Source organism: Paramisgurnus dabryanus, chromosome 1, assembly GCF_030506205.2.
Source record: "Paramisgurnus dabryanus chromosome 1, PD_genome_1.1, whole genome shotgun sequence".
Taxonomy (NCBI): domain Eukaryota; kingdom Metazoa; phylum Chordata; class Actinopteri; order Cypriniformes; family Cobitidae; genus Paramisgurnus; species Paramisgurnus dabryanus.
In genome coordinates, this window is record NC_133337.1 from 37,501,655 (window position 1) to 37,645,833 (window position 144,179).

At 38.6% G+C, this 144,179-nt stretch overlaps 4 protein-coding genes and 2 long non-coding RNA genes across 10 annotated transcripts in view; 2 read left to right on the forward strand and 4 right to left on the reverse strand.

Moving 5' to 3' along the window:
• LOC135749969 (uncharacterized) overlaps nt 1-3,097 on the forward strand; it is an 8,738-nt gene extending 5,641 nt beyond the window's left edge. For 2 of the 3 annotated variants that reach the window (XM_065268683.2, XM_065268684.2), the window contains exons 7-10: nt 1,080-1,478; nt 1,910-1,977; nt 2,395-2,438; nt 2,876-3,097. In XM_065268683.2, the coding sequence (XP_065124755.1) occupies nt 1,080-1,478; nt 1,910-1,977; nt 2,395-2,438; nt 2,876-2,933 (569 nt within the window). In that variant the 3' untranslated portion in view covers nt 2,934-3,097. The remainder of the gene's footprint in view (nt 1-1,079; nt 1,479-1,909; nt 1,978-2,394; nt 2,439-2,875) is intronic. The other variant, XM_065268685.2, reaches the window with a different exon arrangement.
• Nucleotides 3,098-7,146: 4,049 nt separating this feature from the next.
• LOC135749968 (uncharacterized) lies at nt 7,147-16,410 on the reverse strand. The gene is made up of 17 exons (XM_065268681.2): nt 15,363-16,410; nt 15,173-15,287; nt 14,989-15,078; nt 13,915-14,310; nt 13,639-13,743; nt 13,274-13,506; nt 13,008-13,186; nt 12,115-12,208; nt 11,796-12,031; nt 11,361-11,475; nt 10,444-10,561; nt 10,264-10,355; nt 9,743-9,860; nt 8,985-9,086; nt 8,746-8,919; nt 7,770-7,946; nt 7,147-7,465 (listed from the first exon to the last, which is right to left on the reverse strand). Exons 1-17 carry the CDS (start codon nt 15,765-15,767, stop codon nt 7,257-7,259), a joined length of 2,958 nt encoding a protein of 985 aa, XP_065124753.1. The 5' UTR covers nt 15,768-16,410; the 3' UTR covers nt 7,147-7,256.
• A 5,037-nt stretch (nt 16,411-21,447) lies between these two features.
• Nucleotides 21,448-27,303, reverse strand: LOC135778082 (retrovirus-related Pol polyprotein from transposon 412). 2 transcript variants are annotated; one of them, XM_065288483.2, is made up of 3 exons: nt 22,183-27,303; nt 22,000-22,068; nt 21,448-21,788 (listed from the first exon to the last, which is right to left on the reverse strand). In XM_065288483.2, exon 1 carries the CDS (start codon nt 27,301-27,303, stop codon nt 23,692-23,694), a length of 3,612 nt encoding a protein of 1,203 aa, XP_065144555.2. In that variant the 3' UTR covers nt 21,448-21,788; nt 22,000-22,068; nt 22,183-23,691. The 2 variants fall into 2 exon arrangements, with proteins under 2 accessions (XP_065144555.2, XP_073670949.1); XM_073814848.1 differs by having other exon boundaries at nt 21,448-22,068.
• Nucleotides 27,304-54,016: 26,713 nt separating this feature from the next.
• On the reverse strand, nt 54,017-57,499 carry LOC141282248 (uncharacterized). Of its 2 annotated transcripts, none has more exons than XR_012336779.1 (3): nt 57,203-57,499; nt 56,254-56,318; nt 54,017-55,883 (listed from the first exon to the last, which is right to left on the reverse strand). It is a non-coding gene; the product is annotated as an uncharacterized lncRNA (long non-coding RNA). The 2 variants fall into 2 exon arrangements; XR_012336781.1 differs by lacking the exon at nt 57,203-57,499 and adding an exon at nt 56,659-56,827.
• Nucleotides 57,500-57,509: 10 nt separating this feature from the next.
• LOC135749900 (B-cell receptor CD22-like) lies at nt 57,510-102,243 on the forward strand. The gene is made up of 13 exons (XM_065268584.2): nt 57,510-57,711; nt 57,887-57,972; nt 60,549-60,911; nt 61,056-61,391; nt 61,471-61,737; nt 78,109-78,372; nt 79,898-80,164; nt 89,406-89,672; nt 96,997-97,263; nt 97,408-97,698; nt 97,925-98,027; nt 101,130-101,196; nt 101,354-102,243. The coding sequence occupies exons 2-13, from the start codon at nt 57,927-57,929 to the stop codon at nt 101,750-101,752; spliced, it is 2,937 nt and encodes a 978-aa protein (XP_065124656.1). The 5' UTR covers nt 57,510-57,711; nt 57,887-57,926; the 3' UTR covers nt 101,753-102,243.
• A 1,621-nt stretch (nt 102,244-103,864) lies between these two features.
• Nucleotides 103,865-105,280, reverse strand: LOC135749902 (uncharacterized). The gene is made up of 4 exons (XR_010532505.2): nt 104,921-105,280; nt 104,717-104,780; nt 104,369-104,430; nt 103,865-104,209 (listed from the first exon to the last, which is right to left on the reverse strand). It is a non-coding gene; the product is annotated as an uncharacterized lncRNA (long non-coding RNA).
• Between the last annotated feature and the right edge of the window lie 38,899 nt (nt 105,281-144,179).

Consider the following 144,179-nt stretch of genomic DNA (forward strand, 5'->3'; position numbering starts at 1 on the left):
ATAGTAAGAGAAATGCTTATTGCATTAATTTTTAAAAGTGTGCGAGGTATGTGCACGTCCTCCGCTAGCAACACAGAAATAGCTAAAAGCTCAAGCGGCTAAAGGAGCATTAAATATTAATGACGTTGTTAAGTTTATTGTTTTTATTAATTTATATTCACAAAACGTATCAACAAAACATTGATTAAAATTAGGAGACAAATTAGAACGCCTATATGGCGTTTAAAATTACAGTCTATCTTTTGTAATAAGCTAACTAAATTTAAACAAAACAACAACAACATTACAACAATATTCAAACCTAACAATACTCAAACATAAATGTAAAACAGACATTATTTATAAGAATACATGTTAAAACAATCTGACATAGTGTTTATAATAGCTGGTTGGTAGATGTTTACTATTTCTGGCAAAACCTCCATTGCAAACCTCCATTTACCTGAATAAAAATAATTTTTACCTTGAAAATGATGCGCTGTCACGTTAACATCAGCTGTTAGTTTACATAAGACTACATCTACATTTACACTCAGCGCAACGTCTGAGTTCTCAAACTAAAACAGGGTCTGCAACGAATCCGTTTATGAGGGTCGAAAACGGTGGTGTAGTGTAGATGAAAGGCGTAAACGTAGCAAAAGTAACGCGTTTTAAAGGATAACCGCATTAATGTAAACATAGCCTAAGCCAGGGGTCTCCAAACTATTTCCTGAAGGGTCACTGTCCTGCAGAGTCTATCTCTAACCCATATTAAACACACCTGAACAAGATCAACAACACAGAAATAGCTAAAAGCTATTTCTGTGTTAGCTAAAAGTTATTTCCATAATCAAGGTCTAATTATGTGTACTAGAAACTTTCAAGCAGGTCTGCTAAGGCAAGTTGGAGCTAAACTCTTGAAGACCCCTGGTCTAAGCCCTGTCTGTGAAATTGTTTTTATTGTTTAGGTGTCTCCTGAGCATTTTAGTTTCTTGTGCCTGGAAAGAGGTTACAAATTGTATAGTGTATTCCAGACTTTAAATAGATTTGTTTAAAATGTGTTGATTACATAACTTTTCACAATTGTATTTTTCCAACAGTGGCAAACGCAGATAAAGCAGCAAGCAGCATGGTAGAGAGTTCTGCAACAAACAGCACACAGACTCCACCAGCAGACTCCACAGCAGACTCTGATTCAGAGCTTACGCATGAGCCTGTCACTTTTTTCCTTTCTCCTGAATCTTCCTTTTTGGCTTCTCCTGATTCCTTTACCACCCCCTCTCCTATGCCTTTATCCATCGCTCCTCTGGTGTCCCCCCAGACTCATCATGTTTTCAAGTCCTCTCAGTCTAGTTCTGTATCTTCTTCCCCGGCTTCTCCTCTGCCACCAACCTCTACCCTTTCTACCTGTTCTAAACTGTCCACTGAGCTAGGCAGTCTAAGCCCAGTATCTTCCTCACGGAAAAAAGGACAAATAAAGAGGAAAGCAGACCCTAAAGGTATGTGTGAATTTGTTAATTTTTGTTTTATTTATTTATTTATTTGACATATAAATAAAAACTATGCTTGATTTTGCACTGTGAAACAGTTTTGTCAATTGTAAGAATGCATTTCTCATAGTTTTTTGAAAAGGACTGTTTTTGAATTCTACAAATGTACATATTGTAATATTTTCTTTTGCACATATTGCAACATTTATTTATTTATCTATTTATTTTAACACAAGCTTGTCCTTTTTGTTGCCTCTTTGATCTGAGTGCTTCAAATGTAAGCCCTTTTGGATAAAAACAATACAATGATTACATTAACAACTTTTTAAAAGTCTAATTGTCCTTTGAAAAAATTTATTTATCCATGACACTCACTTTGTTGGACTTTATGTTTTACTTATATCTGTTACAAATAATAACCATCCTTTAATTTGTTACAGAATGCCCCATGCATGAAGAATCAACCAGTTTCCCCTACAAAAAAATATTAAGGAAAAGAATCAGGGAGGTTTGTTTCAAAAAGGAAAAAAAACACATTGACAATAACAATATCAATTTGCTGTGTGTTGTAAACATTGCCAAATATACTAAATAATAATGTAGGGTTTAGGTATTCAAATAATTCATGTTAAAATGTTCAACTATGGATTTTAAAAAGTAATATTTTACTTCACAATTTAAGTAGTTTGACAAAAAAATAAAAACTGGTCCCATGTTTTATATATCCCATAAGTTTTATTTTATAAAATCCATTAGTTTTATTATGTTACACTTAGTTCCACTGACTAATAATATTACTTTGATTTCACTTGGATTTAATGTTGTCTTTACCATTTAGCAGTATTATTGTTAGTAAAAGTGTAACTTATACTGTATGTGTTAGAATAATGTCATTAACTTCTTGTTTCTTTTTGTTTTTGCTAAGGGCCATACGGAGGTGTTGGTTCAGTGGCATCCTTGCTCTGGATGGTATGCATATTATCTGATGTTTACTGTACTGTTGAAAATTGAACAGAATTAACAACAACAACAACAAAAAACATTTATTTATATAAACACAATAACATAAAGATAATAAACTTTACATTAACATTTATTCATCTTTAACCGCAAGATCGATCAGTGACACTAAAGTCAAATTGTCAAGCAAGTCACATAACAATGTAATAATGTTTGGCAGTGTAGTACATTCAATATAAAATAAATTGAAATGTATGGTTAAAAATGATTTTTTTCCCATCATTATGATCATACCATCATTACCCCATGGAATATTAAAAAATAGAACGCATGCATACCTAAAACCTACATGTCTTATTGTACAGTGACAAGTTGGTATTTATTGTATCCTAGTAATGAACATAAATAAATAATGTGACTATAGTAACACTATTGCTGTCTTACAGTGGGAAAAAGTGGAAGAACTCCTGGGAGCCAAGTGGAAACATTCAGAGTTTATCCTGAAGATGTGTGTGTGTTTGTTGTGTGAAGATGTGTCATGCCTTTTATGACAGTTACAGAGTTCTGATATACAGTATGTTTGTTTTGTTTTGTTTTGTTTTGTGCTTGCTTTGTAAAGCATATAGTCATTCTGTGTTGTGTGTTTGATGACTAAACAACATTAAAAACAATATGTCACTGGCTCTTTATCTTCCTATACTCTTCATTTTAAAGATTGTTTATAATTTGTCTTTTAAGGCCAAATATATATTCACTGTAACTAAGTGTATTTAGTGATGTTTACTGCTAAAAAATCTGATAAAACCAGATTCTTATTCTTATTATTATTCATTACCATAAAGCACATGTTAGCTCAGAGTCAAGATGGGTTTTTAAATCTAAAATATGTGTATGAAAGATAGACCAATACATATTTGGACCTTGCCAAATGAGCAAACAACTGAAGCTGGCATTTCCTTTCTCTGCAGGTAAGAACACAAGGAAGACAGGGATTAAATACTATTAATACCAGAACAAAACTTTTCGTTAAATGATGCCCCTCACCATTCATATACACCTCTGGATTTTGAGATAACTGAACAATGTAGTCAATAATTTACATCTGTTATGAATCACCTAACCTCGCCTCTGCTCCTACCCATATTACAGAAACATCTTCACGCACTAGATTTAAATAACATTTTGGCTGATTATATGCCCTTTTAACAAGTGGGGACCAGTCAAATGTCCTCACTATTGTAAAGTACAACAACTTATAAGTGAGGACAATTGGTCCTTACAGGTATGGTCAAAACAAGCACACACACATATGTTGTCTCCTTTGCACCAATAAACTGGTGTGGTGCAATATGGCTGCGGTCGCATCATTCAGGTGGATGCTGCACATTGGTGGTGGTTGAATGTCCACCTTTAATATTTAAAGCGCTTTAAGTGTCCAGAAAAGTGCTATATAAATGTAATGAATAATAATTATTATTAGGCTACACACATGTCTGGTTCACTATCCTTGTAGGGACTCTCCATAGTTTTTATACAGTAAACACTCACAGACAGAAAGACACACACATACAGAGAGAGAGACAGACACATACACCACTAAAATGTCCCTAACCCTAATTCCACATATCTATCTATCTACAGAATATTTAAGGGGCAAATTCTGTAACAATATTGGCTAATAACTGCCATCAGACTGAAACAACACCAACAGCCACAACAACAATAATAATGTTAATACAGGCTCAGTGAGCACAGTCAGTCAACACGTGAGATGACACGATGATCACAGTGACATTACACCATTCACATACGGTGATAATCAGAGTGTGAGCTATATGTGAGTTCATTAATTGTGATTTCAGAATGTTGAGTTCATGGTACAGTATGAGTGCACAATGAGGGTGCCATGACTTCACATAGTGCACAGTGAATGCACACACACTCTGCTATAGCAGGGCAGCACACATGTCTGGAAAATGTTGGCCCAAGAGTAGAACGTCACCTGTCTTGCCTATAACTTCTAAGAAATATTATAGGAATTATCATAGGATCAAATTTAGGACACTTTCTACACAGCATTTTATACAGCCATATGGTGTGTTGCCTAATGTGTATACATAAGCTATAAAATGTCAACAATAACAACAACATTATGGCATCAAGAAGCCTAAATAAAGGTTTTAGAAAGCTCACACATATTGGAGGTAAAAGTGACCAGGATTCACAGATTTGTTTTATCCAAGCATTGTGGCCTAGTGATTAGAGAGTCAGACTGGGATGTAACCCAGAGTTTGGTGGTTCGATTTTCACAGCTGGCAGGAAGTGATTAAATTTTGGGGTATTGCAGTTATAGTTGCCCTGTGTCTATGTGCGTTTGTGTGTGTTCATGACTTGCAGTGAATGGATTTACTATTCAGTGGATGGGTTAAATGCAGAGACAATCATGTCTCTTTCACTTTTTGTTTTATTGGCAGATATCATTTGCAATTAAAGGATGTCTCGGCAACATGTTTTTCATTTAGTAAACCTATATTAGCTCTCTGAGAGACATCTGGTACTTGTCATATCCTTTATGGGGTAGTATGAGCTCACAGTGAGTGTGCAGTGACCTCATACTGTGACCTAAGCACACTGTGACAACATTATGAGGATCTTTTAAGATCATGGTGACTTTAGTGAGAGATCAAATTGTATAGCCATCGAGACCGGCAAAAACATAAAGAGCTGGTTACCCAGAGAGCAAAGGGTGTTCGCTGTAGGACAGGAGAAATCAAGACAGAGATGCACTTCCTCCTTTACTGCCACAATATCTATAAGAGATCTCTACTTCACCAAATACACTAACTTAATAAAAAATGTACAGCCATGAAGTAAAACACAAATTTTTATATTAGGAGACGGACAGACAGCAGTGGCTGTGAGATACATGTGGATGTGCCACAGCCTGAGAGACAGCAGGTGAATGTATGTTGTGTGTGTGTCTGACCTTAATGTGTTTTCCTACAGTACAACAGTGACCCTCAGTATGTGTGTTTATATGTTAAAACACTTTGATATGAAATGTTCATGTTCTTCTAAGGTTTTCTTGTAAACCTTTTTGCCCCATCCTCTAGCTGGCCCCCCTATACAACTAACCTTACTCTGCATTGCCACCCTGACTATGGTTTATTCACTCCGCTACATTCAAAACATAGATACCGTACACTGGCGGCAAGTACTGAGAGACTTAGCAAGAGTTTCTTTGAGTAGGCCGTCCGGTATCTAAATGGTAGTTTGTAGGCACTTTAAGTATGCACATGTATGTATGTATGTGAATATGTATGTATATGTGTCTATATATGCATGTGTATGTATATGTATGTATGTATGTGTATGTAGGTGTATGCGTAGGTATATGTATGTGTATGTGTACATGTGTATGTATGTATGGATCTGCAATAACCTCCAGATATCCTGATTGTATTGTTATTCTAGTTTGTTACTGTTTTGTTTTGGGTTGAGTAGCACGGAGCCGTCTGTAACATTTCACTGCATTGTATGTATGTGACAAATAAATCTGAATCATTATTTCCATCCATTCAAAACCTATAACTTGATCTTAGGCCTACTCTAAAGCCACGATGGGTTGGTGTTAAGCTAAGCAATGAGTGCTTGGACATGTGAAAAGCGTGAGGCACTGATGAATTAGTGTGGTATTTTGTTTGGTTGTGTTTAAAAAAGGAAATCAAGTTACTTCCTCTTAGATTGTTGTATTACATAGAGAATTGTGTGTCATGTTTAGCAAAGGTGTTTTATGAATTACAAAACTAAGTACTGATGATACATCTAGTTTAATTTTCACATAGGCTAGTACACATATTTGTTGTACTGCAACACAAGGATTCACAGGCATTTTATTTGTATATAATTGTTGTATTATTTGGTGCAAAAAATAAAGCAATATGAATGGTGTTTACATTAACTTTTATATATTATGAACACTATTATCTTGCTTTGGCCACATCTCACCAAAATGCCATTGTTTATTATTTTATAACCTTCAGTATCAGCATTTAGGGCACTATGATCACATTGATATTGTTAAGGGCATATATATTGTTATTTTGCACCATGATCTATTACAATATATAAAATATAAAGACATTGTATTCCACAAATTCTTAATGAGTACATAAGTATTTTGTATTTTCATGATCACTATTGTAGTTAATGCACTGAAAAAAATGATTCATTGAATTTAATCAATTTTTTTAAGGTAAGTGGTTGCAATCAATTTATTTACGCTACATTTAAACAAAAGTTTTATATTTTATTTTACTTTACTAATCTTTTTTGTTTAAATGTAGCTCAAATCAATTGATTGCAACCACTTACCTTAAAAAAATTGATTAAATTCAATTAATCATTTTTTTCAGTGTGGTAACATGTGAAAATTTGGCTTTAGAAGAATAAAAATATAAAACTTAAGATTAAATATTAAATGTCTATACAAATTAATATGAAATATATTACCTTTAGAACCAAAATGTGAATATAAATATGTATTCAATATGCAATAAATAACATATGTAACAGTTATACTGCAACATACTGCCCAATGTAAAATCTGAAATATGAAAGGATCAAAGTAAGCAGGCTTTGCTAGCTGTGTCTCTGTCACAATAGTTGAGGAAAATGAGAACATGTTGGTGTAAGAAAAAACAACAAACACAGTAGCTCATGTTTAGAATGACTTTTACTTATTATTTTGTTTAATAAATCTGAAAAATATTTAAATAAATTTTAAAGAGTGCTTCCAATGTTTGCGGCTTTAAAATGTAAAATTCTTTAAAATTCATCTTCAGAAAATTCTGAGCTGCTGTTGTCCTCAATCTCCTCTTCAGCATCTTCCTGCAGCATGAAGAAGGAAGGGTCTGTGTTGACACTGCCATAGGTGCTGGCGACTGCTGCAAGTTTTTGCTGCAGAATGTGCCGCTTGTGTAAGATACGGCAGTGCAGCCCCCTGTGTCCCTCTTCAGTCAGCTCTCTTGGTGGATCTAAAGTAAAAAGTGAAGAAAACTGACATTGATAATCAAGCAGCATTTCAGGAACTATATAGTGGGGAAAATGCCCTGCAGTTTGAGTGCCCAACTCTGGTGTTTTACTGTTCATTAATGTGCAATAAATGAATAAATAAATAGAAAAACAGCTAGCAAAACTTAAACACTTTTTTTAAGAGGTGATTTAAAAATACTTTTAGATTTGAAGCAATATTTACAAGAAACAAATATCCTGCTTACAGGCATTAACATATTTTGACATTATTAAAACAACAACAGCAACAACATTTATAATACATACTATGGATCTTGATGTCCTCTTTAATCTCCCGAAGGAAGGTGTCCAGTTGGTCCAATGTATTTTTAAGATGTTGATAATGCTGAGTCATCTCTTTCACTATTATTATCTTCTCCTCATCCATGCGCTCGGCCAGCATGACTTGGTCAAACAGCCGCCTCTTCAAGCGGAGACTAACCACTATTTTGTTTAAATAAAATTGGAAGGTAAAAAAAATTAAAACACATTCAATTTTTCAGCTTTATGCCTAGCACAGTGCTCTTCATTAATAATTTTGTGTGCCTTGATAATAATATTGATAAATAAACTTGTCCAACAAGGAAAATGTATAAGGGTAATAATCTAGATAATGCCCTATAAAATATCCTATCATCCCAAATTATAAATATAATTATGCAGCCAAAACACCCAAATGATAACAACTGAAGCAAAACACTACAATTTAACAAATAAAGTTAAAGAAATGCTAATAGCAGTATCAAGATGTGTGCTTTTAATTTAAGACATACTGTGTTGGCTGTAGGGCTGTGCAAAAAATCGACCGCGATTATCATGCGCGTGTCATCAGTAAAGCCGGTTCAGTGATTAGTATTAAATCGGCAACAGCTGCTTTCAGATGGAGCGGCATTTATTACACAGACCCGTAGTTCACCGAGAAGCTAGGCAAAATCGACTCCGATTATCTATGCGATTTTGCCTAGCTTCTCGGTGAACTACGGGTCTGTGTAATAAATGCCGCTCCATCTGAAAGCAGCTGATGCCGATTTAATACTAATCACTGAACCGGCTTTACTGATGACACGCGCATGATAATCGCAGTCGATTTTTTGCACAGCTCTAGTTGGCTGTGTTACATATTGCATGATGTAGGATATTAAATATTAGTGTTAGGATAAAAGTGTTAAATTGCTGACTGGTATTCATTGAATCAACTGAATTATATGAATTAAAAAAAGCACAAAAATACAACAATACTAACCATCTCCTTGTGCTTCCCAAGGCAGAATGAAATCATCAGAGAGACAGCATGCTGCTTCTGTGTCAATTTTCTCTTCACAGCCAGGAAGGGTGTTGTACTGCACTATCCTCTCTCGGAGTGTCTTTTTGAGCTCACCAAGTCTTCTCCGTTTGCACTGCCTTGTTTGGTTGCTGTCTGTAAGGTTAAAAAAAGTGATTAGGAAAAAGAAAAAAAGCAAGCTGAGTAAAAGTACCAAATACCATTCTGTCGATACAGATCACGCTTCTTTCTTCGGATCGAATAAATGATCTCATCAATTTCTTTCTGGAGCTCTTCCTGGCTACCGGGAGTACTGTCTCTCTCTAGAAAAACAGAAATAGCCAAAAGTAAACATTACAGAAAACATAGTATCACCACAGAAATGTAGCCAAATGTATGGAAAAAGTACCATATTTTCCGGACTACAAGTGTTTTTTTTCCATAGTTTGGCCGGTGCTGCGTCTTATAGTCAGGTGCGCCTTGTAAGTCAGAATGAATTAATTTGGACATATGAGAGGCAAGAGACAACATTACAGTCTACAGCCGCAATAGTCTGCTATATGATGCTCCTGTATTTATGTAATCTAATGAATTTAGTGATGTGGAATGACGAGCCTGCGAACTTGATGCATGCTGGCTTGTTCTGTTAATATCGCCTATTCAGCCTCTCAGGTATGCTCTGTATGCTATTGTTGATCGTCTAAATAACTGATAATGTCACGTTTAACGTACAGACACAGATTTAGCCTGCTGTTCTGTCTGCTATTGTTTAGTTGAATAACTCGTCTTTCCAGATTAAATGTCTGTTCTTCGGCTTGGATTTTGTGAAATAATTTTCTAAATAAATGCAACGTATAGTCTACTGCGACTAATATATGTTATTTCGTCTTCATGAAGCATTTTTAATTGATGCAACTCCGGAGCGACTTATAGTCTGGAAAATACGGAACCATTGTATACACTCGCAATTATGACATACCAGTTGCTGCCCATTGCTGCACCTCACACACCCACCGATCTGCATCCTCCTCAGAGATGTTTAACTCCTGCTTGAGACTCTCAAGATTGGCTGCTTCCATTTCAGCCCTCTGTGTAGTCTATTTAAAAAAATAAAAATTACTAGTATCACTACAAAATTAGTGAACACGGCCCCACACTACCAAAAATTATGCAGTCAAGATTTGGGGAATTCTCAGGGGTCAGCACAGCTAGAATGCAATGGCTGAGCCTTGCCCTAGAAGAATCACTTCCTTGATCATGGTGCTTTAAGTAAATGACAAACAACATCTATAGTCAAAATTGATTTACTGCATAAAGTACCTACTGTCTTTTGACATATTTTTGAAACATCTTTGTACTATAAAAAATGTGAAGTTAATATTTGTAGGTAATCGACACCAGTTTAACGTCTGTAGACCATGTAATACAAATTTATGTCAAAACACCTCCAGGGCCCAGAAAACACCTCAGGACCTAAAACATACAGTGTAGCCTTCTTACTTTGACAAATCTTTTTGCCAGTGTCTTGTGAAGACTCTCCACCTTCCTATTGTTCCATGCCATGGCAAGCACAGTTATCATATCTGCTCTGCCTTTTAAAAACAAAACAGATAAGAACAAATTAATTGTACAATCTAGTATTATGTGTCCAACACAAGGGTTATTTCTTTTTTAACCAACCTGACTTGGTCATGTACTTTGTAGTAAGAGCTGCCCTTGAAAGGAAACTATTGACCTGTTCCACCTCTTCACCGACAGTATTTCCTGCACCATCTTGGCTTCTACCACCCCACCTAACCTGCTCCAAAACATAAGATCAAGACATTTGTCATTAAAATCTTATTTATTAGTTGGTGTATCCTCAATGAATTTGGTGCCATTAGCAAATTTTATTATTTTAATGATCTTAGGTAGAATTATCATGAAAGCAAAGCTTTCATAACAGCAGTTGTGCAATTACAATTTTAACTGTAATGTTAATAATGTTTTAAAAGTTCATCAGTGTTGTGTGTATATTACCCAAAACGCACACTAAATAAGTTATTTTAAACTTATCCTTGAGGATGTCTCACTGATATGACACACTTGATTTAACTCATCAGCTCATTAGTAGAGACTTGAATTGGACCTGAACTGGGTGTGTCAGAAAAGGGAGACATACTGTACAAAATGCAGAGCTGGGGGTCATCCAGGACAGGTTTGGCAACCACTGCAAGTATATCACTAATGTGCATAACCTTTTCTGAAACATGCATATTGAAAGACATAGAAATCCAGCAAATGTTTTTCTGATGCCGTAAGGATATGCTCCTGAAACATATTTCCCCAGTTCCACAGACAAGGCTTAAGCTAGTCTCAGACTAAAATGCATGTTTGAGTGGTTTTAATGGAAAGTAACTTGCGCTGACATATCTTAAAACATGTCAGAGTCATTGTTTTGTCTCAAGATGTACACCAGTAATGTTTTTACTTTTCTAGTGTACATTTATAGTGTAACTTAAATATCCTAATTGAACTAAGGCCTAATCGTGGCTTTGTCTAAGCCTTGTCTGTGAAACAGGTCCATTGTGACATAAACTTAACTCTGTACACTGTACCTCACATTTGCCAGTGTGGGCCTTAGCATGCATTACGGAGAGGAAAGGCTTCATCATGGTTAGTGGTTGGAGCTCAGGCAACTTCTCTGCCATCTTTTCCAAATAAGGCCAATACCTGTAATGGGAAAAACGCTTAGTTTATGAGGTGCGTGGCAAAAATGGTAAGGAGACAAACCAGGACCAATGTTACTACCTATGTACAATTCCTGTAAACAATCATGAACACCATGTAGTCATATGAATAGTAATATTGCATTATATCTGCAAGAAAATCTGTGGTAGATGTAAACTGATAAAACTGTACCCATATTAACCTTATATTAAGTCCATAATATATTAAATGTGTTCTTTTTAGCTAGACATGGTGTTTTTCTCATGCATGGCATAGATTACAAACTGTAAGACATTAGTTGTTATTTGGCAATGGCTATCTACCTGCAAGCAATGTCCATACAGAAGAATGTCACATTTGCAGCTTGTGCCAGTTCCTTCTGCAGGAACATTGGGTAGGCATATATTTCACCACGATAGTGATTCAAGCCTTGCAGCAAGATTCCATGTCTGCACACTGCTATTTCAAGGCCCTCTTCATCCACCTTGGCCCGGGATTTCTGTGATGTTTCTCTGCCTGCTGTAAATGTTGCTGGCCCACAGACATCATGACCTGTCCTCTGAAAGTAAAAACAATATGGTATATGTAATACCAGGACAAGTTTTTAAAAGCTAAGGTTAATAGAGTTGAATAAATCCTTACACTACACATCTGGCTTCTTATTTGCTCAACAAAGGCAGATACTTTGGCATCTTGTGCGATGAACAGTCCATCAAAAAGAGGTGGTTCGTCTGTCCTGTTAAATAAGAAATTTTTCATCAACAACACAATTAAATAATCATAAATGTTGCATTTACCTTAATTAATATGAAATTTAACCAGAAACGTGCCACGCATTTTAATCAGTATTAATTTGATCTGAACACTGTGTTTAGGGTATCAGCTTTAATTTGTCCTATGGCATGAACTTGTGCAAGAAGTTAAAAACATACTGTATCAAGTACAAAAATAAATAACATTGTTAAAGTTTTAGTATATGTCTTAAGGCTACAGAAGGGAGACAAAAGTTATTAAACAATGTACAATATTATTGTCATAGAACTCTAATGTTACAAGCAAACAGTTTTTAAAATGTACCAATTTGGATACAAATTATTTGAATATTAAGCAAGCAATCATGCAATTTACACATTTTGTTATTTCTGAACTTTAAATATAAGTGTACTTTTATCATTTTTTTACCAACAAACTCAAAATTGTTTTTATGATGCTAAGAGCCAACATTTTTATATTAAAGAAATATGTTCATATGCCAGGACATGACTGAAATTGTATGTATGTAGAAACTTACATGTTATAGCAATAAGATGCAGCATAGTTTCTCTATAAATAACTATCAAGTCCATCCAACCAATAGCTATACTTGTTTTTCTTTAGAGGGTCATGGCATGGGGGGTCTAGAGCCGTGAGTTGCCGCATGGACAGTCTGTCACTGTATTTCTTGGCTAAACCAAAAGACTAAAAAAGACTAAAAAAGTGCACAAGTGTGCCATCCTATATCTAAATTGTAAACGATAATAAAAAATTCCACTGACCCTTTGGATTTCTTGAATCTGTAATGTTTTCTATTGCCGTCTGCAGATATAGCCAGCATGTCTGGTGTGCATGCTGGGCATTTAAAAGGCTCCATCAAGCACAGATCTTCCTTTTTATAACTGCAGAAGGCAAACTCCCGAAAAACTCTATTAAACGTATTGCCACAAATACTACCCATCTGGAAAAAAAAATGGAACAGTTTTGGTTAATAAAAGATTTTAAAGTCTGAAATTTAAGAAACATTCTAAATGAAAACAGCCCTTACCCGACCAGTGGAAAGAGATCGATGCTCAAGCATTTTGAGGAATGCTTGTTGGGATAAGGATGGGCTAGCTAACTTCATCTGCTCGAATGATGTGAACACATCAAACTTAAACAGCATTTGGCAGCTGGTGGTTGCTGGCCAATATCTAAATTTAAGCAAGTCACCAATTCCAGGAGTCCATTTAGTAGAACACAGTGGACAGCATACACTAGGCAGGCACAGGTTGTATGGACCTTAAAACAAACATGTGTTAACCATTTGACCAGTATTTGTACAGCACAGGACAACATAATAATAGTAATCAATTATTATGCTTAACTTCATCTAGTGGGATATAAAATGTAGAAGGAAGTGAAAAGACATACCATTGATTGTCACCAAGACAGTCTGCTTTCCTGGGGTGATTATGAGGTCTTGGTTTGGACCGCAGGAGCAGATTTGCAGTGGCGGAAGAATTGGAAGCATACACACTGCAGTAAATCACATTTTTAGAAAGTAATATCAGTAATGTCTACACATTTACTAAACAAATAAAAAAACAGATAAAGGAAACAGCAGACAGAGCTTTTATAGTACCACTGTACATGAAGTGAACATTATGAAAACACGGTAAGAGGACATACTAAAATATCTGAACATACCTTGTTCATTGAGGTGATACTGGTCACCACAAACCACCACAAAGGATGTTGGTGGAATAGGATTGAAAAACCCATCAAACATAACTTCTCTGTTATGCAAAACATTTTTTCTGTGGATCTCTGTGTCGCATGTGGAACAGAAAAACTGAATTCCCGAGGGAACACAGTCCAAGCACCGGACAACAGCATCAGTCATCTTGCATTGTTCACAGCAATGCTGGTTTACAGTCTCTGCAGTCAACATGCAATTTAAAATTTCTGGCATCGCAGCCTTGAATTTTTTTTCAGAGATAGCCTGTCTTTTTGTCCACGCAGACATGGTGGTTGTGTCTTCTTCCACCGATGCAGTGACAGTGACTGAATTTACCAGGTCTTTTAGTCTCTGAAGATGTTGATCTAAATTAATAATAAAAAAGATACTAATAATAATGATAATAATAAGATAAAAAAGGTTCATCAATGCACTGTGAACTAACATGAACAAACAAAGAACAACTGTATTTTCATAAGCTAATGTTAAGAAAACATTAGTGTATACAGAAACTGTGCGTTCACACCGCACAGGCGAAAGCATCAAAGTGGCCAGAAGTCATTCATTTTTTAATGAGAGTGGCGACGAGCTCCGGCACGGCGTGTCATGTACAGGGTGAGCATCAAGGAGAGTTGAAATCAGCTCAACTTTATGGTAATGAGCTATGACACGGTTTGGCGGCAACAAATCGGAAGGCGGAAACGTTCGGCAGCAACCTCTGCTTGAGAGGATTCCAGAGAATGCATTCGAGCATCAGAGCGTCCACAGTTTTTCTATAGCGTCGTTGACAGGGCAGCCGGAGCTTTTTTTGACGCTCTCGCCGGTGTAAACGCACAGTAACAAATGTATTGCACATGGTTAGTTCTAGTTTAAGTAATGAAACTTATAGTAAAGTTTTACTGCAATTTCTTATATGGCTTTATCACTTCATGTGCATTACGGAAATGGTCACTACATACATTTTGACACTTTCCTAATTTTGAAGTTTTTACATTTAAATATTAAGGCTGATATTATTTAGGCTTTCAATTCAATATGCTTACCAAGATTTGGGACCTCCTGTTGAATTTCATTCACCTCCTCAACTTCAGAGAGCTCCTCAACTTCTGAAACCTTAGTGCCAGAGGGTTTCACTGCAAACACAAAATACAATGCTATAGAAAACATTACTTCTGACCAGAAGCATAAACACTTGTAGACAACAGCATGCCTGTACAATTTACTGACCAGATCGATTCTTCATAATCCTAACACGTTGTGGTAGGATGTTCCCATGCTGGTCTCTCTTCCTCCAGGAAACATTGGAGACTTTAGGTCCCTTTTGCTTTCTTTTCTTTTTGGTCTGAAAGTAAAAACTAAATGAGGGAGACATAAGGAGAGCTATTTTCTTAGGAAAATAATGTATGAAAAGTATTACATTTGTGGTTTCAAACTCATCTGCCAAGGTTTTTGCTGCTTCCAGCCATTGTCTGAATGCCTCAGATGCCATTTGCCGATTTTTTAAAGATAAATAACGAAAGGATAAAGGTATGAAGAAATACAAATAGGGAGAGAGATAAACACAAGAAAAAGGAGAGAAACAGAGAGAGGCTCTTAAAAGAACCGTTTGATTTGTAAAATATTTCACTGATAAAGGATGGGTACAAAAACCTGAAAACAAAGAGATGAGATGATTAGTTATACTATCATTCAACTTGTTTCTGAAAGTTACATTTAGATATATACAAAGTAAATGACTAAAACGGGAATTAAACAGGGTCAAAGGGGAATAAGCAGAGTGTCTACACAAGCTCCAAGTGCACCAATCAAAACAACTACACATACTGGTCCATGCCAAACTGTGCCTGTAAATCTGAATTTACTAATGAATATTATTTATTGTCTTTGACTATAGTCTAAAATAGGCTATAATAATGAACCTGATTTTGTAATTAATTCATCTGTGATGTTTTAATTCTTTAAAATGTAATATTCCAGGTTGAATTGATACCCTGAATTTAAATCATTTAGAAAGCTGTTAAACTGTTATGCCCTGATAATATTATTATATATGCTGAAAACACCTTCGGGATACTGAAATTTATTGTGGCAATATGACAGACATTGCAGTAACGTTACACGACATAGAACTCGGTAACGTTACATATGAATAATTCAAACTTTATTTTAGTTATAAATTAACCGTATAAGTTAGGGTAAGCACCATAAAGAATCGTGTTTTGCTAGTTAATTAAGAAGCCGGATTTTGCATCTGAGGTAGCTTAGTTAGCAGCACCTGCAAGATAACGTTACTGTAGGTAGCAAAGTAATAACGGGCTAGCTTCTTAATGGGTAAAATGTTATTCTCAACAGACTTGTAATTAAAACGCCAAGATGCACTTGCTTAGCTCCACATGAATTGCAAACTATCAACACGACTACAAATACATATTTTAAAAAACAACACAGACATTTTACCTTCGTCCGTCAGGAAAACACCTAGCCACGCCTGCCTTCTTCTTCTTCGTCGTCGTTTCCTTCAACTTCCTCTTGGTTCGTTTAATTATTTATTTTTATTATTTATTTTCATTCAGCGCAACTTGGAATAATTAAAATATAATATATAATATAAATACATTTGCGGCGCTGAATATATATATTCAGCGCCGCAAATGTAAAATGTATAATTATATTATATATTATATTTTCAATACGTTACAAATAATTATATGATATAACGTTAAACTGTATCCGTTTTTATTAGTTTTTTTTTATCTTTTTTTCTTACAAAAGGTTTATAATTTAATTAATCATTTGATGTGATAAGAGTTATTGATGTGGCTGATTTCTTTCCAAGATATTTAAAAACATCATAAAAACATATATAACTTTTAATTACACAACTTCTCCTGTATTATAATCTTGATTAAATACGATTATAAAACGAATAGTATTTTGATTGGTAATGACAGTCAAACGCCATTTCATGACAAACGAAACTGTCGTTATTTAAAGGGATACTAGAGGGCGCCCTAACTTTAAAACGTAACAGTAGGTCGTTTTAAGCGGCTTGCACATACGACATACTGGGTCGTATTTTGGAGGAGGACAGTCTCGTTCAACTACACCTGGTACAGAGAGAATGGAGGACAGCTGGAGGAGCTGCAGACTGGATATAATCTCACCTTCAATGTGACTGATCGTACACACACAGGACGCTACTACTGTCAAGCCAAAAACCAACATGGTACTCAAAACACATCAGTGTTGCTGGACAAGAGAGTGAAATCTGGAGCTACAAAAATGTACGGTATGTATAAAATAAATTAAATTAAAATAAAATAAAGTTTTTTGAACCATAAACCATGCAAACACATAATAACGCTGTTTTTTAACAATGAAATAGGTGCACTTTAAAATTGAGAGGTGAGATGTTGTTTGCATTTCGCAATCTCACCACTAGAGGCTGCTAAAATGTACACACACTACCTTTAAATCTGCTGACATTCTCTGAGAACTGAACCAATGCTCTTCCCAAGCTCTACCACTAACAGGACCACTAAAAAATAAAAACAATGTCATATAGTACTTTGGCACAATGTAGTGTTTTTTTTTTTCTCATATTACTTTGACATTTATTTATGTTTCTCTTCCATGTGCATGTTGTGTGATTATAGATTGTCAGCAGACTGTAATTCCACTCCTGATCATCTTAACACTGATTATTATCCTGTACATATCCTGACTGATTCATACCCTGACTGTTGGATTTGGACTTGGAAGTAAGTTATTGACATAACAATCCATTTATATAGATAAAGATTAACAGTAGTTAGTGATATCGTGTTCTGCTGGGTTTAAATAACTTGATTTACTTTCTTCCAGGTTGAGCAACAAGCTGAAGGTGAGTTTGTGATGTTTTACTATAGTAGATGATAATGAAAGTGATGATGATGTTTGAGATTGTTTTTGTTTTCAGGTTCACAATGATGCAGGCACATATGGTTCTCTTCAGCTCTCTGCTCCGGTGTCTGAATATGAGACTTTGAATATTAAGAAAGATAACACACAGTAAACAACAAATAAACATTTGGTAATTTCACCCAATTTGTCTCTCTGCCAAAAAATATGGGTAACAATGGGGCCTCTATTTTTATTAATAATAAATCAAATTTACTCTTTACTCCACTTTCCTGCAACAGTGCACCTTTGACGTTAGTTTTTTTTTACATGTGATTAATCTGTGACGTTTACATCTACAGCAAAAGACAAAAAATACCAGCACTCTTTCACATGCTTAAAGTAACAACATCTAAAAATAAATATATCCTACATCCAGTGACGTACAGCTTCTGGGCATGCAGGGTTTGCACGTGCAAATGGGCCCGGGCCAATAGGGGGCCCAGCCCTGGGCTTGCCCCAGCTTTTAATAAAAAAAAAATTCAATTTAATTTTTATTTGTGGCCGCAATAAATATATTTTGTATGCATATCATGTGTAGTGATTTCTTATTTCTCCATAATGTCTAATTTCTCCGTCATTTCTTGTCCTCCGCGGCTGCCGTAAACTACTGCCCCATAATTTTTTACATGACGCATCGCCGCGGCAAAAAATAAAAAGAAAACACAGTGTGAGAGTTTACAATAGCGGCTATCTACATGAACATTAAGGATGGAAAAATATAAACATAAAAGTGGGGCCTTAAAGAGAAAAGAGAAGGCGGAGAAATTAGTCACAAGTCAAAAACTACCCAAAACATTTAGTTTTTCTTTATTTAAATCTACCCTTTAAAGTAAAAAAGTAAAGTAAAAATATTTTACTACCTTATTAAAAGTATATGTTGTTAACAGACCTGCGCGCCACAGTTAACAGTGCCAACGGGCAAGGTTGGGGGGTGCTTTGGCTTAAGGGGGCCTATAATTTTTTTTTGCATATGGGCCCAGGACTTACTTGCTACGCCACTGCCTACATCACACAGGGATCTTGCGGCAACACATAAATGCTTTTAATCTGTAAATCCATGAATGTATGCACATTTGTGACCCGTCACGGAAACCAGGGACTCAAGTCGGCAGCACAAGTTTCGAGAAAATGAGAAACAAAGTTTTTTTTTCGAAATTTGTGATTTTCGTTTTATTGCAGAATCTGTTAGTTGAGATCACGAAGAAGCCTCTCCATGTTTGAGATAGCAGTTTTTGTATATTTAAAAGCGTACATTTTGCGGTTAAAATAGGCTTGTTTTTCCGGAGATTCTAGCGTGCAGCGGGGGGCGTCATTGTCTGTGTGTATATTTACATACTGTATAAGCTTGTGTTTTCGCCTCCGCCCCCAAAGGGAACAGCGTGACTACTAAATAAGGATAGTTCGCCCAAAAATGAAAATAATGTAAGTAATGACTCACCCTTATGTCGTTCTAAACTCGGAAGACCTCCGTTCATCTTCGGAACACAGTTTAAGATGTTTTATCGTTAGATTTAGTCCGAGAGCTTTCCCCTTCATTGAAAATCTATGTATGGTTTCCATGTCCAGAAAGTTAATAAAAACATCATCAAAGCAGTCCATGTGACATCAGTGGGTCAGTAAGATTGTGTTGATGCATCGAAAATACAGTTTGGTCCAAAAATAGCAGAATTACGACTTTATTCAGCATTGTCTTCTCTTCCGGCTCGAGCGTGAAGTCACGTGACTGTAGTGACGCGCTGCCCTGTTCCTCAGACATGTTTGCTAAGTTTTGTTTTTTTTCAAACTTATAGCCTGCATCTCCCCAGACTGTAAAGCTCGGGCGCATAAAACAAAAGAAAAATAAAAGAAGCTGGGGCGGAACAAATAACTGTCAGCCGCATCGTACGTCAGCCGCGTCACTCACTTTATGCGGCGCCGCAGTCGGATGACGTCAAAGTACCGCGAGAGCTCTTCAAGAAATCTTACGGAGTAGTTTAATTTCGACTCGCTCTCGCGGTACTTTGACGTCATCTGTATGTCAGTTCTTGCAGCGCAGCATGAGTCCAAACACACAGAAGTTACACAGATATCGTTGTATTCTTCATATAATTGGCTACATGTTTTGTCTATCAATATTTTCCATGAAGTCATTGGCTGATGGAGGAACGAGCGAGCCATTGGTAACCTCTCTAAAGGATGTCACGTTTTCGACGGCGCTGTTTGGATGATCTATTATACTACTTCCCTATTTTAAATACAAACTTTGAAGGCGAGTTCATGTGTTTAACGGAGTGTAAGCTCATATACCCTTACATGTTACGATTTAAATAGTCTTCAGATTATATATTATATTGTATTACCAGACATTCATGCGAAATCTGATGTAAACAATCTATATTTCACGGATTATACGCATTTGTGGACAAATATGGTCATTGGATAATCTGAAACAGACTGGATTCGACTTGTGATCCCCACAAAGGTAAAAGAGTCATGTTTATTTTTGCGGGTTGTCATTTGGTCATAAAATACTACATATGATGCTAGAACATCTCAAAAAGGGTTTTACAGGGGGCATGGCTTAGCTAAATGAGATGTAAATGAGCCCTATTGTCTCCCCCAGCTGAAAAGAAGAGTCCATTTCGTCTCGATTTTCTCGGTTTGAGTATTTCTGAGTTCCTATATTCAAATGGCCACAACTTCTCCAAATCTTATCAGATTTCCATGTGTTACACATCGTTGGAAAGCTTAGAAACTGCACTTTCAGAATCTGTGAATAACTCAAAATGCCCAGATCCGACTTGTGTCCCTACTTTCCGTGACTGGTCACATTTTAGGATACAGCTTTATATGCTTAATGTGGAAAATTGTTTGTTTAAATGCTTTCTGATTTAAAATGTTGTACTAACAATTTAACCTACAGTAACAAAACATTTATTTTGACACTCTGTATATTTATATTTTGAGAGTCAATCTTCTGATTTCTGTTCTGATCTTAAATATTTCAATAAAGAGACTTTTGACCTCTCTGAATTCATTTTTTGTTGTTTATATAAACTGCATTTCCAAGCTTCATGGGTCACATGAAGTAGTTTTGTTAATTGTATTTATGACATAAATCTGAATGTTCAATCTGAGTGTTTCTATTGATTGGTTGTCTAGCCTGCACAATATATTAACTTAAAGGAAAATACTGATACTGTAACATCCTAAAACATTAAGATATTACCCATTTACCAAAGTTCCTACTGGATCAAGGTTTGATCATCAACAAAACAAAAGTTTATCTTATTAATAAAAACATAAATTATTAGTGCTATTGTAGCCCCTATGAGGCTTCTTAGGGATGACTACTCACTGAAATGCAACAATGCACTAGGCCAGATAGATCAGAAGACAACACGGTTCGTAGGAGGCAATGGCACACACACACACGTGTATATAGTTTGAATGTAATTATTTATATGTTATGTTTAGAATTTTAGACTTACTGAAGAAAAGCACATTTAAGTATGACAATATTACAATATAAACAAATTAAAATAAAAGGAATGTAAAAGAAAGCGCACCAACTCTAAAAGTAGAGTAACAATTCGTATAATTTACGAAATAAACTCAAATACCAAGAAACTCCTTGGAGTGTATAGTTCAAAAGGCGCAAAAATCAAGTATATAAGTTCAAATGAGATTTATAATTTCTCTTTCTTCAGTTCCTTAGAATGAATGTTCCAGTGCTTCAATAATCAAACCTTCAATAATCCAGTGAAACAATTTGTAGAAATCGCAACGCAGATATCAACAGAAGAAAAGTAGGTGTCTCATGGTGGCTCGCCATCTCACACTATGCACATTCGAAGTTCCAGATTAATGCAGTCCACAGTAAAGAGATCCAGAATCTGATTTCTCAGATAACAAAACTGGCCTGTGCACAACACACAGGATAAACACTCAATCAATGTATACATCACATGCATCTCTCATTATACATACACTTTAAACTTTTATACATATCTACTTTCATATAATACACACATTTATTCAATATAAACAGAACATTTATCCTTTAACACATGAACATAGTATTAAATCATACATTTTCACATATATACTCAAAATAATCATACAAAACTCACCGATTCCCTCATATAACAAAAATATCTTTTTATCTCCTTCAGATTTTCACCGGATGATGACCAGATGGCCTACATCATAGGATTTCAACACGAAAACAGCACATGGATAACAAAACAAAAGGTAAGTTCTACTAAGATCTGTTACATTTTATTTCTCAACAAAATAATGACAAAATAACTTACAGTTTTATCTCCCAGGTGTATTTTGCAAATAAACCTCTCAAAAATCCAACTTTATCAAAGATTTGAGCAACATGTGGCTCATGCTTCAGTTCTCATGCTCTCTATCTTTCCCCTTTCCAGCAGCTCCTGCCTAGGGCGGAGTCAGCGTGACCTACTTACACGCAACTGGCTGCCCAGTTGTGCAGTGCAGATCAATATCACAAATCAGAACAAGTTTACAACAAAAACTTTTTCTTTAATTTTTTTTCCTTTAGTGCTATATATTTTTCTTTGTTTTTACTTATATTGTAAATAAACCATATTTGATAGAAAACTTTATCTTCATTTTACTACTTAGAAATATCTTTGTTCATTTATCATTTAATAAAATTATTCATTTTATCACTACCTCAGACTACAAATGTTTTTGAGCCTGGGTTACACCCTCCCCCCTTAAAATCTTGCAAGTCCCTTTGCACATCCTTAGTGAGTACATACTCTTGAGATACAGGACAACTCAATTGGGAATGTTCTTGCAAGGACTCTGAAAAAGCATCATTCAGACCTTGAAGAAGGGACTGAACTATTGTAATCAGAGGATTTCCAAATTTAGGGTAAGTTAACACCTTGGGTTTCTCTCTAATTCTGGTAGATCTTCTTAGCTCATTTCCATCTATGATCTCCTCAGGTTCTTGGACTCCTGTACAAGTTTCAGCAACTTTAACATTATTTGATTCCTCTCCAGCTGAGCCAGATCTATCCATGGGTGATTCTCTATGAACACTTGATTCACTTGCCACCGAGGTAGCTGAATGAGTTAGCTGGACTGTGTTCTCTCTTTCAGGTTCGACTTCAAGACTCAGAGGTAAGTTTCCTTCAGGATCTCCAGGTAAGTTTTCTTCAGGATCTCCAGGTAAGTTTTCTTCAGGATCTCCAGGTAAGTTTTCTTCAGGATCTCCAGGTAAGTTTTCTTCAGGATCTCCAGGCAAGTTTTCTTCAGGATCTCCAGGTAAGTTTTCTTCAGGATCTCCAGGTAAGTTTTCTTCAGGCTGAACCTCACCATTTGGGGTTTCATTCTCTGAGCTCGCCTTCAAGAATTTAACAGTATTTCTCTCAGGATGCGTAACTTCAGAAGTATGAAGTGTGTAAGACTCATGTACAACATCTAATTGGGGTTCTAAATAGTAAACCTCCTCATCTGAGTCAGGAATATTTTCAGAATCTTCACAGACTGCTCTACTACGAGTTTTACGCTTTGGAACTGGACTTGGTGACTCATGCTCTTTTACATCAGAAGAGAGGGTTCCGCAAGGAAGTAATAAGTCACGATGTAAAGTCCGAATGGGCCCGGTTTGAAACTCAGGACACACTTTGTACACAGGTAAATCACCATGTTGATCAATCACAACGTAGACCATTTCTTCCCATTTGTCAGCAAGTTTATTCTTTCCTCTCAATCTGACGTTTCTCACGAGAACTCTGTCACCTTTTTCCAATACTGATGCAACAACATGTCTATCATAGCGAGCTTTATTTTTTTCCAGCCATCTTTTTGGAATTTTCGACTGCGATCCGAAAACTTTCCTTGAGGTTTGACTTTAGGTTCTTTACATACTGAGAGTGTGTTACATCCATCTTGCCTTTTATGGGTAATCCAAATGCTAGATCTACTGGAAGCCTAGGTTGTCGCCCAAACATAAGCTCATAAGGGCTAAACCCGGTGGTTTCATTTCTGGTACAGTTGTAAGCGTGTACGAGTGGCTTTACAAACTCTTTCCAGCAACTTTTCTTCTTGGCTTCCAAAGTTCCAAGCATGTTTAGCAAAGTCCTGTTGAATCTTTCAACTGGGTTTCCCCTCGGATGGTATGGGGTTGTCCTTACTTTCCGCACTCCAGCAATATCACACAATTCCTTAATTAGCTGCGACTCAAAATCAGGGCCTTGATCACTGTGAAGGCGTTCTGGATAGCCATAGTAACATATGAACTGCTCCCACAAACACTTCGCAACAGTCTTGGCTTTTTGGTTTGGAGTAGGAATAGCCAGGGCATATTTAGTAAAGTGATCTGTTATTACCAACACATCCTTAGTGTTGCTGCGATCAGGCTCAAGTGTAAGAAAATCCATGCATACTAACTGTAAAGGCCGGTTGGTTGTAATGTTCACTAGTGGTGCAGCCTTTTCAGGTAGGACCTTTCGCCGTATACATCGACCACACGTTCTGATCTTATACTCTATGTCCGAAGCCATTTTGGGCCAATAGAAACGGTTCCGCACCAACTCTAAAGTACGGTCAATTCCCATATGACCAAGGTCATCATGTAGATATTTAAGGACATCGGAATGAAATTCTTCCGGCAGAACCAACTGATATGTTGTCTTATCAGCTACACTTCTCCTTCGATAGAGAACTCCATCATGGAACTCCAAACGTTCCTTTTCTCTGAGAAGGTAAGGTAACCTAGGAAGAGCGTCACGGACAGTTCTTGAAGGAGATTCTCCAGTCTGAATTTGGGTGATAACTTCTCTGATACAGGGATCGGCCAGTTGAGCTCTTTGGATCTCTAAAGAAGATAGATGGGGAATACTTGGTAATCCCCCACAATGGTCTTCTTGTGAGTAATCATCGGGCACTGCAGCCGTCTGCATTGTCAGAGAACTAATGAAGGTAACAGGTAAGTCGTGCACATACTCTGACTGTTGGGTAAGACGACTGTCACATATGGCTCTCACTACTTCACTGCTAATTTTTCTCTCTCCTGCCTCTTCAGTGAGCCGTTCAACAAAGGTAAGTATTTGGTTCTGTTCATTGTGAGAGGCATCATCTACAGAAAGGTTTGTATGAGGTCGGCGAGACAACCCATCAGCGTCAATGTTTTGCCTCCCGCACCTGTACTGCAGCTTAAAGTCATAAGTAGAGAGCGCAGCTAACCACCTATACCCTGCTGCATCAAGCTTGGCAGTGGAAAGAACATAGGTTAGGGGGTTACTATCTGTCACTACTGTGAAGGTGCTGCCATAAAGGAAATCATGGAATTTCTCTGTGACCGCCCATTTTAACGCTAGGAATTCTAATTTATGGGCGGGATACTTGGATTCGCTGGATGAGAGTCCCCGACTTGCATAAGCAACTACCCTCATTTGCCCGTCCTGCTCTTGGTATAAAGCGGCACCTAGCCCTGATGTGCTAGCATCTGTGTGCAGAACATATGGTAATTTTGGGTTAGCGAATGCTAATACGGGAGCAGTAGTGAGTTCCTCAATTATTTGATCAAATGCTCTTTGGCAAGTAGTTGTCCATCTACTGCTAAAAGAATCCTTCGGGTTCCAATACTGTCCACTTTTATTTGGCTTTGTGTCCCGACGAGCAGGGGGGTATCCTGAAGTTAAGTCATTTAGGGGCTTGACTTTTTTCGAGAAATCTTTGACAAAACGGCGGTAATAACCTACAAATCCTAGAAAGGACCGAAGTTCTTTCAGATTCCTAGGAACCGGCCAGGTTTTGACAGCTGCCACTTTGTCTGGATCGGTCTGCACACCTTTGTCGGACACTATATGTCCAAGGTACCTGACTGAGGACTGTGCAAAGATGCATTTCTCTGGAGCAAGTTTTAAGCCATATTCCTTGAGCCTGTTTAAGACCCTGAATAGCCTTTCTTCATGCTCGTCCAAGTCTTTGGAGAACACAATTATATCATCAATAAACACGAGAACTTCACAGAGATTAATGTCTGCCATGCACTTCTCCATGATTCTCTGAAAAGTGCTTGGTGCATTAGTGACCCCTTGTGGCATACGGTTAAATTCGTAGAATCCCAAGGGACACACAAACGCGGTCTTTGCCTTATCCTTCTCCTCGACCTCAATTTGGTAAAATCCAGACTTCAGGTCAAGTACCGAGAACCACTTGGATCCTGTCAAAGCCATAAAGGTATCCTCCAGTTTTGGAAGTGCATAAGCATCTTTTATGGTTCGTTGGTTCAGTTTCCGATAGTCTATACATAATCTGACATCCCCACTTTTCTTTTTCACAACGACAATTGGTGAGGAATAAGGGGACACAGATTCTCGTATGACTCCTGCATCGAGCAACTCCTGTAGATGTTTCTTTACAGCTTCCATATCCTCTGGATGTATAGGCCTGGCCCGATGTTTAAAAGGGGTCTCGTCCGTAAGGTTGATTTTGTGTTTAACTTTGTCAGTGCACCCGAAATCTTGAGAATGTAAAGAAAAGACTTCTGGCATTTCCCTTAACCGACTGGTAAGCCTGTCTTTCCATTCTGGCGGAATGGACGAATCTCCAAAATTGAATTCAAGAGAAGACTTCAGAGTGGGTTCTGTATCAACTTCACTGGCTGACTGTTTACTAGGATTCACAGACTGAACAGCCTTTAGTTCAGCCACAATACATCTGGAAGGAATGGTGATGTCATGAGCGGTGGGATTGGAAATCACCACAGGTAAGTAACAAGGGTTAAACTCCCCAAGGGTAGCTATGCATGTCTTTACAATCAAGCCACCAGGTAAGGAAGAAAAGGTTGGGTGTTCAACAACTACCCATTTGTCAGGGTACACTCTTTGAACAGATGCTGTTCCGCAAAGAACTGCGCTTTGACCAGCTGGAATTACTTGGGGTTGCTTCTCAGGTAAACGCACCAGCCCGACATTGCCTTCCACAGCCTGGTTTTGGCGCAACTCCAAGATTTTAAGAACTTGCTTGTACCCAAAAGAGGGTGAAAAGTAAAGAGGTTTTTGATGTGAAAAGTCCTTATATAGCTCATCCAAGGTATTTGTGCCAATCAATACAGATGGCTGAAAGGCAGATGGAAGATCAGGGATAACAAGAGCTAAGGTAGGTACGTCCATGTTGACTCCAACAAATTCTTTAGGAAAGGTGATGGTAAGTTCGACGTAACCGAGGTAGGGGACATTTTGACCGTTGGCACTCTCAACCTCAAGTAAATTACCTAAAGAATGAATTTGTTGGTCACTTAGGTTTTTATTGTAGAAAGACTGCGTGATGGTGGTAACTTGTGAACCAGTATCGAGCAAACAGTCACACGTTACTCCTGCTATGTTCACTTGGGTGGTGCATCTGGCTCCAATTAATCCTCTGGGTAACATTGGTTGTCGTAAATTCATCTGTGCTCGTGCTATCAACACATTTTGGGGTTTGGGACACTTTGATTTGGTTCCAGTTCCTGTTTGTCCCGCAGCAGGAACTGGTTTTAGTTTGACTGCGGCTTAAGGTTGCCATACTGCAAATCCCATTCCCTTTGACGCTTTTTGAGTTGTTCTCTTTTTTCTGCTACTAACATGGGATTAGGATCATTTGAGCAGGAGCTGGCAATATGCCCCTCCTCTCCACACCTAAAGCAGTAACCTGGCTTAGGTCTAGCTGGCTGTGATTTGTCTGAAATTTTGTCTTTTCTCTTAGAACTACACGTGTCTTGACTACTCTCAGGTTTGACAGCACTTATCTTTGGGTTTTGCTTCTCTTTGGACTGTTTTGAAGTTAGCACTGCGAGCTGCTTTTGGAGCTGTGTTATTTGGCTTGCTAACTGAGCAGTAACGGAATGTAACTGGGTCACATCATCACTAATGGCTGTTTGAGAATTTACTACAACACGTGTCTTAGGATTACCTAAGTGTTGTTTCATCCGTACATTTTTTGAAGCTTGTTTGCTCTCCTCAGTACGTAACATTGTCATCAGCTCAGCAAAGGATGGAGGTGAGTTCTTTTTCTGCTCTAATTGCAACTCTAGAAGCAAAGGGCTTTCCCAACATCCCCTGCAAAACTGTTTAAGCAGATGTTTGTCGACCTCTGAACTAAGTACTCCACCACGTCGCATGGTGGTCTGCAATGCCACATGCAGTCGTTGTAGGTAGGCAGATGGCTTTTCACCTGGGTTCTGGAATGTATTTAGAAATTTGGCGAATAATTCATCACCATCCTCAATGGGAGCAAAAGCAGAGTCAAGTAGCTGAATGTAAGCTGAAGGCGTTGCTGTGGGACTAAGAGATTTCACAATGTCTGCTGCTGGTGACAAAAGACTTTCACAGATTCTACGAACTCTGTGGAAATCAGATACTGTTGGGTCTTGACAGAGAAGTTCAGCACTGGTGCGCCAAGTTTCATAATCAGCCTCATTGGGTGGGTGGGGAACTCGCCCAGAGAAAGCACGGAGCCGCAATGGTGAATTCCCAGACATTGCAAAGTCACTTGTGCGTACAAGGTGCTCCACTACAACTTTTTGCACTGCAGGTGGGTTTAAGTCACTTACAGTGAACGATGGGGACCTTGGGCTTGCGGCTGCAGATGCTGGTGGAACAGTATGATGTTGTGCAGCATTGTTTGGCGCTTGAGACTGCTTAAAGGTGAACTCAGTCTGGGGCGGATCTGTTGAATGAACAGGTAATGACTCGTCAGCTCCTACAACGGTAGGTTCAAGACATGGCTTTTGGATAATTGTCTCCTGAATATGATCTAGCATGCCCTTCAGAACATCCTCAAAGCTTTCCCCACTACGACTCGCTAATTCTTTCAGATCATTGAGATAACTTTGGGTTGTGGTTTTTCCCAGCTTCTGAATATAAGTGTCTGATAGAGCTGTTACATGAAAAGAGATGTCAGGATTATCTTCTGCTTGCTGAACATAGGGAAGCATTTCCTGGAGGTTTTGGACTGCTAGTCCAGAGGTGAATTCAACTATTAAAGACTTCTTTGACTCTAAGCTAGGATCAATCACTGGGATGGATCTAATAATTGACCCATACTGCGCCAGGAAGTCTAATATTTCTTCATCCACTTCAGTATCAGTTATGCCGCTAATTAAAACAGCATTTGGAACTTTCACGCCCTCTTTCTCTACAACCTCCATTTGTTTTTTTTGTTTTTTCACTACTTCTACAACTGTTTTCAAAATGGCTAACTCCCTCACTAAAAAAAATGGGAACTTTAAATGATCATTAGTAAGTGTGTGTGTGTGTTTTCCTTTGCCTCCTGGCTGGCTCGCCACGAATATGTAGCCCCTATGAGGCTTCTTAGGGATGACTACTCACTGAAATGCAACAATGCACTAGGCCAGATAGATCAGAAGACAACACGGTTCGTAGGAGGCAATGGCACACACACACACGTGTATATAGTTTGAATGTAATTATTTATATGTTATGTTTAGAATTTTAGACTTACTGAAGAAAAGCACATTTAAGTATGACAATATTACAATATAAACAAATTAAAATAAAAGGAATGTAAAAGAAAGCGCACCAACTCTAAAAGTAGAGTAACAATTCGTATAATTTACGAAATAAACTCAAATACCAAGAAACTCCTTGGAGTGTATAGTTCAAAAGGCGCAAAAATCAAGTATATAAGTTCAAATGAGATTTATAATTTCTCTTTCTTCAGTTCCTTAGAATGAATGTTCCAGTGCTTCAATAATCAAACCTTCAATAATCCAGTGAAACAATTTGTAGAAATCGCAACGCAGATATCAACAGAAGAAAAGTAGGTGTCTCATGGTGGCTCGCCATCTCACACTATGCACATTCGAAGTTCCAGATTAATGCAGTCCACAGTAAAGAGATCCAGAATCTGATTTCTCAGATAACAAAACTGGCCTGTGCACAACACACAGGATAAACACTCAATCAATGTATACATCACATGCATCTCTCATTATACATACACTTTAAACTTTTATACATATCTACTTTCATATAATACACACATTTATTCAATATAAACAGAACATTTATCCTTTAACACATGAACATAGTATTAAATCATACATTTTCACATATATACTCAAAATAATCATACAAAACTCACCGATTCCCTCATATAACAAAAATATCTTTTTATCTCCTTCAGATTTTCACCGGATGATGACCAGATGGCCTACATCATAGGATTTCAACACGAAAACAGCACATGGATAACAAAACAAAAGGTAAGTTCTACTAAGATCTGTTACATTTTATTTCTCAACAAAATAATGACAAAATAACTTACAGTTTTATCTCCCAGGTGTATTTTGCAAATAAACCTCTCAAAAATCCAACTTTATCAAAGATTTGAGCAACATGTGGCTCATGCTTCAGTTCTCATGCTCTCTATCTTTCCCCTTTCCAGCAGCTCCTGCCTAGGGCGGAGTCAGCGTGACCTACTTACACGCAACTGGCTGCCCAGTTGTGCAGTGCAGATCAATATCACAAATCAGAACAAGTTTACAACAAAAACTTTTTCTTTAATTTTTTTTCCTTTAGTGCTATATATTTTTCTTTGTTTTTACTTATATTGTAAATAAACCATATTTGATAGAAAACTTTATCTTCATTTTACTACTTAGAAATATCTTTGTTCATTTATCATTTAATAAAATTATTCATTTTATCACTACCTCAGACTACAAATGTTTTTGAGCCTGGGTTACACCATTATTATTTTTTTAAGTTTCAACATCCTCTTTATGTATCCTTATCACAACCTTCTTTGAATTTTCTTTCTCTTTCATTGTGGACTTCTGTGGGCATGATCAAACAGATATTATGTTGATTATGAACACCATTGTTTTAAAAGTGTAAATGAAAAGAACATTATAGGACAAAGCACAGTTTTACTTAGTCTTAAATCATCAGCAGGTGCCTCAGTACTGTCTGCTTTTAGGAAAGATATTACACTGGTTACACGATTTTTCTTATTTCTGGTAAGTCTTAAAAATCTTATTTTGTTGCTTGCAAACAAAACTGTTGGATGCTTGCAATGATGTAATAAATATGAATTTAGTGTATACATTTTGTAGGTTATATTCTTGTTTTATTAAGTTCATTGTTTATTTTTGTGTGTGTGTGTTTTTTCCAAAAGACTGACCTTCGTTTAACAACAAAATGAAAACAACAAAGAAAATCATTCTTTTCAGTTTTTTGTTCCAAGGTTTGTTTTTCTTCTGTCCTTTAATCAAATATTTTTTTCTACATTAATTTACATAAATAACACTGTGAAACTATCATGCTACTTCTGTTGAATGTTCTTTAATCCAAAGCAACTGAAGTTACTTAAAAAAATTCATAAGCAATTTTGCCAAAAAAAGTCTTGCCTCATTCCCTTTTATGCCGCTAGTGACTTTTTGAGAATATCTCTGCGTGATTGTGTTTTGAAGCATGTGAAAGCAGTCCAATGAAGTAAACAAAAGTTACAATGTTATAACATTTATCTTCAAGTATGAAGCAAGTCACTGACAGGATGCAGGGAGTATGGCAGGGAGAAGCAGAATCTCGTTTATTTCTCAGGGAACCAGGGTTACAGTTGTATCCCAAGATGATCCTGTTTGATGGACCTCTTTGCTGTAGTGATGGTTTGGGAATGATATACCCGAATCACAAGACTTCCAAATCCCTGTCTAATGTGTGAGGGCAAAAAGAACACATGAACCTAGGGTAGAAGACTATGCTTACTACACTAAGGGGTGAAAAATTTCCACTTATAGTCATACAGCTTTTGCATGAGGGAGCTTTGGGTAGTAGGATAGTATCTACTACATAAACAAAAATACCTGACTCCGGGACCCATAGTTTCCATAGTTCCGGGAATGGGGGAAGGAAACAACCCGCCGCCTGGGATTAAAGATCCTTTTTGACAGGACTCTCCAAAGGAGAGCCATCAAGAAGAGAATCTTATTCCTGAACTCAAGCTGGCCTAAACAAAGTTACTAGCAACAAGCTGAGCCTCTTTGTGAACTCTCCAGAACTGGGAGCAGCAGAATTTGGGGAAAAGCATAAAAAAACATGTCTGCATCCACCCCCAGACTGGACAGTGCGCCTTTGTACCATGATATTGTCTGAGAGAGGGCAATCGGCTCTGGGCCCACAGAAGGACACATTGGGCAAACTTGAAAAGGCATTGCAAGCACAGGCCATTACCGGTGATTCACATAGGTCGGAAACCCCTGGCATATTGTCAGTGCGAACAATCACATGATGACACCTGAAGTCAAGAAGGAAATACCTTACGGCTAAACAAAATGCTTGCAACTCAAAACGATTTATGCGTTATACACAGAGATTGTCCTACCAATGATTTTAAACCATTTGGCCTTCCATAAACGCTCCCCAACCCATTTGAGATGCATCCAGTCCAATTTATAGTCGTGCGTAAGGTCTACGCCGTAGGTTATCCGTAGCCTCTTCGTAGCCTGACGTGCACCTCAATCTACATGTTGTTTATTTTGCTTGTTATATAAATAAACTACTCTTAGGACTTTGTTGTAATTGATTCTTAGTGGAGTTTACCAGAAGTTACGTGTAGGGTGACCATACGTGCCATTCTTCCCGGACGCATCCCGTCCAGGATTTCAGTGCGTCTTCCGGAAGTCGTATTTGTTGACCGCCTACGCCATTCAGTTAAAAACATAAGATATACAATCGTAGTTTCATTCTTACCTTAAAATGTAACGGTTGCTTTTCTGTAATAATAATAATAATAATCCTCTATGACGTATGCGGTCCACAAATACGACTTCCGGAAGACGAACCCAAAATCCTGAACGTATGTGTCCGGGAAGAATGGCACGTATGGTTACCCTAGTTACGTGTGTTCCACGAAAGGTGTTTGTTTATGTTGTTACTGCTGAAATCGTCTATGAAAACCGACATGTATCCCACGTCGTAGGACATATGCACAACTATGAGACCTTAAGACCTTGGGTTCCCAACTTGGGGCCTTGAAAGATTAACAAATTATTTTTCTATGTAGCCAGAGCACGAAGACATGCCCGTTACTTTAACCATATGTAAAGGGCTGCCCTTTAATAAATAATCTTTGAGTTTGAGCCACCACAGAATGGGTCTCATTTGCAGCAAACACTTTACAGCCCGATTCAACATAAGTCTAGAATCCCCACATCTCTTTTAAGCAAAATAAAATATCTGCTGTAAAACCCTGACATTATGTAGTGAAGTGGAACACACTGTATAGACCCTTTAAACAGGAGGGTTTGTTTTTTGTTTTCGAGCACTAGAGCCTGGGTTAGACCCATTAGGTTCGGTAAACTTAGAGAAATCAGGTCCTACCCACTAAAAAACCCCGGAACACGTAGCCCTCATGGACGTCCCTGAGCAGGTTGGCTTGGTACACTTGCAAGATCAACATAGTATGTAAGCAAGTGCGAGCCTGACCTGGTGAAACACATGCTTTCCCACCAAAACTAAAATGGTTGTGCATGGCTTGGTATGGAGCGTCGGAGCCTTCAGGGCCGATGTTGCAGGAGGAGACAGATAGTTGGCTAAGTATCTGTTCAGCGGAAGGGAAGGAGGAACACACTGTTTAAACATAGCAGTGCACACACTTTACAAAACACCACTGACTGACAGAACATGGTAAAGGCAGAGAAGCTATGCTCTTTTATGCTTCCTGGTTCACACGTCATACCGTTAGTTTACACCACCAAAATAATTATAATTATGGACGCAATCATGCAGAGGTTCCCCCAAAACGTCATTACAGTATAACGGCATAGTATTAGTTTCCTCGATATTGAACTGGTGTTTTCTAAAGATCTGGATCATGTTTGTATTGTAGGTGTTTGGTGTGGAGATTGGAGCATCAGTCTGCCAGAGAAGATTGAAGCTCTGAGAGGATCCTGTGTGACCATAAACTGCACATTTACTATTAATGACACATATGATGATAATCTCACTGACATTACTGCAGGATTGTGGTATAAAGATGTGATTAATGCAAATAATATATTGTTTAACTCAAGCAGTCCTGAAAATGGCATAAATGGGAATTTAACAGGGAAATTGAAAAACAAGGACTGTACCACCATTTTCTATAAAGTTACTTCAATTCACAAAGGCAAATTTTTCTTCAGGATTGAGGGTAATGGTGGACTGAAATATACCTATAAACAAAAATCTGTCTCAATAGATGTGATTGGTGAGTGCCTTCAAAAATAATAGTAAATCAAGTACATTACACAAATTTTTTTTGTCATTATTATTTAAAGTTACAGTTTATAAAAGAGATTTGAATTTGGTTGAATAATTAACGTATTTACTTTATGCCAAAGATGTTTCTGATCAATATAAGTTTACACAAAGAGGGAAACTTATTTTCATATTTGTGTACAGTTCATTCTTTAAAAAGCTGAACTTAACCTTTATGTACTGTAACACAAAAATATTTTCAACTCAACAACAAAGGTTAACCTGTTTGCCCAGTTTTATTATGATGACATTTTTACTTTACTTTTTTAATTTACTTTTTACTTTGACATTTTTGCATTTCTACATGCTGTAGACATAATATTTTATTGCACATATGGTGTATATATAACAAATATCTGTGTACATTTCAGACTCTCCCCCAAATCCCACAGTGCAGATGTTTAAGGATCAGATGGAGGTTGAGGTTCAGGAGGAGGTGTTAGAGGGGAGCTCTATGTGTCTGCGCTGCTCTGCTAAGACTCTCTGCTCCTCTTCTCCACCAACTCTCACATGGAGCTCCACTGACAGACTCCACCTCAATGAGAGCAGCAGACTACAGCTGGATCAACAGAAACAAACTGAGATCATCTCTGATCTGAACTTCACTGCTACTCACCTTCAACATGGAGTCACTTTAATCTGCACTATAACCTACCAGCTACAGCAGAGGATCACAACAGCACAGAACAACATCACACTACGTGTTCAGTGTAAGAGGAAATCAGTTTGAATATATTGACCATATGATTGTTAATTATAGTCGGCTATACAAAATACTGCCCTGAATTGTTTTTTCCCTCAGATGCTCCTAAAACCATCTCAGTGTCTGTGTTTCCATCTAACTCTGTCCTGGAGGGCAGTTCAGTGACTTTGATCTGCAGAAGTGATGCAAATCCAGCAGTTCTCACCTGGTACAGAGAGAATGAAGGACAGCTGGAGAAGCTGCAGACTGGATCTAATCTCACCTTCAATGTTACTGATCGTACACAAACAGGACTCTACTACTGTCAAACCAAAAACCAACATGGTACCCAAAACACATCAGTACTGCTGGACATTCAGTGTGAGTATTAACTGTATTACCAGTATAGTTCCTATAAATAAATTATGCAACTATTTGTATTGTACTGTTGTACACTTTCAAAGCAATGCTATGACTTAATTTTTCCTTCAGATGCTCCTAAAAACACATCAGTGTCTGTGTTTCCCTCTAAACCTGTACTGGAGGGCAGTTCAGTGACTTTGATCTGCAGCAGTGATCGAAATCCAGCAGTGTTCAACTACACCTGGTACAGAGAGAATGGAGGACAGCTGGAGGAGCTGCAGACTGGATATAATCTCACCTTCAATGTGACTGATCGTACACACACAGGACGCTACTACTGTCAAACCAGAAACCGACATGGCACTCAAAACACATCAGTGTTGCTCGACATTCAGTGTGAGTATTAACTGTCTTACATGTAGTTCCTATAGATACACTGTAAAAAATGCTTGTGAAATCTACAGTAATTAACTGTGTTCATGCACAGCAAATAACTGTAATAAAGTTCACAGTGGATTACAGTGCATTCAGTGTGAAATCACAGTAGTGTTTTTAAACTGTAAAAATCACAGTAAAAAGTTATGTGCTGTAGAAAACCACAGTAAATAAAATATCCTGCAAAGATTCACAGTAACCAGCAATGTACTGTAGATACTCACAGTAACCAACATTGTACTGTAGAGACTCACAGTAGGGGTGAGCAGGGGCGAAAGTACAATTTTTCAGAAAAACTTAATTTTAAAAGATAAAGTTTTAGACAGATATATTTTTGCTGTGATCAGTAACTCAAGTGTGGACTATGAATTCCAGGTGAAATTTTGGAAACAAAATGGCCTTAGACTCTGTCAACAGGGACGAAAGTAACAGATAGGTGGCTCAAAAGCAGAACAGAACAAGATAGATTTTTGTGTTACACTTGTTTTTAGTAAATAAACATGACTATGATCTTGTTTATATGTATTTTCGGTTAAATTTTGGTTTCATCAAATGTTTCTAAAGCAACCTGACAGTACAAACTTGAATTGTTGAAAAAAAAAACATTTTTAACAGTTTGAACACAATAAAATTAAATCAAATAAAAAAATATACATTTTCAACATAATGCAATTGGCAGTAGGAGAAGAGTAACAAGTGTTACTTTCATCCCGACAGGAACTCCTGACATTTAAACCCGATTGAGTTTTATTTTTAAAAACTCTGAGAAATCAAACTTCATGATGTGTTACAGCACATTTTACAGTAAATGTATTTAAGTCCAGTCAACAACAATTTTTGTTAGCAACATGCTGATGTCTAATCTTATTCAGGATACTCAAAATAAACTGAAGAGAATTATTTCTATATTATTTATTTATATTTATTATATTATATTTGAGTATTATGCTAGTAATGACAAATTAGATTTATTTTCTATTTCTTTAAAGGAGAAAGTCACTATGATTATTGTTTTGTCTACAATATGGTACACACAACATTCCATTAAATATGCTACCACACTGAAATAAATTGTAGGTTACACTTAATACTTATACAACTATAAATAAGTTTTCAACTATGTGAACCAACTTTCACTAATTTGCAACTATATCTCAACTAACTGTCTAACTGTCCTTAGAGTATTAGTAGATTGTTAGGGTTAGGGAAGAGGTTAGGGTTAGTGGAATAAGTTGACATGCACCTGCAAAGATACTTATCACAATATCATCACAATAAAGTGTGAATAGATATTAAGCAGACAGTCTACTAATACGGTAAAGATTGGTAGGATAAATAGTTGCAAAGTTACTTATAATTAGTAAAATGTCTAAAGTGGACTATCGAAAAAAAAGTGTTACCAAATTGTATTGGCTGACTCGTCATGTTGCTTTGAGTATAATTGGTTAATATGACTGTCATTCAGTAAACTGGCCAATGACTGCTGTGTGAGCACTGGTTTAGTTTGAACAAACTAAGGGTGCATCCCAATTCAGGGTCTGGATCCTTTTAAGGCCGCGGACTTTGAAGGCAAGGCTTAATATTTGAAGGCAGCAGCCTCTAAACGCCACGGAGTGAAATGAAATGAGACGGTCTAGCCTACGGGGGCATCACTTGCTTTTCCCGCCCACTACGCTTGTCACTGGGACACAAAAGCTGAGACCTATCAGACTTTTAAAAATAAATATGGTGGCAGATTTTTTTATTTTACTTTAGAAAATATTCAAACAAATTAGCGTCGCACACCTGAAGTCAATAGATGGGTGCGTAGGATAAGACGACAAAAAGTCTCAAAATATACAAAGAACAATTCCCGCACACTATCTGCTTGCTGAAAAAATGTATTTAAAGAAAGTTGCGTTGCAACGTTTCGATCAACTGATCTTCATCAGGCAACATGAAGAGCAACATAATCTTCATCAGTTGCCTGATGAAGATCAGTTGATCGAAACGTTGCAACGCAACTTTCATTAAATACATTTTTTCAGCAAGCAGATAGTGTGCGGGAATTGTTCTTTGTATACTTTAGAAAATATAACACATTGATGCAGATTAAACTATCCAACAGTATGTAAAATTCACCAACCTTAGAAATATACAAAAGCAAAATGCAACACACAACATTGCAGCAATAATATTAATTTACATCACTAAAACATCATTTATAATAGTAAAACAGACACAAGGACCTTTAATTAGCAAAATATACAATTTTATTTAACTACAGTTTGAATGTTTATTTCAAAATACCCAGACTTCATATTAAATTTTGGGATAGCCAAGGCTGTGAAGGATACATCTATGGATCCTCGGTAGGGCTGTAACGATTTATCGTGCAAATGCGCGTTTTCTCAATTAATGAATTTGCATGAATTACGGTGAAATGCCGCCACATCCAAAAGCCAGGGGGCGCTCTCGTGTCGAAACTAACTTTGTGCCACAGAAGAAGTAGGCTAGCATTGCAAACGCTGTTCCAGGAAATGTCTACAAGAATATTTATATTGCTGTTCTTCAAATAGTTTCAGGTATTTTCATGATAATAAAGAATATTTTGAATGATTTTGTTTTATTTTGAATGATTATGATTTTTGATGCATAATCAGGCAGGTCTTTATAATGGGACAAGCTATAGCGTTACAGCCCTAACTCGGAATCAGTGGGGAAAAGGCCACAGTAAGAGGCTTTTATATGAATGAGCCTTCGAATTGTGACAGCCCGGTGATGTCATTTGCCTTCAGATACGGCCTTGGAAGGCCACAGCCCCTGAATTGGGATGCACCCAGTATGTCAGTTTAAAGGGCGATTTATAGTCGTGCATAGGTCCGTAGCCTGTGCATAGGTCTGCGTAGCCTGACGCGCGCCTCACAAAATTTTTAACAGCGCATCAGATCTACTGACGCGCGTCTACAGCGCGCCAGATTGGTCCACCAGAACCCCTCCCGTCAGGTAAAAAAAACTGTGTCATAGGTATTTCCGTTTGTGACGGTGAAAACAAAAATGAGCCAAGTTGAGGAGTGATTTAACTCAAATTGCATCAAAAGTCGATGTTTATTTACTTCCATCATTACTGGTCTTCTCAAATTATACACAACAAGTTGCTGTTTCTTCTTCGTTTGTGGGTTAACTTGCTTAGCTTCTTCTTCTGTGACTTCTTTTGCTGCTAAAATATTTAATTTTAGAGAAAATACACATGGTAGGCTAATAGATACTTTAAACAGTATTACACTGAAATCATCTTGGCCATATGCTGGTGAGACATGAAAACACATAAGCCATCTGAATGGAGAGCAGTCCTATTAGAGTTTTACCAGTGGCTAAACCTGCACACAGGAAATAAAATTGCACAGTTTCATCAAAGTGAAGTGTGTATAAATAACTTAATAAATAACTTTGTTCACATATATGATACATAATCTATTGGAAAAGGTCCATTGTTTGGAGTCATGTTTTGGTGATTCACTTAAACATCTGATAACTAGTCCACTCAAAGCTGATATTATTTCGTACTTAAATGTCAATACAGGCACGTTTAATGTAAATTAAACAATAATGTGTTTAAGCATGTTGAATAGAATTAAACATAAATTCTAACTTTTAGTAAATCTTGTAAATATGTTTATTCATACTGTAGGATCCAGTAGATTACTAGCAATTTAAATGAAAATAGCTTTTCAATCTCTTAACATTGTCTGTTGTGGTATGGTTTCACTGACCTTTTTGGGCATATTTTAATGTTACTTATACACTGTAAAATTAGGATTCTGAATTTAGAATCATTTTTTGAATCAATGGTTGTGTTGTGCACTAGAACTATTTATTTTGGAGTGAAAATATTGTAGACATAAATTTGTTTTGCATTTTAGTTATTATACTTCACAGTAATATTGTGTTTAATAAAAATTGGAGGAAACTTTAACAGTTTACTTGAAGTGTACTTTTGATTTATAATTAATGATTTTGTTTTATTTACAGATTGTACTGAATTATATTTAGATATTTTTAGATTGTAACAAAAGTTTAAGATGTTTTAAGATACATTTCTTGGGAATTCATACTTTTTCATCCAAATTAAAATGTTATTTTACAAATGTTAGCATGCATTTATTGAATGTATTTGACTGTAAAAAAAATTTTTTAATTTAGTACATATCTGTGAAATAGTAGCATTTTCCCTCAAATCAGAAAACTTATTGTATTGTTTTGTAATTAAGCATATTTAAATTAGATAATTAACGTTGTGACATGATCACACAAGATACATGTTTTACCACTCATTATATTGTGACTTATGTATATTTGAGTTTAAATAAGTTTTACGTGTTTTCTTAGCCATTTTATCCTTTTGCTATTTTATGTGTGTATGTCTTTTATTTTGCTTCGTCTGCCTGTCATGTGAGGGGTCACATGACATGGAACTTTGTATAAAAGGAAGGAGCAGGAGCACATGGTTAGCTGACGCTATAGCTAAAACAAGCGGTTGCTGGGTTGTGGAGTTTGTGTATTTGGGCTTACCTGTCCAGTTACGTTTTATGGACTTTGGATATCACTTTCTTGGATTTTATATACACAGTGGAAACTTTGCACATTTGGACTTTTAACACGCTTGGACTTTTATATTGTTTTAGATTTGTTTTTTGTATTTCCTTCTTTTAACAGTCTTGAGTTTTTAAATAATTGTAACTCAACCTTTAAGGCTGGCCGTTACAACTTTATTTTAACATTGATGAATGTTTACAGAAAATAACTAACCAATCAAATGCTGTAGGGAAAACCACAATGAACTATATATTAAAAACATATAATCTCTGCTTAGTTACTTGTCAATGACTGCCAGTAAATTACTGTGGAAAAAAATCACAGTAGTTACCTGGCAGCCATTGACAATAGTAATTTACTGTAGAAAAGAAATCACAGTAGTTAACTGGCAGCCATTGACAAGTAACTTACTGTGGAAAAGAAATCACAGTATTTAACTGGCAGCCATTGACAAGTAACTTACTGTACGGAAAAATCACAGTAGTTAACTGGCAGCAATTGACAAGTAACTTACTGTACGGAAAAATCACAGTAGTTAACTGGCAGCAATTGACAAGTAACTTACTGTGCTTTTTCTAAAGTAAGTTACTTGTCAATTGCTGCCAGTTAATTACTGTGAATTTCACAATATGTTTTTTACAGTGTAAATTATGCAACTAATGTTGCACACTTTCAAAGTGGAGTGCAATCTGGTTTCATAGTAAAATTAAAATAAATCTTAAAACCTTAAAACTTCATAAAAAGTTACTATAAATTACTTTTTATTTTGAATGTACTCTTTTTAGTTGCTGTTGTACTTATAGGTTTAGTTGAACAACTATAGCAGATAGATTTTAATTTAAATGTTTTAGTTCTACATTCTTTCAGACTGCGCAAATGCTTTTGGATGACAGTTTGGTCACACCTACAGTGGCCGACAGGGGCCACTGCACTGCAATAAAAGAAAACACATGCAAATAGAAAAAACACCAGCAAATTAAGAAAACATTTTCATCAAGTTGACAACACATGCGCTGCAGATACTCGCAACACAAACAAACACAGAAACGCTCTGCAAATTCTCACAACACGAACGAATACAGAAATACGCAAGCAGAAGAAGAGACAACAGAAGTGTTTCTGGGGGATTGCAAAGAGTGCACAGGAAATGTTTTGCCGTTTCTCAACCCGAAGGCTTTAGGCATTATATTTGAAAGTTATAAGCCTATAACAACAATTTACGATTAACATAAAATTAGGGATGCACCGATACCACTTTTTTGGAATACGAGTACAAGTACGAGTACTTGCATTTCAGTACTTGCCAATACCGATACCGAGTACTTAATAAAAAAACATGATTTAAATTTACAGGTAACAGCTTTAGTCATATAATTTAACAAAAAAACAAAGGACTAGTTTTCCAGTTTGTTGTAAACTCTGCCTCTTTGGACAACACAAGAGGCATTAACCCCTTACACGCCGCTCAAACATAGACATTTCTCAGACCGTGGTATCGATTCCAGGTATCAGGGGACTTTTAACGAGTACAAGTACTTTAGAAAATGTGGTATCGAGGCCGATACCCGATACCAGTATCGGTATCGGTGCATCCCTACTAAAAATAATAATCAACTCTATCATTTATAATCGGTAATATTCTGAATTAAGTGTTGATGACTTATGCAGCCTACACATGCAACCTCTTGAATTGAGAAAACAGGATTTGTGCATTCCTACCAGGACCTACCACACATACAATAATGACAAACCATGGTTCACATTAAAACTCAAACAGCTATAGAGGACGCTTATAGAGGTGGAAATAGTGTTTTTTTTCCAGAAGTTTAGAAAAGCCACAAAAGCCTTTTGAGGACATAAGCAGGATAATTTAAACTGTACCTATTATTGATCTTAAGGAAATTCTCATATTTTAGTAGCAGCCAATTTATCTCAAAGCAACCTCTCAAACTTTCTTTTTCAGATCCACCTAAAATATCTCTCTCCTCCGGCTTTACTTGTGGCGATTTAACTGTGTGTTTGTGTGAGGCTCATGGGAATCCCTCTCCTAAAGTGGAGTGGCGTCTATCTGGACGTCCTGTCAGTAACTCTACAAACACATTCATCAGTGAGGAGCGATTGAACAGCACAGACTTGAGGAGCTTCATTTCTCTCCATCAGTCACTTACACACACAGACACTCTGCAGTGTGTCACCACCAACACTCACGGCAAGGCCAGTGAAAAGATTCAACTGGTTTCCAGTCCTCGGGAGACAAGTAAGTTCTCTGTACTATATAAACATGTACTGTAACTGTAATTATTTATTTTAGAAAAATATATTCAGAGGCACATGAATCATTATAAATCTGATAAAACTAAAGACTCTTAGGAGATATGAAGGATGTAATACTACTCTATAGTTACTTAAGATTAACATCTGACATGCAGAAACAGCGTGTGTTATGGAAGCTTTATTAAAATTATAAACTGCTTCAGAACAGATTCGGCCCTAGTCTGCCCACCTCTGCTCTAAATGGTGAGCACATGACACATGTGAAATAACAATAAAGACACTTAAAAAAAACTCCAAGTGAAGAGAACATAAAGAGGCCTGCCTTACATTTGAGTATTAACTGTAAAGGATCTTGAAATAATCTTCTCTTTAAAAAACATATAAATGTTGTCCTTAGTCCAAACTGAATGTTTAAAAAACATCTTGTTCTATAATAAATTGCTGGATTTATGAAACCCGAACACATTAGCATACTGTAATAAATTTGCATATTGTAGTTGGAAGGACAATCAATCATGGAAAGTCCATCAGAGCCTGCAGGATGAAGATACAAACGAGAACCAAGTGTTAATAATAATAGTAATAATAGTTGTACTGTAAGTGTATACAGTGCTAAGAAATTAATCAACATCAATGCTATGTGTTATCATAAATTGTGAAAGCAGATTAGATAGCTATGTGAGCAGGGAAAAAATCAGTGCTAAAAAAGAATAATATTTATGATTATAAGGAGAACAAGTAAAAGCATTTAATTTAGCAAGGCTAGTAATGCAGTAGACTGACTTTGGCACAGTGTACAGTACAAACTCTTTGTTTTCTCTTTGTTTTGTGACTTATTTTTCTGTTCATGTTCATTGTGTGCCTTTAGATTGTCAATGGATTATAATTCCACTCTTGATATTAATACTCATTCTTCTACTGTTTGTTGCAACTGTTGGATTTGGGCTCTACAAAATTAGACAGTAAGTTATTTAATTAATTAAGATATGTTGGTTGTATGGTTTTGTACTAACTATTCATCTTTTTTCCAGACTAACCATGATGTTGAAGGTGAGTATTACAATTTACAATGTGTTTTAATTTATTAGATGATGATGATGATGATGATGTTTCATGGTGCTTTTTTTATCAGGTTCACAATGATGCTTCTCTTCAACTCTCTGCCAAAGACCCTTATTATGAAAATGTGAATTTTAAGTAAGATGACACAATAAACAACAAACATTTAATCACTTTATCAGATTTATCTTATTATAATGCTTGTTCACTGAATCTGCTTTTGAATTTAAAATCTCATTTACAAACTACAATTTCTAAATACAATTTTGTAATAAAATAAATACAATTAAAAGTAATGTTATGGCTTTAGTTCGCAAGGTCTGCAACACAGATGGTTTGTAATAGCCTACTGTTGTAGTTTTTTTTTTGTCAATTTATTCAATAAATACGTATTACTATACTTTTTCTTGTGTTTGTGTTTTTATGGTTAAGAAGTGGTAGGGTTTAGGGTAAGAGTGAAGCACATGCTACAACATAATTTTAAAAACCATAAAAAATATGAAACCATTTCAGCTTTTACAAACACATTTTTATCTGACGCATAAGCTAATCAAACGTAAAAGGTATAATAATAAGCTGCTGACAGCTATAAAGGGCACTTATTTTTATTATTAGTCTTTGAAAATTGAGTTCGACAGTTAGTATTTGGGTGAATGGGAATTTTGGGAGATCCTTGACAACTACATGAAAAGATAATATGATGTAATTTGAATAAACAATAATTGGTTTGTGGTCAAATAAATCTAGGGTCACATAAGAATGAGTAAATTATAAGAAAAAATATTTTTTTTTGGCTGAGCTACAGTATTCCCTTAACTCTTGTGACTTTCTATTTTGACCTGTAGAGGGAAGCATTGTGAATTCACTGAGGACTCGTACTGTCATTTAGCAAAGACTAGGAAAAATAAAGCAATTTGTTATAGGGGGGCAGAAATACAAGAAGTGCTTGTACCAAGTTACAATACCTGTTGAGAGAGAAAGAGAGTTAGTATAAAAAATTAAGATAGAAAAGTTGTGTCTGCATTCAATATCAGTGGCGGCCAGTGACTTCTTTTTTTGAGGGGGCACGATGCAAAGTTTGTCACAGCATGTATGTACTGTAGCCGGTCATGTGTGTGGTTCGTTATTTCAAAATATGTGTTCTGAGCGTCAAATTATCCTATGTGCATCACGTGTCTTGTCAAAATAAGTGCCTGCTGCCATAATCATATAATCAATAAATTGCCAGACACATAATCTCATGCATAATCAGAGTTTACTGTTAAGGGGGTGTCTTGTGTGTATTTTGTGAACTTGAAGAAAACGATTTCATCATAAACGGTTTTGACGCGTGTGCAGCAGGCATTATTTTGACAAAACATGTGATGCACATGGTTTACATGACACAACAAACACATATTTTGAAGACACGAACAACACACATGACACTCCGAACATATATTTTGCGCCTCTCAGAAGAGCAGTCACAAGCCACCACTGGTCAATATAATTTTGTCAAGTATTTTTGGAAGAGATTGTTTTTTAAGTAGTTGTGTAGATGTGGCTGACCGTACTCCTATAGGAAGATCATTTTACCAGCAGGGATTGAGAATGAGAAATGAGTGGGAACATGATTTTGTTGCCATTTTGTGAAGGTATGACAAGGTGCTGCTCATTTTCTGAAAGTATGGTTCGGGATGGGGTGTAGGAATGCAGGAAAGTGTGCCTATGTGGTGCCAGTGAAAGTTTTGGTGAGCAGTAGTGACTTATACCTTACACAAACTTCAATTGGTAGCCAGTGGAGAGAGATGAAGAGCGGAGTTACATGAGCCCTTCTGGGCTCCTGGAAGATGTGTTCTGGACAGGCATCATGAGCGGACAACAGCTAAACTACTGTATCTCTCAGTGTTGTCAGCAGAATTAAATTTAAATAATTTAATTAAATTTTTAAATAAATTTAAAAAATGTTTAAGGGAGCGAGCATCTCATACCCCTCTGCAGTGCCCCCTTTTCCCGATATGCTTGTAAATGCCCCATGCTGACCAGCAGCAGGGCAACATGAACTCATTCATTTGAACTCTCTGGGGTCGTTGCAAAATCTTTATTTTTCTATTACTGTGCAAAGAGACTTAGATTACCCTGCTGATTTTGGACATACAGATATGTTGTACTTTACGCAAAATTAAGAAAATAAACATGATGGGCTTCTGTTCTCTCTCCTTCAGTGAAGTCCTTTCAGAAACATGTCACAAAATTAACTGTAACTAACTCGCTAGCAGTTACAGTATACAAATATTCTTATTCGGTGTAAACTGTATAAGAAGGAGGAGATGTACCGTCTTTCTTCTGTTACCTCATTTCTGTAATGAGCTGAGATCGCCACATCCCCGCCGCCATTGATAAGTTAAAGAGCTGAGGTGATCCATATGCATAATGTAGCTCTCACATCCTGCGGTCAATGGACACTCAATCCCTGATCCAGTCTCTCCATTCATTGCTGCGTTGAGTTGTTTTATCCGAGTGCAGCAAACATGACATCTAAATCTCGCGCCAGTCTCCTCCCTAAAAGTTCTATCGGGTGCAAGTGATTTCTTTGTCTTTCTGTCAGACAGTACCACGTGTGATGGTAATTTTCTAATTTATTTGTTTTCTTCAATTTTTTTATTCTTTTGTATTTACTAATCTGTTTCATATATATTAATCTGTTTAATAATGATGCATGAGAAAGTAGTTATTAGCAGCTTGTTGAGAACTGTTTGTCCTATATGTTAATTAGCAAGATAGAACTGTCTGACTTATATTTTAATGACCAAGCTAAGACTTTCTGTCTATCACATATACTGCTATATCTAATACAATAATAACTTTGGTAGATAGCTGACAAAATGATAGAGAAAAATAACAGGAAACACAGCTAAGGACATGCAGCATGTCCGTGATTGTGGTTTGTGCTCTATAAAAGATGTATTTTGGCAGAGAGAGAGTTGCCTTTTTGCTGCACTGTCTAATGCTGTGTACAAAGGGCCCTTGCAAGTAAAACATTAAAGTTCTTTGAGCATTCATTCTATATCGGACGTACCCTCCGCCTTGTCATCTAAATCTTTAAGCATTCCTGCTTGGTATGCCTGCAGAACAGCTAGAGTATGCAGAGAAGCCCCAGCCTGCCCCACAGATTTATAGGCTTTGCCCACTAAAGTCAATGTCAATCTAACCGGTTTAGTGGTAAGCAAAAGCGACTTCAAAGATGATGCTGCGGTGGGGGAGAGATAGCTCACGAGCGTCTGCTCCACCCAGGTCATCATTAAATATCCATGCTCACCTATCACCACAATGTTGGAATACATGGTGGTGTGAGGGGTATGAACACGGGCAGAATAAGGAGCTTTCCATGACCTCGATAGCTCGCTGTGAAGATCAGGAAGGAAAGGCATGTTACGCCATGAAGGCTGAGGTTTTTGTTTTAGACATGCTCATGCTTTGTTGGCCAGGTGAGCCATTGGCGTTGGTAACAACCTCCAATAAGTCATCGAATGTGGGGGACGAATGAGAAGGGTCCTCAGCATCCACCACATCCACAGACGTAATATCGACTTCCTCGGATGAACAGTGAGGAACACGCAGCTCAGCACCATGACAGGATTTCGAAAGCAGTCTCCTCTGTATGATTTCTCGAATTGCTCTCGCAGGATTTTGATGATATCTGTCGCTCTGTTCTTGTGACGCCACATGAAGTCGAACAATCATGTTGTATCAGTCACTGGTTAGATCAGCGTAGCAGGACGCGAGATGTCCCATACGGGACAAATAAATTAGGCTCAAAATACGGGACATCCTGGCTAATACAGGACAGTTGCCAAACCCATTAGAAAGTCAGACTTGTTTGTAACCCACAGGTTTTTGCTTAGATTCCCACAGCTGGCAGGACGTGATTGAAGTATTGGGGTATTGCAGTGATAGTTGCCCTGTTTGTAGGTGTGGTTTATGTGTGTTCCTGACTTGCAGTGGATGGGTTAAATGCAGAGACAATCATGATGTCTCTTTCACTTTTTCTTTTATTGGCGGATATTATTTGCAATCAATTGCTGAAGTCTCTGTGACTTGTTTCCAATTAGCAAATGCCAGCATAGCTCACAGTGGGTTTGCAGTGATCTTACAGTATATTGAGATCTTCATATGAGCACACAGTGATTGTGCGATGTGGTAACACTTTTGGATCACTGTGACCCACACATTGTGACAACATGAGGATCTTGTGAGCTCATGGTCACATCACTGAGAGATCAAATTGTTGCCTGGGAAGCAACACCTGATGTCTCATTCTATCTTGATTTATTTGTTCCAACAGACATGTTTTACATACACTGTTACAATGAACAGAAGAAGACTAACACTAAACTTCACATTAAATACCCAAGTGTCCAACAGGAAACACTAATCGTTACAATGGTGACTCACCTTAGTTGTTTAGAATTAAACTCATCATCAATGTTAATAAAATTACTTTTCAAATTGCAATTGTATGTTTCAAACAGAGATAGTAACAGGTAGGCTAAATTATAGACTTCAGTTTTCAACAGTGCTTTTGTGTTAGTGTGGACCCACACTGTGTAAATTTAAAGAGCACCTTCCGATTCCCAATTTAAATTTTCTTTGGTGTGTAAGTGTGTATTAGTACATGTTAACAATATGCAAAATACAAACTCCAAAGTAAATTATGAGGCGAGTTACGTAAATGTGTTTTCTTGGACTTCTTGGACTTCAACAAACACACGGATTGTAGGCAACGGTTTATTTCCTGCCATCTGTTACACCTCCTTCTCAGCTTTTTTAAAGTCTCTCTTTGATCAGCAGTTAAATATAGTGTGCTGTGCAGCCCTCTTCATTTTTGCTGCTAACGCTACCCATATTCTTCCATTCAAATACCACTTGCGTTGTTTTGGTTAAAAAAAGTGTGACGCATTTGTTGGGCGTCACCAATCGGTTCAATGGAGGGGGTGTACTTTTTGTCTGATTTATTATGACAAACTCATATTTGATTAGGAACAAAATTGTTGTTACAAAATAAACAAATTATATTTTCTGTCTTTTTATTTGATCTACTGTGATTTTCATGTTGAAATATTGGGGGAGGGGGGTTGTAACGGATGGATTTGAATATTGGGTGTTACCTCCCCCATCCCCCCACAAACTACACCCCTGACTGCAAAGTTAGTTTAAATGTTTCTTGTATTTTTTCCAAAGGTTTTCTGGCAACCACAGCTGCCTTTTTTTTGTTAAAAAGTAACACATTTTTACATTGTAGGACTGTTTTAATTTTTTTATTTTTAACTGCTTCAGATGTATTTTCATTGTACATTGCAGTGTTTCTTAATTACAGAATAATTACACTCTAAAAATGGTTGGGTTAAAAACAACCCAATTGGCAACCCAGCGCTGGGTAAATATTGGACAGAACACATGCTGGGTTAAAGTAACCCAACACGTTGGGTAACACATTTTAACCCAGCAGGTTGGGTTGTTGAAAAAACCCAACGTGTAGTCATTTTAACCACTTATGAGATTAATATTCTGGGTTTGGGTTATTCTTGCTGGGTTATTTTTATCATGTGCTTTATTTTAAATCAAGACCATTGTGAACACCAAATAAATGTTTATTTGACTTCAAAATAACTACAAACTCTTAAATTTTTACAGTTGGCAGTTGCAAAATCATTTAAAGGACAGCTGCTTACTGGCATCAAGTATAAATATATTTATTAAATATCAGAGATTATGCACATTGAAGTAACAATGTAACAGGTTAAATCAATTTGTTTGAATTTAAGACAGAATTTGTATATAAGTATATACAATACAGGCCCGGGGTGGGTAATCGGGAGAACCGGGAGAATTCCCGGTGGGCCGCTTCACTTTTGGGCTGGTCGAGTTTTTAGTTTTTTTTACATTTGTCACGTTAGTGAGTCTATCTTCTCTTAAATGACACTTCACACGTTTCGCATTGACACTGCAGCGCGCAGCCTCTGCAGGGGTTGTACCATGTGAGGGAGTTTTCCCCTCCCCTCCCATAGAGTTGGTTCGGTCCATAGCACTTTCAAGAAAACTTTTCTCCGGTAGGCTGGGCCGGCCCTACTGTAACAATACGCGTCTGAGAGGAGGAGGGCGTAAAAAACAGGTTGAAGAAAAAATCCATTGGAGTGTCGTGTTTTTGGGCATAGATTCAAGCGACACATTGTAGAGCAACTGAACAGCATTTATTTAAAGCGTCATATATACAACTCTCATTCGTTCACATGACCCCGAGCACCTAGTAGTTCCGGTACTTCCTCTTAGATGCTTCATAATAAAACCCCCTTACATAATAAAACCCATTACACCACATCCCCCTTTCTAGGAGATAGATGCAGACTTAAATGAACATTGACTGCATGAGTGAAACATTGTTTTTTTTCTCCTTTTTTTTACTTTTTAAACTTAAAAGAACACCTTCGTTATATGTAACTCTATTGCATTAACAAATCTAGTCTTTGAGGTTTTATGACATTTCTACCAGACCTGGTTCTGACAGGACCTGGGGAAGCTGCCTTTGGAGTCACAACTGCAGACTCTGAACAGTTCGTTGTGAGCTTGGCATCCTCGGTCGGACAGACAGGTGAACTTGGAATTTGAACCTTTTGTGTGGTTTCAGGCAATGGCAATAGATGATGCCTATTTCTCCTGATGACTCCTGAAGGGCTCTCCACTATGTATGAGCGCGGTGTAGAATGAGGTGAGATGACAGTCCCTTCACTCTTGGTGTCTGTGATCCACACCGGTTGTCCTGGTGAGAGCTGAGGAAGATCTTTCACACGATGTCTTTTGTTAAACACTGAACTGTCCTTCAGTCTCCTCTCTCGCTCTCTCTCTGCCACTGTAGGCAAATCTGGCAGGCTGGGAACGAGCAACGAGGGAAGCTGAGGAAGTGGAGTACGCAGTCTCCGTCCCATTAGTAGTTGCGCTGGGCTGTATCCATTAGCCAATGGGGTTGCTCTGTAGGCTAAGAGTGCAAGATATGGGTCTTTTGCTTTCTTTAGTAGTCTTTTCACAGTCTGGACATGCCGCTCAGCCTCACCATTGCTTTGTGCAAACTTTGGACTGCTGGTTACATGTCTGAACCCATATGCTGCTGCAAAGTCTTTGAAAAGCTGGCTTGAAAACTGAGGTCCATTGTCACTGTAGAAGAGCTCAGGAATGCCATGTCTGGAAAAGATTGACTTTAGGTGTACTATAACATCTACTGATCTCGTGGGCGTCAGTTTTGCTAACTCCACGAATCTGGAATAGTAGTCCACCACCAGAACATAGTCATCGTTGTTAAGAGTAAAGAGATCAGCTCCAACTTTCTGCCATGGTCTTTCGGGGAACACACTGGGCATTAAAGGCTCCACTGAATTGGCGCGTTCTTTAATGCACATGGTGCAGTTTTTTACAAGCTCGTTGATTTGGCCACTCAGACCAGGCCACCACACTGTCTCTCTAGCTCTCTCTCTGCACCTAGACATGCCCTGATGTCCCTCATGTAGGGCTTTGAGAACAGAGTTGCGCATAGTGGCAGGAATCACGAGTCTGGTGCCTTTCAGTAACAGTCCATCATGCACAGCTAGAGTGTCTCTGTGTGGCCAATATGCTTTAATTGGACCTGTAAGATGGCTGTAATCTGGCCAGCCTCTCTGACACAAGGACATGACTTCCAAACATGTGTTATCTGTTTTTAGTTGTTCTTTCAGTTGTGTGATGTATGTTGAGCTAGCAGGTAGGTTTCTGATTATTTCATCGACGTAGATGTTAGTGTCAGCCATTAGATCTGCTGCAGCTTTAGAATCTGATTTTTGCTTGACAGGTGCACGTGAAAGGGTGTCCGCTGTGAAGAGTGCTTTGCCTGGAGTGTGCGAGATGGAGTAACTGTACCTCATAAGCCTGAGTCGGAACCGCTGGATCCTGGGCGGGAGCTCGGTTAGGGCTTGTAGTCCCAGCAGACTGACAAGTGGCTTGTGGTCCGTTTCCAGGGAGAAGTGTCTCCCGATGAGGAAGTCTTTAAATCTTTCGCATCCCCACGTTAGTCCAAGCGCCTCCTTCTCCACCTGTGCATACCTCTGCTCCGTCTCAGTTAAGGAGCGTGAGGCGTATGCTACCGGTCTCCACTGCTCACCTTCTTTTTGAAATAGGACTGCACCAAGTCCGTAGGATGAAGCATCCGCAGACAGCTTCAGATCTTTGTTCGGATCATAGAGTGTGAGAACAGGTGGTGATGTCAGATCACTTTTCAGTTGATCAAATGCTTTTTGTTGTGCATGGTCCCAAACCCACTGGTTTTTCTTTGAAAGCAGATCTCTTAGGGGCTTGTCTTTTTCCGCCAGTCCTGGAACAAATTTACCTAACTGGTTGACCATCCCAAGAAAGCTACGCACTTCGCTGACATTTGACGGCTCTTTCATTGCTTTGACTGCTCTGATTTTGTCCGGGTCAGGTTGGACTCCCTCCGCAGACAAAATGTGTCCAAGGAACTTTACCTCATGTTTGCTTAAGTCGCATTTCTCCCTATTTAGGGTGACACCAGCCTCTTGCAGTTTGTGAAGCACTGTGTGAAGTCTGACATTATGCTCCAGCTGGTCCTTTCCCCAAATGAGAATATCGTCCATGTGACAAATCACGCCTGGTAGCCCATTGAGAATCACTGACATTCTCCGCTGAAAATGTTCTGGGGCTGAGGCTATTCCAAAAGGGAGTCTGTTAAAATGGTAGCGTCCGAAAGGGGTAATGAATGTTGTATAGTGTGCTGACTCAGGTGACAATGGGACCTGCCAAAACCCTCTGTTTGCATCTAACTTACTGAAGACGATTGCTCCAGCCAGGGATCCAAGTGTCTGTTCCACTGAAGGTAAGATGTACTTCTCTCTGCACACTGCATCATTGAGATGAGTGAGGTCGACACAAATGCGCACTGAGTCATTTTTGGTTGGCACTGGGACCATACCTGAACACCATTCCGTTGGCTCTTCAACTCTGCTGATTACTCCCATGGACTCCATTTTCTCCAGTTCTTGTTTCACTTTTCCCAACAAAGGAATGGGGACACGTCTCGGTGTGGCCAGGGAAAAAGGAACAGCATCAGGTTTCAGCTTAATAGTATAAGGTTGCTGCATTAACCCCAAACCCTGACACAGCTTTGGATATTTCTCATTTAACACTTTCATGTCTATGCTATCTGCTCTAGACACAAGGTTTAGCTTAACACTTGCTGGCCTGCTCAACAGTGTGTGCAAATCTTTGATAACGTATACGTTTTCTTCAATTGCTTCTTCACCTTTGCACAATGTTTCTCTGCACATACCCAGTACATTGAGAGGAGTGCCCCCTGGTCCAAACAACGGTCTGTCTGGTTTGCATAACTCTGTCACATTTTGGTTTATACTGTAGTACATCTGGGCTGGGATAACTAAAACATCCGCTCCAGTGTCTATCTTAAATCTGACTTTGTGGTTTCTGATGGTAAGATCTGCATACCAAGGATCTGAACCTGCATCTACAGAACCAAGGAACATAGGTGTGTCATTATACTTCTCTGTCTCTATCACATTCACGGATTTAACAGACTTACACACCTTACTATAATGTCCTCTTTTACCACAAGTATGACAGGCCACATCTTTTGCTGGACATTGAATTTTAGCATGTGCCGGTGTTTTACCACATCTGTAGCAGGATCTCTCATTTGGTGTTCTGGACTTTGTTGTGTATTTTGGTTGAGTTGAGGACTTATATTTTGGAAACTGTTGTTTTGGATGTTGCTGTATTTTATATTTCGCTGACACAGCATCTATTTCCGTGTAGTTCTCTCCTCTAATGTCTGTTTGTTGCCTTTTTATCACTTCTGACTGCCGGGCTTGATTTACCGCCTTCTCCAGTGTCAAATCCTTGTCCATTTGTAATCTCTCAGCTAAGCTAGTGTCTCTGAGTCCCACAACGAGGCGATCTCTTATTAACTCATCGTGTAAAGCACCGTAGTTGCAGTTTTCAGCCAAAGCATACAGCGCGGTGACGAACGAGTCAACAGTCTCATTAGTTAGCTGTACTCTTTGGTTAAAACAGGCTCTTTCATATATAATGTTTTTCCTGGGTACAAAATATATGTCCAAAGTGTCTTTTACCGCTTGATACTGTTGTCTCTGCACGTCCGTTAAAGCTTGACCTCGAAGAATATCGTCCGCTTCATCCCCCATACAGTAGATGAGCGTGTTTACTTGGTTAGCCTCCGAGCTAAGATGCAAATTACTGGCTAGACGGAATCTTTCGAATCTCCGTATCCACTTTTCCCATTGCTGGGGCTTAGAGAAATCAAACGCTTCGGGAGGCTGAATAGTGAATGTGGCGTTCGGCGGTGGATTTGCCTTAGCATTGTTGCCGCTGTTTATCTGTAGCTGGGGCGGTAGCCTGCGAGGCTGCGTTGCGCTTGCTCCCGATTCCTCTGTATCCGACATTATTTTCTTCCAATAAAGTCTTCTTTTTCACTCCCAGAACAGCTTGCTTTCACTCGCCGGCGATTAAGCTCTTACTGCCGCCCGACTTCTGACACCATGTCGTGTTTTTGGGCATAGATTCAAGCGACACATTGTAGAGCAACTGAACAGCATTTATTTAAAGCGTCATATATACAACTCTCATTCGTTCACATGACCCCGAGCACCTAGTAGTTCCGGTACTTCCTCTTAGATGCTTCATAATAAAACCCCCTTACATAATAAAACCCATTACACCACAGGAGGAGGATGCTGCCAAATGTGCCAAACTTACAGATTTATTTTCAAGAGGACAAACAAAAGTGACAACAGGTATCTTAAAGAGATATAAGCCTAGTAATGATTAGCATCAGCAACGTAATTATTCGGCTAATACCGTTGTCAAACTATTTACAAGCCAAAAAGTTTTTTTGTTAAAATATTACCCTTTTGTGTATACATGGCGATTCATAGACTTTGCAAATATTATGCAAGCAGCTTCTGAGCAGTCCCCCACTGAAAATGAGGAGGCCATGAATAAACAATATGAATTAAAGTTATTTAACCCTCAGGTTGTATTCAGAACACTATAACACCTTTTGTTTTCCCAGTCAAAAATGACCAGCCTAAAAAAGCTTATAAATTACTTGTTTTGCTATATATTTACACAATATTGTATTCAATATTTTTGTCAAATTGTTTTCTTTTTTTAATTAGGACTTTTATATTTCTATTTGCATTAATCATTGGCCTCATAGCATTAGCAATGCTAATAATATATCAACCTTTCCTTGTGAAATACACTCTAAAAAGGGCTGGGTTATTTATATATTTTATATATCGGACAGAACACGCTGCTGGGTTAAAATTGACCCAGTGCTGGGTTGTTTTAACCAAACTGTTAGTTATTATAATCCATGGTTGCATAACAACAGCCCAACATAGGGTTATTTTTAACCCAGCATGTGTTCTGTCCAATATTTACCCATTATGAGTAAAAAGTAACCCAGCCTTTTTTAGAGTGTAGAGGAATATTTTTGTTAACTTCTTATCTTAAGTGAAATATTATTTGACTTTTACCTTATTTGTTGAACCATGATATTAATAAAAACTATAGTAAGAGCTGAACTGTTGCTTTATTTATCCAATTTGAAAAAAGTGCTTATTTGGAATAACACTATGGAAAAAGTGGGCCGGTCTTGGGCCTGAAACTCCCGGGCTGAAAAGTGGCCCCACTCCGGCCCTGATACAATATATAAATGAAATACTGAAATGTACATAAACAAAACTGCAGCAGTGTAAGAAAATAAACAATGTAATTGTTAAATTAAAAGTAAAATCATTTACAGATGTGTAAAGTTTTTTACAGAACAGATGTTCCAAGTTTCAGAGTATGGAATGTATTTGACTAAAAATACTTCATTTATTAAAGTTACTCCTCACGAACAAAGATGTACAAAGGAACCGAACAGCAGAGGATTCATCCATTTGGAAAATGACAGACTACAGTAGATGCACATTGCCTGGGGTATTTATTTTCAAGCACGTAAAATGCCTTTAAACCATAGACTGTAAAAAAATATGAAAGTAGTGTCCGTGATGTCACCCATTGGTTGTGAAGAGCATTTTTGAAGCCTAAAGTAGGCGGTGCGTGCCGTCGCCATCTTGGCCGAATTGCAGTTTAAGTCACTTCCGTATTGGCTCCATAAGAGAGACTGATAGAGAAAAAAGATTGAGAGATCTGTTGCATGTTTCCCATGGCCAGGAAATAAAGGAAAGGATTTCGAGGATTCTGTCCAGAGAAGAACTTCCACCACATTTGTTGCAATCTACAAAAGAGGAAAAAACTTTTAGTGGTCTGAACTAAATGATCAGATTTAAGTGTTCAGAAAACCATGTGGGCCAAGTGAATTATACATTTTATAAAAATTATAAGACTTTCTTTTGCATCCCTGGCCGCATTACCACCACGTGTGAGATTTTTTTCCCCAAAAATGCAATGGCCTGTCGTCGGTTTGCATAAGACTTTGGTGTTACACTCCTTTAACTGTTGTGCCAACAACAAAGGCTGCAAACCACACAGACTGACAAATAGGATGATCTGACTATAAAGAATAAAGTGCTGCAGAATAAAATGCAGCAGATAATTAAGACATTCCCAATACATTTTAAATAGGAGTTATTAAATGTTATACTTACTGGCTGAAGTTGTATGAAGGCCTTGCTAGCCTCATTAATGGATGGACATAAAAACTCTGCACTCTCTAGAAAAAAAGAATGGGAAAACAACATCACATCTGATCTCTGCTAAAAACATAACATCTCTGATACAGTATCAGCCACAGATCAGAGGGTTGGTCAATATAAACTTGAAATCACAGGAGACAACCCAAGAATATTATAAAAGTAATATAAAATAGTAACTAAATACGACTCAATAACACATCTTCATTCATAACACATATAAATGTTTGTTAAACTGTACACGCAGTGTCTTGGTGACAAATGCGTTTATGTATTCAAGTTCATGTCCAAACACTTAAATTATTGTTTCATTTTAAAAGAGAGGACCGTTTTCATTTATCGACGCGTTACCCGCCGTACCGACTGTGAAGTGAATGTGCTGCTTGTCCCTGCCTCTCAGTAACAGAGTAGACGCCGGCTCCGCAATTCTCCGCCGCCGGTTAAGTTAACTTGTGCTCGCGCCTCGCGGTCTGTCTTTCCATATCGAATGACAAGAAAGCAACTCGTTTGTCATCAACTTTAATTTAATAGTGTCGCTATTGCTAAACTGGGAAAACTATGCGCGTGTGTGACACAAAAAGCCAAAACGTTGCGGAGGTCGGCTCGGTACCGGTTTTGACTCGCTTTGTTAAAGGCTTACAGAAATTGTCATGAGTTAACGTAATCAACCGTATGATGGGGATTTTGTAACATCGATTTTATTAATTTTATTAATATGCCATATTAAACATCTTAGAACGATTATTCGAGTCAATTTGTGTAAATGGCGATCTGAGGTAACAGTCGTCATTCCTCTGAATTACACCCGTCGTCTTAGTCTGTATAAATTAACACGTTGCTGTCTCGCAAAATGTTATAATCTTGTTTATATTCATGAAATGTTTACAAAAACATATAAACTTACCTTAACTGCTTCCAGTGACTCTGTCCTTTCACAACGACCGTTGCTGAGCACATTCAAACATCAAAGGCGCGAAGCACGTGAGCCTCTTCAAACAACCCAGTATAATAAGCAGTTTTAACCCAACAACCAGAAAACTGAAACTACCCAAAAAGTGTTTAAAATGTTAAAAATTAACCCAGCAAAACAACCCGACAGACTCAACCCAGCATTTTGGGTTAAAAAATAACCCAGGCATTTTTAGAGTGTACATTTGTTCTTAAACAATTACTTACAGTTGCTTACAGTCTTAGCTTTGCTCTGCCTTTAAACAGAATGTGTGATGATGTTGATACAGGAAGTACTTGAATAGTTCATCTGATATCAGTCAGTATATTGTCTTCACACAGCACAGTTTCACTTAAGTCTCAAATCATCAGCAGTTATACTTCAATAAAATCCACATCCATGAGACATTTTAACAAATCTGCTTTCAGCAAATTTACACTGATTTCACCATTATCTCATTTCTGGTAAGATAGACAAAAACTCTTATTTAAAAATGCTGTTGATCTTTAACATTTTTGTCCTGTTTGATGCTTGCATGATGCTATAATTAAATATATGTAAATAGTAAAAGTGAGTTACATTGTGGAGTTTAATATATGATTTCATGAGTTCATTTAGTCATTTATGGAATATTTACAGCTTTGTTTCCCCAGGGAACTGATCTTATTTTAATGAAGAGATGAAGACAAAAGAGCAAATCATTATTTTCATTTGTTTGTTACAAGGTTTGATTTCTTAATTTTTCTTTAGCAAAAAATGTGTTTGGTTTAACCAACAAAAGTATGAAAGTTACTGTTGTGTGCCAATTGTGAAAACGTGGGTGTCAAGAATGAAAGCGTGAATTCAATCGCTAAATGTATGTTTGGTGTTTAGACAAAACTATATTGAAACTTTATTGTAACTGGCATAACAATCAGAATAATATAACAAATAAACAATATTACAGCAATATTTATTACAACAGTTAAAATAAAATGCACTTGACTATTTTATGTAATGTAGACATCACTGTTACTGCTGTGTTTAATGTAAAAATTATCCACTGCAGTTGAATGTTTAGTAAATTTAACAACAAATATATTGTGTTGTAACATTGTGTGTTTGTTTGTGAATGTGTGCGCAGTGCGCACATGTGTGTTTTTGAAGAAATGCGTAAATAATAAAATACTCACTAAAAACAGTTGGGTTAAAAATAACCCAACAAATAACCCAATGGTGGGTTACTATAGCACCGACCCATTGTTGGGTTATTTTAACCCAATGCATTGGGTCGAAAGTTTTACCCAATTAGTTGGGTTATGAAATAACCAATTTGTTGGGTTATTTTTGCAATGCTGTTTTAACCCCATTATTATTATTAGTATTATTATTATTATTTATTACTATTATTTGCTTTATAAATAAATAATACAAAACTTACAAATACATTTGTAATGCTTTATTTTCATTTAGTCATTTGAACTTGCATTTAAATGTATAAATACATACATGTATAGAAGCATAAATACATACACACATACATAAATATATACATACATAAATAAACAAAAACATAAGAAAACAAATCTACTCAATCTTATCCAACTAAAAACTGCTTAAAAGCATAGTTCACACATTTTGTCATCATTTTCTCCCTCTCATGTTGTTATAAACCTGTATATAAGTCTTTACTTTGATAACCACAAAGGTATATTTCAAAGAATGTTTAAAAAATAAAACCGATCATGAGCCCCATTCATTTTCATAGTATTCTTTTTTCCTACTATGACAGTCAATGGGGCTCATGGTTTCAAACATTACTCAAAATATCTTCTTTTATGGTCATCAGAACAAAAAAATGTCTACAGGTATGTAACGACAGGAGAGGAAGAAAATTATGACAATTTTCATTTTTGGGGGAACTGTCCCTTTAAGCAGGTGACAGTGTGTTCAGGAAACATCACATGGTACAAAATGTATTGTGTGTTACAGAAACTACTTAACAGTAGTGAAAGGCTTGGGATACTCTGTATAAAATGTAAAAAAAAAAAATTAAAGCACATGTCAACTGCTGGTCTTGCTCCAGGGCCATGCCTCCCCACGATAACAAAGGCTTGTGATTAGTCGAATTCATCCCATAGGAGGACATGGGGTCTTCGTCATACCTCCTCCTCCAAATACTGAATTATGTTTGTTTTCTGACCTGAAGACAGAATTTTCACAATGTAAATATGCACACATAAACAGGATAAAAAAACTAAGTGTCATAAATTATACTTACAGGTTGCAAATTAATAAATGTTTGCTTTGCCTCTTGGTACTGTAGGAAGGCTGAACCATCTTGCTGGCCATTTTGTAAGGTTTTTAATGCAACATCTCCAAGAATGTCTACATTTAAAGAAAATAATAATTAATTAAATCTCAAAGCAAACACATCTGGCACGCTGAATAAATACTCTACTTTGACAGTAGATGGCGCTGAATTGCAAATTCAACCGTTACCGGGGTTACAGTAAACAGACGTGCAGGATTAAACAGCGCTTTATCAGGGGATTATACTGAAGTAAAACGACAATAAAATGCCATCGAGTCATTTCTTAAGACATTTACATTCAGAATCACATTTATATTACAGCTCTGTGTCTATAACACAGACCGCCAAAATAAAATATTTGGAGCAAAAAGCAGCCGGTTGCATCCCTTACAAAAGTTAAAAAACGGATTTTACTACACTTTAAACCAAAAAACATTGTCTGTTACAGAAAGCATGGTTAAAGCAATATGGCAATCACTACGCCATGAAACTAACGTTATACTACTAAAAGAAGAAATGATTCATTTTCGTAAGGGCTCATGCTGTTGGTGCTGTTTAGTATTAAAATAAATTGCAATGTCTCTCTACGTTTATGATGGCTTAAAAACGCGTTTGGCATCGGTAACAGTTCATCAATGGAACAGGTGTAACGGACAAAAACTAGACAGCAGCGTTTTTGTACACTTATTTAAACGTGACTGATAGTTTACTGTGTTTTAGAGCTTAAAGACACTTTGTAGCAAAATAAAACATTACACAGAGATAGATATTTTAAAACGTACCTCTCGTGTCTGTCCGCACTCAGCAGTGGCACCTGTCAACCGTTGAAATTCAAAATGCGTGACGTGAGCCCGATTTTAACCCAACTCTCTGGGTTGTTATGGAAATAACCCAATACAAGCTAGGAATAACCCAACAGAACAACCCAATACGTTTAACCCACCTATTGGGTAAAACAAATAACCCAACGGTTTTTAGAGTGTAATAATCATCATGTTTGTATTGTAGGTGTTTGGTGTGGAGATTGGAACATCAGTCTGCCAGAGAAGATTGAAGCTCTGAGTGGATCCTGTGTGACCATAAACTGCACATTTACTATTAATAACACATATGACACATATCTCACTGACAGTGCTGCAGGAGTGTGGTATAAAGATGGACATGAAGAAAACAACAAAATTGTGTTTAACTCCAGCAACTCAAATTTACTTTTAAAAGGGAAGATAACTGGAAAATTAAAACACAAGGACTGTACTACCAATTTATATGATGTAACTTCAAATCACAATGGCAAATTTTACTTCAGGATTGAGGGTAGTGGTCCACTAAAATATACCTATGCACAAAAATCTGCTTTAATAAATGTGACTGGTGAGTGACATGACTGAAAGTTATTGTTAATTACAAACTGCAAACACTTACAGTGCAATATAATCTGTTTTTTTGCCCATACAAAATATACAGAATGATAAGCTTGAGTAATAAATTATGCAAATATATCTGTGTGCATTTCAGCCTCTCCCCCCAATCCCACAGTGAAGATGTTTAAGGATCAGATGGAGGTTCAGGTTCAGGAGGTGTTAGAGGGGAGCTCTATGTGTCTGCGCTGCTCTGCTAAGACTCTCTGCTCCTCTTCTCCACCAACTCTCACATGGAGCTCCACTGACAGACTCCACCTCAATGAGAGCAGCAGACTACAGCTGGATCAACAGAATCAAACTGAGATCATCTCTGATCTGAACTTCACTGCTACTCACCTTCAACATGGAGTCACTTTTATCTGCACTATAACCTACCAGATACAACAGAGGATCACAACAGCACAGAACAACATCACATTACGTGTTCAGTGTAAGAATAAATCACTTTGAACTTGATGATTATATTGTAGATCACTGTACAGTGATGCCTAGAATTTGTTTTCCATCAGATGCTCCTAAAACCACATTAGTGTCTGTGTTTCCATCTAAATCTGTACTGGAGGGCAGTTCAGTGACTTTGATCTGCAGCAGTGACGGAAATCCAGCAGTGTTCAACTACACCTGGTACAGAGAGAATGGAGGACTGCTGGAGGAGCTGCAGACTGGATATAATCTCACCTTCAATGTGACTGATCGTACACACACAGGACGCTACTACTGTCAAGCTCAAAACCAACATGGCACCCAAAACACATCAGTGTTGCTGGACATTCAGTGTGAGTATGAACTGCACTATGAAAAATCTTTGCTGCCTTAATTTTTTTGTTGAATCAACTCAGATTTCCAAGTGATGTCAACTTACAACACTGCCAAAAATTACTTTCTTACTTAGTATTTGTGTCTTGTTTTCAATATCAATATCTAAAAAATCTTAAATTAAGGTAACTTTTAAATTAAGTAACTAGTTTTAAGAAAAAAAAATAATTTAAGTGAAATTGTCCTTAAAACAAGCAAAATTATCTGCCAATGGGGTGAGAAAAAATGTGAAATAAGATTTCTTTTTTCTTAAACACTTAATTCAAGTAAAATTTTCTCACCTATATCTATTTAGATATAGACCCCATTGGCAGATATTTTTGCTTGTTTTAAGCATAAATTCACTTAAATTGTATATTTTTTTGTCTAAAAACTATTACTATTTTCTTAGGCAATTTTGCTTATCAAGAAAATACATCTTGATTTAAGAATTTTTTAGATATTTCTACTGAAAACAAGACAAAAATACTAAGTAAGAAAGTCATTTTTTGCAGTGTATTATTTATCTTGAAAAAAGATGAGTTGCTACAACTTATAAAATATGTATATGATACATACAGTGGTGTGAAAAAGTGTTTGCCCCCTTTCAGATTTCTTATGTTATTGCACAATTGTCACACATTAATGTTTCAGAACATCAAACAAATGTAAATATAAGTCAAAGATAACACAAGTGAACACAACAAGTAGTTTTGAAAATTATGTTTTTTATTATGAATGGAAAACAAAACTACATGACCCTGTGTGAAAAAGAATTTGCTCCCCTGTTAAAACATAAATTAACTGTTCAATTTCTCTAGCCACACCCAGACCTGATTACTGCCACAATCGAGAAATCACTTAAATAGGATCTGCTTGACAAAGTAAAGTAGACCAAAAGATCCTCAAAAGCAACACATAATTCAGGAACAAATGAAAAAGGAAGTAATTTAAATATTTTAGTCTGGAAAGATTATAAGGCCATTTCTAAAGCTTTGGGAGTTCAGTGAACCACAGTGAGCGCCATTATCCAGAAATCGTAAAAAAACAAGGAACAGTGGAGAACCTTCCCAGGAGTGGCCAGCTGACCAAAATGACCACAGGAGTGTCATAAAAGACCCCCACAACAACATCTAAAGAACTGCAGGCCTCACTTGCCTCAGTTAAAGTCGGTGTTCATGACTCCATTATAAGAAAGAGACTGGGCAAAAATTTCCTGCATGGCAGAGTTCCAAAATGAAAACCGCTGCTGAGCGAAAGGAACATAAAGGCTTGTCTCAGTTTTGCCAAAAACTTATTGATGATCTCCAAGACTCTTGAGAAAATACTCTGTTGACTGATAAGACAACAGTTTAACTTTTTAGAAGGTGTGTGTGTCCCATTACGTCTGACATAAAAGCAGTGGCATGTTTACCCACCACGCAAACCAAGCAATTGCGTAGGGCCTCGCGGGCTTGGGGGGCCCCCTACTGGCCACAAGGTGTGCGAAAGTATGTTACGTTTATTCAGACCCAAATAGGCACGGATAAAGCACGCACGAGCAGGGCACATATAGTATGGGAAGCCGAACTCATCAAAAGAAGGACGAAACTGCGCCACTCGAGGGATCTGCGCTGCGCGAACCAATTATATGCGCGGCTATAGCGTTTAATCAGACCCAAAAGTCGCGCGCACAAAAACCACTCGCGAGCGAGAGATACGAGCGCGCAGAACAATATTCGCTCATGGACAAGCGTCCTCGCGAGCGCGCAGATGAGCGAACTCTACGGGACAGCGCACCTCTGCACAGTGCGCACAAAAAGCAGCCATACAAGTGCTGGAATGAGCGCTCGCTCGACTCTCTCTGTGCTTTCGTAACTGCATAACATTCACTCGATGATCAAGTTTACTTTAAAGAGTTTAGACTTCACACTTGTGATTGGTGGTTTGGTTTGATCGGTGACACGCATCTTTTGTTCCACACTCATACAGGTATAAACATGATAAAGACACCACGCAGGGGTTTAAATCATGTCTAAAATACATAAATCATATTCTGTATCTCATCATTGTCATTAAAATCTCATCTTTAGTGTATTTCTAGTCTATATGCTTGTTGTATCTCACAGTAAGTTTGTTTTTACAACATGAACATGAGAGTTATGTGATTCCCATCCATAAATTCAAGCAATAACCAACTTACAATATTGTTTGCTGGTGTTTGTTAGTTCAGTTTGTTAGATCAGTCTGAATCATAATCTAATGCTTCCTCTGTTTTCCTCATTTATTTTTTTTTAGTAAGATTTCAGACACTGAAGTTGCAGTTTTAATTACATTGTTTTAAAATAAATACATCCTATAAGACATTTGCAAGCAAAAGATATATCTGAGAGGGGAGCGAAAAAAAAAAAATTTAAACCAAGAATTTTTGTCATTTTTTCAATTCAATTCAATTTTATTTATATAGCGCTTTTCACAAAAGTCAATTGTTTCAAAGCAGCTTTACATAAATAGAAGCTGTACCAAACTGTAACAATTTAGTGTTATTTTAAGCAGTGTAAAACAAAATAAACCTGGTTTATATATATCTCACTTAATTCTATATACTGAATATTATTGTTGTGCAATTCAATTGAAAAACCTTGGGCAATGCTGGGGCATGGGGGGCCTTGGTTCTTGGACTTTGCATAGGGCCCCCAAAATGGTAAACACGCCACTGCATAAAAGTAACACAGCATTTCAGAAAAAGAACAGCATACCAATATTAAAATCTGGGGCTGTTTTGCTGCTTCAAAGACCTGGAAGACTTGCTGTGATAAATGGAACCATGAATTCAGCTGTCTACCAAAAAATCCTTAAGAACAATGTCCAGCCATCTGTTTGTGACCTCAAGCTGAAGCGAACTTTGGCAGCAGGACAAGGATACAAAACACACCAGCAAGTCCACATCTGAATGGCTGAAGAAACACAAAATGGAGTGGCCAAGTCCAAGTCCTGACCTGAATCCTTCCTTAAACCTTAAAAAGGCGGTTCATGCTCGAAAACCCTCCAATGTGGCTGAATAACAACAATTCTGCAAAGATGTGTGGACCAAATTCCTCCACAGCACTGTAACAGACTCATTGCAAGTTATTGCAAACACTTGGTTGCAGTTGTTGCTTATAATTTTAGGGGGCAAACACTTTTTCACGCATGGCCATTCAGTTTTGGATTTAGTTCTCCCTTAATAATAAAAACCTTCATTTTAAAACTGCATGTTGTTTTCACTTATGTTATCTTTGACTAATATTTTAATTTGTTTGGCGATCTGAAACATTAAAGTGTGACAAATTTACAAAAACATAAAAAATCTGGAGGGGGGGCAGCGCTTTTTCAAACCCCTGTAAATGTGCTGATTTATCATATGTTAAATGTGCTGGTTCATATTTAACATCAATTATAACATGTTTTTGCAGATCTATCACACATTATAACCCATGTGAGAAGGACTGATATAGTTGTGCAGTGTATGATAAGTGTTAACTAAAGCAGTTATTTTAAAATGCATATGGTGTTATTTGCTCAGTGGAACACAAAAGTAAAAATTATTTGAAAATAATAGGAGATTTGTAGATTCTATCATTCTCACATAAAGATGCATGACCTTGCAATCTAAACTCTTGCTGTATGACTTAATATAAATTCTGTGCTAAGACAACAATTCTATAAAATAAAAAAATTCTTTAAATTTTTTACTTTTTACTGTACTTTTAAAGATACATTTTCAGTAAACCGATTTGGAACGACATGAGTGAATAAAATCTGAATTTTAATTTGTGGATGAACTGATCCTTTAAATGTGACTGCTACTAAGGCCTGTGTATTTCATATCTTTATACAAATAATTTAGAAAGTGCTGACCATGTGATTTTAAATTACTGTAAATAGTAATGCCCTGATTTAAGAGAATGAGTCGGAGAGAATGGAGGACAGCTGGAGCACGGGACTCTGCCACTGTCAATATAGCAAACAACACAACCAACATGATACTCAACCACATCAGTGTTGCTAAACATTCAATTTGAGAATTCACAGTTTCTTTCTTAAGTTTTGCATCATTTTTTTAAAGTGATGCTCTTAATGTACTAAGTTCCTTTTGTATTGCCAACCTCACTTAAAATGAAGGGTTACACTTGAATAAGGGTCCATGAATCAAATGAATTAGGACATACATCTATTTTTACTTAATGCATGTACTAATCATAAATAAATCATAAATAAACTAATGAAGAATCGTCATTAAGAACAACATTACGTGTTTTTAAAGGGACACTTCACTAGGGCTGGACTGGAAAAAAATTGGCCCTGGGATTTTGGCCCAGACCAACCCACTACATAGGATCACAAATCTTTGTGCAACCTTGACTCCAGTATAAGAGCTGACACATGACATTACAAAAATGTAACCATTGTAAAAGGCTTTGCAGGTTTTAAAAATAATAGTATTAGCCAGTGAGTGCACACTGTGTAAACTAACCATTCTGAACACCTTATGATAACACTCAAGGCTATTTAGGGTAGAAGTGGGTTACTCATAGCCGGTCTATATTGGGTCTATAGTTAGCCGTCATTTCAACGTCATGGTTTTTGCTTGCTGGGTGAGACCTGATGAATGTTACAATGAAGTCGCAGTCTCGCGGCTGAGCCACGAGTCCCACTACAGTGTGTGCAGACTATTTTGATCACTTTTTTTCTGAACAACTTTTACCAATTCCAAATCACAGTAATTTTAATAACCAATCAATATACCTTTTCCTTTCATCCTATTTTATGCCCTTGCTGCCCGAATCAGGATGTCTTGTCTAATGGTCACACCTCAATTTTGCAATTTCCATGCATGGCATCTTTCTTATGGACATCAAATAATGAGTTTCCAGTGTGTGTGTTAAACATTTCTGGCCCATTTTAAATGTAAAAGAACATGTGCCTAATAATTCTGCACACTTGAATATAAGGTGCTTTTTTCTCCAGTCAGTCATCATTAACAATAATGTATTACTTATAAATGCTTTATTTACTAAATTAATGGTAGTTATTAAGATTAATTTGGCTTGGAATTAGTAAAAATGTTTGATAAAAACTGTTATCAAAAGTTTGATGTAGGTACCTAATAATTCTGCCCACACTGTATTTTATTGCAGTGTATTCGCTGTCATTTTGCAAACAGCCATTGGTCTATCACTTGTGTTTTTGACTGCGTTTTATCAAGAGGATATCTAACAACAGTGTTTTAAAAGCAGTTCTGCTTACCGCACGTCAACTCGCTTCTCAGTCGTCTCTTATTTTGACAGACGCACAATAACTCTGCATGCTTCATAAAATGCCCTAAAAGTTGTGATTGGGCTAGCCAAATGTCAAATAAAAAAGAACCAATGGGCTGCTGATTAGGTGTCTCCTGGGCTGGTCTGACCGAAAAAAAAAAAAACATCTTACGCTAACTTTTTAAAAAATGCAGTACATTGCCACCACGCCTTTTAGCGCCATTAATGAATTACATTAAAACAAAGAAAGAAAGAAAGAAAGCAACAGGCTGCGTTGCGCGATATACGAGTGTTTTGGGCTGGTCAGACAAAAATAGTGTTAGATGTTTCTTGAGTCAGATCATTGCTCTCTGTCCATCTGACACAAGAAACAGAGTGGGAGGGGTGGAGCTTTTTAAGAGATGATTGGGTGAGTCCAGTGTCAGTATGGAAAATGAGCCAATGGGCCGCTGTCCCAGCTTAATGAAGCCCGTTCGTTGGCCAATTAAAAAAAATCACATTATATTCACCTGCCCCCAAGGACGTCGGCCCACCGGGCATTTGCTTTGTATAGTTAGAACCCCAGTCATGTTTTTGAATGGTCGTTAGGGATGCTCATATAAGTTAATTTTCCCGACCGACAACCGTAGCTTCTAAACCGAACATTAACCGTTAACTTATAAGATTTTAATATGAAATTGTCATTGAGTAAAAATACAGTTGACAGTTGTCTGTGAACTAGTAAAAACAAAACATTTAATTTAAACGTGCAAACAGCAGTGACAGATCAACAACAGAACCAGGATTCATACATTATCAGATATTCACGCAACATTACCTTATTAAAAGCACGCGATCAGTCCAGATGATTAATATCCAAAGGGCAGATTGTCTCCTTTTCATCTACCACAGTGGTCATTTCTAAAGCAGGACGCTTTTCAGAAAGTTTTGGTTTTGCGTCATCTTTCTCCGTTTGTGCAAAAAGAGAGATGTTTATGGTTAGGGTCAGAGGCCATCAGCGAACGTCTGTCCAGATGTGCGTGAGATGGACCGCGTCATCTTGTACGGACACGCGCGCGTCTCCGTCCAGCTTCCAAACACGCATGCAAATGATTTCTCATACAAATGATTACTTTATCAGACCGTTTGTGTGTCATTTACAGGACATTCACAAATTAAAGATAGAAATAGGGCTGTCAACTTTAGTCGTTTAGTCGACTAATCGGTCGATGCCGTCTTGGTCGACTGACATTTTCATTGGTCGACCAGTTGCATAATTAATAAATTTTCATTGATTTACTCCTTGATATTTATTCCTTTATAAGCAATTACATATTACTGTATTCTAAATATAATTAGCCCATGTTTTATCCCAAACTTTAAATGCTTTAATTTAGGCTATTTTGTAACAGCACCACAGTTTAGCGCACCACATAGAACACTCTGGAACCGCACCTGTGGCTGGCTGCACTGCTATTTCGCTCAGAAAGGAATATAGGTAGTTCTGCTGTATTCATTAAGTTCAAACACTACTTGTTTTGGCTTTAGTCAGCAAAATGTCCAAGAAATCTAAATCTTTTGTCTGGCTGCATTTTACAAAAAAAGGTCACAGAGTTTGAGTTCGCCTGCTCACAAGGTTTGCGTAAAGTAAATGGTACAGTCTATTTATTTGTAAATTCTTTCATTCGAATAGTAAATAAAATACAGCAATACAATAATTAAAATGAAAGTCTCTCCCGATTGTGTTCCAAATTATTAACATTTACGTATTTAAGGCTATAAGTAAATTGTAGATTAAGTTTTGTTTTTGTAAATCCTCAGACATTATTTTTACCACTTAATTAAGTTTTGCTTTATAGAAAGGTGAACGCGCGTTCACTTGCATTGCTAACTAGAACGCACCTCATTATAAATTAATAAAACTCAGCGTATGCCTATTTATGCCTCATACATTAGCATTAAATATCTTTGCTGCATTCGTTCTAGAAGATGACAAGGGCTTTCTCACACACAGTGAGTTAGACCCGCCTTGGCCGGGTGCCTATTGTATCCATTAGTTTTATCGGGTTGCAGTCTATTCGGCAACATTCCGCATACAACGGGCTTAGATTTGGAAAAATATTACATCTACATTTCAGTGGTAACAGATACGGTGACCATCTTCTTTCTTTATTGCACTACCTCAAACTAAAGCGGAGTCTCTTTACAGCTGTCATTAGCTGCGGTAATGTTTCAAGTGAGCTTCTAACGCTAGACAAATGCCTTTATTTTCAACACGATCACCTCGTACCCAAACCATTTCGAAACTAAGGAGCCATTTGTCCTCCGATTCGGCGTTTGCTGGACTTATGTTTTTGTTTTTATTTGTACAGTTAACGCGTTTGAAAATAGCCTAAATAATGTAACAAAACGAAAATAAACCTATAGGCCATCCTACTATACAGCCTATTATTATTAGAGTTGTTCCGATTCCGATACCAGTATCGGAAATGCCTCCGATACTGCCGAAAATGTTGGCATCGGAATCGGCGAGTACAGGAGTCCAGGCACCGATCCGATACCATACTGGTTAGCTCCGCGTGTTACAGTTCTTCTTCGCCGCTCTTAAAACAGTTGCGCCGCCGTTGTTTTAGAGGGGCGAAGAAGAACGCCACCTGCTTCCAACCATAACGTTAACGCATCATGTCGGCAGTTTGGAAGTACTTTACAGTGGATTTTCCCACCAGTAAGACGGCGAAATGCAACATATGCAAAGATGCAATTTCGAGGGGTGGCACGAATGTTGCAAATTTCAACACCAGCAACTTAATCAAACATTTGAAGACGCGTCACGCTAAAGAGCACGACGAATTCACCAAAGCTACGGGTAAAAAAAAGGACGAGCTGCAGCAGCAAACTCTGGAAACTGCCTTTCAGCGACGAGATAAATTCCCCAAAGACAGCCAAAAAGCAACAAAGATAACCGACAAAATTGTGGAGTTTATTGTCCTGGATGACCAACCCCTGTCTGTCGTCGAAAATGTGGGATTTCGCCGCTTAATGGAGCATTTGGAGCCAAGGTATTGTTTGCCAGGTCGTAAATATATATCTGAAACTGCGCTACCAAAATTATACGAGAACGTTAGGGAACACATTTTGTGTATGCTGAAAGACGTGCATGCAATAAGCTTTACCACGGACATTTGGAGCTCCGACGTGTGCCCCATGTCTTTGCTAAGTTTAACGTCACACTGGGTGGACAGAGCGTTAACATTTACCCCCCGAAGTGCGGTTCTGCACGCGAATGAGTTCCGAGGGTCACATACTGGCAAATCAATCGCCGAAGCAATTGAAGAGATGCTAGTAAAATGGAAAATCCCCAAGTCCAACGTTCATGTTGTTTTGCGCGACAACGCTAGCAACATGAAGAAAGCCATGGACGAGATGGATGTGGCAAGTTTGGGATGCTTCGCCCACACTCTCCAGCTGGTAGTGCATGAAGGGTTACTGTCACAGAGAAGTGTGAGTGATGCACTGGCGAATTGTAGGAAGATAGTGGGTCATTTTAAACACTCGCCACTGGCTACTACACGCCTGGAGGATATTCAAAAAGATCTCCAAATGCCCACCAAACGTCTGCACCAAGACGTAGCAACGCGATGGAACAGTACCTATTATATGGTCGAAAGTTTACTGGAGCAGAAGCGGTCGATTTCAGCATATGGAGCTGACCACGACCTGCCAGTGACCCTTACGTCTTACCAGTGGGCTTTACTGGAGAAAATCATCATTATTCTGGCACCATTTGAAGAACTGACCAGACAGATTAGCTCCTCCACCTCTTCTGCAGCTGAAGTCATTCCCTCAGTCACAGTGCTGAAACGCCTGCTTGCTCGGGAGAACGAGGAGGACACCGGTATAAAAACCATGAAAACAACCCTTCTTGAGGCTGTCCAGAAAAGATTCAAGACCATTGAAAATGAGCCCTTGTATGCAGTTGCCACTCTTTTAGACCCACGATTCAAAGACAGGTATGTCTAATTTCAATTTATTAAATGTCTATATTATAAACAAAATTTTGAAATGGTGTTTTGGATAACCAGATACTGCATTATTATTGATTACTGCTGAATTAATATGTTACCACTAAAGCTACTATAGAGGTTGTTAATAATGTTTTTTTAACACAGTAAGATTTCCAAATAAAAAGTATTTATGCATATTGCGGCCTTCTTCTCATCTTATTTATTTAAATTATTTAGGCCAGCACTCTTAAAGTATAATTTCAGACACATTGAGTGAAGCCTGCTCTTATCTTCAATTTTTTAACACAGTAAGACATTTATTTATTAATTTTCATTGTTTTTAGATACTTCACAGGAGCAGACAGCAACAAGCATGCCAAGGATGCTCTGACACAAGAGGTGGAGAAGATGGAGGCAGCGTTACTGAGCAGGACCACACCTGAGGGAGCAGAGACGGTGCCAGAAAACCCTCATAAAGCCCCACGTCTGGAAGCACAGCCAGACAGCAGCAGCAGCAGAAAAAGCAGCTTGAAAGGGCTGTTTGAGGAAATCCTGCATGAGCATGACGAGGAACGTGGGGCAAGTAGCACTAGCAGCACACAAGTTCAAAATCAAATACAGACATATTTGACAGAGCAAACGGTCCCACGCTCGGACAGCCCCTTCCAGTACTGGGAAGTCAACCAAATTCGTTTTCCCACCCTGGCTGCCACTGCTGCAAAATTTCTTTGTGCTCCTTGTACCAGTGTTGACAGTGAGAGACTGTTCAGTGTAGCATCCAACATTATTGATGCAAGAAGGAACAGGCTGGGAGGAGAGAGGGCAGAAATGCTCATCTTCTTAAAGAAAAATCTGCCTTTGCTTTTGAAATTATGAGCAATACTAAATTGTTTAAATGCTACTGCAGTGTGTAGCCTACTTGGTAAAGTATTTTTGTTTAATATGTAGCTGCTACTCTTTTGATTTGTATTTTTGTTTATGTTTACATAATATGTTTACTTTACATTGCACTATGGTTAATACTGCACCCTTTGCAGATTTAAATGCCGTTTTAAAATAAAGGCTGCACTTTTTATAGGAATCACTGAAGTTGCTGTTGGACTACTGTTTTATACTGTTGTATTTAAACATTTAAATGCCTTTTTTATTTTACAATATTGTGGCTGCACTTTATTTTTTTTTTAAAAGATTCCTATATTTATTCAAGTTGCTGTTGCACTACTGTTTTATACTGTTCTATTTAAACATTTAAATGCCTTCATTTTACAATAATTGTGGCTGCACTTTAATTTAAAAAATATATTTTTTTTTCTTATATTTAACAAGTTGCTGTTGCACTACTGTTACTGTTCTATTTAAAAATAAATGTTAAAATAAATGGCTTCCATTTCCTGTATTTATTCATGTTTTACAAAGGGTTTAACCTGAGCCAGACCTTACCACAATGAGAATATAACAGTTATGCAGGCATAGAATGATCTTTTCCTTTTTTTTTAACACACTGGTATCGGTACTCGGTATCGGCCGATACTCAAAGCATGAGTATCGGAATCGGCATCGGTCGGGAAAAATGGTATCGGAACATCTCTAATTATTATTAGGATTGTTTTAGGCTATTTTTGTGTGTGTTTGTTTTAAAACGCCTAGATCGGCTGGACAAAAGTTAACCCATAGCTTCAAATTAAAGAAGAATATACAGCCTGTATTAAAGAGAGCTTTTAGGAGTTTTCATTATTTGGTAGTTTAAGCAGTTATATTTTTTGTAGCGTGCGGGTGTGGTCAGGTGCGCGATTGTGACTGTCACTATAGACCTAGTACAGAGCTCCTCACTTTGCAGTTAAAAAAATCACTTAATTTTCAAAGAATTGTGTTATTATTATAGTTTTATGTATTATTATTGATGTTTTTTCGTTGTTGTTTTATAAATTCTCTATGACAATTGTTTAATAAATGTTCAATCAAAATGCAAAACATTGCGTCTTTTTTTAATTTTTAGTCAACTAATCGATGCGCAGGACAGGACTTTGGTCGACTAAGCATTTCTTTGGTTGACTACAGCCCTAGATAGAAAAGTGGCGAAATGTCTATCGGCTCATGACGACATGCACCATGTATTAACAAATATTTTTTATTTTAACTGATAATGTTAATCGGTCATAAATTCTTACCTTCGGTTAACGGTTAAATGGTCAATGTGAACATCCCTAATGGTCGTGCATCGTTTCCTCAGTTGCTGCTGAGATAGGAGTAATATAGATTTCAATGTTGCACTTCCTTCTTTCAATGATGTAAAAATCATCATTTTGCATCATTGAAAGAAGGAAGACCAATATCTTTGTTGAGGGGGTGAGACTACAAACACGCCTTTTCTCAGTCAAATAGGCACCAAATTCGAAATGAATGCTACATTTCGACTACAAATATGACGCACTTTCAATAAAGATTAATGTTTCTACGGGAGAAATGCTCCTTTAAGTTGTTAGTCAATGTATTAATTAGCAATGAATTCATGTGTTGAATTATGTAGTTGTAGTTAATAATGACTCCTCAGATTAGTACATATCTAACTCAGCATTACTTACTATTTAAGTTAGAATTAACTTGGGTATTAGTAGATTCATGGATTCTTATTATAAAGTCTGCCAGGAACTACGCACGAACCAAAGCACAGACTTTGATGAACAAAAAACAGACTTTACTAAACAAACACAAAAACAAAATACCCATGAGGGGGCAAAACAGGGTGAACATGATGAACACAATACTTAACAGACTAGACTAACAAAACAAAGAACTTGACAAAACTTAATTTCTACAATCTTCTCTGGACAAGACTTGACACAGGCATGTAACAAAACGAATCACGTGCGCAAACACAAGGGCATTAAGTAAGAGAGCAACTCAAGAGGGGAACAGGTGACATGAATCAACAATATAAAAGCATGATTAACAAGGAAACGAAGGGGCGGGGTCAGGAGACGGGAGAAGGAAGCACACAGCCCAAACAAAAGGCCATGTGCTACCACACAATAGGCCTGTCATGATCCTGCCTCAAGAGTAAAACAAGGAGAAAGGGGCAGAATCATGTCAAAGTGTTACCAAAATAAGCAAAAGATCTTATAAAATTGTCTATGAAAAACCTGTCATGTCATGTAAACTTTCAATAAAAGTGAAAGTAAACAAATTTTTTGTGGAGGGAGGGAGAGGACGCTGGCACTATCTGTTGCTGCTTCTCCCTTTAGAAAATGTCTTAAGAAATGTCCTTCTGAATGGAGTATTTGGATTTATGGATTTTTGTGTCGTACCTGATGTTGCTGCCAATCTTCCTCATGCAACGTTGGCTTTTACTTTGTTTTGAGCCGTTTCATCTGAGTTTTACTACTGTTTGCTGACCCTGTGGTTTTGATGTTGCTTGTCGACATCTGCGCCAAATACCGTCAAAACAAACAATTCTTCACTGCTAAGTTGGTCCTCGTTGGACAGGGTGGCATCTGCCCGGCTGGCGAGTAGCCACTTGACAACAGGCTGGACAGAATTTTCGGGTCTCCTCGCTAAAGCGACATGACGCTGAAATAGTCCATCCCGCAACTGCTTAATTTGAGAAATAACAGCAGTCCAATATATATCTCAGCCATTAAACAACTGAAACTTCAAAACAGACCCCGCTACATCCATAGAAGCCGCCGCAGAAAGTTTGTTTTCTCTCAGTCTGGTGACTCCATTCCAACTCTCTGGTAAACCGAGCGCACTGTCGCACGGCATCTACGTCATCAGAACGCCTCTCTACGTGGAATAAATAGACCTGTCAGTACGGAGCGGAATATAAAACGTGGAGTGGATTTCAGTCTACTTCATTCTTTACAGTACACCACTCCATCAAACATCAAAATAGTACTGTTAAACACACAGTCTCTCTCAAATAAATCTTGTCTTATACACAGGCACATATTGGACAGGAATATTGATATCATGTGTCTAACTGAGACCTGGCATCGGCCAGAGGGATATTTTACATTAAATGAAGCATGTCCTCCTGGTTATCAATACTTGGAAAAAGCCCGCCACTCTGGTCGTGGTGGTGGCCTAGCAGTATTACACCGCAGTGACTTAAAACTCACCCCGTTGTCTCTGCATACGCTGTCCACCTTTGCATGCCTTGCTTTCAGATGTAAACCACCCTTCAATATGACTATTCATCTTATTTATCGGCCTCCTAAGCAAAATCCAGCTTTTATCTCAGAGATAAATACATTTCTCACCTCCTTCTGTACTACATCTGAAAATATTGTCATACTTGGAGATTTGAACATTCACATTGACACCCCCTCCTGTCATCCAGCAGTTGATTTTCTGCTGCTATCGGACAGTCTAAATCTCAAACAGCATGTTGACGTCCCAACACACAACAGATGACATACACTTGACCTGGTCATTACCGACTCTGTCCCCTTTGAAAACCTGCTGGTATACAATCTTGGAGTGTCCGATCACAAAGTTATCTCAATGGTGGTGAATTTCTCTCATTTTATCAAACCAAAATGTCAAATCTACTTCAGAAACAAAAGAAATATCAACACTGACACTATGGCTTTGGACCTCCTGCAAATCCCATCAGCAAATTTTACATCAATAAATGAATCAGTGGATTTTTATAACAACACTCTGAGCAGTATTTTGGACTTCCATGCACCTGTAAAAACACGAACAGTCACTTTCTCACGTCCATCCCCCTGGTTCACTCCAGAACTACGGAAAATGAAAACAGCTGGGCGTGTACTTGAGTGGCGTGTCTCAAAAACTGGACTTACTGTTCACAAAATAGCCTATCAAGAACATCAAAAGGTTTACTCAATGTCATTAAAAAAAGCACGGACACAGTTCTACTCAAATATCATCAGTAAAAATCAGGGAAACACCAAGCAGCTATTCTCTACCATAAATAATCTCATCAAGCCACAAACTGCTTCATACAGTGACACAACAGAAGATAAATGCAACAGCTTTATCACTTTTTTCAGGAAAAAAGTTGACAACATCCACTCTCTCCTCTCCAGCTCCCCTGCTCTGTCTGTCCCTACTGCTGACCCACAGTCTGGGATTTTCCAGCCTCTCTGTTATTTTTCTGAAATCTCTAAGCAACAAGTTGAGGACATCGTCGGCAGGATGAAAGCTTCCACCTGTACACTGGACCCTTTTCCTACAGCTCTGGTGAAAACACACATCAGTTCTCTTAGTCCCCTAATAACCAAAGTCATCAACCTTTCTCTACACACTGGTCATGTTTCATCGGCTCTCAAAACTGCTGTCATTAAACCACTTCTAAAAAAGCCTCCTTTAGACCCCGAAGCTCTCGAAAACTACAGGCCCATTTCTAACTTACCATTCCTGTCCAAAGTTCTAGAAAAAGTTGTTGCCGCCCAATTACAGGATCACCTAACATCAAATCTCCTTTTTGAAACATTTCAGTCCGGTTTCCGTTCTGCCCACAGTTCAGAAACAGGTTTGATCAGGGTCACAAATGACCTATTGATGGCAGCTGACACCGGATCACCATCGCTACTTATCCTACTGGATCTATCTGCAGCGTTTGACACGGTTGATCACAATATCCTCCTTCAGCGCCTTCACCACACTATTCAACTTTCTGACACTGCTCTGAGCTGGTTCCAGTCCTACCTGTCTGGAAGAACAGAGTATGTCTCCTTGGGAGATGTAAAATCTTAAACGCACACATGCGGTGTTCCTCAATGGTCGGTTCTTGGACCAATCCTGTTCACCATCTATACTCTTCCCCTTGGCCACATCATCAACAGGCATGGAATATCTTTTCATTGTTATGCCTATGACACTCAGCTATATATAAAGACCAACCATAATTCATCTAAAGCTATCCTGTCATCACTGAGTTCCTGCCTTGAGGAGATTGAGGCATGGATGAAGACTAATTTCCTACAGCTAAATAACTCCAAAACAGAAGCTATTTTAGTCGGTACACCACATCAGGTTCAGTCATCAAATATAACCCATATTACATTCTCTGGTCAAAACATTCCACTATCATCGACAGTCAACAATCTGGGCGAAAGATTTGATGCTCAACTCACATTTGATGCCCACATAAAACACTTGTGTAAGACCTTATTCTATCACCTTAGGAACATTGCTAAACTCCGTCCCACACTTGGTCTGGCAGATGCTGAAAAACTTCTCCATGCTTTTGTATCTTCGAGGCTGGACTACGGCAACGCTCTCCTCTATGGGATTCCTGGCAAAAGCCTTCAAAAACTTCAATACATTCAAAATAGTGCTGCCAGAATCCTAATGAGGATAAGAAAATATGATCATATCACACCCATACTTCACTCCACTGGCTCCCTGTATCATACAGGATCAATTATAAAATCATCCTACTTACTCATCAATGCATCTACAGAAACGCACCCCCCTACTTAAAGGAACTACTCACTACACAAAACTCTTCAAGCAACCTCCGCTCTGGAAACAATGCCCTTCTTCAACCCCCCAGATGTAAGCTTCGCACTATGGGAGATCGAGCCTTCTGCTCAGCTGCGCCACGTCTTTGGAATTTCCTTCCAGACAACCTAAGGGCTCCCCAAGCCATAGATTCTTTTAAGAAAGAACTGAAATCCTTTCTTTTTAATCAAGCATTTTTTACTGTTTGCTAACATTTTTATCTTTTCTCTCATGTTTTTACCTATGTTTATACCTATGTTTTTAACTTTGTTTATACTCTGTAGCACTTTGGGATTGTTTTTAACTATGAAAGTGCTTAACAAATAAAATATATGATTATTATTTGGCCATTTGGAATTTTGAGGGGGAACTGAGTTCTCATCTTAATTTTTTAAAATGCTGGAATTTAAAAGGAATTATATTTAATAGCATTTAAAAATGACTCCCTTTTATGAGTTTTTTTTATTGCAACTATTATTTTATAATGCATCATCAAGCTTGTCATGACCTTTCATAATCACAGTAGCACTGTATGACTGATGTATCTATTTCAGTTCAGATTATTCTGCTTATTTTTTAGGATTAAATACATTTTCTCCATTTGTTTTTCCTTCAGATGCTCCTAAAAACACCTCAGTGTCTGTGTTATCTAACTCTGTACTGGAGGGCAGTTCAGTGACTTTGATCTGCAGCAGTGATGGAAATCCAGCAGTGTTCAACTACACCTGGTACAGAGAGAATGAAGGACGGCTGGAGGAGCTGCAGACTGGATATAATCTCACCTTCAATGTGACTGATCGTACACACACAGGACGCTACTACTGTAAAGCCAAAAACCAACATGGCGCCCAAAACACATCAGTGTTGCTGGACATTCAGCGTGAGTATTAACTGTCTCCGAACATAAACGGGTTTTCCTCTGTCTACATTCTATAAAAAAATGAGCAAATATAATACTTCAAATAAATATTTAAAGTTTCTTACCTTACTTATGAGGTAAAAAACTATCAAAACTTTATATGATTTTTTGGCCAAAATTTATTTTTGTGGCAAACACAGTTGTAACTGCAATCTTAGTCTCACATGCTTACAGTAAATGCAGTGCATGTAGTGCCATTTTTATAGCAAAGCCACTCAAAGTCTCTTTTAGAAAACTGTAAGGGGGTGTACACACCAAAACTTTTAAACGCGACCAAAAACGCCTGGAAGACGCTGAATGCCAGCTGTTTTTCAGCTGAGTGCTAGCTTTCTTCAGCCGAGCGCTTTGGTAGCTGTGATACTTGAGCTGTGAGCCGCTTGGTTGTTGTTATACTTGTCCCGCCCCTCCTCCACTGTGATTGGACAGGCGTGTGAGAACTGACATTGATAAGCGAAGCTTTTCACCCAAAGTTGAATCTTTTTCAACTCTTGAGCGCCAGCTTACAGCGCAAAAAAAAACCGCTAGCAGCTGTTTTTTTTAAAAAACGCCAAGCTTCCATTGGAAACAATTGAAAAACATGTTCCAGTGTGCACGCCCCCTAAGCCTTCTTTTCCGTTGGTGGATCCACATTGACCATTTGATCACCATCACCAACTCTAACTCTTTTGGACAGTAAGAAGGTAAAGTGTATTGCAAACCACACTGAGGGACGGTTTCCTGGAAAGGATTTAGTTTAAGTCAGTCGTAGGCCTCAATTATATTTGGACATTTAAGTTGATTTTTTACAAACGTACTTTGGTTGAGAGAATGAATCAGAGAGAATCAGAAAGAATGGAGGACAGCTAGAGCACAAGACTTTGCCACTGTCAAGATCGCAACCAACACAACACCAAAAAAACATAAGTGTTGCCATACAATCAGTGTGAGAATTCACAGTTTATTTTACTTGTGGTTTCCAGCATGCATTGTGGCATGATGAAGTTTTGCAGCATTTTTTTGGTGGTGCTCTTGGTGAAGTAAGTTACTTTTGTATTGCTATCATCATATAATAAGCATCAGACCTATGAGAGAGGTCTATGGAAAACCTGTCTTCTGGAGTTCTTGAAGGGGGAACGCAGGGGGACAAAATCCAGGGAGTGAATTTCAAGGGGAACTGAGTTCTCACCTCAAATTTTTGAAATGCTGGAATTGAAAAAGAATTAGCATTTAAAATTGACTCCCCATTATGAGTTTTTTTATTGCAACTATTATTTTATAATGCATCATCAAGCTTGTCACATGACACATCACAGTGCATTGTATGACTTTTATTTCAGATTTTTCTCTTATTGAAAATATCCATTAACTCAATATCCAAATGATGTAAAAACTTTTTCTTAAACCTAAGAACTACTTTTTCTTAGCATCAGTTAAAATCAAATGTAACATTAGACAAAAATTAATTAACCTGACTGTATTATTTTGGTCCCCTTTTTTTTCTCTTCAGATGCTCCTGAAAACACATCAGTGTCTGTGTTTCCATCTAACTCTGTACTGGAGGGCAGTTCAGTGACTTTGATCTGCAACAGTGATGGAAATCCAGCAGTGTTCAACTACACCTGGTACAGAGAGAATGGAGGAGAGCTGGTGGAGTTGCAGACTGGATATAATCTCACCTTCAATGTGATTAATCGTACACACACAGGACGCTACTACTGTCAAACCAAAAACAAACATGGCACCCGTAACACATCAGTGTCGCTGGACATTCAGTGTGAGTATTAACTGTCTATTTTACTTCTATTCCCCAGCATGCACTGTGACATAAATAAATAAATTATGCAGCTGCATTTCTTCCTGGTTTACATTTGGGTTTGGGGAGGAATTACAGATGAATTATTGAACAAGTTACTAAACTGTAGGCTGTATATGATAATATTGTGATTGCTCAGAATGGATAAGATGCTCTCAAACCTTTATTTAGACTCCATTTTGTTTAAATTAACATATATAAAGATTTAATCAGTAATATTGTAAATATATCAATACAGTTTCCAATTTTACATTTTTGTAACAAATTACTGTTACTGTTTATTATACGGCACTCTAAAATACTTGATTCTGATTGGCCGGTCGCGACATTCCAAGGTATGTTATTCCAAGCTAACAACCGGCTGAAACTATTGGAACACGGCTGTAAATCATTTTGACAGATCGAGTTAAATATGACACAAAATTTTATATAAATATGTCTTTTCATTACATATATGACATTATATTTACAAATGATTAAACCAAGTAGTGTGTTTATGACATTTGAGCATCTTGTCTTATGTTAAAAACAAAAAGATAAAGAAGGTCTGCATCTGCATGAGCAAATAAAATATTTTGAATCAGTATGTAATGTTCCTACTTATGAGGCAAATAATAAAAGGCAAACTTATAAGACCATATAATGTACAGGTAGCAGGTTGTCAATGCGAAATTGCAAAAGGTTTGAAGCACAAGCTAAAATTTAGAAGCGCAACAACTTTATTAGCAGACTTCCTTTATTTAAAAACAACTCCACCATTGGCATCCTGTGGCTGAACCTGTGGGTAATGTCATTTAAAAATGTCTTTTTTGATTATAATGTGTAGATTCAGTGGCAAACTGTAACCTCTGTTCCACATGCTTTACAGTAAATGCAGTGCATTGAGACATTTTTATAGCCACTCAAAGCCTTCTTTTCCGGATTCAGATTCACCATACAATCCCCATCACCAACTCCAAGAGTCACACTAGCTGTTATTTTTCATCTTTTCTCATCAGCTCTTTACATTTTTTGCATACAAACTAAATTTTAGTAGCATATGTGAGCAGAATGTTTTGAGTCTTGTGTTTATTTAAATGTTTTAGATTCGTCTAGTCCATACTCTTTCAGGAATGCCTCAAGAGTTGTATTTTTAATTCAAATGTATTTGAATTAAATTCAAATTTCTGTGTTAAATTATTACTTTAGTATAAATATCTAATCATGTTTGCTGGATACAATCAAACGGAGGACAGCTGGAGCAAATGACTCAACTACTGTCAAGCATTTAACCAACATGATGCAGTATCTAAAAACGCATCAGTGTTGCTATACTGTACAGTACATTCAGTGTGAAAATTCACAGTTTACTTTACTTAGTTCCTCATGCATTGTGACATGAATACATTTTGCCGATGCTCGTGGTGAACTTTTGAATTACTAATCTTATTTATAATTCAGACCTATGACTTTCTTTCTTTCTTCCTTTTATAAAGCACTTTTCACACAACATGTAGTTGATACAAAGTGCTGTACAGTACAACAAAATAATAAAATAACACAAAAGACAGTCAAGAACAATACACATGCTCACAAAAACATATAAAACACATACGATGGATCGAAATTCTCTATTAAATATCTGTCATTTTTGAGTTCATGTTGACCTTGAATAGAAGTGAAAGTAAACAAATTTGGCTCGCGGGGGTTGGCAGAAAAATTATTGCAGAAGTGAAATAAACTGTAGGTTATAAATGCTGACGTTGTGATTGGTCAGATTAAAGAAACATGCTGTGTAAAAGTGTAAAAGTACTGCTTTCAAAAGTATTAAAGCAAAAGTAATGTAAGGAAAAACTGCCATTAAGGTCAAAAGCTTATAGGCCGGAACCCACTATTGTGCACTACCCCACCTCCTCAAAAAAAACATTTCTTAAAGCCATAATCATTATAATGTTTATTAAATTGTTAATGTTGGAAAATTTGGGATGCACTAGGCCAGTGTAGTCCCAATCCTGGTCCTCGAGCCGCCCCCCCCTCCCAGAAAGTAGGGATGTGCATTTATGTCATTTTTTCATTTCGATTAATCCATAGGTCTGAAGAACGAGTACTCGATTAACTGGGGGCGGGGCAATAAAAGGGGCGGGGCGTACACGTCATGGTGAAAATGAAAATATTTTGATTAAAACACTCAAATAAAACTTAATTTTGAAGAAACTACGACAGAACAATGAACACATACTAGACTCCTAATTAATCAAATGTTTTTTAACAGAAACCTCTAACAGGAAAAGCTGCGTGATGAAGTGAAACTAAAGGATAAATAAACACAAACCGAAGCCCTTTCTATTTGACGCACTCTGCATAATATTAAGCCTTTATACAACATAAATGTACAACGTGCATCTATCTGCATAAAATGCAAGACTTCAACTAAGGTTTCAACTAAATTATCAAAAAAAAAAAGAAAGTTTAACTCCCTTTGTGGATGTGCATCAAAAACAGCGCACTTTTAAACACGTCCAGTCAAAGCACAGGCTTCATAACATTAAGCAGCTAAGTTTTGCTATCATGCGCGTTTAGCTGTGTCGTGTCGTCCTCTTACCTCAGTCAAGATGTAATGGTAATGCTCGTATGGCTCTCTGTTTCCCTTTCAATACGGTTCACTTCGCATTGCGTCAGTTTGCTGACGCTATGGGGGAAACTCCTGTTTACTCCGTGATTGAAGCCTATTGGTTAACGTCTGTAGAAAATACAGACCAATGACGTTTGAGCCCGCGCGGGGGCGTGGCACACGTCCCTATATAAGCCGGTGAAATACGTCAAGACCTCATTACTTTTCTCCTTCAGCGCGAACCTTCTCGCTGCTCCGAAGAAGAAGCCCTTACTCGCCGTCGATCCAAGCACTGCAGCGGACTACAACACACCAGCGTGTTCCCCTGCCGCTTTCCGGTGAGCCTAAAAGAGAGTTATCTAAAAGAGCAGAAGCGCGTTGAGATAATGTCGCTTCGGCATTGCGGCTCCTGCCGAGCCCCTTTGCCTGTGGAGGATTTCCACAAGGAGTGCGTCATCTGTCTGGGTCCTGCCCACGCCGAGGCCGTACTCGCCGAGGCGGGCTGCGCCCACTGCGAGCTCCTTCCTATCGCGGTGCTGCGCTCCCGCCTCGAGATCTTTAAACGGAAGGCTTCCCGTGCTCTCCCGCCTAAACAGCAGCGGAGCCGTGAAGCTGGAAGACGCCCTGAGACCGAGTCCACGCCGGCTCATCCCCCGCGTGCTCTGTCTCCCCGCCGTCACCCTGTCACCTTCGCCCATGAAGACCTACGCCCCCTGCCGAGTGCTAGCGGCAGGGTTTCCTTTGGGTCCGGTGACAACTTGGAAGTGATGTCATCCTCTGAGGAGTTAGAGGATTGGGCGGCTTCGGATGACGACGCCCACGCAGCCGCCGCTGATGAACCTACCGAGTCGCGTCCTCACGACTCTGAGCTCATCCGCATCTTGACACAAGCTACGACGGAGCTCAACATCAAGTGGTCGCCGCCGTCAGAGCCTCAACTCAGCCGGTTGGACGAGTGGTTTCTGCAGCCCGGGCGCCGTCAATCGTCCCGCCAACGGCAGGCGCCGTTTTTCCCTGAGGTTCACCAGGAGCTCACCAAATCTTGGCGTGCTCCCCACTCCACCCGAGCTCAGAGCGCCGTCTCCCACGTCCTCTCCGTAGTGGACGGCGCTGATGAACACGGCTACTCCAAGATGCCGCCGCTCGAGGAAACTGTCGCCGCCCATCTCTGCCCGTCTTCAGCCGGCGGATGGAGGGCAAAATTGAACCATCCGCCAAAGCTCTGTCGCCTGACATCGACCCTGGCGTCGAAATCTTACGCCGCCGACGGCCACGCTGCATCCGCTCTCCATACGATGGCGGTGCTGCAGGTATACCAGGCAAAACTCCTCCGTGACATGGACGAGACAGGTCCGGACCCGTCGACCTTTCAGAACCTGCGCAGCGCGACTGATCTGGCCCTTCGCGCCACTAAAGTCGCCACTCAGGCTGTAGGAAGAGCCATGGCCAGCCTGGTTGTTCTGGAGAGACATCTGTGGCTGAACTTGACGGAGATAAAGGACACGGATCGGGTTGCCCTTCTTGACTCGCCCGTGTCACCGTCGGGGCTCTTCGGCTCCGCTGTGGAGGGGTTCACCCAGCGCTTCACTGAGGCACAGAAATCGTCGCAGGCTATGCGGCATTTTCTACCAAAACGATCTGCCTCAGCGTCTGAGACCGGCCGCCCAAAACCGCCGCCAGCTCAACGCCCTAAGCCAGCACCAGCTCAGCCCCAGCAGAGAGCTGAACCGGAGGTCAAGCGCCAGCGTCCTGCACGACCGGCTGGCCCGCCTCGACGCCGCGGTCCCCGTCCTCGGATTACGCTGGACCCGACGCCGGCGCCGCCTCCCTGAAGAGAGTCTGAGGAGGAAAAGAGGCTCTGGTCCCGCTTCGGCCGGCCCGCCCTCGAAAGTTCTGCGTGTTTCAGTCCCCTCGGGCGCTGGACACACCCTCGCTGTAACAGCGAAACACAAATTTTTACCTTTTCACAAAAAGAGCAAATTTCCTCCTCTGTACACACAAACACACACACACGGCTTAACGTCCATAAGCATATCGACGCTCGCCGTCAAATTTCACGTTTGGAAATCCACCCCCGGTATGCCGGGCTGGATTCTAAACGTAATCCAACACGGTTATTCACTTCAATTCGCCCGGAGACCACCCCGGTTTCGCGGCGTTCTCTACACCACTGTCCCAGACGATCGTATGCAGATCCTCAGGGAAGAGGTGCGTTCTTTATTACTAAAAGACGCGATAGAGACGGTCCCGGCGGATCAAAGCGAATCAGGCTTTTACAGTCGTTATTTTCTCGTTCCAAAGAAAGACGGCGGCCTCAGACCGATATTGGATCTACGCGTTTTGAATCGCGCTCTTGCCAAACGGCCGTTCAAAATGCTTACAGCCAGACGAATCATGGCGTTAATTCGACCGGGCGATTGGTTCATATCAGTGGATCTGAAAGACGCTTACTTTCACATTCCGATAGCGCCACGTCACAGGCCGTTCCTAAGATTCGCGCTCGACGGGACAGCATACCAGTACAAAGTTCTGCCCTTCGGATTATCTCTGGCACCACGCACATTTACCAAATGTGCGGATGCGGCTCTCGCCCCTCTCAGACAGAGCGGCATCCGCATATTGAATTACCTCGACGATTGGCTTATTCTAGCACAGTCAGAGAGGGAAATTACTGCGCACAAGACCGTTGTACTCCAGCATTTGGAGAATTTGGGGTTCAAAATCAACCTCCAGAAGAGTTTGCTCACCCCCACGCAGCGAATCGCGTTCTTAGGCACGACGCTCGACTCATTAAAGATGCGGGCATGGCTTACACAGGAACGCGCGCTCACGGTCAGACGCGAGGCGGCATCGTTCAAAGCGGGTTCACATCTCCCTCTCAAACGATTCCAAAAAATGCTGGGTCTGATGGCAGCAGCATCCCCACTAATACCGTTGGGAATGCTGTTCATGAGGCCGCTTCAGTTTTGATTGAAAGCGAAAGTTCCGCCCCGTGCTTGGTTGTCGGGCCGCTTATTAATCAAAATCACGTACAGCTGCGTGAAAGCGCTTTCGATATGGACATCCCCTCACCTTTTCCTCTCGGGCACGGAGCTCGGCTCCGTGAGCAGGAGGAAAGTGGTGACTACGGATGCGTCTGCGACGGGTTGGGGCGCTCACTGCGACGGCGAGCTCGCCTTCGGTGCGTGGAACAACCAGTTGTCTCAGCTACATATCAACCACCTCGAGATGTGGGCGGTTATCTTGGCGCTACGACACTTTCGACCGAAACTCCAACATCAACACGTTCTAGTGCGGTCGGATAGTATGACGGTGGTTTCGTTCATAAACCACCAAGGAGGGCTGAGATCTCGCTCCCTATCCAGGCTGGCGAGACGGCTTTTATTATGGGCTCATGCGAACGTACGTTCGTTAAAAGCGACTCACGTACCGGGTGTAGCCAATACGGGTGCAGACATTCTCTCGCGCAACGGTCCGCCGCCGGGAGAATGGAGACTGCATCCTCAGACGGTCGAGAGAATATGGACCGTCTTCGGCCGGGCGGAGATCGATCTGTTTGCGTCAGACGAGAACGCGCATTGCCCGATCTTCTTCTCGAGACACCACGATGCCCTGTCGCAAGCATGGCCGGCGTGTCTTCTGTATGCTTTTCCTCCGGTGGCTCTGTTACCACAGGTCCTTCAGAGGATAAGAGAGACGAAATGCGCGATAATTCTGGTCGCCCCGTTTTGGCACAATCAACCATGGCTCCCCGACCTATGGCAGCTGAAAACATCAGCACCATGGCCAGTACCGCTGAGGAAAGACCTCCTATCTCAGGCGAGAGGGACGATATGGCATCCACAGCCGGAGCTATGGAATATACACGTTTGGTCTCTGAACGGCAACCATCACGCCTTTCAGGACGGGTGTTAAATACTCTAACTGAAGCTAGGGCCCCATCTACCAGGCGCCTTTACGCTCAAAAGTGGTCTATTTTTTCTGACTGGTGCACGACGAAAGACTTAAACCCAAACACCTGTGAAGTGGAGCATATTCTCTCCTTTCTGCAGGAAATGCTGGACAGCGGTCGCGCGCCCTCGACGCTTAAAGTGTATGTGGCGGCGATAACGGCGAATCACGCCCTTATCGCCGGTCGCACCGTGGGAAAACATGATCTCATCATTAAATTCCTCAGAGGCGCTCGCAGACTAAACCCACCGCGACCTAACACGGTCCCGTCTTGGGATCTGTCCACGGTCCTGAAAGCGCTGCGCGGTCCCCCTTTCGAGCCCCTCGAACAGGCTGACCTGCGCGCTCTCTCGTTTAAAACCGCTCTCCTCCTGGCGTTGGCATCGGTTAAACGAGTGGCCGATTTACACGCGTTTTCAATTGACCCGTCGTGTCTGGAATTCGGTCCTAACGATAGCAAAGTGATCCTTAGACCGAGAGCGGGATACATTCCTAAAGTTTTGACCACGCCATTTAGAGTTCAGGTGGTTTCACTTCTCGCCCTTCCGACGGCGGACGGCGAACAAACCCCGAACACGCTCTGCCCCGTCAGAGCGTTAAGAATATACACGGACCGTTCTGCCTCATATCGCAAGTCAGATCAGCTGTTCGTAAGCTTCGCACAACATTTTTTTAAAAAGCTCACTCCACGAGGGGTATGGCTTCATCTTGGGCTTGGTCTACGGGGATTTCTATCGTTGACATTTGTAACGCGGCCGGCTGGTCCTCGCCGTCTACGTTTGTCAGATTTTATAGCCTGGATGTCCCTGCCTTACAAGCACAGGTCTTATCGGCTTAATGATTCACGCGACTGCGTTTCTGTATGCCTTCACGGTGCGTTGCTAGCTCACCGTCATGGCTACCTATTAATAATTCATGCACAGCTCGCGGCGCGCTCAGGGAACCCGCCGTCTCGTGCTCTATTGTATATGCATCATGGTGCGTTTAGAAACTTCACTGTATGCGTATTACTGTCTCATATATGGTGCTTACACTTGCGCTCGCTAGAGCTATGTATATGCTGGGTTAGGGCCACATGCAGTGTCTCTCCGGTAAGGGCACCTCAGTCCGTTGTGTATGCACGGCGGGATGGGATTACGTTCCCCCATAGCGTCAGCAAACTGACGCAATGCGAAGTGAACCGTATTGAAAGGGAACGCTTAGGTTACTCACGTAACCCCGGTTCCCTGAAATAACGGGAACGAAGCATTGCGTCGCTGGCCGTGCTACAAACGTCTACGCAGCGAGTGTTATTCGGCTGCGCGCTTCAGTCGAATAATAATGAGCTCTTGACGTATTTCACCGGCTTATATAGGGACGTGTGCCACGCCCCCGCGCGGGCTCAAACGTCATTGGTCTGTATTTTCTACAGACGTTAACCAATAGGCTTCAATCACGGAGTAAACAGGAGTTTCCCCCATAGCGTCAGCAAACTGACGCAATGCTTCGTTCCCGTTATTTCAGGGAACCGGGGTTACGTGAGTAACCTAAGCGATCTCTTGACATTTGATGTTTAAATATGAGATGATAATCCATTGAACTTTTGACGGCACTGTACATTTTGCACCTGACTGACTGTATTTCCGAAAATCACGACATCCTTTTAAACCATAGTGCCTCAGTGATGTGAGTTGTGGCTGGCTTCACGGGATCGGCGGGCTGGCGGGCTGCCGCGCTTTGCGCGGATCGGCGGGTTTCTGCGGTGCGGTCGCGCGGAATATCTGTTTGTTTTTGAATCACGCATGGTAATGTTACTGATGTCATACGTCGGTCTGCGTAGCTTGACACGACGTCAAACACGCATCTCCAGACCCAGTCTTTACTACCACATGCGCTTGTAATGCTAACCAGACATCCAAATGCCGCCATATCCACAATAAATAAATAAATAAACCCACATGATCATCGTTTTCGTGATCGATCATCGATGCCACGTTCGAGTACTCGAGCAATCGAGTACTCGTGCCCATCCCTACCAGAAAGGTTTAGATGTCTCCTTATTTAACACACCTGATATAACTCATCAGCTTGTTAGGGAGACATGTTTACCATTTTGAAAAGAGGCTGATAAGTTGAATCAGGTGTTTTAAATAAGGTGACATCTAAAACTTTCTGTCAGGGGGGCCTCAAGGACCAGGATTGGGAAGCACTGCACTAGGCTACCTGTTTCAGTCACATATATGCCCATTAAAATAAATGCATTTTAGTACAATGCAAATATATAAAAATAAAAATAAACGATATGTACTACTAAGCATTAACATGTGTTTCATGGAGCGGAAGATATGACGACTAGTTAAGTATTGTAATGGTGCAAAAAGTCAAACTTAAGAGGCATCAATAACCTTTACTGGAATGTCGCATATAGTAGTAATTTAAGCTTAGATAACATTTGGCTCAAGTCAAATTTCAAACCAAACGAGTTTGCAATGTTGAATCATATGCTAGCAAGCAATCCATAGCATGTCTTGGCATGACTTGGCTACATATGTCTGCTATGTCCAGTATTGGGGGTAACGAGTTATAAAGATAGTATAGCCTACTTATCACAAAATTGTCAATCAACTTTTTTAGAACTAGATACATTTTAAATACACTGTCTTAATTTATTTTTACTTTCAGATGCTCCTAAAAACACATCAGTGTCTGTGTTTCCATCTAACTCTGTACTGGAGGGCAGTTCAGTGACTTTGATCTGCAGCAGTGATGGAAATCCAGCAGTGTTCAACTACACCTGGTACAGAGAGAATGGAGGACAGCTGGAGGAGCTGCAGACTGGATTTAATCTCACCTTCAATGTGACTGATCGTACACACACAGGACGCTACTACTGTCAAGCCAAAAACCAACATGGTACCCATAACATATCAGTGTTGCTGGACATTCAGTGTGAGTATTAACTGTCTATTTTACTTGTGTTTCAACAGCAAAAGCAGAAAAACAAAACAGCACAAAGCAACAACACAATACAAGTTTAGTGTAAGAGTATATCACTTTAAACTTGTTGATCATATCATTGTAAATTACAGCACATACTGTAGTGATGTTCTAATTTTCCCTTAGACTCTCCTTGTCAGTTTTTTTTAAATGTTTACTTTTTAGGATAACATTTTAAACTAGATAGTAAAGTTTGAAGACAAACTTTATGTTGGCTTGAGAAAGCGTAGCCTGAACGTTTAAAACGGTTTGACATAAGTTTAGTTTAGTAGGCTATCTGGCTGTTAGTATGTTTAAGTATGAAGGTAGCATGATTTACCATGAAGCTAGCATGATGTTAGCATGATTAGCATGAAGCTAGCATGATGCTAGCATGATTAGAATGAAGCTAGCTTGATGCTAGCATGATTAGCATGAAGCTAGCATGATAAGCATGAAGCTAGCATGATGCTAGCATGATTAGCATGAAGCTAGCATGATGCTAGCATGATTAGCATGAAGCTAGCATGATTAGCATAAAGCTAGTATGATGCTAGCATGATGTTAGCATGAAGCTAGCATGAAGCTAGCATGATTAGAATGAAGCTAGCTTGATGCTAACATGATTAGCATGAAGGTAGCATGATTTACCATGAAGCTAGCATGATGTTAGCATGATTAGCATGAAGCTAGCATGATGCTAGCATGATTAGAATGAAGCTAGCTTGATGCTAGCATGATTAGCATGAAGCTAGCATGATAAGCATGAAGCTAGCATGATGCTAGCATGATTAGCATGAAGCTAGCATGATGCTAGCATGATTAGCATGAAGCTAGCATGATTAGCATGAAGCTAGTATGATGCTAGCATGATGTTAGCATGATTAGCATGAAGCTAGCATGATGCTAGCATGATTAGCATGAAGCTAGCATGATGCTAGCATGATTAGCATGAAGCTAGCATGATGCTAGCATGATTTGCATGAAGCTAGCATGATGCTAGCATGATTAGCATGAAGCTAGCATGATGCTAGCATGATTAGCATGAAGCTAGCTTGATGCTAGCATGATTAGCATGAAGTTAGCATGATGCTAGCATGATTAGCATGAAGCTAGCATGATGCTAGCATGATTAGCATGAAGCTAGCATGATGCTAGCATGATTAGCATGAAGCTAGCATGATGCTAGCATGATTAGCATGAAGTTAGCATGAAGCTAGCATGATTAGCATGAAGTTAGCATGAAGCTAGCATGATGCTAGTATGATTAGCATGAAGCTAGCATGATGCTAGCATGATTAGCATGAAGCTAGCATGATGTTAACATGATTAGCATGAAGCTAGCATGAAGTTAGCATGATTAGCATGAAGCTAGCATGAAGTTAGCATGATTAGCATGAAGCTAGCATGATGTTAGCATGATTAGCATGAAGCTAGCATGAAGCTAGCATGATTAGCAAGAAGCTAGCATGAAGCTAACATTTATTGCGTTGCTAGGGTACTAAGTTTGGTTGCTAGGGAGAAAATTGGCATCCCATAATGATCACCCTTCAAGCCACAAGTTAAACGGTCCAACCCCCGTGTCTCTACAATGTTCTGATGCGGAGATATAAGGCTTTGTTTATTCCGTTGCTAGGGTACTAAGTTTGGTTGCTAGGGAGAAAATTGGCATCCCATAATGATCACCCTTCAAGCCACAAGTAAAACGGTCCAACCCCCGTGTCTCTATGATGTTCTGAAGCGGAGATATAAGGCTTTGTTTATTCCGTTGCTAGGGTACTAAGTTTGGTTGCTAGGGAAAAAATTGGCATCCCATAATGATTACACTTCAAGCCACAAGAAAAACGGTCCAACCCCTGTGTCTCTACGATGTTCAGATCCAGAGATATAAGGCTTTGTTTATTATGTTGCTAGGGTCTTCATATTTTGTTGCTAGGGGCGTGGCTTAATACCTCAATAAGAATCCTAAGAGACTGATTGGATGCCTGAGTAAAATGAGCCCACCCCTATGTCTCTATGACACTCTGGTGCAAAGATATCCATCTGGGCTTTTTATAATGGTAGTCTATGGGAGATGTTGCTAGGGTACCCAAAATTGTTGCTAGGGGCGTGGCTTAATATCTCTGGGGTGATCCTAAGAGACTGATTGGATGCTTGAGTAAAATGAGCCCACCCCCATGTCTCTAAGACACTCTAAAGTGAAGATATTCCATCTGGGACGCTTTTTTTCCCTTTTATGGGCATATTTCCTGCCCCATTATAAGTCAATGGGAAAATTTGGGGGCCTCTTACACCCCAGGGGTACAGCTTACACCCCATTGTGAGGTATGTTCTTACACAGCCTGTCAGCCTCCTTAAATGTGGTAAGCCACAAGTTTCTACAAGTTTCTCACTCGCAGCTTTGACCCGTCAAAGTTTGTCTCAATGTTAAGTCAATGGAAATTTTGGGGTGTTTCAGCGCCCCGTTTAGGAATTCGGAAGGTCCCATCAGTTAGAAAAGATATAGCACACCTCGTCAGATCAGACCGAAAGTCTGTCCAAAGTTTGATGGCTGTAGCTTGAAAGCTCTAGGACGAGTTAGAGTTAGAAATTTTAGTCTCAGAAGAAAAAGAATAATAATAACTAGATAGTAAAGTTTGAAGACAAACTTTATGTTGGCTTGAGAAAGCGTAGCCTGAACGTTTAAAATGGTTTGACATAAGTTTAGTTTAGTAGGCTATCTGGCTGTTAGTATGTTTAAGTATGAAGGTAGCATGATTTACCATGAAGCTAGCATGATGTTAGCATGATTAGCATGAAGCTAGCATGATGCTAGCATGATTAGCATGAAGCTAGCATGATGCTAGCATGATTAGCATGAAGTTAGCATGATTAGCATGAAGCTAGCATGATTAGCATGAAGTTAGCATGATTAGCATGAAGCTAGCATGATGTTAGCATGATAAGCATGAAGCTAGCATGATGCTAGCATGATTAGCATGAAGCTAGCATGATGCTAGCATGATTAGCATGAAGTTAGCATGATTAGCATGAAGCTAGCATGATTAGCATGAAGTTAGCATGATTAGCATGAAGCTAGCATGATGCTAGCATGATTAGCATGAAGCTAGCATGATGTTAGCATGATAAGCATGAAGCTAGCATGATGCTAGCATGATTAGCATGAAGCTAGCATGATTAGCATGAAGCTAGCATGATGCTAACATGATTAGCATGAAGCTAACATGATGTTAGCATGATTAGCATGAAGCTAGCATGATGCTAGCATGATTAGCATGAAGCTAGCATGATGCTAGCATGATTAGCATGAAGCTAGCATGATGCTAACATGATTAGCATGAAGCTAGCATGATGCTAGCATGATTAGCATGAAGCTAGCATGAAGCTAGCATGATTAGCATGATGCTAGCATGATTAGCATGAAGCTAGCATGATGCTAGCATGATTAGCATGAAGCTAGCATGATGTTAGCATGATTAGCATGAAGCTAGCATGAAGTTAGCATGATTAGCATGAAGCTAGCATGAAGTTAGCATGATTAGCATGAAGCTAGCATGATTAGCATGAAGCTAGCATGAAGCTAGCATGATTAGCAGGAAGCTAGCATGAAGCTAACATGTATTGCGTTGCTAGGGTACTAAGTTTGGTTGCTAGGGAGAAAATTGGCATCCCATAATGATCACCCTTCAAGCCACAAGTAAAACGGTCCAACCCCCGTGTCTCTACAATGTTCTGATGCGGAGATATAAGGCTTTGTTTATTCCGTTACTAGGGTACTAAGTTTGGTTGCTAGGGAGAAAATTGGCATCCCATAATGATCACACTTCAAGCCACAAGTAAAACGGTCCAACCCCAGTGTCTCTACAATTTTCTGATGCAGAGATATGAGGCTTTGTTTATTCCGTTGCTAGGGTACTAAGTTTGGTTGCTAGGGAGAAAATTGGCATCCCATAATGATCACACTTCAAGCCACAAGTAAAACGGTCCAACCCCCGTGTCTCTATGATGTTCTGAAGCAGAGATATAAGGCTTTGTTTATTCCGTTGCTAGGGTACTAAGTTTGGTTGCTAGGGAGAAAATTGGCATCCCATAATGATTACACTTCAAGCCACAAGTAAAACGGTCCAACCCCTGTGTCTCTACGATGTTCAGATCCAGAGATATAAGGCTTTGTTTATTATGTTGCTAGGGTCTTCATATTCTGTTGCTAGGGGCGTGGCTTAATACCTCAATAAGAATCCTAAGAGACTGATTGGATGCCTGAGTAAAATGAGCCCACCCCTATGTCTCTATGACACTCTGGTGCAAATATATCCATCTGGGCTTTTTATAATGGTAGTCTATGGGAGATGTTGCTAGGGTACCCAAAATTGTTGCTAGGGGCGTGGATTAATAGCTCTGGGGTGATCCTAAGAGACTGATTGGATGCTTGAGTAAAATGAGCCCACCCCCATGTCTCTAAGACACTCTAAAGTGAAGATATTCCATCTGGGACGCTTTTATTCCCTTTTATGGGCATGTTTCCTGCCCCATTATAAGTCAATGGGAAATTTTGGGGGCCTCTTACACCCCAGGGGTACAGCTTACACCCCATTGTGAGGTATGTTCTTACACAGCCTGTCAGCCTCCTTAAATATGGTAAGCCACAAGTTTCTACAAGTTTCTCACTCGCAGCTATGACCCGTCAAAGTTTGTCTCAATGTTAAGTCAATGGAAATTTTGGGGTGTTTCAGCGCCCCGTTTAGGAATTCGGAAGGTCCCATCAGTTAGAAAAGATATAGCACACCTCGTCAGATCAGACCGAAAGTCTGTCCAAAGTTTGATGGCTGTAGCTTGAAAGCTCTAGGACGAGTTAGAGTTAGAAATTTTAGTCTCAGAAGAAAAAGAATAATAATAATAATAATAATAATAATAATAAGTTTAAGTGCAACAACAGTATGTTGGCTTTCTCAAGCCAACATAATAACTAGATATTAAAGTTTGAAGACAAACTTTATGTTGGCTTGAAAAAGCGTAGCCTGAACGTTTAAAACGGATTGACAGAAGTTTAGTTTAGTAGGCTATCTGGCAGTTAGTATGTTTAAGTATGAAGCTAACATGATTAGCATGAAGCTAGCATGAAGCTAACATGATTAGCATGAAGCTAGCATGATGCTAGCATGATTAGCATGAAGCTAGCATGATGCTAGCATGATTAGCATGAAGTTAGCATGATGCTAGCATGATTAGCATGAAGCTACCATGATGCTAGCATGATTAGCATGAAGCTACCATGATGCTAGCATGAAGCTAGCATGATTAGCATGAAGCTAGCATGATGCTAGCATGATTGGCATGATGCTAGCATGATTAGCATGAAGCTAGCATGATGCTAGCATGATTAGTATGTAGCTAGCATGAAGCTAGCATGATGTTAGCATGATTAGCATGAAGCTAGCATGATGCTAGCATGATTAGCATGAAGCTAGCATGATTAGCATGTAGCTAGCATGATGCTAGCATGATTAGCATGTAGCTAGCATGAAGCTAGCATGATTAGCATGAAGCTAGCATGATGTTAGCATGAAGCTAGCATGATGCTAGCATGATTAGCATGAAGCTAGCATGATGCTAGCATGATTAGCATGAAGCTAGCATGATGCTAGCATGATTAGCATGTAGCTAGCATGAAGCTAGCATGATGCTAGCATGATTAGCATGAAGCTAGCATGATGCTAGCATGATTAGCATGAAGCTAGCATGATTAGCATGAAGCTAGCATGAAGCTAGCATGATGCTAGCATGATTAGCATGAAGCTAGCATGATTAGCATGAAGCTAGCATGATGTTAGCATGATTAGCATGTAGCTAGCATGAAGCTAGCATGAAGCTAGCATGATTAGCATGAAGCTAGCATGATTAGCATGAAGCTAGCATGATGCTAGCATGATTAGCATGAAGCTAGCATGATGCTAGCATGATTAGCATGAAACTAGCATGATTCTAGCATGATTAGCATGAAGCTAGCATGATGCTAGCATGATTAGCATGAAGCTAGCATGAAACTAGCAAGATTAGCATGAAGCTAGCATGAAGCTAGCACGAGGCTTGCATGATTAACATGAAGTTAGCATGAGAATAGCATGATTAGCATGAAGCTAGCATGATTTAACGTGAAGCTAGCATGATTAGCATGATGCTAGCATGATTAGCATTAAGCTAGCACTATTTAGCGTGCAGCTAACAAGATTTAACATGAAGTTAGCATGATTTAGCATGAAGTTAGCAAGATTTATTATGAAATTAGCATAAAGCTAGCATGAAACTAGCATGAAGCTAGTATGACTTAGCATGGAGCTAGCATGAAGCTAACATGACCCAAAGACCCAACCCCCATGTCTCTAAGATGTTCAGATCCAGAGATATAAGGCTTTGTTTATTATGTTGCTAGGGTGCTCAAATTGGTTGCTAGGGGCGTGGTTTAATACCTCAGTAGGAATCCTAAGAGACTGATTGGATGCCTGAGTAAAATGAGCCCACCCCTATGTCTCTATGACACTCTGGTGTAAAGATATCCATCTGGGCTTTTTATAATGGTAGTCTATGGGAGATGTTGCTAGGGTACCCAAAATTGTTGCTAGGGGCGTGGCTAAATAGCTTTGGGGCGATCCTAAGAGACTGATTGGATGACTGAGTAAAATGAGCCCACCCCCATGTCTCTACGACACTCTAAAGTAAAGATATTCCATCTGGGACGCTTTTATTCCCTTATATGGGCATGTTTCCTGCCCCATTATAAGTCAATGGGAAATTTTGGGGGCCTCTTACACCCCAGGGGTATAGCTTACACCCCATTGTGATGTATGTTCTTACAGAGCCTGTCAGCCACCTTAAATGTGGTAAGCCACAAGTTTCTACAAGTTTCTCACTCACAGCTATGACCCGTCAAAGTTTGTCTCAATGTTAAGTCAATGGAAATTTTGGGGTGTTCGAGACCCCCGTTTAGGAATTCGGAAGGTCCCATCAGTTAGAAAAGATATAGCACACTAAGTCAGACCAGTCTGAAGGTCTGTGGAAAATTTGGTGCATGTAGCTTGAAAGCCCTAGGACGAGTTAGTTGCCGAAATTTTGGGGGGAGAAAAAGAATAATAATAATAATAATAAGTTTAATAGCAATAACAATATATTGGCTTTTTCAAAGCCAACATAATAATAATAATAATAATAATAATAATAATAATAAGTTTAAGTGCAACAACAGTATGTTGGCTTTCTCAAGCCAACATAATAAATTTTTCTCAATTTGTTTTTCCCTCAGATGCTCCTAAAACCTCATCAGTGTCTGTGTTTCCATCTAACTCTGTATTGGAGGGCAGTTCAGTGACTTTGATCTGCAGCAGTGATGGAAATCCAGCAGTGTTTAACTACACCTGGTACAGAGAGAATGGAGGACAGCTGGATGAGCTGCAGACTGGATATAATCTCACCTTCAATGTGACTGATCGTACACACACAGGACACTACTACTGTCAAGCCAAAAACCAACATGGTACCGTTAACGCATCAGTGTTGCTAGATATTCATTGTGAGTATTAACTGTATATTTTACTTCTATATTACCAGCTAGAGCACAAGAACACAACAGTACAAAGCACACAATACATGTTTAGTGTATAGGAAGATGTACAGTATGTATTTATTATTGATCTTCTTCTTCACTTTCTCTCAGATCCAACCAAAATCTATCTCTTCAGTTGTAACAGAACTAATGTAACTGTGTGTTTGTGTGAGGCTCATGGGAATCCCTCTCCTAAAGTTGACTGGTTTCTATCTGGACGTCCTCTCAGTAACTCTACAAACACATTCATCAGTGAGGAGCGATTGAACAGCACAGACTTGAGGAGCTTCATTTCTCTCCATCAGTCACTTACACACACAGACACTCTGCAGTGTGTCACCAGCAACACTCACGGCACTGCTAGTGAACTGATTCAACTGGTTTGCAGTCCTCATGAGACGAGTAAGTTCTCTGTTTCAACCTCTAGATAAATGAAACTTCTTTGATTCATTTGAAAAACGTTTGTAATCTAGTCTCAGTTTTTTTTTTTTTGCTAGAGAGTGAAATATCACAGGCACCCGAATGAGCATAAAATGTAAACTCTCTCTTTTACACAGATTGTGGAAGAAGCCTCACTAGCTTTGCTAAATGTAATGCTTTCAGTTTTAAATAACTATTTTTATTTTAGCTGATTTCTTATCAGGTTTCAGTCTTTTCTCTGTGCTGATCGGAGCTGCTGTTGGAGCTTCAGTAATGATGATCTTGTGTGTCATCACCCATCTCTGTAAACGGTGAGCATATCCCTTACGAAAAAGAAGTATACTTCAAGTTCATTTTATTAAGTATACTTAAGTAATGTTGGAGTATAGTTTTAAGTATACTTTATGTAGTAAGTGTACTAACATTTATGTTCTAGTAGTATACTTGTAAGTGTACTGCTTGAATACCGTTTGGGACTAAATTGGCCCACTTTTAGTATATAGAAGTATACTTTCAAGTGTACTATAAGTGTAAGAGTAGTCAACTTTAAGTGTACAACTAGTGCACAATTAGTTTTTTCATTTGTACTGCAAGTGAACTCATGAGTATACTAGTAGTTTTCTAGACTTATACTTCAAGTGTGCATGCAAATGTTCTGTTAGTGTACTCTTAGTAAACGAGTAGGTTACTTATTGTGTGCTGCAGGTATACTTCCAAGTGTTCTTTTAATATACTTTCAGTTAACTAGTAGTTTACTAGTCATATACTGAAAGTGTACATGCAAGTGTTCTGTTAGTGTACTCTTAGTAAACTAGTAGGTTACTTATTGTGTGCTGCAGGTATACTTCCAAATGTTCTTTTAATATACTTTCAGTTAACTAGTAGTTTACTAGTAATATACTGAAAGTGTACATGCAAGTGTTCTGTTAGTATACTCTTAGTAAACTAGTAGGTTACTTATTGTATACTGCTTGTGTAACAAAGCACTTTGACACTGAGGATCCATCTGCAGGTTTTTATTAAACACACTCATATTCCAACAGGCAAGGTCACACAACAGCAAACACAGCAATGTAAGGCAGGCAAATCTCGTAGTCATGAAACAGGCAAAAGGGTCAGGGCAGGCAACAAACATACAGTACTCATAAACCAGATCAAGATTAATAAATACAGATAGATAAGCAGGCAGGCAAACCGCTCAGCAAAGACAGCCGGTACAAATCAAGACTTTGCACTGACTGAATGTTTCCAGAGAGTTTATATAGGCTGTCCAATGAGTTTCAGGTGGCAGACTAATCAGTCCAGGCATGCGGGATTATGGGAAATGGAGTCCAGAACGAAAGTTAATATTCAGGGGGTTCAGCCATATATATACAACCTCAAATCAGAAAAAGTTGGGACACTGTAGAAATTGTGAGTAAAAAAGGAATGGAATAATTTACAAATCTCATAAACTTATATTTTATTCACAATAGAATATAGATAACATATCAAATGTTGAAAGTGAGACATTTTGAAATGTCATGCCAAATATTGGCTCATTTTGGATTTTATGAGAGCTACACATTCCCAAAAAGTTGGGACAGGTAGCAATAAGAGTATAAAAGTTAAATGTACATATAAGGAACAACTAAAGGACCAATTTGCAACTTAATTGGCAACATGATTGGGTATAAAAAGTGCGCTTGTGTCTCTCAGAAGTCAAGATGGGCAGAGATAGTCTATATTCTATTGTGAATAAAATATAAGTTTATGAGATTTGTAAATTATTCCATTCCTTTTTTACTCACAATTTCTAAAGTGTCCCACTGTAGTGTCCCATTATATATATATATATAATTTTTGTATTTATTATTTTTGTTTGATTAGCTCACTGATAGCATACGAAAGATTTAGCTTCAAACTGAAAGTACAATTAAAAGGTACAAGTAAAAAAATTAATACACAGGAACATTGTATTGTACTTTAAGTGCAATATATTTATATTTATAGTATGATGTTTAGTTCACTTAAAGTAAAGTTGAGTAGTAAACTACTAGTTAACTAAAAGTATAGTAAAAGAAAACTTGCAAGTATACCTGCAGCACACAATTAGTAACTTACTAGTTTACTAAAAGTACACCAACAGAACACTTGCATGTACACTTTCAGTATGAGTACACTAGTTAACTAAAAGTACAGTAAAAGAATACTTGCAAGTATACCTGCAGCACAAAATTAATAACTTACTACTTTACTAACACTAAAGAGTCTCCATAAAGATAATATACATTTGTACACTACATTTACTTTCAAAATTTACTTAAAATATACTGTTTCTAAAGGATGCTAAATGATGTATTTTATAAATATGCTGTCAGTGCATTATTATAATGATAACTTTAACAGATAACGTATACCTAAAATAAACTTTGAAAATAAGTTCAAATTAGTATACTTTAAAAAATTGCACAGAACTTTAACTCCAAGTATATTTTTTAAAGTATACTTTTGGAAAATATACTAAATTATAATTATTTTGAAATATGTTAAAAGTTTAATTGTAAGCAAATATGTTGTAAGCATACTTTCAATATATTCAAATATGGTACATTTCTTTCTAAGTATATTTGTAATGTACTATTGCAAAGTTAAATATACTTGAAATACAATAATGTATATTTATTTTTCACCAGGGCTATTCATATGGCTTTTTGCAGCTTTCTTGATGTAGCTTTCGTTGTTGCATTTTTACTTTATACTTTTAAGTATATGTCAGTAAACAAGTATAGGCCAAATATACTTAGACATTTCGGTAAGTATAGGTCAGGTATACTTTAGTACAATTTAAGTATATTTCTGAGAAGTACCTAAAGTACATTTTAGAGAAGTACATAAAAAGTAAACTAAAAGTATACTTTCTTATTTTAAGTTTAAAAGAAGAATACTTATAGCACACTTCAATAAACTTCTTTTTCGTAAGGGATGACACGTGTAAACAAAAAGTTTAGTTACACTACACAAAATTAACAGATTAAATAAATGATGCACAACTGTAAACTATACAGTAAACATTACATGACAAAGAATGACTGAATAATGTTTAAATTCAAAGATTAGCTGTATTTTATAATTTGTGTTTCTTAAGGATCACAGCATCGCTCAGGTTTTCACTGCTGTTTTGCATTAGTATGCCCTGCGTCCAAAATCAGATTCTTCCCTACTATATAGCAGGTGAAAAGCATTAGGCAAGGCGAGTAGTATGTCCGCATGCATAGTATTCGAAAAACATTTAAATTTAGCACACGCTTTTGTCAAAACAATAGGCGAAAAGTACCCGGATGACCTACTTCCCACAAGATCTTGAAGTATTATTTGCAACACTTTACTATCCCGTGAGCGGATAATAATAACCAACATTCATTTTTTTCTAGAAATAAAAACAGCAGATCCTCAAAGACAAGACGAGAAGATACAGCTGGACTTATTCTGACTGACAGGGTGAGTTTAACAAAAAGACTTCATCCTCAAAAACATCTGTGTTGGAAAATAAATTTTTTAACAAACACTTAATCCATCATTTAATACAGAATAGTATCTGTCAATGTTATATATCATTGATTCTGCAATGTTGTTCATCCGTTATATTGTTTCACAGGAGAATGAAGAACCTGTTTATGCCAATAAAGCTGTGTTGTCACCTGCTAAAAATACTTCAATGAATTACCCACAATCCCTTCATTATTCCTCCATTGACTTCACAAACACCCAAACAGAGTCAGAAGAGATCAGAGGCGTCTCCTCACTTACTGCTGTCTATGCTGATGTCCGACATTCAGGACAAGAGGAAGCAAGAAGCTTCATGGGAAGCATTGACCCTCTGCCCAACAGCAACATATCAACAGTTGAGACAGCAGACAGTAAAGCAAGAGATCCACAATTTACCATCAGTACAGACACTGAGCAAACTCAGTCAAAGAAAACAGATTTGCAGTCAGATGAAGTTTCTGATCTTTACGCACAAGTAAAATATTGCCATCCAAAGAATAAAAAATAGGTAACACGGCATTTTATGCTAGACAAATTTTAAAGAGTCTTTATTCAAAAGATTTTTAAAGATATTTCTACAGAGACTTATGATTGTTGTGTCATAAAAAATACATATGAAGTACAGTAATCATAGATTAAAATGTATATTTGTGTGTATATTTTTTTTCTGTATTTTTGTAGTTGAAATGGATTAATTTTATGTTTTAATCTATGATAATTAACATTTTGTAGGTTTAAAATATATACCACAGGAATATGCTGATGTGTCTAGTTTTAAAGTGTAGGCCTACATTATATAAAACACCCTTAGGGAAATCAACTGTGTTAATAATAGCAAGATTGACAGAAACTGCAATGTTTATATATTGTTAACCATATTCTCTAACAGCTTGATTGTTTTGATTTACTTCATTTTTTAATTGTTACAGTGTATTTTGTGTGATCTATGATTGTGTGTGTTCATAATATCAATCTAAAATTAAAGTTAAGTGAAGTTTACCTCCTCATGCTGTACCTTTATTAACTGTACTGTGACTTGATCTTTTGCCCAGAAGAGGGAAGCTTTATGCATTCAGTGACGAGTTGTTTGTTTCCAGTGATTCTCAAATTTTTTGGTGTGTAGCCCCCTCTTGTGTACAGTCTTCCCCTTGTGCCCTTCATGACCCCCTCAAAGAAAATTTATGACATAAACACTTCAAAATATAAAATTTGATTTAGTAAATGATACAATAGTGCTTACTAGTTAATGGTTAGTGGCCTTATGTTTCTGTGCATAAAACCCCCGAAAACATACGTTTGAGAACCACTGCACTAAACAGTCACCACTTGCAAAAAGGAAAATGTAATAAATGTTATCAACCTTCATTATGCATACAACATTTTCAAAACTAATCTGATGAAATTAACAGTAGCACTTTATTTTACAGTACATGTAATTTACCTTGTGCATAATATGGTTAATAAGTTGTACTTACCGACAAATGTATGGTACTTACTTTTAGGTATCTACATGGTAATTAACTGGTATCATTACTGTACTCAGTATCTTTGTCCTTTAAACCAAGCATTAAATAACTGTATGCATTAACTGGGTACATTCACTAGTACGTCTATAGTAACTGCATGGAAACAGGACTGTAAAATAAAGTGTTGATTTTTACACAGTTATTACATAGGACCTACCACCTAAGATATCGCATCATATACATGTCACTGTGAGGCAAACCCAACCATTGACTATCATACGCATTAAATAATGGGTACATTCACTAGTACACACTTATTGTGTTTATACAATTTGTAAGTACAGTAGTGTTTAATATTAGTTATCATATATGTACACTATTAATACCTGTCATTTATCCTAACTTGCCTGTAAATACTAAATACTTATATTGTACATTTATTTGTAAGTACAGTAATGTTTGGCGTTAGTTACAGTATACCTACACTATACTGTAAGTATGTATCTGTTATTACCCAGTACTTATCTAGAGTTACATAATAACTACCAAGTATGTACCACTGGTAAGTACAGTAATGATACCAGTTAGTTACCATGCAGATACCTAAAAGTAAGTACCACACATTTGTTGGTAAGTACACTGTTAACGATTTCCCTGTATTTTTACAGTACGGTACTGGCAGCACGGTTGCCAGTAAGTTACTGTATTTTGGTTTTACAGTACTGTACTGTAATACCATTTTACAGTACACAAACTAGTACTGTATAGTTACAAAGCAGTACTGTACTGTAATTTTACAATATTTTATTACAGTAGTCTATTTTTACAGTAATTTACTGTAATGTCTATATTGACCCATAAATACTATTTATTACTTATTACAGTTAATACAATAATATTATATAAATTGCTAGAGATTTAGGTTTAAATCTATAGTTATTAATATGGTAAAAATGCTAAATTAAAACATAATGAATTAAAAGGCAATCCAAGCAATGTTTGTATCAAAATTTTATTTAAAAAAACATTTAATTGAAACAAACATATTTAAAACAAGATTTTAAACAATAATAAACATATAATCAAGTAACATAAAATAAAATCAACAAGTATAAACAAGTTTGGAGACCCCTGCTGTAACATATTTAACTCTGGCAAATAGAACACTGTGCCATAGTTTGAAGTTTTCAGTTTAAAGTCCATCATCGACTAAAAGGTAACATTTCACTGTGGTAAAAAGAACACTGGCCCATAGTTTTAAATATTCTACTTAAATTTCATTTAACACTAAAAATAAATGCATTAAACTGTGGCAGACAGACCACAGTGGCCTTTACTTTGAAGTCGTCCATTCGAACTCAATCAGGGACTGCATGAAGCTGTTCACATGGGGGTTAATGGCCACAGCTTTTCTCTGCACCAAGTTCCTTGTCTTTTTGCTTGCTCCTTGTCTGGATGTGCACTTTTTCCCATCTTTGGAATTAATTCTATCCAGAAACCTGTTAGAAATATCATAAACATTAAGTCAACAAATATAAGATAGAAAAAGATTCTTAAAAAATTTAACTCAGCCTTGAATTTACTCCTATTCTGAAACCTTTTGCTCTTATTCTACTGTTCCACACCTAATTACATTAAAATACAGAAGATTCACTTACCGCTGAACAAACTCTTTCCTCAATGGACAGCATCCACCTGGATCCTGTCATGATTGAATGTCCTGAACAGAAAGTACAATTGTTACTGATTTGGACACAACTTTTTATTCTGAAAACAAAATCTTTTGTCAATAAAGTCCAGGGACACCTCTGCTAAATAAATACAATTATTAAATTAAATTTCTTATAACCAAAGTCTGAATATTTCTGTTTGTATATTTCTACATGGCAAACTAAGACAATTGTGTACATGTTGTGTATGGTCGTGTTACAGTGTTGTGTGTGAATGAGTGAATGAGTGTATACATGGGTATTTAAAGAAACTGTAGTGGTAAAGTGCAAACTTACCGAACATAATGTGCTTGGTGTGTGTCTGGTATCACCCGTTGTGCCTCCACATCTGCCTTAACTCCTGATAAAGTGCAAGGACACTCAGGTAAACTACAAATAAAAAGTCAGCCACATTCCTGTGTAATTTTGCATGTGACGTGAAAGCATTTAATATTGCAGTCGAAAAAATACATGACTTGTAACTGTACATCATGTACTTGCCTGGTGCCTTTAAAGATGATCCATCTTACCCAATCCAGCTTACAAGCAATGGTAAGACTGTAAAAAAGACAAATGTTACAAAATCTGTTAGCCATAGAAATAAATAGACATTGTGAAGGAAATGGTAAAAGAAAATTTAGTAACACTTTACTATAAGAGTTTATTCCTTAACATTTGGTAATGCCTTAGCTAATATGAACTAACAATGAACAATATATTTTACAACATTAATAATATTTGATAATGTTCATTGTGCATTAACTAATGTAAACAGAGACAAAGTGATTGATTTAAAAATGTATTAAGTGTTTAAATCTAATATCATGCTATGCTAACAAATAAAACATTACTGTAAGTGTTAAGTCAGTTGTAAAACAAATATATATATATATATATATATATATATATATATATATATATATATATATATATATATATATATATATATATATATATATATATATATATATATATATATATATTAGTTGTTATATTATATATTATATCTAAATATCTAAATAAGTCTTTTTTTAATTATAACATCTTGTCTACAGAAAATCTCTGAAAATGTCTCGTTTAGTGCAGAAAATAGCGATTTATAGTGACAAGGTAAAAAGACTGTCCCTTTAATGTTTTACCCGGACCGGCTGCGGTGTAACACGCTATTTCACGCAAAGTTTTTTAACAAGTTAGTAGCTAGCTGCTCACTTTAAAGATAAACATGATCGCCTAAATCTGAGCAATCCTGGTGATGCCAGTTTCCTACACGATGTTATAATGGACTATTTTACATCCAGACTCAGAGATGAAGGATCAGATGACAGAGACGAGAAGACAAAGGTACGTAAATGCGGAGCCCATTCTCTTTCGTGCATTGATTTGATGCGTTTTGGAAACTTATATACAGCGTGTAATGCATCTAAAGTGGTGGAAACAATATGCCATAAAAATGTATTGGACAACTTACTGGACGTGTAAAACGCTTTAGAGAAGATATTCTCTGCTTTTGCTGATATACCGTAATATAATAACAACAACAATACGCGCGGCAATCCCTTTCGTTCATCTGATATTAAGATGAGCCCAGGTCTGAATGATATTTGGTCGAAGTTAAAGCTGCGATGAGTTCGATGCATGTATCCAGTTAAATATGAGGTTTCTTGTTTTCACTTCTGTGGAGGAGTTCGGTATGCTGTGTACGGCGTGTCAAGTGCTGTCTGTTTACAACTACAGCCTTACCAAACAGTCAAACTTAATACTTTTCTCTGACGCTAACTGAACGGATGAAACGCCGAGATAAACGACCGTTATGCTGGGACCGCAAGACCGCGCTGGCGGGTTGTCTTTGTCCATTTCGTTAAAAATAGTTTCATTGTCACCACACTTTCATCACAATATAAACTCACCAAAACCCTCATAATTTAGTTAAAACAACCCTATATTCATTAAAAAAGGTGTAAAGCGAGTTAAAGCAGCGGTAGACATCTGTGTGTAACGTTAGCTTACTTTCTGAGGGAGATTGTAACTTTGTTGGCGACCGTTTTTTTCTCTCATTGCACGTTTAAAACAATATTGTGACAAACTATTGACAACATTCTTAAACTAAAAATTAAGTTTTCATGAAACAGAAATATTTCAAACTTACCGAACTGCCAGAAATCAATCATCCTCCTTCAGCTGCAGCCAGGAGTTGTGCTCTCCCTCCCTCTGTGTGATTTGACTCTGGCGCACTTTCTCTGATTATTGCAAGTACACCTGGCACATTACAGCAATGGCTACAGCAAGGTTACATCAAGACCAAAATATACTGTAAAATGTTCCCGCTCAAACAAATTTACCCAGAATGCATTATGAACTGCAGTACTGTACTGTAATGTATACATACAGTATAGTACTGTGGATTTTTACAGTAATGTACTGCTAAATCTACAGCGACATCTAACAGTGTACAACTTATTTACCATATGTACAAGGTAAGTACACGTACTGTAAAATAAAGTGCTACCAAATTAACTATTAAATTGCATTGAGTAACTTTTAGAAGGATCTCTTGACAGAAATCCAATATATTAACTTTTATTAGTGGTGCCTATAAGCCTTACATAATGAACTGTATTGGGTTTTTTTAACATTAGAATAAGTTGTTTTTATTTCCATACACGACAGGTTCCCTAACATTGAAGTCGCCGTCATGTTTCTACAGTAGCCCTAAACGGTCAATCTGTTTTACAGAGCGCTTCTCTTCCCTACGTTGTCTCAGATGACAACATTTGGCCTGTGGTGGCTACCATATGCGTTTTGAAAATAAGTGATTAGCTGTTGGTTGCAATTTCACCACTAGATGCTGCTAAAATGTACACACTGTCATGACTTCTGGGTGATCGATGGTGGTGTGTGGGGTATGTTTTTGTTTATTTACCTGTGGTGACGGTTCCTCATGTGTTCACTAACCCCGCCCGCTCGTTTCGGTAATTGTTCACCGGTGGTGTCTCGTTTACCTATCCCTTTATATTGCACGTCGTCCTGTCTCTCATTGCGCGCTCATTTGTTTGGTCACAGTCTAGCTGCTCTGCCTTGTCTTGTCGGACGTTTCTTTGTTTTTCCTCTCCAGTTACCCCAGGTTTGGTTTACGGCATCCGGAGACTCGTCTTCGCCCGGGTATACTCGCTTGTGGATATTACTGGAGCTCTGTTGACTTTGTTTGTTTCTCGGAACAGCTGGTTCGCTTCGAATTAAGGCGGTACACCAGTTGTCTCCGGTTTTCATCGGCTATCACCATCACCCGTGAGTGGATTATAATGATTTCACCATTGTGGATTATATGAACTCTATCAACTCTGATTGTTTCTCAGAACAGCTGGTTCACTTCGTATTTAGGCGGTACACCAGTTGTCTCCGGTTTCATCGGCTATCACCATCACCCGTGAGTGGATTATTATGATTTCACCATTGTGGATTATATGAACTCTATCAACTCTGATTGTTTCTCAGAACAGCTGGTTCGCTTCGTATTTAGGCGGTACACCAGTTACTTCCGGGTTGCGTCAGCTACATCTGCATCCGCAGTAGAGGCTGACATTTTGTCGGGAATCCTGTGGGTCCCGCGGGTCCCGCGGGATTCCTGTGGGATCGGGAACAAAATCACTATTAATCACGGGATTGGGACGGGACAGGAAAAAATGTCAGCGGGAGTGGACGGGACCGGGATCGTAATAAAACTATGATACCCAACTTTATACACAAATATGCAGTTTCTATAAATAAACTTAGTTAATATATTGTGTGCGTGCGTGCCTGTGTGTGTGTTTGCATGTGTAAGAAAGGTTGCATGAATGTTCACGGATGCGTCTCCCTGGTGCATAAGCGCTCCAACGCAGCCTGAGCGCTTATGAGAAAAGGGAACAGCAGCAAAGAGTATAGCGGCTCTGATCAAACGGAGAGATAAGTGTGTGACAAGAGTTGTGTTGCGAAGAGATTTCCTGCTGTTTGGATAGTTTCTGTGCTTTATTGTGTGCATCAGTGCCGAATAGTAAGTTTTTTTCTAGTTGTCTTTAAATTAGCAGCAAGATTACCGCGTCTTTTATGTTATATTGTCAGTTATCATTCATAATGTAAATGAAGCTGTTAGATAGCGCGAATCTTCTCATTAATAGTCATGGTACCCAGTTTATATTTGTGTTAGTTTATCTTGTTCATATTTATTCAGTATTATTTCCTTATATTGGAGATTGTATAGTTCTAATACTTATACAGTTATTTAACAATTCTAACAAATATAGTTATTTACTGTATGTGTTATCTGAGACATGTGCTAGTCACATTTTAGAACATATGACACCATTTTGCGGTATCTTGTATATTTTTGCATATTTTGAACTTAATTACAGCTGTTAATGCTTGTTATTTAAACAAATTTATATAAATGTTCTTTCATAAGGCTTTTATTCTTGTTTATTATTTGTTGTTGCAGAACCACACAAACACAGATACTTAAGTGCATATTAATGGAAGGTTTTATGCCCATACTGCAACTGTGAATTAAACACCCATAATCCAATTATTCGTCTGGTTCTTGTGTTCTGGACTCCAGACTTTGGGTTTATTAAACTATTGTAGACATGGAGTGAACTATGTATTGTTTTTCTTTTATTTGCTGTATTCCATTTTCTGGAGAAAATCTAGAAACCAGCTCAGCAACTGGTCCAAAACAGGATGTAGAGCAGATTAAATCAAATTCTTTGTATGAACTAAACACTAGTTGAAGAAAAAAATATATGGGAGCGATACAGGAGCGGGAGTCAGTTTAAACAGGAGCGGGATGGGAGTGGGAGTCAATTTACCAGGAGCGGGATGGGATGGGATTATTTTTTAAACTTTGGTCTGGGAGTGGGACGGGACAAGATTTATTTCTATGGGAGTGGGACGGGACAGGAGTGAAAATCCACTCCCGTGTCATCCTCTAATCCGCAGTGGATTATATCCAGTCTGAGAACTGTGTGGTTCTGAACTATTTAACTTTACTCTCCATCTCTCCTTTTCTAAATAAACATTGTTAACTTGCATTTGACTCCGGACTGTTATTGTGACAGATGAATGCGCCACTTATGGAGTCAGCGAGTTCGGAGAGTTTGGAGGTGCAGACCGCCCTTCACCAGCAGGGGGCGGTCATTGAACAACACTCATCTTTTTTGAATGCTGCGGCCAGAGATTTCAACCTACAGTTTGAACAACTTAAGGAGCTGAGTAAACGGTTGGACCAAGTTGCTCCACTCAGTGAACTTCCATCTACACATGGAGGAGGCGCTTCGACTGAGCGGGAGCCACACACGGCGACACCTCCTACCTACAACGGCGATCCCAACACCTGCCGATCCTTTTTGCAACAGTGCTCTCTCGTTTTTGCGCTTCAACCCCGTCGCTTATGTTCTGACGTTACTCACTGGGAGAGCTAGAGACTGGGGTATGGCTGCCTGGGGGGCTAAGGCTCCATTTACGCTTTCATTTGAGGCTCTAGAGGAGGAAATGTTGAGCTTATTTGACCGTTCACTCAAGGGAGACATGGCTGCGGCTGAACTGGTGAGATTACAGCAACGTAATGACTCTGTTACTGACTTTTTCAAATTTAAGACGCTTGCCATTAGCTGCAACTGGAACGATGCTGCTTTAAGAGCTCAATTTCTCTAGGGTCTCACACCGGCGGTTCAAGACGAGATTGCACTCAGGGAGCCACCCACGTCACTGGAGGCTGCCATCGACCTGGCCTTGAGGGTTGAGTCTCGTCATCGTCAGAGAGATCTGCGCCGCTCTTTTCGCCATCTGTTGTCTGAACCAGGGGAGTCTGCTTCGGATATTCCCACCGAGGAACTCATGCAACTGGGAAAATTTTGTATCTCTGCTGGTGAGAGAAATCGTCGTCTGTTTAATGGACTCTGTCTGTATTGTGGCAAGCCGGGGCACATGGCGGCTACATGTCCGGTAAAAGGGTTCCGCCCGCCGATGAACTTGGGAGTCTCGGTGGGCGCATCGTCATTTAAATCTCCCGTAAGCAGTACAACACTTCCTGTTATAATTGACTCTTTTCATTCACAGGCGTTGTTAGGGCGCACTCACATTATCCAAACCAAACCGCGCTCGGGCGCGTTTGACCCCCAAAGCCTGGTTTGTTTGACTATTGTGATCGCTTTGTTCCGCGCCCGGGCGCGGATTGTTTAATCGCGCCGCGGCCGGGTTGCAGAGGTGGGCCGGAGCGCGGTTCACTTGGGCTCAGGCGCGGAAGGCTGTGGTGTGAGCGTAATCGCGCCTGAGCGCGATTCAAAAGGTGAAGACGTCAGTTGCGCGACCACTCACCTTCATCTGCCTCCGTAAAAACCTTTTGATGCGCGCAGCGGGGTTACGTGAATGTCCGAGCTGCGCACGTGACGGATCAACTAAGCAATATGATGACATGTGAGAGGGCTGTCTGTAATCGCGCACCAAACGACTCAGAATAAAAAACACAGACTTATCATTACGGTGGGTTCCAGTGTTAAGAGAGCGCTTTACTTCCTGCTTTTTCAAAACAATCGCATCTTAATGACGAAAGCGCGCCCGGACTCGGATCGATAAGAAGAACAGTGTGAGTGCGTGCACCTGGGGGAGTAGGGAGGGGTGGCAATCGCGCCCAGGCATGGTTTGGTTTGGTTGGGATAATGTGAGTGCACCCTTAGACTCCGGTGCGGAGGCGTGTCTTTTGGATGCTGGGTTGGCCAAGTCCTGGGGTATTCCTTTTATCCCTCTTTCTTCTCCTTTGTCTGCCTGGACTTTGAAGGGTCAGCATATGGCTGTGATCACGCACCGCACACCCCCTGTGAGTTTGTTTGTTTCTGGCAATCATCGTGAGGAGATTGAATTCTATCTTTTAGAAGATTCACAATCGCCGGTCATTTTAGGTCATGACTGGCTATCCAAACATAATCCTCACGTTGATTGGCAGAACAATGTTGTGTTGTCATGGAAGTCTTCGTGTTATGTTTCTTGTCTAGGTCCTGCTCCCTCTCCTGTCTCTTGTTCTGTTTCGCAGGTTCTAGCTGTCGATCTCTCAGGGGTCCCGGCGGATTACTCGGATCTGCATCAGGTATTCAGTAAAGCCCGAGCCACTTCTCTGCCTCCTCATCGGTCGTATGATTGTGAGATCAAACTCCTTCCCAACACTTCTCCGCCTAAGGGTCGTATTTTTTCCCTATCTAAACCTGAAAGAGAGGCTATGGATAAGTACATTAGTGAAGCTTTAAAAGCCGGTCTCATTCGCCGCTCCTCGTCTCCAGCCGGTGCTGGATTTTTCTTTGTTAAGAAGAAAGACGGGTCTCTTCGTCCGTGCATTGATTATTGAGGGTTGAATGACATTACTGTTAAGAACAAGTACCCCTTGCCATTAATGTCATCAGCATTCGAGTTGTTACAGGGAGCGCACGTGTTTACCAAGTTAGATCTGCGCAACGCTTATCACTTGGTACGTATTAAGGAGGGCGATGAGTGGAAGAAAGCCTTTAATACACCTTCAGGACACTGGGAATATTCCGTTCTGCCGTTCGGGCTTTGTAACGCTCCGGCTGTCTTCCAGACCATGGTCAATGAAGTGCTGGGTGACATGATTAACAGATTTGTCTTTGTGTATCTCGATGACATTCTCATCTTTTCTCCCTCCATGCAGATACACACCCAGCATGTTCGCATGGTTTTGCAACGGCTATTAGAGAATCAACTTTTCGTTAAGGCGGAGAAGTGCGAGTTCCACAAGCAGTCGGTTTCGTTTCTGGGTTTTGTTATTGCCGAGGGAGAGATTCGTCCCGATCCCGCTAAAGTTAAGACGGTTGCCGATTGGCCAGTACCCGACACTTGGAAAGAGCTTCAGCGATTTCTGGGTTTCGCCAATTTTTATCGGCGTTTCATCAGAAATTTTGGTCAGATCGCTAAACCTCTTACCGCTTTCACTTCACCTAACGTGTGTTTCCGTTAGGATAGGGAGGCTCAGGAGGCCTTTGATGTTTTAAAGTCCCGGTTCATCTCTGCACCTGTCCTCTCTATTCCCGATCCGGCTAAACAGTTTATAGTGGAAGTGGATGCGTCTGATGTCGGGGTAGGTGCCGTTTTATCTCAGCGATCGTCTATCAATGGGAAAGTGCATCCCTGTGCTTTTTTCTCTCACCGGTTAAACCCAGCAGAACGAAATTACGACATAGGTAATCGGGAGCTGTTGGCGGTTAGACTCGCTTTGGGGGAGTGGCGTCACTGGTTGGAGGGAACCTCGGAGCCCTTTCTGGTCTGGACGGATCACAAGAACCTTGAATATATCCGTTCAGCCAGAAGACTAACATCTAGGCAGGCTCGGTGGGCACTTTTCTTTGATCGTTTTAACTTCACCCTCTTGTATCGACCTGGCTCAAAGAATACAAAACCTGACGCTCTCTCCCGTCTGTTCGAAAAGTCTGATTCCGAGCGGACTGAGACCATTCTCCCGGAGGGGAGAGTGGTCGGTGCCCTCGTATGGGGAATCGAACAGCGGGTGAGAGAGGCCGGCCGGTAGGGGGAAGTTCCAGAGGGGTGTCCAGCGGGTCGCCTATGGGTTCCTGAGCGGTTACGTTCCGATGTCATCCGGTGGGGTCACGAGTCCAAATTTGTCGGCCATCCAGGTATTCGGAGATCGTTGGCTGCCGTTCGTCAGCATTTTGGTGGTCTTCTATGACCATGGACGTCAGACAGTTTGTATTAGCCTGTTCGGTTTGTGCTCGTAATAAAGCATCTAATTTACCCCCCGCTGGTCTGCTTAAATCTTTGCCCGTGCCCTCCCGCCCCTGGTCTCATATAGCCCTTGATTTTGTCACCGGCTTACCGGCATCTAATGGTAACACTGTTATTCTAACTGTGGTGGATCGCTTTTCTAAGGCGGTTCATTTTATTCCCCTACCCAAGCTTCCTTCTGCCAAGGAGATGGCTCAGGTTTTGATCAATCACATCTTTCGGTTACACGGTATTCCGACTGATGTAGTGTCAGATAGGGGTCCTCAGTTCATCTCTCGTTTTTGGCAGGAGTTTTGTAGACAGATTGGTGCTACGGCCAGCTTGTCTTCTGGTTATCACCCGCAGACCAATGGGCAATGCGAACGGGCTAATCAGGATCTCGGTAGAACGCTTCGCTGTATGTCGTCACAATATCCGAATTCCTGGTGCGATCAGCTCCCGTGGGTTGAGTATTCTCATAATTCTCTTCCCGTTACGTCTACTAATATGTCCCCGTTTGAACTTTCCATCGGTTATCAACCCCCCATTTTTCCATAACAGGAGCCCGAGGCAGCAGTTCCGTCTGCGTTAGCTTTCGTGCGCAGGTGCAGACGCACTTGGAGGAGAGCTAAGACACTTTTACTATCTAATTCCAGACGAACCAAAGCTGCGGATGACCTTCATCGGCGACCTCCACCCCGTTACGTTTGTGGTCAAAGGGTATGGCTTTCTACCAAGGATCTGTCTCTCCGTGAGCCTTCACGTAAGCTGGCTCCGCGATTCATTGGGCCATACAGCATTTCTAAGGTCATTAATCCGGTGACGGTAAAGCTTAAGTTACCCCTTTCTCTTGGTCGGGTTCACCCTGTTTTTCATGTATCCAAGGTTAAACCTGTGATATTTGCCCGCAATAACCCTCCTGTCTCTGCCCCTAACCCCCCCGCCCCTCGTCTAGTGGATGGTGCCCCTGTCTATACTGTTAAGAGGTTACTAGATTCTCGCCGCAGGGGCAGAGGTTTTCAGTATCTAGTGGATTGGGAGGGATACGGTCCGGATGAGAGGTCCTGGGTTCCGGCTCGGGATATACTGGATCCTGATCTGATCGAGGATCTCCGTCGGCGACAGGGTGAGTCTCCCGGTCCGTCTGGTGCCGGCCTTGGGGGGGAGGCTACTGTCATGACTTCTGGGTGATCGATGGTGGTGTGTGGGGTATGTGTTTGTTTATTTACCTGTGGTGACGGTTCCTCATGTGTTCACTAACCCCGCCCGCTCGTTTCGGTAATTGTTCACCGGTGGTGTATCGTTTACCTATCCCTTTATATTGCACGTTGTCCTGTCTCTTGTTGCGCGCTCATTTGTTTGGTCACAGTCTAGCTGCTCTGCCTTGTCTTGTCGGACGTTTCTTTGTTTTTCCTCTCCAGTTACCCCAGGTTTGGTTTACGGCATCCGGAGGCTCGTCTTCCCCGGGTATACTCGCTTGTGGATATTACTGGAGCTCTGTTGACTTTGTTTGTTTCTTGGAACAGCTGGTTCGCTTCGTATTAAGGCGGTACACCAGTTGTCTCCGGTTTTCATCGGCTATCACCATCACCCGTGAGTGGATTATAATGATTTCACCATTGTGGATTATATGAACTCTATCAACTCTGATTGTTTCTCAGAACAGCTGGTTCGCTTTGTATTTAGGCGGTACACCAGTTGTCTCCGGTTTTCATCGGCTATCACCATCACCCGTGAGTGGATTATTATGATTTCACTATTGTGGATTATATGAACTCTATCAACTCTGATTGTTTCTCAGAACAGCTGGTTCGCTTCGTATTTAGGCGGTACACCAGTTACTTCCGGGTTGCGTCAGCTACATCTGCATCTGCATCCGCAGTGGATTATATCCAGTCTAAGAACTGTGTGGTTCTGAACTATTTAACTTTACTCTCCATCTCTCCTTTTCTAAATAAACATTGTTAACTTGCATTTGACTCTGGACTATAATTGTGACACACTTTTTTATCTTTAAACCATATAGTTTAGAATGTGGATAACTCACATGCATGTAATGATAAAGTATTTTTATTGTGATTTACATTTTATTGTGTTTTTGACATAAAATCATCAATAAAAGTAAAAAAGACGTTTCCACAATTCCCTGCGTGACTTTTCAAATTTAATTATAGTTCATTAAACTAATTTTGTTTCCTCTTATATTTTTTGACAGTTATGTACATAAGGGTGTTTTGTGTTACACTTGGCGTTGTTTAATTAATGTTTGCAGTATTATTTTCATGTCACAAGATCACTTGACTGGCAACCATTGATGGGCAGTAACGCTTAGAAGTAACGCGTTACTGTAATCCGATTACTTTTTTCAAGTAACGAGTAAAGTAAGGGATTACAATTGCAAAACGAGTAATTAGATTACTGTTACTTCCCCGTTAGCAGACTGCGTAACTGCGTTATTTTTTAATCTTGATTTTGTTTTGTGAGACTCTCTCGTGTCGTGACGCGAGTGACAATGACGTATGAGCGCCGCGCCGTCAGTCAGTGTATTGTTGAACATGAGAAGACAACACGGAGCGCGGAAGAGAACAAGACTATGCAGCGTTTAATGCTTGGAAGTACCGACATTACTTTGAGTTTAACCCAGTTAAAGGTGACAAAAACATCAGCGTCCGCTGTACACTCTGCGTGGGAATAAAACTTTTATCCACAGCGAAAAATTCCACCTCAGATCTAAGCAAACACCTAGCAAGCCGGCACAGCAATGTGAAACTTACTGAAAAAATCCCTGAACCCCCAGCTGACATGACCGCTGCGGCTCCATCTCATACACGTTCACGCGAAATCTGATGTAAAACAACAGACTATATATCTGTATTTCATGGATTATTGGACAAGCTGACGTGACCGCTGCGGCTCCATCTCATGTTCACGCGAAATCTGATGTAAACAACAGACTACTATATTTCATGGATTATACGCATTTGTGGACAAAAATTGTCATTTGATGAATTTTATTAGACTGATTTCATGGGTTATTCACACAACTGAAACAGACCGGATTCGACTCGCGATCGTTATAAGGTAAGAAGTCCCGTTTATATTTTGCATCTAGTCATCTGGACTTCTGTAACAAAATAAATTTCTGATGCTAGAGCATGTATCTCAAAACAGAGACAATCACCATACAATGATGCTAAACCCGTAGACCTTTTAAACGATGTATAGTAATGTTGATATTAATATAAGTAATCTTTGTAGACAGTATGCTATATAGATATTGTTTGCAGGCTTAGAAAAAAACGACGCCATCACGCCCACAAATTAGTGCGCGTCGAGAGGTTAAAACAGATAATGTTTCATTTGATTCAATTTCAGATGATGGAATATGCAGAAAGAATAGAATAAGCACCTTAAGTTTTTCCCTTAAGTGTCATACTAAAGGGAAAAACTTAAGGTGCTTATTCTATTCTTTCTGCATATTCCATCATCTGAAATTGAATACTACAGTAAGGCTATGTTTACATTAATGCGTTTATGCTTTAAAACGCGTTACTTTTGCCTTTCATCTACACTACATCCCCGTTTTCGACCCTCATAAACGGATTCGTTCGCAAACGCTGAAGACACTGTTTTAGTTTGAGAACTCAGACGTTGCTCTGAGTGTAAATGAACGTAGACGGAGTTTTATGTAAACGAACAGCTGACGTTAACGGGACAGCGCATCATTTTCAAAGTAAAAATTATTTTATTCATGTAAATGTTGGTTTGCAACGGAGGTTTTGCCAAAAATAGTAAACATCTACCAACCTATTATAAACGCTATATCGGATTGTTTTAACATGTATCCTTATAGATAATGTCTGTTTTATATTAATGATTGAGTATTGTTGGGTTTAATGTGTTTATGTTTTGTTTAAATTTAGTTAGCTTACGAAAGATAGACTGTAATTTTAAACGCCATACAGGCGTTGCAAAGGCCAATATGAAGGGAGAATTGTAATGGGTCAGACATTATTTTCCAGTTTAATGTAAGTTTTGTTTGCTACTTTAAAATGAATTTCGTTTCTGATAATTTGTCTCTTAATTTTAATCGATGTTTTGTTGATAAGTTTTGTGAATATAAATTAATAAAAACAATAAACTCAACGTCATTAATATAATGCTCGTTTAGGCGCTTGGCTTTTAGCTATTTGTGTGTTGCTAGCGGAGGACGTGCACGGACCTCGCACACTTTTAAAAATTAATGCAATAAGCATTTCTGGTAGGCTAAAGCAATACTTCACTTCATACTATGTTTGATTGAAGTTTGCATTTGCTGAAATTGATTTTTGCTTCAAGTTCGCTACTGTTTAGTACTGTTCACTTGAATGCTTTCTTTTTAAATCATAAAGACCTTTCTGTTTAGTTATAAAATCAAAATTAACCTATTAATCATATTAATATGTTGTAGGGGGAGCTAGAACAGTATAAGTGTTTATGTTTTGTTTAAATTTAGTTAGCTTACGAAAGATAGACTGTAATTTTAAACGCCATATAGGCGTTGTAAAGGCCAATATGAAGGGAGAATTGTAATGGGTCAGACATTATTTTCCAGTTTAATGTAAGTTTTGTTTGCTACTTTAAAATGAATTTCGTTTCAGATAATTTGTCTCTTAATTTTAATTGATGTTTTGTTGATAAGTTTTGTGAATATAAATTAATAAAAACAATAAACTCAACGTCATTAATATAATGCTCGTTTAGGCGCTTGCGCTATTAGCTGTTTGTGTGTTGCTAGCGGAGGAAGTGCACGGACCTGGCACACTTTTAAAAATTAATGCAATAAGCATTTCTGGTAGGCTAAAGCAATACTTCACATCTTACTATGCTTGATTGAAGTTTGCATTTGCTGAAATTTATTTTTGCTTCAAGTTCGCTACTGTTTAGTACTGTTCACTTGAATGCTTTCTTTTTAAATCATAAAGACCTTTCTGTTTAGTTATAAAATCAAAATTAACATATTAATCATATTAATATGTTGTAGGGGGGAAATAGAACAGTATAAGACTTTCCCAAACACATTTTTATAGGTTCAAAAATAGTGTCTGTTATAGTTGCCAGCAAAGGACCCATGTATGACTTTTTGTCAATATCGCACACTCCTAGGCTGCATAAACGTGCAAAGGTAAGCTATTATTAGTACGCATTTCTGCTTTCGACAGTCAAAACAAAGATGGGGTTAAGGATTGATATTTAACAACTTAGGTTGCTGTCGTTTTACCTCCATCACTGCTGATACTTCCCCAACACACAAAATATAAATCGCCCTTGAAAAAGCCTGAAAAAAGTTTATTAACCACTACATTTTGTCTACGTTTGCCATTGCACAAACTCACATCATGTAAACACATGAGATACAGCGCACAATCTGACACCAACAAAGGAGATGGTGCATCCCAGCACTACACACAAAAACGTACCAAAACACATAAACCTCAAAAGGCTCCTTACACAAACTTTTTTCTGCATTAGCGTGAATTACAAACACTAGTTCACAAATACAACATAGCCATGAATCTGTGTGTGTCAACCTGTATTCTCTCCAAAAACAGTGAGCAAACTACACATTTTTTCCTTCCTTCTTTCTCTCTCTCTCTCTCTCTCCATCTCTTCACCAGCTGTCTCTTTTAGTCCCATACCTCCTCACTTCCTCTCCATCCGTTCACCATCCCTCTGTCATTCACACAGGAACAAGTGGGTGGTGTGCAGATGCCCTATTGGCTAATAGTGTGCAAAAATGCCCTGAAGTCTCTATCACACAGTCGGAGACACACACACATTGATCCCGAGAGCCATAATACACTGAATCTTTTTCCATAGAAGGACTTACGGTGCCTTCCAGCATTTGGACATTGCTGATAGTAAAAAACCTGGTAAAAATCACATATACTCACACCGATATGTGGAGCATGATTTTGGGGCAGTGGGATTTCAATGTGGGCGGGGCTAGAAGAGATGAGTTTTTTCATTTAAAAGGACACTCCACTTTTTTTGAAAATATGCTCATTTTCCAGCTCCCCCAGAGTTTGTTTTTTACCGTTTTGGAATCCATTCAGCAGATCTCCAGGTCTGGCGGTGCCACTTTTAGCATAGCTTAGCATAATCCATTGAATCTGATTAGACCATTAGCATCACACTAAAAAGTAACCAAAGATATTCGATATTTTTCCTATTTACAACTTGACTCTTTCTGTAGTGTGCTAAGAGTGACGGAAAATTAAAAGATGCAATTTTCTAAGCCGATATGTCTAGGAACTATACTCTCATTCTGGCATAGTAACTTTCAATAGCAGGGGACTATTTTCAGGCAGTGCGTAATATCATTGCATCCATGTTACGGCAGCAAATCCTGCAGCCATGTTACGGCAGCAAAGTCCTTGATTATTACGCCCGACATGTTTGTCCTTCTCTATGCGTTTCGAAAGGGAGGGGTTAGCTGTAGACTGAGCCGTTGGTTGCAATTCACAGTCTCACTGCAAGATGGCGCTAAAAATCTGCACAATGCACCTTTTAAAGGATTATACTGACTTAAATTTCTGATTGGATAGGTCACATTGTAGCTTTACACTTTAAAACCTTCTGCCTGGTTAACACAGCTGTAAACAGTCATGGACCAGTATCACAAATATTTTGTACACTTGTACCTGAATGGATCTTACCTGTCTCGCATATTTTTCCGGTGAAGCCTTGCTGGCATACACAGGTATCAGGAGAGACGCAGGAACCACCATTGAGACACTGGCCCTCGCAAAGAGCTGGGAACCAATCACAAGAAGCATAAGCAAAATGCTTTTCTAATTATAAAATGAAATTCTGCATACTTAAGGTTTCTGATGAGGAATTAATAAATGTGTAAACGTGCTTGGATGTCAAAATTCACAGTATTTTCATACAAAGAGAATGATCAAATAAAATTGACCACTAATATAGACCTAATAGTGCTTGGTAATTGGTATTGTAAATCACAACATTTTACTAGTGTTGGTATGGAGTACTAAAAAGTTGGTTTGTTTTTTATGTTTGACCTCACCTTTACAGACCGTGCCGTTACCCACGTACCCCGGCTTACAGGAGCAGCTGTGTCCACCAACCGTATTGAAGCAAAGGGCGTTTTCATCATAGGTGTTTATTCCATGCACACACTCGTCTCTCTCTTAAAGACAAACAAACAAACAAACGAAAAATATAAGGAATGGGAGTCAGTGAGTGTGGTTTGCACACTTTTAATAACTTTTCACATGATCTGCATTCTTGTTCCTTCTAGCTTGCGGCTCATCTCTGTGGGAATACATTTCTGCCATGACAACAGGTAGAAGAAAAGAGAATAAAAAGACTGAAAGTGATTTGTGTCAGATGTGTATGAACACAGTGCTTAGGGAATAGCTGACACTGTCGTACTGAAACAATATGGAAGTCTTTGTGGAAGGTTGTCTGCACATCTGAGGTGCTGTCAGACTTTTTGCACTTACAGTATATTGTAGCCCCACTATAAATGAAAGGCAAAGACTCAAAGTTTCACATACTGGGTTATTTTGTTGTATTGGACTACAATGAGTTGGTAAATATTCAGTTTTATGGAAACTATATGAAACTATATAAAACTATATATACCACATCATTCAACGCAATCTCTTGACAATATGTATGCATACCAGGTGGCTATTTTTAATAAATTCATACGACTACATTCGTATGTTTTTGTGCGATTTGCTTTCGCCCCTGGTATGTTGATGTTAGGGCAAGGGTGTTATTTTTTTAATAATCATATGTTTTTGTACGATTTACTTTGTACGAATTCATACGTTAAATACTGCACATACGAATTCCCTTGAGCTTAGGCTGCATAATTTTTAGGGTTTTTGATTACTTCGAGCCATAAACAGAAGAAAAAGAACCTCAAGCCTATTTTGCGAATTTATAATTTTTTTCTAAATTTAGCATTTCCATTACTTATTTATAATGCGATACTTCAAAATGCGCATAAAAGCAAAGGGGTTGGAATGCAATTCAATATCATTCAATGCAATCTCATGACAATTCGTATGCATTTTACGAGGTTCCCATTTTTAATAAGTTCGTACCACTACATTGTATGTTTTTGTGCAATTTGCTTTCGCCCCTGTAACGTTGGTGTTTTTGGGTTGAGGGAGGGGTTTTCATTATTGTTTTAAATCATAAAGACCTTTCTGTTTAGTTATAAAATCAAAATTAACATATTAATCATATTAATATGTTGTAGGGGGGAAATAGAACAGTATAAGACTTTCCCAAACACATTTTTATAGGTTCAAAAATAGTGTCTGTTATAGTTGCCAGCAAAGGACCCATGTATGACTTTTTGTCAATATCGCACACTCCTAGGCTGCATAAACGTGCAAAGGTAAGCTATTATTAGAGTAATAAGTTATTTTACACTTTTATGCGCATGCCCAGTTACGTGATTGGTCATGTTTCATGCGTTTATGGTGGTGTATAGTGTGGATGAAGATTCTTTTTAAAATGCCAGTATAAACGAGGATCGTTTTCATTTTAAAATGCCGTTTTAAAACGCAAATGCTCTAATGTAAACATGGCCTAAGAGAATAATTTAAGGGTGTTGCATACAGTATAATCCCTTAAATGGTTCTCTTAGGTAAGGGTAATCGTTAAATGTTTCACGACAGCGACCCAGGTTTATAAAATACTATTGTTGCCATGGAGATGCAACAGAAAAAGCTTAAGGGTTTTTTTTGCAACACCCTTAAGTTGAAATGAAACATAAGGGTGAATTTAAGGGAAACTTACACTTAAGGTGCTTTATGCAACTGGGCCCTGTTGCATACTGTAGCATATTCAGGTCGTGCATCATGTTTTTGAAAAGTAATTAGTAAAGTAACTAGTAAAGTAACTAATTACTTTTGAAAATAAGTAATCAGTAAAGTAACGGGATTACTTTCTTAGGGAAGTAATCAGTAATCAGTAACTAATTACTATTTCCAAGTAACTTGACCAACACTGCTGGCAACCTTTGCCATCTATTTTACCACCTGTCATACCACCTGTATGTTATTAAGTACAACGCATATTTATATAACAGACATATTCATTACATACACGGTTACGAATTGTGAGGTTTCTAAAACAGTGTCATGAAAAATACAGTTAAGAAATATACAAAAGTTTGCTGTAATGATTATATAATATCAGAAAGATATAACCATTCCTTACGGAGCATGCTGCACATCTCCTGATCCAGGCCCTTGTAATCTCTAGGCTGGACTACAGCATGTTCTCCTTGCTGGCCTTCCTGCACAGAGCATCAAACCACTTTAACTGATTCAGCAGCTCGGTTCATCTTCCAAGAGCCCAAAAAGTCTTATGTAACACTGCTCTTCATTTCTCTTCACTGGCTACCGATTGAAGCAAGGGTCAGTTATAAGTCAATACTGCTCACTTACAGAACTTTCACTGGCACGACATACTTTCACACTTTGTTTTTTTTCTAGAAAATGTAAGTAAAAACTACAGATTTTCTTGTGTTTTTTAATTAAAGAGTCAAAACAAATTTAAGAGTCAGAGGAATGTTTTTTATGTTATTTTTGGACGTCGGTCCATCGAAGGAGTTGTTTTGTAACGCCAGGTGATGTCTTTTTTTACGTCTACTGCAAGTCTAATATTCACGTCTGTGGGACCCCTGTGTAAAAGGGTATAAAGTGAAAGAGACATGAATCAAGTCATGAACACAGACACAAATACTGGGCAACTATCACTGCAACACCGAAACACTTCAACCACTTCCTGTCTGCTGTGGGAATCGAACCAGAAACCTCTGGGTTTCAAACAAGTCTCTCTATCCACTAGGCCACCAATATCTTATATGGATGAGTATTACATCAGTCTTAAGTGACCCTATACACTTTTTACAATACATTTGTAAATTTGTGTTTTTTCATTTTAAATTGTTAGTATGGTCATATACTTTTAATATAGCAAACTAATTACAGATTTTTTAATTGTAAATTTAGATGAATTTGTATGCAATTCAGGAAAACAGAGAAAATACTGTATAAATAATATAGGCTATTCATATGTATTAATCATGTTGATACAACAATGTTGATATTTGTAAATAAACACATATAGGCCTAATTATGTAACATATATGCCTGCCATAGACATCCAAAACAATTACACAGTTCAAGGTCAAATGTTGACCGTAAATATGACGTCCAAGTAGGGTCATGGTTGGACGTCCAAATAGTGGACCTAGTTTGGACGTCCAAATAGTGGACCTAGTTTGGACGTCGAATAGATGTCCAGAATTAGTCATGGACCGAGGGACCCAATATAGACATGATTTGCACATCTGTCTGATGTCCAGTGTTTAGTGGGTATGCTCAGACTTATTTATTGAAACCAACCACTAGAAACTTTTACTATTGTTTTTTTATAGTAAAAGTGTAGTAATCATGTTTTTGGTACATTGATTACCATAGTTTTACTGCAAATACCATGGTTAAACTATGGTTATTGTAATAAGACCAGGGCTTGATATTAACTTTTTTGCTTGTCGGCCACAGTGGCTAGTGGTTTTTCAATGTTACGCCACTCAGCATTTTTACTGTCCACAACTTTTTTTTGCACTGAGTGCTCAAAGTTGAAAAATCTTCAACTTTGGTTGCTCAGTTCAATGCTCGGTCCGTCAATGTCACTTTACACTCGACCGTTCAATCACAATGGAGAAGGGACAAATATCACAACAACCAACCGGCGTTGTGTATTGTTAAACGACTGATAAACAAAACAGAAGCATATAGTAACCAAAGAACTATGTTGGCAAGCGCCCATGTTCGCTTGCTGTTTTTAGCCAGTCTGAGTTTTGCTCTGCCTTTGAACAGAATGTGTGATGTTGATACAGGAAGTACTTGAATTGTCCATCTGATATCAGTCAGTATATTGTCTTCATTCAGCACAGTTTCCCTTAAGTCTCAAATCATCTGCAATTACTTCAGTACAGAATCCACATGATCCATGAATAAGACATTTTAACAAACCTGCTTTCAGCAAAGATTTTACACTGGTTACACCATTATCTCATTTCTGGTAAGTTAATCTAAAACCCCTATTTAAAAAGAATAACATTTAAAAGTGCTGTTGATCTTTAACATTCTTGATCTGTTTGATGCTTGCATGATGTAATAATTACAGTTTTTTACGATTGCTATGACAGATTTTTCAATACTTTTAACAATTTTCCAAAACTCTTAACACAGTTAGCACTACATCCGCCTATGTAAGCTATACGATTAACACATTTTTACACAAATTTAAAAAGCTTTAACTTTTTTTACACACAAGCTCAAACAAGAACAAAACAATAGATTTTTAATATCAAATTTACCAATTGCTTTCACACAGCATGTCAAAACAGATAACATCATGTGCTAAACCAGGCTAAAGTGAAAGTGAACAGCAGTTCATATTATGAATTCAAACACAAATATCCCCTGTATTTTATTCCATTGGGAATTGAAAAACAGCCGATTGAACCAATGCAAATATATAAATCACAGCTGATTCTCACCTAGGAAACACACTCAGGTTCTTTCACTCACATGCTCATACGGTATACAATACAGTAAAAGAGTGTGGAAAAGAAACAATATACAGCAACAACAAAAAAATAAGATAAGAGTCAGTAGAAGACCGGGACAATGGAGAGTTTCCTCCAGTCCCTCCTAGATAGAGTGTATGGTGCATGCCCAAACATCGCTGAACACTGTCAGGGGTAGATAAAACATGGCAAAGGATTCTTCAGATACCTTGCTAGGGAAGATACAGTATCAGGTGTGATGTGGATGAGAACATGTCACCAATTAGAAAGGCTATAGATTAGATAATGAGATTTTCTTTTTTACTGTATTCATCTGTGGCTTTTTTGTTTGTCATTTTTCTACTTTTACATAATATTGTAAATTGAAGCAATATTGAATATGTTTGTTATCTTGCAGTAATGTCCTGTTGTAAATACTGTAAAGTCTTTAATGCAGAAATTCTGTCTCTGTCTACTTTTTTCATGAACTGTACTGTGAGATGGATGATTAAGTTTTTGTCTTGATTTCTGCAGCAAAAAAAAAAAAAAAAAAAAAAAAATGCTTGCATTTACGAAAAGCCAACCAAACAAAAATATAAAGAGATTTCTAAAGAAACTACAGAGCAAAACTCAATCCGTACAATATACTGTCTATTGTATAAGGACAGACAGACACTGATAAAATAGTGCAGTTTCTATTTTTCCATCTGATGTTAGTGTTTTTTATGACATTGTGTTATGGTTGACTAAATGTTTCTGTTGAAAGAGAACATGTGTTAGTGATTTGTATAACTAGTTGATTCTGAGACATGTTTGCAGTGTTTTGGTAAAAAGTGTGAAAGTTTAATTTAAAACTTGTGATTTTGAGCATGAAATGAATGGTTTTGCCAGTGTGTTGTAGGTGTGTCGATGCGTTAATTTGTTTAGAAAAATTGTTAAAAGTATAAGAAAAACCTTTCATAGCAATCATAAAAAAATTTAATTATGTGTTTGATTAGTACATATGAGTGGGGTTAAATATATGACTTCAGGAGTTCATTTAATCATTTATTGCATATTTACAGGTGTAAAGAGGACTGATCTTATTTTAATGAAGATATGAAGACAGAACAACAAATCATTATATTCATCTGTTTGTTACAAGGTTTGTTTTCTTCATTTTCCTTTGGCAAAAATGTGTTTAGTTTCAGTAATAAAGGTATGAAAGTTTAGTGTTGTGTGCCAAAAACATGGACATGAAAGCATGAATTCAAGTGCAAAATGTATGTTTGGTGTTTACACAAAACTGTATTGACATTTTATTGTAACTGGGATATCAATCAAAATAAACAATATTACAACAAAATGTATTACAACAGTTCAAATAAAAATTTATTTGGTTATTTTATGTAAGGTAGATTTCACTGTTGTGTTTAATGTAAAAATGATTGTGTACTGCAGTTGAATATTTAGTAAATTAAACAGCAATATATTGTGTTTGTAACATTGTGTGTGTGTGTGTGTGTGTGTGTGTGTGTGTGTGTGTGTGTGTGTGTGTGTGTGTGTGTGTATGTGTGTGTTTATACAGGAATGCCTTAATAATAAAAATAATCATTATGTTTGTATTGCAGGTGTTTGGTGTGAAGATTGGAAAATCAGTCTGCCAGAGAAGATTGAAGCTCTGAGAGGATCCTGTGTGACCATAAACTGCAGATTTGAAATTGATAACAGATATGACAAAGATCTCAATGACAGTGCTGCAGGAGTGTGGCTTAAAGATTACAGAAGGCCTTATTATTACCACGATTTTGTTTTTCACTCCATCAAATCCAATTTCTTATATGAAGGGGAAATACAGTTTTTTACGATTGCTATGACGGATTTTTCAATACTTTTAACAAGTTTTCAAAACTCTTAACACAGTTAGCACTACATCCACCTGTGTAAGCTATACTATTAACACATTTCTTGTTGGTTTAACACAAAATGCATATAATTTACACAAATTTAAAATGCTTGAACTTCTTTTACAAACAAGCTCAAACAAGACCAAAACAATAGATTTTTAAAGTCAAATTTACAAATGCTTTCACAGAGCATGTCAAAACAGATAACATCATGTGCTAAACCTCACTTATAGTCAAAGTAAACAGCTGTTTATATGATGAATTGAAACATAAATATATTCCCTGTATTTTATTCCATTGGGATTGAAAAACAATTTATTGTACCAATGCAAATATATAAATCACAGCTGATTCCCACCTAGGAAATACACTCAGGTTCTTTCAATTGCATGACTATATAGTATACAATATAAGGAGGGCCTCTTTAGGTCGATCTTGTGTGGAAAAGCAACAATATGAGCAACACAAACAATAAGATATATGTCTGCACAAGTCAACGGAAGATCTCCAGGACAGTTTTCATCAAGTCCCACCTGGATGCAATAGATGGTGCATTCCCAGACATTACACCTGAACACTGTCAGGGGTGGATAAGACATGGAAAAAGATTATTTCCAAGATGCCTTGCCAGAGAAGATATCAGGTGTGATGTGAATGAGAACATGTGTCCAAATAGAAACGCAATAGATTAGATTATGAGATTTTCCTTTTCCTTTATTTTTCAGTGGCTTTTTCTGTTTTTTTTTTTTTTTTTTTTTTACTTTTTTACTGTAAAAGGAAGCAATATTGAATATGTTTGTTATCTTGCAGTAATGTCCTGTTGTAAATACTGTAAAGTCTTTACTGCAGCAATTCTGTCTACTTTTTTTCATAAACCGTACTCTAAGATAGATGATTCATTTTTGTCTTGAATTTCTTCAGCAAAACAAACATAAGGCATGCATTTACTAAACCCAACTAAACAAAAATATAAACAAGTTTTCAAAAGAAACTGTAGTGCAAAACTCAGTCGATAATCAATACAATCTACTGTCTATTGTATAAGGACAGACTTACACATAAACTTATGCAGTTTTTGTTTTTTCATCTTATGTTTGTGTTTTTCATGACATTGTGTTATGATTGACTAAATGTTTCTGTTGGAAGAGAACATGTGTTGGTGATTTGGCATAACTAGTTATTTTAAAGACATGTTTACAGTGTTTTTGTAATCAGTGTGAAAGTTTAGTTTACAATGTGTGATTTTGAGGATAAAATTAATTGTTTTGCCAGTTGTGTGTTGTAGGTGTGTTGGTGCGTTAAGAGTTTAGAAAATTTGTTAAAAGTATTGAAAAAAGTGTCATAGCAATCTTAAAAAACTGTAACTGGAAAATTAAAAGACAAAGACTGTACTACCATTTTTTATAATGTTACTTCAAATCACAAAGGCACATTTAACTTCAGGATTGAGGGTGATTATCGACTGATATATACCTATAGACAAAATACAGTTTCAATAGAAGTGATCGGTGAGTGACATGACTGAAAATTATTGTTAATTACAAACTGAAAACACGTACAGTGCAATAAAATCTGTTTTTGTCTATGAAATAAAAATGATTATCAGAATGATTAGCTGGAGTAATAAATGAAAATCTAAGAGAACAAAAAAGATTTCTTTGTGATCTTCTGGTGACACTGCAAATATATCTGTGTGCATTTCAGCCTCTCCCCCCAAACCTACAGTGCAGATGTTTAAGGATCAGATGGAGGTTGAGGTTCAGGAGGAGGTGTTAGAGGGGAGCTCTATGTGTCTGCGCTGCTCTGCTAAGACTCTCTGCTCCTCTTCTCCACCAACTCTCACATGGAGCTCCACTGACAGACTCCACCTCAATGAGAGCAGCAGACTACAGCTGGATCAACAGAATCAAACTGAGATCATCTCTGATCTGAACTTCACTGCTACTCACCTTCAACATGGAGTCACTTTCATCTGCACTATAACCTACCAGCTACAGCAGAGGAACACAACAGCACAGAGCAACATCACATTACGTGTTCAGTGTAAGAGTAAATCAATTTGAACTTGTTGATAATAACATTGTAGATTATAGTAGATAGTGATGCCCTGTATTTGTTTCTCCTTCAGATGCTCCTAAAAACACATCAGTGTCTGTGTTTCCATCTAACTCTGTACTGGAGGGCAGTTCAGTGACTTTGATCTGCAACAGTGATGGAAATCCAGCAGTGTTCAACTACACCTGGTACAGAGAGAATGGAGGACAGCTGGAGGAGCTGCAGACTGGATATAATCTCACCTTCAATGTGACTGATCGTACACACACAGGACGCTACTACTGTCAAGCCAAAAACCAACATGGCACCCATAACACATCAGTGTTGTTGGACATTCAGTGTGAGTATTAACTGTATATTTACTTCTATTCCCAGCATGAATAAATTATGCAGTTGCATTGGTTTATATTTGGGGTTAAGGAGACATGGCAAAAGGATTATTGCAAAAATGAAGTAAACTGTACCTGATTCAGAGGCAAATGGTGTTAACTTCAACTTCTGTCCCACATGCTTTATAGTGAATGCAGTGCAGTGATCAATTTTTATAAAAGAGCCACTCAAAGTCTCTCCAAAAAATGTAAACCTTCTTTTCACTTCCACATTCACTATATGAGCACCATTCACATTATTTGTAATTTGTCATTTTTCTCTTATCAGCTCTTTACATTTTGTGCAAAAAGACTAAATTTCAGGAGCCGAATGCCTGCAATTTTGAGCCTTGAGTTTATTTAAATGTTTTAGAATCAACACGACTTTTTCAGCAAATCCTAAACAGTCTAGAGAAGGCAATATTAAGATATTGCAAATCCATTCGGGGCGGTTTCCCAGACAGCGTTTAGATAAAGCCAGGACTAGGCCTCAGTTATATACTGTAAGCTGTTTTTACAAATAAATTAACAAAAAATAAAACATCACTGCTGTGTATCTTGTGACAAAACAGAAACTGATATATTTAAAGATGTCAGCTGTTTTCAGTTCAGACAATTCAAGCATGCAGTTTAGTCTTAAGCCCTGTCCAGGAAACCTCCCTTTAATTTTTGCTGTCATAGTTTTGTTAGACAATATTCACACATCAATATCATCATCAATAATGTAAGGAATACAGGTAATTGTCTGCGGTCCTTTGAATTATTAAAAAATAATGCAGAGCCAAGATGGTAATGCGGCACAACACTGCACGGCCGCTTGTGTGCATTATTTTTTTTATTCAAAGGACCGCAGTCAGTTATTCAGCTTATACCACAGTCACCACAAACATTGCTCTGGTGGTTATTTTAAAACATTTGACAGGTTAGGTGTGTGGTTCACAGAAAAATGAGGAGAATTGTGGAGATTTGTAACATAGCTTCTGTCATTCTCATCTTTATTTTTATAAATGTGACTGCTTTCTAAAGTCTGTAGTATTTCATATCTCTACAAATCATTTTAATGTGCCGACCATGTGATTATAAAATACTGTACAGTGATGCCCTGAATTTGAGAGAATGAATGAGAGAGAATGGAGGACAGCTGAACACAGGAGTCACTGTCAATATAGCAACCAACACAATACCAAAACACATCAGTGTTGCTAAACATTCAGTGTGAGAATTACCGTTTATCTTATATTTCCTATATTAGGGCATGATGGTGGTGCTCTTGGTGAATTGAGTTACTTTTGTATTGATAACCTCATTTATGATTGAGCATCAGTTGTTCTTGAGTAAACCTTGAACAGAAGTGAATGTAAACAGATTTGGCTCACTAGGATTGGGGAGGCATGGCAGAAAAATAAGTAAACTGTAAGTTATACATGCAAATGTTGTGATTGGTCAGATTACAGTTTTCAAACTTTCATTTATAATTCATTTTGTGTACATTAACATATAGAGTAGATAGGAAGTCACACTTTAAGTCAGGGGCAGACTGGGACTAAAAAGTGGCCCTGGACTTTCTCACCCAGAGTGGCCCACCACATCCTGCTCACAACATAGCATACTGGCACATTGATGCACAGACTATTTCTGCAATTCAGAAACACAAATGCTACACTCTAAAAAAACAATGTGCTCATTTTTTACACATTTTGGTAACACTTTATTTTACGACCCGCAAAGTACCGCGTAATTAAACCGAATTTACAGCGTATCTATTTGTAACAACAGAGTACCTCTACAGTACGTACTTGTAGTTATAAGGGAACAATATTTTAAGTTTGGGGTAATAAGGGGGTAAGAATATATGGAAAATTATTATCTAAGTATTTAATAACTACAGGGTACCTATTGTAATATTACGTGGTATGTATGACTTACGTCTATGGGTAATATTGTCATGACTTCTGGGTGATCGATGGTGGTGTGTGGGGTATGTGTTTGTTTATTTACCTGTGGTGACGGTTCCTCATGTGTTCACTAAACCCCGCCCGCTCGTTTCGGCAATTGTTCACCAGTGGTGTCTTGTTTACTTTTCCCTTTATATATTCCACACCGTCCTGTCTCTCGTTGCGCGCTCATTGTTTTGGTCACAGTCTTGCTACCCAGCCTTGTCTTGTCAGACGTTTCTGTGTATTCTCTCTAGTTACTCCAGGTTTGGCTTTCGGCGTCCAGAGGCTCGTCTTCACCCGGGATCCTCTCGCTTGTGGATTACATTTGCCATCCTCACTGACTCTGTTTGTTTTCCCGGAAACAGCTGGTTCGCTTCGTATTCAGGCGGTACACCAGTTGCTTTCGGATTTCTCCTGCTGTCTCCATGTCATGAGTGGTTTATCCAGGTATCGCACATTGTGGATTATATGAAGTCTATTGACTCTGATTGTTCCTCGGAACAGCTGGTTCGCTTCGTATTCAGGCGGTACACCAGTCACTTCCGGGTTGCGTCAGCTACATCTGCATCCGCAGTGGATTACCTCCAGTCTTTGTACATTGGATTTAACATCGTCCATTTCCGCCTTTCATCCACCTTCAGTCGTGCGTCTTTCATGCCCTCTGTCGCGTGTGGTGATTGTGCTGGTGTCTACGACGGTGAACGTGGGTGGCTCTCTCTCTTCAAGATCTGAACTGGACTATTTTCCTATAGTGTTGACTCACTCTCTCCTACTGTCGTGTGTGCTTCATACCGACAGTAGTGATTACATCCAGAGTGAGTCGAGGGGGTTGCCGTGTGTGGTTCTAGAAATATTGACTTTGCTCTGCATCTATCTCTTTTTCTAAATAAACATTGTTAACTTGCTATATGAGAAATAGCAGAGCGTGCTACACTGGTCTTCTTTGTAACAAACACTGGTGCTCTTTGGACGTTAAGAGGCAATAATATACTAAATATACAAAAATCCAAGGCACTCGAGTGAGAAAAATATTAAAAAGCCTTTAATACACTGGGCTACATACAAAATTAAAAGGTAGATCTACGCGTTTCGGCTTACGCCTTCATCAGGATACACATGCATTGATACACAGCGCTCTACTTAAATAGTAATCACGAGCAGCTGGATAATAGATGGGAGTGACCATCATTCATTCAAATGCAGACAATCCAATCAATATATATCCGCATTACAAATCACACTCAAATGTAAATTAAGTAAATAAACAAAAAACTAAGTAAATAAAAGAAAATACCAAAAAAGGAAAAAGTCAATTTCATCATTTACAACACAACAGAGATGTAAAAAAAAATAAAAAAAAATAATTTACAAAAAAGGCAAAAAGTCAATTTCTTCATTAACACCAGGAAACTCCATACTCTTAAGTGTATAGATCCAAAACGCTTCTCTTTGTAGAAGCCGCTTTATTCTATTTCCCCCTCTTATTGTACAGGGGATGGATTCAATGCCAATAACTTTTAAAGAAGACTCACAGGTATGACCCGCCTCAATATAGTGTCTCGCCATGGGGTACAGCACGTTTTTTGTCCGGATCGCATACTTATGCTCTGCAACTCTTAATCGTAATTTCCTTTTTGTTTGACCAATATAAAAATGACCACATTCACATTCTAATCTATATATTACATGAGAAGTATTACAATTGATGAAAGAACTAATAGAATACACTTTACCAGAATTCACATCTGTAAACGTATTAGTTTTCACCATATTGTCACAATGTCTGCACTTTCCACATTTAAAATTACCGGTTAACGAAGTAAGCCATGTTTTTTTCTCAGGCGCCGGAAGGTAACTACGTACAACCTTATTCCGTATCGACGGTGGATGTCTGTAACTTACCATAGGCTTTTCTGAAAAAATTGTACGGAGCGTGCTGTCGCTTTCTAAAATGTTCCAATTAGAATTGATGATGTGTTTAATTCGAATGGCCTCAGCGCTATGTGTTGTTGAAAAATAGACACGATTAGAGTTATTAGAACGTGATACTTTACTTTTTCTCAATAATTGTTGCCTATCCATAGATTTCACTCTTTCTGTTGCCTTTGTTAAAGTCTGTGGTTCATAACCTCTCTGTCGAAATCTATTTGTCATGTCTTGCAGTTGAAATTCAAAATCACTTTGTACATCACAAATACGTTTCAGTCTTTGATACTGGCCGTATGGAATATTTTCTTTCAACCAAGACGGATGAAAACTATCCGCCCTAAGTATGGTGTTTCGATCTGTTGATTTTCTGAAAATCGAAGTATGTAGATCACCATTGACGTCTTTAGTAATTTTAAGATCGAGAAAATTGATCTCAGACAAAGAATATTCCAGGCTCAATTTTAAATTAGGATTTATCCCATTAATGTACTTGTGAAACAAATGCAATTCAGACTCAGAACCTGACCAAATCAATAAAACATCATCAATGTACCTGCCCCACAAAACCACTTTATCAAGAAAAGGATTATTAGCTGAGAGAATATATTTCTCTTCCCACAAACCCAAAAATAAGTTTGCATAATTGGTTGCAAAACAGGCGCCCATCGCTGTACCTTTAACCTGCTTGTAAAATATATTCAAAAATAGAAATACATTATTCTCAAGTATCCATTTCATCAATTGTAAAATAAAAGAAGTGGGTGGCATATTCTCTGGTGATCGATCACTTAAAAAATGTTGCGTCGCCTCCAAACCCTCAGAATGATCATTAGTATACAGTGATTCAACATCCATTGTTACCAATAATGATTCACCTACATTCTTTAAATCACAGATCATATTTAGCACATGAGTACTGTCTTGGATGAAAGTAGGCAGTTTACATACATATGGTTTTATAAAAAAGTCTACATACTGTGAAGCTGGTTCAGTCAGTGATGCATTCCCACTTATTATGGGCCTACCTGGTGGAGTCTTTAAATTCTTATGAATCTTGGGTAGCATATAGAATGATGGAATCCGAGGGTCTTGACAGAATAAAAAATCAAATTCCTTTTTCGATATCCAATTCTTATCCTTGGCTGTAGATAAAAGATCTTTAAGTTGACCGATCATATGATCCAAGGGATTTACTGTAAGAGCTGAATAGTACTCAGGATTGGTAAGTTGTCGGAGTCCTTCTTGAATATATTGTTCTGTCCCCCACACAACCACAGCACCACCTTTGTCGGCAGGTTTCACAATGATTTCTGTATTATCCGATAGCCACTTCAATGCTGTGGATTCCTGTCTTGTAAGATTGTAATGCCTGGGTTTTCGTTGATTTGTAAAAAGACAATCCACATCATATGTGACTTTATTAATAAAGTCACATATGATGTTGAGGGTCGCATTGGAACTCTTTGGGAAAAAAGTAGACTTCGGTTTAAATGGGGTAACTCCCATCTCCGTAGAGAATATGCCACCCACTTCTTTTATTTTACAATTGATGAAATGGATACTTGAGAATAATGTATTTCTATTTTTGAATATATTTTACAAGCAGGTTAAAGGTACAGCGATGGGCGCCTGTTTTGCACCCAATTATGCAAACTTATTTTTGGGTTTGTGGGAAGAGAAATATATTCTCTCAGCTAATAATCCTTTTCTTGATAAAGTGGTTTTGTGGGGCAGGTACATTGATGATGTTTTATTGATTTGGTCAGGTTCTGAGTCTGAATTGCATTTGTTTCACAAGTACATTAATGGGATAAATCCTAATTTAAAATTGAGCCTGGAATATTCTTTGTCTGAGATCAATTTTCTCGATCTTAAAATTACTAAAGACGTCAATGGTGATCTACATACTTCGATTTTCAGAAAATCAACAGATCGAAACACCATACTTAGGGCGGATAGTTTTCATCCGTCTTGGTTGAAAGAAAATATTCCATACGGCCAGTATCAAAGACTGAAACGTATTTGTGATGTACAAAGTGATTTTGAATTTCAACTGCAAGACATGACAAATAGATTTCGACAGAGAGGTTATGAACCACAGACTTTAACAAAGGCAACAGAAAGAGTGAAATCTATGGATAGGCAACAATTATTGAGAAAAAGTAAAGTATCACGTTCTAATAACTCTAATCGTGTCTATTTTTCAACAACATATAGCGCTGAGGCCATTCGAATTAACCCTTGTGTGGTGTTCGGGTCTGTGGGACCCGTTTTGAATGTTTACTGAAAGAAAAATTATGCAATTAATTGTTGTTTCAACCTCAGATTCATTGGCCTTGGCTCATTTTCTATGAAGAACATAAAAATAAACAACTTTATAATTAATGTACACTGTACACCCCCCCTACACATTTATATTACATATGTGGTGTTCGGGTCCACTGGACCCGGGGTTAATAAAAGTGTAAAAATTGAATGTGCTATGTAACTTCACTCTGTTTTTCTTCTATCTGGGACTCCTGTGAGTGCATGAGTGTGTTTGTATACATGTCTGTACATATGTGATGGATGCATGTCAGAGTTTTCTCCTTCTGCTTTTGCTGTAATGCCGCAAGGATACAACATGTTATATGCCGTGCATGAACATTTGTCTGTACCTACTGTCCCAAACACTTTACCTTCTGTCTAACAGGAACCATTCTACATTTTACCATTATAAAAATCCATAGTTTTATTGTAGTAAAAGAGTAGTAATCATGGTTATTTGGTATATTGATTACCATTTGTAAAACCATGGGTTTACCACAAAACCTATGGTGTGTGTACCTGCTATTTATCACGTTGTGGGGACCAAATGTCCCACAAAGATGTGTGTGTGTGTGAGAGAGAGAGAGAGAGAGAGAGAGAGAGAGAGAGAGAGAGAGAGAGAGAGAGAGAGAGAGAGAGTGAATAATAGAGAAAGTAAAATATTATCCATGTATTTTCATCATTCTAAGTTGTGGCCAATAGCAACACATTGTACTTCAATGTGTGTGGACCAGATGGACACAGTATATGTGTATAAAATGCAAGAAATGCATACACAACACAGCTACACATTAAAAATTTGCTTCTTATGTGTTGTGTTGGCTGGCATGAACAGGTTATGTGTTCAGTGTGGATAATATCTTATGATACGGCATCTGTTCAGTTTGGGGCCTGTGCTGTGTAGACTGACACAAATGTGTACAATTTCAAAAAGTTCAAATAATTAAACATCAACAGTGATGAAAAACTTTGTTTCATTTATACTTATTTAAGATAAATATGATTTTCCCCCCAATATCTGGATCAGAATAGAATTTTCTTCTTTTATTTCATATTACCACAAAAACGAATGGCACTTTAGTTTATAAATAGTCCTCTACCAGTGGTAAATGACCAATATTAACCATAAATTCTGTCTATATTACTTGCAATAAGGCTAAAGTTAACATCTGTAAACAATATTACATAAATTTGTATGAATGCATTGGTTTAAGATACTAATAATGCTCTGGGTCCACCAGACCCACAAACATCGTCTAAGTAACAAAAATACGAACACCACACAAGGGTTAAACACATCATCAATTCTAATTGGAACATTTTAGAAAGCGACAGCACGCTCCGTACATTTTTTTTCAGAAAAGCCTATGGTAAGTTACAGACATCCACCGTCGATACGGAATAAGGTTGTACGTAGTTACCTTCCGGCGCCTGAGAAAACAACATGGCTTACTTCGTTACCCGGTAATTTTAAATGTGGAAAGTGCAGACATTGTGACAATATGGTGAAAACTAATACGTTTACAGATGTGAATTCTGGTAAAGTGTATTCTATTAGTTCTTTCATCAATTGTAATACTTCTCATGTAATATATAGATTAGAATGTGAATGTGGTCATTTTTATATTGGTCAAACAAAAAGGAAATTACGATTAAGAGTTGCAGAGCATAAGTATGCGATCCGGACAAAAAACGTGCTGTACCCCATGGCGAGACACTATATTGAGGCGGGTCATACCTGTGAGTCTTCTTTAAAAGTTATTGGCATTGAATCCATCCCCTGTACAATAAGAGGGGGAAATAGATTAAAGCGGCTTCTACAAAGAGAAACGTTTTGGATCTATACACTTAAGAGTATGGAGTTTCCTGGTGTTAATGAAGAAATTGACTTTTTGCCTTTTTTGTAAATTATTATTTTTTTTTTTTTACATCTCTGTTGTGTTGTAAATGATGAAATAGACTTTTTCCTTTTTTGGTATTTTCTTTTATTTACTTAGTTTTTTGTTTATTTACTTAATTTACATTTGAGTGTGATTTGTAATGCGGATATATATTGATTGGATTGTCTGCATTTGAATGAATGATGGTCACTCCCATCTATTATCCAGCTGCTCGTGATTACTATTTAAGTAGAGCGCTGTGTATCAATGCATGTGTTTATCCCGATGAAGGCATAAGCCGAAACGCGTAGATCTACCTTTTAATTTTGTATGTAGCCCAGTGTATTAAAGGCTTTTTAATATTTTTCTCACTCGAGTGCCTTGGATTTTTGTATATTTAGTATTGTTAACTTGCTATTGACTCCCTACCCTTCATTGTGACAGAATGAGCGCGCCACCAATGGAGTCAGCGAGTTTGGAGAGTTTGGAGGTGCAGACCGCCCTTCACCAGCAGGGGGCAGTCATTGAACAGCATTCATCGTTGCTGAATGCAGCGGCCAGAGATTTCCGTCTTCTGTCTGAGCAACTAACGCAGTTAAGCAAGCGGTTTGACCGAGTTGCCCCACTCGGTGAACTTCCATCTTCCACCTCTGGGGGAGCCGCCTTGGCTGAGCGAGAGCCACACACGGCGACACCTCCTACCTATGACGGCGACCCTAATACCTGCCGGTCCTTCCTGCAACAGTGTTCTCTCGTCTTTGCGCTCCAGCCTCGTCGCTTCTCATCATCCACTTCCAAGGTGGCATTTGTACTGACGTTACTCACCGGGAGAGCGAGAGACTGGGGTATGGCTGCATGGGGGGCTAAGGCTCCTTTTACGCTCTCTTTTGAGGCTCTAGAGCAGGAAATGTTGAGCCTATTTTACCGTTCACTCAAGGGAGACATGGCTGCGGCTGAACTGGTGAGATTACGGCAGCGTAATAACTCCGTCACTGATTTTGCTATCAAGTTTAAGATGCTTGCCATTAGCTGCAACTGGAACGATGCCGCCCTAAGAGCTCAATTTCTCGAGGGTCTCACACCTGCCATTCAAGACGAGATTGCACTCAGGGAGCCACCCACGTCACTGGAGGCTGCCATCGACCTGGCTTTGAGGGTGGAGACTCGTCATCTTCAAAGAGATCTGCTCCGCTCTTTTCGCCATCTGCTATCTGAACCTGAGGATTCTGCTTCTGGGATGCCCTCCGAGGAACCCATGCAACTTGGGAAGTTTTGCATCACTGCTGGGGAAAGGAATCGTCAAATGGTCTTTGCCTGTATTGTGGTAAGCCAGGACACATGGCGGCCACATGTCCGGTAAAAGGTTACGCCCGCCGATGAATTTGGGAGTCTCGGTGGGCGCGTCGTCATTTAAATCTCCCGTAAGCAGTACCACACTACCCGTGGTTATTAATTCTTTTCATTCACAGGCGTTGTTGGATTCCGGTGCGGAGGCCTGTCTCTTGGATGCTGGGTTGGCCAAGTCCTGGGGTATTCCTTTCATTTCTCTACCCTCTCCCTTGTCTGCCTGGACTTTGAAGGGTCAGCATATGGCTGTGATCACACACCGCACACCCCCTGTAAGTTTGTTTGTTTCTGGCAATCATCGTGAGGAGATTGAATTTTATCTCTTAGAGGACTCACAATCGCCAGTCATTCTAGGGCATGACTGGCTATCCAAACATAATCCTCACGTTGATTGGCAGAACAACGTTGTGTTGTCTTGGAAGTCTTCGTGTTATGTTTCATGTCTTGGTCCTGCTCCCTCTCATGTCTCTTGTTCTGTTTCGCAGGTTCTGGCTGTCGATCTCTCAGGGGTCCCGGCGGATTACTCGGATCTGCATCAGGTATTCAGTAAAGCCCGAGCTACTTCTCTGCCTCCTCACCGGTCGTATGATTGTGAGATCAAACTCCTTCCCAACACTTCTCCGCCTAAGGGTCGTATTTTTTCCCTTTCTAAACCTGAAAGAGAGGCTATGGACAAGTACATTACACTGCATGAAAAGTGGGATTTTCGTCCCCGTAAGCGCCTGTAGGCTCCCGAAAATCTCCCTAATTTTCGGCAGCTTTCCTCAATTTACAGGCAGCGAGCGTCGCGTTTGTCTGTGTCACAAACTGTCATAAACGAACCATGACGTAGGTGGAGAGCCCCGCGTGGGTGCGATGCCTCTAATTAGCATATTAATAGCAGCGAAACCTCTGCCAGCCAGGTAGAGCGTCTCTGGCCTAATTAGCATGTGAATAGCAGCAAAACTAGAGTAACGGCCCACTTGAATGTAATCACTCAGTATTGGCTGAAGCCACAACTTTTAAACAAGTTAAATCCCCCGTGAATGGTTGGCAGATCACTTCAAGCCAATCACAAGGGATTTTTCTTGTTTAAAAGTAGTGGCTTCAGCCAATACCGAGTGAGTAAATTCAAGTCGGGCCGTTACTCTAAAGAGGGGGGTTATTGGGCACCCTGGCTCATTATAAATGTAAACCCCAATAATAAAAAATAATTTATGTTATAATCATTTTTTATATATTAATGTCATTGTGCTATGTACTACATTATTCACAACATCAAGGAATATAAGAGAAAACAAAGAGGTTTATTTATAAACACACAGCTGTTTATTCAAAGAAAGAGCTTTATTTGCACACAACTATGTACAAAGCAGCATAATGTCTCTTATATTGTCCTCCAAACACGTCAAAAAGTGCCTAAGACGTTCGGGAAAGATCCCTAAAAATCTTTTTCAAAGTGTTGAAAAAAAAATCAAAAACGTTGTAAAAAAAGTCACTTTTTCAGGCGTATATGTGACCAGTCACGGAAAGTAGGGACACAAGTCGGATCTGGGGCATTTTGAGTTATTCATAGATTCTGAAAGTGCAGTTTCTAAGCTTTCTAACGATGTGTAACACGTGGAAATCTGATAAGATTTGGAGAAGTTGTGGCCATTTGAATGTAACACATTCAAGAAAGAGAATGCTGAGAAATTTGAGAAAGAAAAAAGTTAACACTTTCCCTTTTCCCTGGCTGGAGAGACAATAGGGCTCATTTACATCTCATTTAGCTAAGCCATACCCCCAGATGTTCTAGCATCATATTAGGGGTGTCCTCGACTAAGGATTTACATATTCGAATCAGAATTTTCGAATCTTTCCATAGTCGACCGATAGTCGAATCATCTATGTTTGTGTGCATTGGTTGGGAGGGGGCCAGACCAGGTACAAATTGGTAACTTTTATTTTCTTTCACAAGCAGCACACATAAACAACTGTCTGATAAAGTGACCAAAACTGTCTTTCAAGTAATAAACGAAGACAAAACTGACGATGCATTTATATATTTATATATATATTTTTTAAGGTAAAATGTAAGGCAACATTTGTTTAATTATTCCTCATAACATTTTAAAGCCACGATCTACAGAACATCACACAAAAATACATTTTTAACTAAACCTAAAAAAATAACAAAGGTGATCCTGCCTTGGAAACTCCGAATTGTTTTTATTTAATTTGGAGAAAGCGCGTCAAAGCAGTCATGACCAAAAAAAACCCGACAAACGAGAAATGACAAATAATTTGTGATTGTGACTGTAAATGATAAAAACTAATCTTTATATACAATTCATTAAACTTTAATTTATAACAAGAAAAACACTGAAATTAATGATTTTATAGACACTACGCGTTATTATTTAGCACATAAATACCTGCTTGCTTGCTTTGACTTTGATCATCTCTGTATTCACTTTAGATACAGAAAGACCGGATGATATTATTTATTTCAGGAATCTCTTTGCTATCATTTGAAAGTGAACACCGACTCACCATAATATTAAATCACAAGAAAGACATTCGTGTCAGGCAGAAATAGGTTCGATGCAGATTTCCGTTTCATCACCGAAATAAAAAAAACGGCTTACCTGTTTTGTAGTTTAACTTTAAGATAGACAATATAACCACTCTGTTTGTTTTAAATACATTTTAAAAACTTATACTCGTCGAAAAAACGTTTTTTAATGTTTAGTTTGATGAACTCCTAAATATGAGACGCAGAGCACCCGTTCGGCTAAATTACATGCGCAAGCATGGCCAGCACGCAATAGCGCAACATCGATACAACGAAAAGCTATCTAAAATTTACATACTTAAATTAGATCGGAATTTATGTTTATAATAAATAAATTTTTTTAATAAAATAAGGTCAGAAGTAGCAAAGTGCAGAACAAATATGCAAAATGCCTCAAGTGCACGGAAACAAAACACAAGCCAAATAGTTAAATCAGATAACCCAAAGTAATTTATAAATAAAATAAAATATAGAAATTATTAAAAGAACGAAAGTCATAGTTTAATTTGCCAGCTTTGTCTTTTAAATGTCGAAACAAAGAGGCAAGGCTTTATTAACATAGAGACCTCTTATGGACGTGAAGCCCGGTCACAGGGGTTGTTGGATTTATTAACGCATTTTAAAAATATTTATTAAAAGCTGCTACTTCACATATTATTTGCAGCATTATCATAATATGCAGAATATTAATATATTGTGAGAAAGCTGTTATATGTGAAATCAGATAATGTGTGCACCCATATACGGCCAAAATTGAATGATCCTCAACACATCTGCGACGATTCGACTATGAGATTGGTAGTCGAATCAGGCTTCTCCTATCGATGCATCGAATCTTCGACTATTCGGGGTCACCCCTACATCATATGTAGTATTTTATTACAGAAGTCCGAATGAACAACATGCAAAAATAAACAGGACTTTTACCTTTGTGGGGATCACAAGTCGAATCCAGTCTGTTTCAGATGTTTGAATCATCCAATGATTTTTGTCCACAAATGCGTATAATCCGTGAAATATAGATATATAGTCTATTGTTTACATTAGATTTAGCATGAACTTCTGGTAATACAATAATATACAATCTGAGGACTATTTACATCGTAACATGTAAGGGTATATCAGCTTACACTCCGGTATTTACGTTCCGTCAAACACATGAACCCACCTTCAAATTTTGTATTTAAAATAGGGACATAGTATAATAGATAATCCAAAAACAGCACTGTCGAAGTCCTTAAGGGATGTTACCGATCGCTCGCTCGTTGCTCCATCAGCCAATGACTTCATGGAAAATATTGATAGACAAAACATGTAGCCAATTATATAAAGAATTCTACGATCTCTGTGTAACCTATGAGTTTGACTTCATGCTGCGCTGCAAGACGTCAAAGTACCACGAGAGCGAGTCGAAATTAAACTACTCCGTAAGATTTCTTGAAGAGCTCTCGCGGTACTTTGACGTCATCCGACTGCGGCGCCCCATAAAGTCAGTGACGCGGCTGAGGTATGATGCGGCTGACTGTTATTTGTTCCGCCCCAGCTTCTTTTATTTTTCTGTTTTGTGCGCCCGAGCTTCATTTACAGTCTGGGGAGACGCACGCTATAAGTAAAAAAAAAAACTTAGCAAACTTGTCTGAGGAACAGGGCAGCCACGTCACTACAGTCACGTGACTTCACGCTCGAGCCGGAAGAGAAGACAATGTTGAATAAAGTCGTAATTCTTGCTATTTTTGGACCAAACTGTATTTTCGATGGTCCAACACTGTCAGGACTCTGCCTTGAAGTCTTGTTAAATTTGTATTTTGTCATGGTGGCAGAGTTCTGGCAGTCCCTGGCCTTGTGTGGAGGTTCATGCCTTGTTTTTGTGTTTGGCATGTGCCTCCGGTGTCTTGTCATTTGTCCCCGCTCCCTCGTCCGCCTGCTTATTGTTAATTATTACTTATTCCCATCACCTGTTTCCCACTCGTTATCTTGTTTTGTTTATTCTATTTAATGTCAGTGTTTCTTTAGTTCTGGGCAGGATCATTGTGTTATGTTGTGTCGAGTTCTCTTGTTCCATGTATATTTAGAGTCTAGTTACCCAGTCTAGTTGTAGTGTTATCTGTCAAGTATTTCGTGTTTCATGTTTCATACCCCCTCGTGGGTCTTTGTGTTTCTTGTTAATAAAGTGTTTTCTGTTTTCCCCCGACATCGTCTGCTCTTGGGTTCATCTGTTCTCCATAATCCTCACAGATGATCCTGCCAACACTGAACCCAGCGACGGTGTCGGGGTCCGTCGCATCATCTCCTGTTCCGCTTTTACTGCCCATTGCTGTGCGTCCAACTCCCCACTGGTTGAGGGAGAAGGAACGCACAGCACTCTTCTATGCACTCTGGAGAGCCATCGCCATGCCAGAGCCCTTTCTGAAGAGGTCTGCCGCCGTGCTCGGTCCGTTCCTCGGCTTGGCCGCTGTGGGGTTTACTGCACCTCACGGGATGGCTGAGCTTGAGCCAGAGCCAGAGCCGGAGCCCGCGCAGCCAGAGCCGGAGCCCGCGCAGTCCGCGCAGCCAGAGCCGGAGCCCGCGCAGTCCGCGCAGCCAGAGCCGGAGCCCGCGCAGTCCGCGCAGCCAGAGCCGGAGCCCGCGCAGTCCGCGCAGCCCGTGCCACCGACCCGTCCAGCGCGGTCGACCCAGCCGCGTCCTTGTCGCGCACCTCCCTGGACTGTTTTGTCCTGAGTTTTTTGTGGACTTTAGTGTGTTTGATTAGTTTTGTTTTTTATCCTGTTTTTGGCACCTTTTGTTATGTCTTATTCTGATATGTTCTTAGTCTAGTCTTGTATATTATCTGTCATGTGTTCTTGTCTTGTGTGTTCCCAGGTGGCGTCCTTTGAGGGAGGGCTACTGTCAGGACTCTGCCTTGAAGTCTTGTTAAATTTGTATTTTGTCATGGCAGAGTTCTGGCAGTCCCTGGCCTTGTGTGGAGGTTCATGCCTTGTTTTTGTGTTTGGCATGTGCCTCCGGTGTCTTGTCATTTGTCCCCGCTCCCTCGTCCGCCTGCTTATTGTTAATTATTACTTATTCCCATCACCTGTTTCCCACTCGTTATCTTGTTTGGTTTATTCTATTTAATGTCAGTGTTTCTTTAGTTCTGGGCAGGATCATTGT

What these genes read in the sequence shown, in the direction of transcription:
- LOC135749968 (XM_065268681.2), bottom strand. Translation starts at nt 15,767, where the DNA reads ATGTGTAGTTGTTTTGATTGGTGCACTTGGAGCTTGTGTAGACACTCT. An exon ending in AGATTCAAGAAATCCAAAGG is followed by an intron (nt 12,209 to 13,007) that starts GTCAGTGGAATT and finishes CTTATTTAACAG; the next exon opens with GACAGACGAACCACCTCTTT. An exon ending in TTGGGAAGCACAAGGAGATG is followed by an intron (nt 7,947 to 8,745) that starts GTTAGTATTGTT and finishes TAAACAAAATAG; the next exon opens with TGGTTAGTCTCCGCTTGAAG.
- LOC135778082 (XM_065288483.2), bottom strand. Translation starts at nt 27,303, where the DNA reads ATGAATTTACGACAACCAATGTTACCCAGAGGATTAATTGGAGCCAGA.
- LOC135749900 (XM_065268584.2), top strand. Translation starts at nt 57,927, where the DNA reads ATGAAGACAAAAGAGCAAATCATTATTTTCATTTGTTTGTTACAAG. An exon ending in CATCACATTACGTGTTCAGT is followed by an intron (nt 61,392 to 61,470) that starts GTAAGAATAAAT and finishes GTTTTCCATCAG; the next exon opens with ATGCTCCTAAAACCACATTA. An exon ending in ATCACCCATCTCTGTAAACG is followed by an intron (nt 98,028 to 101,129) that starts GTGAGCATATCC and finishes ATTTTTTTCTAG; the next exon opens with AAATAAAAACAGCAGATCCT.